This window comes from Mauremys mutica, chromosome 5 (assembly GCF_020497125.1).
Source record: "Mauremys mutica isolate MM-2020 ecotype Southern chromosome 5, ASM2049712v1, whole genome shotgun sequence".
NCBI lineage: Eukaryota > Metazoa > Chordata > Testudines > Geoemydidae > Mauremys > Mauremys mutica.
The window spans coordinates 7,738,269-7,882,447 of NC_059076.1; the positions used below are offsets into that span (position 1 = coordinate 7,738,269).

The 144,179-nt window shown below is 45.7% G+C and overlaps 2 long non-coding RNA genes across 2 annotated transcripts; one reads left to right on the forward strand and one right to left on the reverse strand.

Annotated features, from left to right (window-relative positions):
* Positions 1 to 18,555: 18,555 nt before the first annotated feature.
* Positions 18,556 to 85,896, reverse strand: LOC123372074. The gene is made up of 3 exons (XR_006580081.1): positions 85,295 to 85,896; positions 19,286 to 19,392; positions 18,556 to 18,645 (listed from the first exon to the last, which is right to left on the reverse strand). It is a non-coding gene; the product is annotated as an uncharacterized LOC123372074 (long non-coding RNA).
* Positions 85,897 to 95,826: 9,930 nt separating this feature from the next.
* On the forward strand, positions 95,827 to 99,186 carry LOC123370712. Its single transcript, XR_006579515.1, has 3 exons — positions 95,827 to 95,922; positions 98,217 to 98,482; positions 98,681 to 99,186. It is a non-coding gene; the product is annotated as an uncharacterized LOC123370712 (long non-coding RNA).
* Positions 99,187 to 144,179: the final 44,993 nt, after the last annotated feature.

Here is a 144,179-nt window from a genome sequence, read left to right on the forward strand (position 1 = left end):
GGGGCCATTTCAGCCCCACACCTGGAGGAGCAGAAAGTTGGTTGAGAGTCCCTTCAGCCTCATCTGTGCCAAGTATGAAGTAAGCCCAGGGTTTCTCTTCAGCGCTTCCTACTCAGTGCACGCAGCCATCAGAATCCTGGCTCTGTCCAGAGCTGCTGAACGGCCGTACGAGTAGAATCCTTGGGAAACTCCCCGCTACAGCAACAACCGCACTGCAGTGTCTTATACAAAAGGAAACCTCAATTTGTTGCTTTCCCGTTTGTTTTCAGCACAATTCTTTCTTTTTGAATGTGTGTTGGTGTGTACCCAGGGCTGGAATGAATCAGCACTGCAACTTCAGCACCATATGACTCCTCACATTAGAGAACACCTGTGGATAATTTAATAGCCTAAAGAATTGCTGAAAGAGGAGAGACATTGCTGGCAGCCAGCGTATCAGTTCAACAACTAATCGTTCCTCTCCTGTGGGAAGTCTCTTTTCAATCAAAACACTTGCTACTGTATTCCTGTTTACAATGGCTCAAAACCTGTCGGTGCTCATAGTGTCAGAAAGGGATAGTGTTGGCACTGGAGCTGTGGAACAGGAAATGCGGATAGCGGCTACATCCGTGGAGTGTCAAAATTAGAGCTGGCAGAAAAATAATTGATGTAACTCACTTTTTTGTGGAAGTGAATCCATTTTTGATGGGAAGGTTTCACAGCTCCAAGATAGAACTTCTGGTCAGACAGAGAGCTACCCATGCTGGGATAGCTGATAGGCCAGTGATGAGTGCACTTGTTTAGGAGGCAGGAGACGCAGGTTCAAACCCATGCACCAAATCAGACAGAACATGGACTTAACCCTATATTCTAGGTGAGTGCTCTATCCACATAGCTATTCTGGTACTTTGTCTCTTTGTTGTGAAAAAATGTCATTTCATTTTAATTGCCCTGTTCTGTTCATTCTCTCTGAAGCACCTGGCATTGGCCTCTGTCAGAAAACAAGATACTGGGCCAGATGGACTATTGTCTGATGCAGGGTGGCCATTCTTATGTTTTGCATCAGAAGAAAACTAACTCTGAAACGTCTAAATTTTGTTTTAAATGTAATGTTTTCCGGCCAGCCCTAACCGAAGCATACCTAAGAAGAAGCAACAGTCCATAAACACTTGGTGCAAAGACAAGCTGAACGTTTGAAGGCATAAACCAAATGAGTAAGCCTGTGAAATAAATCCCATGATCAGTGGAAAGTTGAAGGATAACTCACTGCTCAATGGCATGATGTGCAAATGCTAAAGGAGGCACATGTTGATGCTATAACCAATTCTCTCCCTTCTGTGTAATGCCAGAAGTCGGACTATATGATCTAATGATCCCTTTTGGCTTTAAGACAAAGGGAGTGTCTCACGATGTAGCTAGAAGTAGATCATAACAGCAGATTTTTTGCCTTTGTGATTGAGAGTATAGCTGTGTATGAGACTTGGAGTGAGAAAACAGTTCAGTTCATACAGTGAATTTAAAGGCATGCTGGACTGTGCGTGAGTGATTGTGCTTCTCTCCCTTACCAGCTGCCTATCTGTAGTTTGCCTGGGAGAGGAAAGCTACTAGTGATGCTATGCATTAGAGCCACAGGGGGAGGAATGGTGGGATAATTGGGATCTCAGTCCTTGCCATACCCTATCAGAACAGTGGTTCATCTACCCAGTATCTGTTCTCCCAAGTGTGGCCAGCACTAGATACTTCAGTGGGAGGTGCAAGAAGTAGACTGTGGAGAGAAATGGGATGAACTGCCCCCAAGGAAAGTTTCTTGATAGTTCTAACCCCTCCTGCTTCTGGGCATGATCCCTTCCAAGTCCCATTTTTGTATGTTCTTATTATTCAGGTCCTTTGACTCCTACTGAATGCTTGGCTTTAGCTATCCCTTGTAGCAATGAGTTCCATGGGCTAATTGTGTGAAAAAAGTATTTCCTTGCATCAGTTTGAATTTGCACCCTTCAGTTTCATGGAACATCCCCCTGTATTCTGAGAGACAGTGAGCCGAAATAGTCTAGCCATTACGCATCTGTTGATGTTCCTATCCCAAGACACCCAAACTGGCATCAACTGACTTCTTGCAGTTACCTGTCAGCATTTCATGCAAGACCCAGCAAAATTACATATTGCAAAATATCTTACACCATCGTGTGATTTACAGTCATTGCTGGTCAACTTCCTTATGCTAAGGTTATAGACCTAACTTCCTTATGCTAACTGCTGAAGCTTGGGCCTGTAGGGTCCTTGCATTACTGCTATATCATACTTCTGCTCTCAAGCTGGCATAAAATCTATGATGTATCTGACAGGCAACATTCCCCAGGATAGAGATTCAAAAGCCTGGATCCAAAGGTGGGAATTTGCATTCACCTCCCCTTAGGTATATCCTAGGAATTCACCTCAACTTGATTGGTTCCAAAAGTTCCTTCTTGTCTGGCACATTATTCAAAACAGTCCTTTGAAGCTCATAACACTTCCCAGCATTTAGACTGGCCGTATCTCCGCACTAGACAAGTTACATACAATATCCCGAGGGAATTACGTGCCATTGCGTGTGCGCGGAATTCATGTCCCCTGCAGATTTTTTTGTTTCCCTGCAGAGAAATGACTTTCTGACAGGGAAGCAAAGGGAAGCTGCAAGAGCAGTCATGCACCGCTTGGTAGCAGCGCAGATACATCGTTTCAGGAACCTGGAGCAGCCGGTGGAGAGGTAACTCACCGCAGGGCTGAGGACGCCGCAGCCAGTGGCTCCTACCCTGAGCCAGGAGCAGCAGCTTGTCCTGGTGGGCTGGAGGCAGGAGAGAACGGGACTGCCTCTTCCCCTGCAAGGAGTGGCTAGGGCTGTGTCAGACCCACTCCCAGAAACCTGCCCCAGCTGCAGGAAGGTCAGCATCCTCCCCTGCTTCCAGTCCCCATTGCTCCTCAGTTGTGGGGTGGAGGGGTCACTGAATGGTGACCTGCTCTCCCATTCACCCAACCCGCGTGCATCCAGACCTCCCATACCCAGACACCCCTGCCAAGCCTCATCCCATAAGCCCAGAACCCCCCAAGCCCTCCATACCTGAACCCCACCCCACTGAACCTCAACCCCTGCAGCTGGAGCCCCCCTGCACTAGACCCCCTGCCTCCGGACCCCCACCACTGAGCTCCCTGCACTCAACCCCCCACCCTGACAAGCCCCATCCCATCGTAACACTCTGAGCCACCACATCCAGACCCCCATGCCACTGACCCCCCAACTAGCTGCATCCAGAATCCCACCCCACCAAGTCCACCAAGTCCCACTCGCTCAGCACCCAGCTCTCGCCTGCTGCTCAGACCCCTCTGCTGAGCCCCAACCACATTCACCTGGAAGCCCCTGCAGAGTTCCATTGCCCCTGCACCTGGAACCCCCCAACAAGCAGATTTTTAATTTTTTTGGCACAGAATGTCCTCAGGAGTAATACAATCCCACAATCATACATTCACTTTGCATGTAATACAATGGACTCCAAAGATGCTTAACCCTATTCAGGAAGGTTTTTCACGGATATTGCAGGAAGTTGCCCTCACTCAACTGTCTTCATGTATAAATATGAGTAGTTACTAGGCATCTGGTTGGACGCCTGCAAAATGATGCAATTAGAATTTCAGTGTCCTTGTTTATGCATTTTGAGCAACTGGACTGACGCAAAAGCTCAGGGCCCTAATTTATGGGCAACATTAATGAGAGTACTGGAGGTAGAAAAATGAAATGTTAGATTTTAAATCATGTAGGGTCCATGTTTGACATTTGGAATCATATTTTTGAAACCCTTCCCAGGAAAGTAAATCAGCTGATCTATACCAAGATCTGAAGATCCAGCCTAGAAGAGTTTACGAAATGTATTTCACCACTGCATGCCCACATTACTAATTGGTTTTTATTTACTAACCCATTTCTCATGGGGTTAGTGGTGGAGGTGGGGATGTGACTTTGTCTTGTATTTGTTTTAGTTGGTGTCTCTGAATGTTCTAATTGGATGTGCTTTATTTGAGGCTTTGTTAGAGTGGGATTAGTCATGCTGAATATGCTATTGTCAATCCTGGAATGCTTTCAAAACGTATGGTTTAGTTTCTTTAATTAAACCTTTAATTCCTCAGGTTTCATTTCTTTATTATGTTTTCTATTTTAGTGCAAGGAAGTTTCTAAACATCCATTACAAACAGGTGTCTGTCCTTGTCTTACTGAATGATGATTAGGAAGATGAGTCATGACTAATTTGAAATCAGGGCTAGATTCCTTTTCAACAGTTTCTAGGAACACATGGATGAGCTTGAACCTTTTGGATCCGGCAGCGATATGAGATAGATGGACCAGTTCTAATAAAGGGGCTTTATTCCCCTATTTCTCTTCCACAGACACCAGGACAGAGTGGGCCAAAGTTACTGGTTGCATTCCTGAGCTGGCTTTGAGCGCAGCTAACAGCATTTTCACCAAATACAGGGATAGACCTGATTTTACACAAAGCTCATGTAGTTCCTCATCCAAAGCCCAGTGAAAACACTTTTGCAAAATCAGCCACTTATTTAGGTGCACAAGTATGGATTTAGGAGCTTGACTTCTGGGTTGGCCCAGTTTTCCAACTCTACAACCCAATAAAAACAGGAAATATATAACTAATAAGTTTTATAAAAATTACTGAAGATAGTTTTCCCACCTGCATTGATTTTGCAGCTTTAAAGTGAGATATTTCAAGACCTTTGAAGGCTAGAAGTCAGTGCTGCACGTCCTGCTGGAAAGCAAGAATTCTCACTTTCCATTGGTACAAACCTCTTAGTTCTAGCCCTGGTGAGTCATGAGATAACATCTTAAATCCATCTCTGGTGCAAGACAGAGTATAATCTTTTAAATCAATGAAAGTGACCCCTATGATCACCCTAGGACTTGGGCCAATCTAATTTTGAGGGGGAACTCCACATTTGGAGAGGTGTAGATGGAAACATTTCTCTAGTAGCTTGATTTATTTTTAAATGGCACTGTCTGAAGCTGTGCAGAGGTTTGGAATAGTACAATAAATCCTCAATTGCACTCTTCCCATCTCCTGCAAGTCAAAGGTGCATGATCAATGGAATTTATCATCAATGTGACATATTAACATATGTTTGTGTGCTGAGGGGGGAGGGAAAGTATGTTACAGCATTTCTAAAGTAATTACATTATCCACCCACTTCTGTTGGAGTTGGTTTCATTTTTTATTGCTTTTTCCATCATATGCAGTTGTGTTTTGAGAGAGGGTTTCTGAGCCAGGAAAAAGGAATATCAAGTTGATATGTGTCAAGGGAGAGAGAATATTAACTATGCTCTTCAAGTCCTAATGAATAAGATCAAAGATACATTTTTAAAGTTTCCATAGTTCTATAAATGATTTAATCAGATGTTAAATCATAGCCCATGCCTGGCACATGGTCCCATAAACTCTTCAGTTCATAATTCTTCTATCGAAGCTTTGATTTAGTTTATGACAGGTGCTACGTTAATCTTCACAGAAATCCTGGTAGGTAGCATGACATCTGGAAATGCAATATAAACTGATCTTTTTTAAAAAATGGCAGACAACTTGTCAAAAGAGAGAGGCTTTTCAACAACACGCAGTGTAACTGGGCAGATCACAACAACTCCCATTCTCCAGACGTCACAGTGATCATGGACATTCACAAAAATGGTCAGGTCAAAGTGGAAGCCCAGCTCTTTGCAACAACAACCCAAGAATAGCTTCTCATCCCTGAGACTAGAAGAAAAGAGAAGACAAGGAAGAATGGAGAAAAATGGGGAGAAAAAAGTTTCCAGATACATCCCATTAAGGTGGCAGTTCCTCAATGGATGTAAATTGGCACAGCTGTAATGCATTCAATAGAGTTACATCAGTTTACATCCACTAGGAATTCTGATTTGGTGCTTATGTAATGCCAACAGACCACAGACGTTGGCAGGCGGGATCGAACCAGGGATCTCCAGAGCTTAGTGCATGAGCCTCTATCGCATAAGCTAAAAGCCAACTGGCTGTTAGCTAAGGCTGTAGAGCAAACTCATTAATTGCTTTCTAAGGGGTCTTGGTGCCACTAGATGGGACAGACACCACCCCCAGGAGGTGTGTGGGTTACACTTACAGGGTAGAGATGGACAATACAATCTGACTTCCTGTCTTCTGAAATAATTGCCATTAGCACTCAGCTATTACAGGAATGGGTACATTATACACGGATTAGATTAAGCTACTATTCAATAGGTTTTCTTGAGCAACCATGAGAACGTTGAAACTAGTGGATGAGAACTGTTATCTCAAAGGATTCTGGAAAACCAGTGTTCTGTAGCCTGGGAGCTTATAAGGACTTGTCCACACAGGGAAATTGTCTAGCATAGCTATAGTGCAATAAATATGCAATTGCTATAGTGATAGCCGTATAACTCTCTCATATGGACAATCTAATATGGAATAAAAATAACTTTGTTCTGGAGTAATTACTCCAGTCTGAGAGAAGAGTGAAAACATGCTTTTGCCCTGAAGAAAGCAAAATCAGTAGTTTCGCTTTAAACTAAAAAAAGCCACACGCACACTTTTCCAGTGTGAAAAAAAGTAGATTTCTTTTCACTATGAACTAAAAATTAAAAAGGAAAAAAGCATTACAGGAAAATGCACAGAAATAGCAGCAATTGATCCAGCTCATTAATATAAACTGACAATTAGTGACAAAAACCAACTCCTGTGCAGGACTGGGCGGGGTGGGAGTGATGGGAGAGTCAGTTTCATGACTGAGAGATGGTTTCTCATTATTAAGCTTGTGGAAACTGCAACGGAGAGGTGGTGTCATAGGGCTCAGCCCCACTTAGAGCTGTTGGGTTCCAATATGGGGACCTGCATGAATTTATCTCTAAACTAAAATCCTAGTTTAGATCTAGTAAAAGCTGCCACCACCCAATCAGGTACATGGATTGGGACACAGTCCTTCCCCAAAATCCTTGGGGATCCCAAGAGCCCCAAATCCATGGAGTTCTTACACCCAGGAGAAATAAACTATTCCCCCCTGCTTCCTCCCCCCTCCCTTTTCCTAGGAGAGCTACCGGGATCTAACTACAGAGGAATGCCTCCCCTTCCCCTTTCCCTGAGAATCCACCCAAGGAAAGGTCAACCAAGTCCTTAATAGAAAAGAATTTATTAAAGAATAAAAAAGAAAGTCACTGTCTCTGTAACCAAGATGGAACAATATACAGGTCTAAACTTATCAATCTCTGGAGAGAATCCCCCCTCCTTTCTTTTTCAGTAAAAGCAATAACAGTACAGAATTAAAGAAATTCCTTCAGCAACACACAATTGCAAATGTAGAAATCAAATTATAAGACTAATCCGCCTTTCGAATTAATACTCACTATTGAATAGTAGAAACTACTCCAGGAGAACTTGGAGACATGACTGGCCTCTCTTAGATCCAAAAAGAGAACTCAGAGCAAACAAGGAACACAGGCAAAGGCTTCCCTCCACAGAGATTTGAAATTATCCTGTCCCTTGATTGGTCCTCTGGTCAGGTGTTTCTCAGGTTACTGAGCTTGTTAACCCTTTTCAGGGAAAAGAGACCTTAACCCTGATCTGTTTATTTATGACAAGGGGTAAGAGGCCAGGTTCCCTTGCCCCTCACAAACCTTCATGCAGAGCAGGTGAAAACAACAATAGCGAGTTTGGTGGGAATTCTTCAAATATTTTACTGTTTTTTTAAAAAACAAGTTGGAATTTCAAACTTTTGACAATTTTTTTGACCATCAAAAGATTCCAACCAGCTCTACAATTGGTTTAGCTCCTCCACCCCCCACCCCCCCACCCCGCAAAGGGGGAAAAATTATTGACAAAACTCATTGCCAGGTTTATTTTTAATCACAATTTTCAACGAAAAATTTTCTAGAACACTTGACATTTGGAACATTTCCACCAGTTCTGCCTCAGAGGAGACTCTTGAGCCAGGTCTGATGCTATTCTCAGATCCTCATCTCATCCACACCACCCTCACACACATTGCCTTACTTCAGCTGCAATCTCTTCAGGCAGCAGGTGTCCTGGCCTCCCTCCCTAGCTACTGAGGCTAGGTGGCCCTCTTTATATATATATACACACAGACACACACACACAGCTCTTCAAGCTGTTCTGTCACCAGCAATTCCCCAGAGACAGAGCAATGCCATCCCAAGGCTTCTTCAGGGGCAGGAACATGAAGCACCACTAAATCCTGCAGCTGACTCCCAGCCACCCCTTCATGGCCAGAGGTCACCTTTCCCGCTTTGCCTCTTTCCCGCTTGTCAGGGCCCTTTAAAAACACATCGTTCAATGGTGACCCACAAGTATTCAGCACTGGTGAGGCCTCATTTGGAGTACTGTGTCCAGTTTTGGGCCCCACACTACAAGAAGGATGTGGATAAATTGGAGAGAGTCCAGCGGAGGGCAACAAAAATGATTAGGGGGCTGGAGCACATGACTTATGAGGAGAGGCTGAGGGAACTGGGATTGTTTAGTCTGCAGAAGAGAAGAATGAGGGGGGATTTGATAGCTGCTTTCAACTACCTGAAAGGGGGTTCCAAAGAGGATGGATCTAGACTGTTCTCAGTGGTAGAAGATGACAGAACAAGGAGCAATGGTCTCAAGTTGCAGAGGGAGAGGTTTAGGTTGGACATTAGGAAAAACTTTTTCACTAGGAGGGTGGTGAAGCACTGGAATGGGTTACCTGGGGAGGTGGTGGAATCTCCTTCCTTGGAGGTTTTTAAGGTCAGGCTTGACAAAGCCCTGGCTGGGATGATTTAGTTGGGTTTGGTCCTGCTTTGAGCAGGGGGTTGGACTAGATGACCTCCTGAGGTCCCTTCCAACCCTGAGATTCTATGACTCTATGATTCTAAGGGGTCCCGTTTATTTAGTCCTCTGATACCTGCTAGCCCTCTAAGCCCCGAACAGTTGAGTGTCTCTCTCCTGGTTAACCCAAAACAACACAAGCTCACTCAGTCTTCATCCCAGCAGCCCTTCCAGCTTCTCCCTGCTTGGAAGGATTTCTCCCAGGTCTCCTTGCCTGGAGAGCTTTCTCCCACTAGCTCCTGCTGCTTCAGCTTCTCTCTCTGCTGACTTAGGGCCCAGAAGGAGTCTTCTTTCTCCCTACTACAGCTACAAACCTTGCTCCAGTTTCCTGGACTTCCCCCTTTAGTGCTCTTTTTATCCTGGGATCACCTGATTCAACCCAGGAGGGGCTCACCCTGTAATCAGAGCTGCGTTAGCACCAGCCTATTGGCAAGCCGTCCTGTTACACACACCTTTCTCCCCCCAAAAGGAGGTGAGTGGCAACAGGTAAGCGTGGCTGCCTCCTGTTCTCCAGCTACTTTGGCTGGCAAACCCACTAGGGATTGTCAAGGGTCTCCCGACACAGCTAGCTGGCAGCGGGCCTGTCCCCATTGCCCTATAGAGGGGAGAGGTGACACTTCCCAATCTTCCCCCCTAAAGACTCCGTGGTTAAAGCAGAAAGAGGAGGCGAGTTCTCATTGCATGGACCAAGCAGGAGGGCAAGCTGCTCCCTGAAGCCAAAAGGAAGAAAAGGAGCCCTCCCTCTACCGTGGAAGGGAAAGCCCCAAGTTTACCCTTAGTGTGCAATGAGAGGAGAGTGTCCTGTGCCCCTGGAGAGCAAAGAGGGACACGTGTCTTCTAAGCCCAGAGCAGTCTGCTTTCCTTGCCTACCTTAAGAGATCAACATGTAAGTAAGGAGGAGAGCTCTTGGCCTTGTGAGTGGGAGGGTCGCTTGTGGGGAATAGCTGGGGGCTGTTCTAGCTTATATCGGGGGCCACTAAAACCCCTGAACCCATAGGGAGCAAGAGTGATGGAAAGTTCCTTTTGCTACCTCTCTCCTTGGGCTGCGTCTCCAGGAAGCACGGCAGAGAATTTGAGCCAGTAGCATTAGTATAGGAAGGTCCCACTGTCTGTATTTTTTCATTGCACCTGAGTGTTCGATGATACGGTGTGCATCCCAAATTTTCCCGTGTCATCACAGTGGGGGCCAGGTTTATGTGAATAATTGTCAGAGGATGAGTTGAAATTGCAATGAGCGGCCTGTATGGGAAAAGAGGATTTCTGCATCAAGTAATATGTTTGTGTTTCCTGGGACAGGAATGGTTGACATCCATCCCTTGTCACAAAGTAACATGCATCAACAAATGTAATTTTAAAACCATTATAATGCTGTCAAATACATTAAAACAAAAGAACACGGGATATATATCCACCAGAAGAGTTACAGATTTCCTGAGTGGTTCAGCATTATCAGAACTGTCAATTCAAAAATAAAAATTGCCAAAACTGTCGCTACAACATAATACAACTGTGACAGGAATACACAATAGCTAGTAAATTAAAAAAACAAAACAAACAAACAAAAAAAACACTAGACACAATAATCACCACATATCCTCCCAAGCCAGCAACAAAATGTACCAAGGCTACCAAAAACAGTATCACAGTATCCAATATAGCTAAAAATCAACATCACATCAATTATTAAATACAAAGTCCAAACTAAACAAAGAGTAGCATTCATTTAATGTAAGCATTTAGAGCGGCTAAAATCCAAAGGAGAAAATCCCAGACAAGGGATGATTATTTGCTCTTTGTCTGGGGTTTGGATACCTGGCTGATCGAAAAGACTCATCTCAGTCTGTTTAGTTTATCCAAGAGCAGGTTAAGAGGTGACTTCATCATGGTCCACAAGTATCCACAGGGGAAGAGATTTCTGATTGGAGGTAGCTCTTTGATCTAGCAGAAAATGGCAAGAGGAGATCCAATGGTTGCAAGCTGAACGTAGACAGGTTCAGACTAAAAATAAGACACCAATTGTTTATAGGGAGGGGAATTAACCATTGAAACCACTTACCAAGGAGTGGATGGATTCTCCACCTCTTGAAACCTTTAAATCAAGACGGGATGTCTTTCTAAAAGATGTGCTATGGCCCACACAGAAGTTATAGGCTTGATGCAGACATTTCTGTGTGAAGTTCTCTGTCCTGTGTTATATAAGTTATACTAGATTATCATAATGGTCCCTTCTTTTTTTGTAATGTAAGGTTTTTAAGGCCCAGCCTGACAAAGCCTTGGCTGGGATGATTTAGTTGGTGTTGGCCCTGCTTTGAGCAGAGGATTGGACTAGATGACCTCCTGATATTCTACCCTAATATTCTATGATTCTATGAATCTATCAATTTTTGCATTCAGGAGGAACAGAATGCCCACAGAAAATACTTAAGGGGCACAAGTCATGTATATCACATGCTAAACCAACAATGGGAGTGATAGTAAAATTCCACATCCCTGGGTTAAAGGCACCTGCTCCACTGCCTGAATTATAAGAAAACAAAGGGGTAAGTCTTGAGGCAGTATTTCTTCAGAAGGATGATGCCTAAGGCATAAGCCTGTTAACACTGGGCATGACTGAAGTCAGTAAGAATCTTTTCATTGACCTCAGTGGGTTTGGATGAAGCCCACTGAAGTCAATGGAAAAACCCCCACTGACTTAAAAGGAGTCCAGATCAGTGTCTAAAGCTTTCACTGGTTCTGGGTGCCTCTTGCCTTCTCACACCATTAGCCTGAAAAAGGGGCCTTTGGATTGGTTGTTAGACAGTCTTACTCCATTTTACAAGTGCAATATTCTGTTTCCTAACATATGTGCCTATTTTTAAAATACTATTAAAGTGAAATACAATCTAAACCCAGAACGTCCCTGAGCCCCCGAGTGTCCTAGAGTTGGTGGGACTGCCCTACTTTGGGGCAAGCCAATCTACATCTTGGCCCATTATAAAGGTGGAGCTCACTTTTTGACTTCGTCCTCCTACTTGCCCTGCTGTACCAAAGCAAGGGATATTGCTGTATCTTTAACAAATGCTGGAGACTTTCACCCACACCCCTGTGTGACAATGCTTAGAATAGATGTGCACAATGTTTAGCCCATCTGTACATCTCAAAATTCAGACTGTGTCATTCCTTTTTCCTTCTTATTATTTCAGTGAAGGTAGCCCTTAGATACTACAACCAAGATCAGGACCCCATTGCGCTAGGCAGGGTGGGATCACAGGCAGTCCCTGTCCCAAAGAAATTATAATCTAAATAGACAAGACAGACAAAGGAAGTATCTCCATTTCACAGATTGGAAACTGAGGCAGAGAGGCTAAGGGTGGGCTTTTCAAAAGCTCTCAGCATTGCCTGAGTTTTACCATTGCCTTCAGTGGGAGCAGAATTAGGGCCATGCAGAATGCTATTTAAATCCTACTTTAAGGCCTAATCCAAAGCTCGCTGAAGTCAACAAAAGTACTTGACAGAGCTTTGGGTCATGCCCCACGATTTATCCAAGGTCACACAGAAAGTCTGGGGTAGTGCTCAGAACTGAACCCACATCTCTTGAGCCAGAGTCTAATGCCTTAGGCAAAAGAGCAACCGTAACCCACACAGATCCTGGGTGTGGTGTTCTGCCCCATCTAGTGGAGATTAATGAGTTTGCTCTACAGGGCCGCCCAGAGGGGGAGGCAAGTGGGGCAATTTGCCCCAGACCCCCACGAGAGTTTTTCAGGGCCCCTGGAGCGGGGTCCTTCACTCACTCCGGGGGCCCCAGAAAACTCTCGCGGGGCCAGGGACCCGCCACCGAAGTGCCCTGAAGACCCGCAGCGGGGGGTCTTTCCGCCCCAGGACCTGCCAACGAATTGCTGTGTCTTCGGCTGCAATTCGGCGGCCGAAGACCCCAGGCCCCCTGAATCCTCTGGGTTGCCCTGTTGCTCTACAGCCTTAGCTAAGAGCCAGTTGGCTTTTAACTCATGCTTTAGAGACTCATGCACTAAACTCCAGAGGCCCCAGGTTTAATCTCACCCACTGATGACCAGGGTCTGTCAGTGTTACAACTGGATGCTCATCTGAGATTTCAGCTCGGAAGTCTCTGAAGCTTGGGACGCGTTTCCTCAGCTAAGGGAAGTATGTAACCACCACACCTCCTGGGTGTGGTGTTCTGTCCCATCTAGTAGCCCTGAGACCACTTAGCAAAAGAGATTAATGAGTCTGCTCTATAGCCTTAGCCAACAGCCATATGGCTTTTAGCTCATGCAATAAGCTTCAATCCCACCCACTGACAACTGGGGTCTGTTGGTGCTACACAACCTTCCTTCTTTATTTTGTCATGTCTCCCTTCTGCACACGACAAACTCAAGAGCTACCCAATTTGGCTTTACTCATGCATTGTTGTACTATCAGTTTTGAAATCCTGGCAGCCAAAAACAGGCCTCCTGCGTTTATTGCTTAAGACATAGGCTATGTACACACTACCACTTATGTCAGTGTAACTTATGTGGCTCAGGGGCGTGACCAAGCCACCCCCCTGGGCAATGAAAGTTTCTCTGACATAGAGCTGTCCACACCGGCACTGAGGTTGGTGTGCACAGCACCACGTCGGCAGAAGCGCTTCTGCCACTACCATAGCCACTGCCGCTCATTGTGGGTGAATTAATTAAGTGGAGGGGAGAGCTCCCTCCCGTTAGTTTAGAGAGGCTACACTGGGGAGCTCCGCTGCTGTAAGTTCTCTAGGGTAGCCACAGACACAGAATGGAGCCAGTGACACTAACTCACTGCAGCAGTACAGGGTTCTGCGCTCCAGTACTTCAGTGAAGGCAGTGGGGGTGCATTAGGGTGACCAGATGTCCCGATTTTATAGGGACAGTCCTGATTTTTGGGTCTTTTACTTATATAGGCTCCTATTGCCCCCCACCCCTGTCCCAAATGTTCATGCTTGCTGTCTGGTCACCCTAGGGTGCATCCATATCTCCGAGAGGACGACCAGACCCACCTATGAATGTAGGTCAATTTTTATTTCATAGCCTTCTTCAGCCTCAATTTACCATAAAGGAAATTCAACCCATCTCTACTGGAACGCAATGGTTTTAAGGAACAGATTCACTTACCACCTTGGGTGGATTTTTAAACAAAGCAAAAATATTTTATGCTGAATTTTAGTTACAATGATCTGTAAAGAGTTTCTACCTGCCCAAAAAAAAGGCTTAATTTAAAAGGAAAAATGTGAATTACAATATGGCTGTAAAACTAGCCCTTAATCTTGTTAAGGCTAAAATTTACAGAGGAGCCTACGGGAGATAGGTGCCAAAATCCCACTGAATTTCAATGGGGTTTAGCCTGCTGAAGGACATTGGTCAAATCACTTCACCTTCCAGAGCCTCAGTTTCCCCAGGTATAAAATGGGTGCGATGATACTGATCTCCTTTATAATGTTCTCTGAGATCTATTGATGAGCAGTGCTATATAAAAGCTAGGGATTATTACTAACTCCCATAGGCTTTCTATAGAGATAGGTGTAAATGCTACACATAAGCACAGAAGGTGATAATTCCAGCTGTTTTCTTTTAGCACCATTGAAGAAAAAGTAACATTTTCAATATAGACACCAATTATTTACCTGTTCAGTTTGCACAGTTTTATCCTCTCTCCAGTTCTGGATTGTCGTTTAATTTGCTGGCGGATAGTGAAAGCCAAATCTTGATAATAAAGAGCTGGCCTATAGGGGAAAAAAAGATTGTATACGAAAAATAAATAAATAAACTTAATTTGTTTGTGCACCAAATCATATAATTAGGGGCAGTTTACTGGATGTTGGTGTTCTGTTACAGGATCTCATCAAGTGTTGTGATGGGAGAAGGGGGAGTAATACTCAGTGGTAATTTCTCTAGTGCATGTAAATAACAAACATTGTTAACAAATGAATGATGGAGGTCAATGGGCCATACAGTCATTAGATGGTGTAATGATATGGTGCAGGTTATCTGGCGGCACAGGGCACTAATGACATTCGCAGCATTCCTTCAGCAAATAGCCTCGGCCACCAGAGATGAGCATTCACCTTTCACAATGCAATATAGTGGTAAATGACCCAAGTGAGAAAATATCACTTCAGGTTGGTGTTTAATGTGCTCTTATTATTCCTCAATCTCTGATGAAAAGAGTGCTGTCCATCTCCAGTCCGGGTTTGCCAACTGATAAACAGTATAGCCGATTGCTTGACCACACTTTGGTTCATTATGACGTATGCTCAAGAGACCAAATAATCAATGTCAGTCAGTTTCATTGCTATAAGACAATAATAATAAAATAGCGCAGGAATAGGTTCTGTACGCTACCAGTCTGCAGGAAGCTGTCTCAGGCAGTGTTATTACATCCACCTTATGCAAAAGGTGTGCTCCCAAAGTTGCACCCAAACCATCTTTTTATCTCCTACCTGTAAACCGTACTGTGTGAGTCATTTGAAACTAGATTTAACCAATCAGCTTTCTACCTTGTTTTTCTGGTACCATGATGTACCCCTTATCTCTGTGTTCTGAACACACACATTCCAAGTCCCAGGGGACATGCGGGCACCTCCAAGGTTTGTACTAGGGCAGAGCAATTTTGTCCTTTTTAGAGACATGAGGTGGATGCGGGAATTTCTTTTGTTTTGTTTTTGTTTTCTCACCAACAAAAGTTTGTCCAATAAAAGGTATTCCCTCCCCAACCCTGTCTCTCTAATATCCTGGGACTGACACAGCTACAACGCCTCTGCTTTTGGGACATTCCAGTACTCGCCTGTGAGAATAACTCCCTACCTGTTGCTATGGTAAAATAATCGACTGTCCTGATCCTGACCGCTTTCCTATCTACTTAAACCAAAGCTTACTTCAGCTAACAAGGTGTTATGGGAGAACAGGGTTTCAGTAAAGGTACAGGCCAATTTAGCCTGTATAACTGCTATGCTATTTGTGTTTAATGCATAATAATGCATATATGGTGTGATAATACACATGAATAATGTGATTTTATACACATCATACATGTTAGCCACCATATATTGGTCAACACTACACAGAGTCAGAAGCAGGAAGTCCAGAGAGCAGGTGACAGGAAAATCAAACATGTTTTAGAAGTTGGTCTTAGAACTAGGACTCTGCCCCAACGTCGTAGCCATAATCTTCAACCCTTCAACTGCACATCCTCTGTTTTCCTAGCTGTGGATCATCATCCTGTGACACTTCATAGGGCTTGTCTGATTCTATGAGGACAGGTGAGGAGAAGAGAATAAACAACCCCCCACCCATTTTGCTCTGACGGAGATGACTGAAGTTTGGTTGAGTTAGACATTTGGCGTGGGACAGAGACTTTCCTAATTTGTTAGAATTCTTTACAGGTCAGATTTCCAAATGAGCTCAGCACTCAGCTGTTCCCATTTAGAACAATCTGCTCACTCCATTTATTTGCCCAACTAGGTGGTGGCTAGGCCCTGTAAAATCAAGTCTGAGTTTGACTGATTAAAAATCTAGCACTAAAATTTTTACTGTAACCCACTGTGTGTTATCTGTCCCATCTGTGCCCAGTCCACAAGGGACACAAGTTTGTTACAGATTTCAACTAGAGAGGCTGGCTCTTTAGCTCAAACTGTGGAGACTTGTGCTTCTAGTTCTGAAGGTCCCCTGCTCGATCCCTGGTGTTGGCGAGGATGTCAGCCATCATATGAGCAAGATGATACATCTTCCTCTTGGTAGCGCCATTCGGTCTGGCTGATTTGGGCTCAAAAAAGAGCACAGCAGAAATAGAATAGGTACAGAGTAATATAATGGGAAAAATGAAAGGTGACCTTACAAAATAAATCCTATTTAGTCTGGACAAAAAGTTTGAAGAGATCTGTTAGAAGGCTTTCTGTTAAAAGGAGCATTTGTTGTACATAAAGTTATAAATGAAGTAGAAAAGGGTAATCATATGCTCCTGTTTATTTATTTATGATAATTTCTAATGCATTCATGGCTAGGGACTCTGCACCAAGAATCTCCTACCTCCATAACACAAGACCATATATCTAGGGACTGTCAGCAAAAACATATCAGATGATTGCCACTATCATAAGAGTGCATGGACAGAGAGGGGCAGTCTTGAGAATTGCCAGGTCCTGGCTCCTGTAGGGTTAAACTGACAACTTGAACTGCACCTGGAAGCAGCCTGGAAGCTAGTGCAATGCACAGAACATGTGTACTGTCTTCATGGAAACCCGTTCCACTAAACAGGTAGGTCTGTCTCTATCTAAGCTGCTTGGTGCAGGGACTGTCTTTTGGTTTAGTGTTTGTGCAGCACCTAGCACCATGGGGTCCTGGTCCAAGACTGGGGCTCCTAGATGGTACAGTAATACAAATAATAATAATACTGCGCTAGCCAAACCTTCCAAGTAGTCTTCCAGGGTAGCCACAAGGAGGGCAGATTGCAGTAGTCCAATCTGGAGGTGACAAAGGCACGGATCGTGTTATCAGGGTGTGCATCATTAAGGAAAGGCTGCAGCTTCCCAGATAATCACAGATTTAGAAAAGCCACTAGTGTAGCCTGGAAATCCAGAACAGTGGTTATCCAAAAGTATCCTAAAACTGCAAATTACTTGGGCAAGGAGCAATCCAATAGATTCCAAAGCTAGAAGAGACCATTATGATCATCTAATCTGACCTCTTGTGTAACACAGGCCAGAGAACGTCCCCAAAATATTTCATAGCTGAACCAGAGCACATCTTTTGGAAAGACAATCGATCTTGATTTAAGAGCTGCCAGTGATGGACATTACACTATGACCCTGGGTAAATTGTTCCAATGGTTAATTACCCTTAAAATGTATGCCTTATTTCCTGTCTGAAGTTCTCTAACTACCTTGCAACCTTTTGGCTGCTACATTGAAGAGATCATTATCAAATACTGGTTCCCCATGTAGGTTCTTATAGACTGATTAACTCACCCCTTAATCTTCAATTAATCTTCAAAACCTACACAGATTGAGCTCCTTGAGCAGTGGTGGGCACATGCGGCCCATCAGGGTAATCTGATTGCACACTGCAAAACATTTTGCTGACGTTGACCAACCGCAGGCACGGACCCCTGCAGCTCCCAGTGGCCGTGGTTCACCGTTCCTGGCCAATGGGAGCTGCGGGAAGCAGCGGGCCACAGAATGTGTTGGCCGTGAGGGGGGCATGCCTACGGTCAACGTCAGCAAAATGTCTCATGGCCCACAACCAGATTACCCTGAGGGGCGGAGGTTGCCCACCACTCTCCTTGAGTCTATCACTATAAGGCAGGTTTTCTAATCCTTTCATTATTCTCATGCCTCTTCTCTGAACCTTCTCCAACATCAATATCTTTCTTGACTTATTGACACCAGAACTGAACATAATACTCCAGCAGCCATCCCGCCAGTGCAAATACAGAGGTAAAATAACCTCTCTACTCCTACTCAAGTTTCCCCTGTTTACGCATGCAAAGGTCACATTAGCCCTTTTGATTACAACATTGCACTGGGAGCTCACGTTCAGCTGATTATCCACCGTGAGCCCCAAGTCTTTTTCAGAGTCACTGCTTCCCAGGAAAGAGTCCCCCAACTTGTAACTATGGCCCACAATCTTTGTGCCTAGATATATACATTTTGCTGTATTAAAACATATATTTACTTGTGCTCAGCTTTCCAAGCAAAGCAAAGCAGCCATAATGTCCACTGATTTCTTCTTTTCCCCCTTCCAACCAGATACACCTCCACTTTATCTGGGTTATACCCATTCTGAAGCTGAAACGAATGAAGAAGGCTCACATTATTAATTATTATTATTAATTACAGTTTCAGTGGTCTTCCCTTTGAGCTATGCACTGTACAAACACACATTAAGAAACTAGCGATGACCTGAGCTTACAGTCAAAACAGACAAATGGTGAGAGGGAAAACACAGTATCAGGCTGGGAGTCAAATAGCAGTGCCAGAGCCGGAATAGAACCTACGGGGTATTTTTTTAGTCCAATACCCTATCTGCTGTACGATGCTGCCTCTCTTGTTATGTAGGATGACCAGATAGCAACTGAAAAAACGGGACAGTGGGTGGGAAGTAATAGGCGCCTATACAAGAAAAAGTCCCCAAAAACAGGACCGTCCCTTTAAAAACGGGACATCTGGTCACCCTAATATTATGGGAAGTATCTCACTGTGAATATAGCACACTTGTGTGGGAAGGACTGACGTCTGTGAGACACAGGGAGGGTCTTGGGATATCGCAGAACAGAGATTTGTTATATTGCCTGCAGAAGAGCTGCTGAGATCTGTTTCTCATTTTTTTCTTTACATTTTGTTATGTTGTCACAGATTGTACAGTTAATATTCTGTCAGACTGCCTAGAGCCTGGAAGGGGCATCTTTTCACATGCTTTAACACATACCAATGAAATAAGACTCATTGGATCGGGAATGAATTTTCCGTCCCTGATGCTCTAGTCTCCCCGAATGCTGCTTCGTTTGTCTCAGAGGCTCTGTGCACCATGGTGATCTGTGAGGAAGATAAAGAGCGAGATGTTTCAGGCCACTGTATCCATAGTGGAGATGCCTTATTAAGCAAACAAACTGTTGAATCACATTTTCTGTCAGAGCTAGCAAACCTTATTAGATCCATCAGTCTTTCAGACAGTCTCTGGGGTCTCTCGGACTGCTCAGTGCTAATGGACATCCAAAGAGCCATGGCAGCAAAACACAGCCACTTCCTTCTCTGCCATGCCCGGCTGGCTTGGAACCCATTTTTGCCCATTCCGGGACAATGTTACAGTGTGCAATACCTGCCCTGAGCACCAACCATGCCAGCTCTCATAGCAGCCTGCCTGCTAGGCCCTCACCCTGGACGACTGTGGGGCCAGGTGCCCCTAGCTGCCCGTTTGCTCTGGGAAGGAGGGAGAAGAAGAAGAGCTGGGAGAGGGAAGTCACGCAGCACCTGCTTACTCCTACACCCCTGCACCCAAGCTCGGAGTAGCCCATGCAGGGACATGAGTGCGCTTTTCATGCCCATGCACAAGCGTGAGGTCCAACTCAAAATCAAGACCAAGTATTTTCCTAGGGGAACGTTGTGGGTCGCTTCTTCTTTTAGCTGACCCTGTTAGCTAATTACCACCAGAACTATGCCCGACAGTGGCAAGAACTTGCAGGTTTCAGTGGCAGCCTGAGACCACGACATTCTTCCAGCAATGCACAGCGGTTTTCCTGACTTGCTCTCCTGCTTAGAAGAAATATTTAGGTTCCCTTTTCCTGCTTCCAGGAATCTGCAAGCAGTAGGTGTGCTCCCGGTGGATGTAGTTCATACACAATATTTTAGATTTCAAGGGTCTCATTTACACAAAGGCTGCTTCGTACCACTCTAGCAGTAAACAGGGGCCCTGACGTGGTGTGTGTAAATATATGCACTGTCACTTTAAAGCCCCATCACCTGCCAAAATAGTGTAAAGTGGCCTTAAGTTTTAAGAAGAATCAGGCCCCATTCGTCCTCCTTGGTATCCCTTCTCTGCTATTTCTAAGGCCTGGCCTACACTAGGAAATTAGGTGTAAAATCCACCCCCCTGAACAATGCAGCTAAACTGGCCTAAACCCTGCTGCAAACAGCACTAGGTCACTGGGCGAATTCTACTATCGACCTCACTACTGCCTCTCGGTGGGGGGCGGGGGATTACACGAGAACCTCTCCCATCAACTCCAGCTACATGAATAACATAGCTGGAGACAACATAGCTTAGGTTGACTTACTGCAGTGTCTACACCGCGCTGGGTCGACGGGCAACACTTTCTTGTCGACTTACCTTACTCCTCTCATTGTCAGTGGAGTACTGGGTCAACCAGAGAGCACTCTGCCCTCAATTTAGCGGGTCTTCCCTAGACCCGCTAAATCAACACCAGGTGCATTGATTGCTGGAGTGTCGATCCTGTGGTAGTGAAGACATAGCCATAGTGTCTTCACTGCTCAGAATTTTAAGTGTAGACAAGCCCTCAATCCCTCTTCTGTAGGGGCCAGAACTACAGCTCACAGAAGTGATTTCTGACCTCAGTGGGCTTTGGATGAGGCCCTTAACCAGCATGATGTTGTTGTGCCACCAGGCTGATGTTTGTTCAGTGAAAAGCCTGGAATTAATAATTGGAATTTGTTCCACTTTATTACCTCTAAGTACCTCTTTCTAAGCACTGGAAGTTGGTGGGGGGGTTGGTTTTGTCTTGCCATGTCTCCCACCCCTAATTCCCCCTAGATCGCATTAGTTAGATTAGGCACAAAGTGAAAAACCTGTTTCAGAAAGGCAGATTGACATGCTCTTTCCTGCTTTTTCATACTCTGTGGGACATACAACAAAACCTATTAAAACAGTAAAAGTTTAACAAGGACAGAATCAAGGGGGTTTTGTTTCCTGAATACTAGGACAGCTCTCGCTATGAATGGAGGGGAGGCTAAAGTGATGTGGATGACACCTCTGAAACAGTAAACAAGTTCCTGCTAATTGTGGAGCTTCTCTCTAATTTGAGGTAGGATTCACTCCAGTGGTTTAATCTTCTAGTCTAGAGTTCATTCAGTATTTTAAGAAAATCTGCCTAGCTGAACAGCTCAGGTTCCTGGCATTCCCTCCCCCCACTCTGAAAGAAGAGTGAGAGACTGAAGCTTAAATGGGGTTGTTCCCTTTTATAGACATTCCTACTCAACATCAGTTCATCACATAATTATGCATACTGGGTTCTGGTGCAATTAAACCTTAGGCCTGGTTTGCACAAGGGAAATTGACCAGCATAGCTATCACAGAATAACTATTCCTCTGTTGCTATTCCATTATAATTGAGCTATTTCAAAATAACTCCCCCATATGGACACTGTTCCAAGATAAGTGATTTTATTCTAAACTAATTAGAATGCTTCCAGACTAAAGCCACTTTCATTTTGGAATAGAGCATCCATACAGGGAGTTATTCTTGAATAGTTCAATTGTAACGGAATTGCTATAGCAGAAAAGTTATTTCCGAATAGCTATGCAAACCAATTTCTTTGTATGGACAAGCCCTTATAGACTTTGGGACTTCTTATATTTAGCTGTGTTTACATACTAATTTGCATAATATTACTCATGAAGCTTTGAAGTGAAACTTAAGCTGTTTGAATTTTCCTTTTACTTTGTCTCATGCATACAAAACTCAAGAGTTCTCTGGTAAATTCATATCTAATCTAGAAAGAAAATCTGTTTACATAATTGCCTCTTCATAAATTATCTGAGTTAATCCCTCACTACAACCTGCGGTTAATTTTCTTCCCACAAACACAACAGCATCTTACAAAAAAAAAACCCACCCTAATTTTAAAGTTACGAAAGGACTTGTTAATTAGAATACCAAGAAGGACTACCAAAAAAAAGCATAAATATCTATCTTTCAGTAATGCTGAGGTTGTGACACAAGTCAGGAAGTTTAAAATTCAAGCCAACTTTCTCTTCTTAACTTGCAGGAGTGTAAAAACAAAGTAATTTAGCTTTCCCGCCAGCGAAAGTCTTCATTTACATGTGCTAGCATTTTGCTTGTTAATGTCATGTTAATATTTCAGACAAGTCCATAACAATATTTAAACTACTGACGTTCAGAGTGTGGTTACAGCTCAGAACTGTAAGTGCCCAAAGATTTGGATGATTATCTTAGCCAACCAGGGGCTTGATCCAAATTCCAGGGAAGACAATGGAAAAAACACCCACTGAATCTGAGTCTGAATTACTGAGTCTGTAAAATTGGATTTGAACTGCTGCAGGAATAACCTTTCATGAGAGTGAGTATTTCAGCTATTCTAGTTCCAATCCTGGCTGTGACTGGAAAACAGAAAAGAAAAGGGGAAAAAGCTTACAGACTCAGATTAAAAACATGCATACCTAGAAATGGGCAAAGGTTGATTTTTTTTTTAAAAAGTCTTCTAAGCAGATACAGCGCTGCCTAGCTTACATGTACATTAGAAGCAGAAGGTGGTAAATGAAGTATTTACTTGAGATCAGAGCTATTCTGCTGTCTGTGTGAAGCACTCATTCTGAGAGGTTCAGAGCCTCTCCTGTGTGTTACTGAGCGTTGAAGTCAACAGGACTGAGGGACTCAGCAGCTGTCACAAACAAGCCCTTAGATAGTGTGTCTCAGTATTATCTATTGTGACATTCTCAATAGCCCCAGTCGCTCCTTTCGGAAAGGCAACATTTCTTCACCCTATCACTTTCCTTAGCCCTAGTCATCTACCCTGGTGATGTGACATGACGTGCCTCCCGCTCTAAATTCTGTCCCCTCCTGCAGTCCAGCCAACCAATCTTCATATCCAACATAGAATCATAGAATATCAGGATTGGAAGGGACCTCAGGAGGCATCTAGTCCAACCCCCTGCTCAAAGCAGGACCAATCCCCAACTAAATCATCCCAGCCAGGGCTTTGTCAAGCCTGACCTTAAAAACCTCTAAGGAAGGAGATTCCATCACCTCCCTAGGTAACCCATTCCAGTGCTTCACCACTCTCCTCGTGAAAAAGTTTTTCCTAATATCCAACCTAAACCTCCCCCACTGCAACTTGAGACCATTACTCCTTGTTCTGTCATATGCTACCACTGAGAACAGTCTAGATCCATCTTCTTTGGAACCCCCTTTCAGGTAGTTGAAAGCAGCTATCAAATCCCCCTTTATTCTTCTCTTCTGCAGACTAAACAATCCCAGTTCCCTCAGCCTCTCCTCGTAAGTCATGCGCTCCAGCCCCCTAATCATTTTTGTTGCCCTCCGCTGGACTCTTTCCAATTTTTCCACCTCCTTCTGTAGTGTGGGGCCCAAAACTGGACACAGTACTCCACATGAGGCCTCACCAATGCCAAATAGAGGGGAATAATCATGTCCATCGACATAAACTAAAACCAGTCTCCTGTTCCTTCCAGGCACAACGCTCAGTCCTTTTTCCAGAATGCCCTTCTCCAGCTTCTTCCCTTCTGAGAGTTCAGATTTAGCCAACCCATAAGGGGACCCTCTGCTTCCTGCCAGGCACAGCCATCCTGCTCTTAGGGGCTGCTTAGCTCCAGCCCTTCTGAGTCTCCTAGAGCTGCTGTCTCTCTCACAGGTCCCTTATAGCTCCCCACTATTTTCCGCTTTGCCAATGAGCTCTCACTCTCCGGTACCATCCGCTCAACTTCATCCCACCTGGGACCACTAATCAACCCATCCCATCTAATCCCCAGCTGATCAATACCAGATGGGGACAGGGAGGCAGCTGAGCCAGCACAGGTGTGATTGGTCCTGGCCTGTGCCAGCTCACCTCTGACCTATATTAAGGTACGAGCTAAACAGCGTGGGTATGTTGCAGTAGTTCCTCCATTGTTAAGGTTGCAAGCAGCTGCTATTTTGATAAACCCCCGTTTTAACCTCCTTCCCTCACCCTTTTTAACTTAAGATAGAAACATTGTTTTGACCTGAAAATTTACTCTGGAGGCAAAAGAGAATGTTTCTGACAAGTCTGAAGAAAATTTGTTCAATTATCTTTGAATTACAGGTCATTAAAATGTTACTTTGATTTTAACTGTTGGCTTTTGTCTACTGTGTCTGGCTTTTAGCTCGAAAATTATTTGCTTCAATCTCTTCAAACTTTCTACATAGTTCATGTCTTTGAAAAAGGCATGCAGTGGCTGTATTTGCAGCAAAGAGCTTATCATTAAGCAAAGGTTTTAATTTGATTAGTTATGGATCTTTTGAGGCAAGGCCCTGCTAACGGAGATGTCAATAGGAGGGTTTCCAATGATTTCAGTGGGAATAAGATTGAGTTATTTATGTAGGTGTGACTATTTTACATTCTGTTGATGAATGTCTTTAACTTGCTCAAGTTGGTAGGTACATTATTCAGTGAGCAAACTTTACTATTTTTAAACAAATAGCCAGACTTGTGCCGTAGAGAGGATCCAGAATATGTCATCCACATGCTTCTCCTTTTCTGAACATCAAGTCAAAATCCTCCTACAAAAAGACCATGAGATCCTGAACTGATGCAGGAGAGTCGTTACCAGCAGGACAATGGGCACAGTTATTAGAATGTGGGTACAGACTTATGTGACTATCTAATTCATGCTATTTTAGTGAAAGTGGAACTGTTCTTCAGAGCCATTCTTGTCTAACAGGGAAATAGAGATTTGCAAACAATTCTAAGCCCATAAAACTAGAGCAGAAAAAAAGCTCCTTGTGGATAAATATTGAGGGAATAAGTAAAATCAAGAAATGATTTGAAAACAGTTACTGACTGCTCAGGGGCTACTTCTGATTTGTAATATTTGAGCCATTTGGTTCTTTGGCCAAAAAAACTAATGAGAGACAATATTACCGACTGCTCACTTGCCAAATTATATTTTCAATTTTTTACAATGGTATCTGAAACTGGCACATCTTGTTTTGATTTTACTCACATAATTTAAAAATAGCCCATCTGATTTTAATTGTTATTTGTTTTTAAATTTGCCTAAGAGTTTTGCACGCCTAATTTCAAACCAAAATGTTTTTTATTGTCCAGTTTTAATCTGCTGCCCGACTGGAATGACAATGATTATAACTGGCTTACTGTCAGCTGAGTTACCATTCTGTTATCATCCATAAAACCTCTTCACTTTTACAAATATGTATAGAAATTGGCTATTACAGTAAGCAAAGGTAAGAAAACTGCCAGTATGGGGCACAATTTATTTATATAAAAGCTTTGTAAAGAAAATACATTTTGTACAAAATATGTGACTACCTCTATTGTCTCATTATGGGATTTGAATCCCTTTTTAATGAAAGGTTGGGAAGAATCCTTTCCCTGCTGCACTTCAGCCACCTGAAGACACATTCCAACAAAGATATTTATGAAAGTAAACATTAGAAAGAGGAATGATGATTCAAAGCTAGACCATGCAGACTCTGGGGCTGCAAATCTAGGTCTTTCTCACTGCATTGCTGGACAATAGAGATGCTCACTGATCTGAACATTCAGATATTTGGGAAATTCAGGTTCAGGTTAAATTCAAGAAGAGGCCCTGTTAGGTATTACTTCAACAGAAATAGTAAATAGCAATAATATCTCCTACAATTAGCTCCTTCACTGGAGGTTTTCAAAAGGAGGCTGAATAGCTATCTGTCTTGGATGTCTTAGCCAGAACAAATCCTGCATCTTTGCAGGGGTGACCTTGGTGGTCCCTTCTGATCCTATGGTTCCATGATTTATGGTTGACTTCTGCCATCCTTATAAAGGGTCATCATGACGTGGAAGGATGCCCTCCTAGTGCAGTGGGAGCCTGGTGACTCCCAGACTGTGTGTTTGAGCAGATTCCTGGACAGTCTCTAAGGAAAAGGATAAATGGACACAAATCAGACATTAGGAATGGCAATATACAAAAACCTGTAGGAGAACACTTCAACCTCCCTGGCCACACAATAGCAGATCTTAAGGTGGCCATCCTACAGCAAAAAAACTTTAGGACCAGACTTCAAAGAGAAACTGCTGAGCTCCAGTTCATCTGCAAATTTGACACCATCAGCTCAGGACTAAACAAAGACTGTGAATGGCTTGCCAATTACAGAACCAGTTTCTCCTCCCTTGGTTTTCACACCTCAACTTCTAGAACAGGGCCTCATCCACCCTGATTGATCTAACCTCGTTATCTCTAGCTTGCTTCTTGCTTGCTTATATATACACACCTGCCCCTGGAAATTTCCACCACTTGCATCCGAAGAAGTGGGTATTCACCCACGAAAGCTCATGCTGCAAAACGTCTGTTAGTCTATAATGTGCCACAGGATTCTTTGCTGCTTCTTTGAGCAGATTGACTCCATGATTCCTGTAAGCACTGTAGCTATGGGATCCTCCCACAACTATGAACTAGAAAAAAAAACAAGCTTCCTTACCCAGAATTCATGATTATTAGGTACCCCTGGGATTTTGGGGGTCTCTGAGCACCAGGGATTATGAGGTCACTTTCAATGTCAAATCCTGCCCTGCTGTGAAATATCCTGAAGAACAGGTACAGTGGGCAAGTGTGAATTCCCTGCTTGTCTGCTTTCCTATGCTTTGAACTGAATTTACAAGGAGTGCATTGAGTGCATGTCTGGCCACAACTCCAGCCTAAATTTTCTCACAGTGCTGAGAGCTTCAGTGTGCATCTCCAGATTTGTGTGGATTAATGCCAAGCTTCTGAACTGCTCTGTTATTTGTGTCCTGTGGGAATGAAGCCAATAATTGATTTCAAAGCACACTATTCTGTGGTGTAGGCCCTTTGACTGTATATAAATTTCCAAGTTCAACATTAATAATCAGATTTTCAAAAGAGCTCAGGCCCAGATCCTCAAAAATATTTTGGCTGTTGGTCTCCATTGAAATCCATCAATGTTTGTAGCATAAATATCTTCAGGATTCAGGCCTTTGGAAATCTGGCCCCAGTTGTGGATGCTAAGCCCTTAACAAATTCCAAATCTGAACTTTTAAACACTGTAATCAGAAATGGAGGAAGTGTCCTTTTTCTCATCTAAAATAAGGACCCCGGTTCTACAGATTTGCAAATTCCAGTATAGTGCAGCCTTTTCATTGACTTATGTTTTGGCTACGATAGTACATTCAGCATGTATATTTCACATTCCATGTTTCCTCTCTTAGACTCTGACATACAAGCTGAAGTGACAGTGTGTGTCACAGCATGTGAAACAGCATAATGTACCATGTCAAATATGTGAAACATTTTCTTAAGGTGTCAGCTACCTACAGAATTTCAGCTAGAAGCAGAAATTTGAATTCTCAACAAAGTGTAAAAAATGCATGTACAAGTTGGTATTTGCATCTCCATTTTAGCAATGTTTTTGAGTTCAATATTATGGTGGCATTAGCACAGTTCCATAGCTAAGACCACAAGGTTAGGAGTATTGCTGTCATTATTATATAATATCATCTTGGAAGGTCAGACTTGGCGTTGTGTGTTCCAGTGATTTTCATTTCTTTCATGTGCACACTGAGGAGGAACAGCTTTGCTTAACTGAAAAAGGGTGTATTGGAAAGGGTGTTGGTTTACTGGTGTGGTTGAGTATCAGACTGATACTGGGTTTGGTGTGAATGTTGCCTTAGCGTATGGTTCCTTTGGTAATTTGTGTTGTGCAGAAACTGAGAAACCTTGACACTAAGTTAACAAAGCTGTATGTTTTTTCTCTACACGTGTATATATAGTGAAGGTTTTCAAAGGGGACTAGTGATTTTGGATGCACATTAGGGCACCCAACAAACTTAATTCTTCCCTATAAAGACACGATGCAATCACCATGATTATAATTGAAGCATTAAAATATTTTTGGCCCTAGATTAAATTAACCTTTTAAAAATATGGGTTTTTTTTCATTTATTGCCTCCCCCCAATAGTATCATATACCGTACCGTGTATCCTGGCAAACAGGGCAGAGTTAAGGTTATTTGGGTGTCCTAACTGAAATGTTCTGTTATGGAAATATACAAATTAGTTTTATTGAGTTCACATTTAATTAATTTAAACTCATAAGATAAAGCAGGGATTTACTTGTAAATTCTCAGAAAATTCATCCTGTGCTCAAAGAGTAACGGTGGTCAGTTTGGGGAGAAAACACGGTATTTTTTCACCCATAACAAAGAGGCTGAATCCCTGCTTTAAGTGTAAAGCTCAACTCAGCCATAACTGCGGAGCCACAACCAGTGCCTCTATAACATGCAACATACCTTGGTCTTCAGAGTCCATATCCCCAGCCCCTTTCCACTCCCCAGAGCTAACCTTACGGAGCCTCTCTTCTCTGAAGTCTTTTATTGCCATTGGCTGTGAGTGCTATATATCTTCATTTCAAAGCTGTGGCTTCTGTTAAATTTATTTACTTTCCCCTTCAGCTTTGAAAGAAGGGTTGCTGAAATTTAATTACATTCTAATGCAGCTTGAATAGTAAATGTGCAGCTGTTAACTGATAGCCCCTTCCAAATGAAGCTTTATATCCAACCGGCATGGTCCCAACGGGTGTTCTGGCTAAACTCATTGTTAGGACACCCAATTCAAATGGAAATGGAGATAGGAAATGTAGTACCAGTATATCAGATACTGTACAGTGTACCATGGCAAACCCATTCATCTTCTGAGTTCTACCAAGGATACGTTCAGTGGGGAGCCAATGATGGTAATGGGGTAAAATTTCATAGATAAGAAGCTAATTGCCATTTTCTTCTGGTGTTAGGGGACTACCAGCTCTCATCAGCTGATATTGGCTTGTAATAAATACGGTTGCATTAACCAGAAGTTCAACTGCAGACTGACAGAGAAACAGTTATAACTGTAGCATAGCAGAAATATTGTCAAGGAAGAACTGGCCGGTATGAAAAGCATCAACATAAATCTTCCCCTTAAGCAGGGCAGACAGCCCAGATGTGGCAAGGCAAGGAGAGCACTATGTGTGGTCACACCAAAGGTAGGTTAGGCAGGCCTTTTCTCAAGAGTCAATGATACTGAAAGCAGAGAAAGAATGCTGTAGAAATCTCTGTTTCTGCACAACATCTTTTACAGTGCAGCAGGAAATGTTCACATGTCATGATTTGCCAGAACTGCTGATAAATGACAATGTACTTCTATTTGTATGTAATGAATTCCAGTCTTCGACACTAGGGAATGATGTGTCTCATATCAACACTGTGTAATGATTTACCAGAAAAAGATAGCTTTGCATTCTGTACAGGGAAGAGACTGATCAGAATTGCATAGATCATTTATTATCATCTTCCTGAAACTTAACTCACACACCTACAAAAGACTTATCCAGTGGCAAAATGAGTTCTGAGGTAGACTTTCAATATCCAATGGGTGTTGTCTCCCTAAATTCTTAGGTGCTACTGAAATCTTCTCCTGCTTGTGCTTAAAGATACAATGGAGATTGACACAGGCGATGCTCATCTATGTTTATGCATTACTGGAGCATGTGGTGGTGTAGCCTTCCATTACTTTCTTTTCTCTTTATAGCCATCATTTTTAGGGCAGCCAATTAATCGCAGTTAACTCAGGTGATTACCTTAAAACAAATTAACTCACGATTAATTGCAGTTTGAAGCGCACTGTTAAACTAATAGAATACCAATTTAAATCTAAATATTTTGGATGTTTTTCTACATTTTCAAATACTGATTTCAATTACAGTACAAACTACAAGTGTACAGTGCTCATTTTATATTTTGTCTTATAAATATTTGCACTGTAAAAAAGACAAGAAATAGTATTTTTCAATTCATCTCATACGAGCACTATAGTGCAATCTCTTTATCGTAAAAGTGCAACTTACAAATGAGGACTTGTAGGCTCTAAAGTTTTACATTGCACTCAGAAATAAAACAGTTGTGTTAAAAAATAATTCTACATTTGTCAGCTGCACTTTCACAATAAAGAGATTGCACTACGGTACTTGTATGAGGTGAATTAAAAATACTGTTTCTTTTTTTACAGTTCAAATATTTGAAATCAAAAATAAAGTGAGCACTGTGCACTTTATATTCTGCGTTGTAACTGAAATCAATATATTTGAAAATGTAGAAAACATCCAAAATATTTAAATAAAATGGTATTATTTAACTGTGATTAATTGTGATTATTTTTTTAATCATTTGACAGATCTAATAATGTTCTTTCTACTAGTCTTGGCCCTGTTTCCACTTGGATGGAAGCCAATAACAGTAAAAGCTGTTTTATCTGGCATGTTGGGGGAATGGGAGGTGCCAGTAAGTGAAAAATTCCAGTTAACTAAGAGGGAGGGAGTTTTGGTGTGGGACAGGGTGCAGGGCTGGGAGTTGGGGCGTGGGAGGGGGTGTGGGAGGGGACTTTGGGCACAGGAGGAGTTTTGAGGTGCCCGATCCAGGTGGCACTCACCTCAGCAACCTGTTTCTGCTGCTCCTAGGCAGAAGCACAGCTAGGCAGCTCTGCTCTCTGCCCCTGCCCCGCCCTGAGCACTGGCTCCACAGCTTCCATTGGCCCAGAACCACAGCCAATGGAAGCTGCAGGGGCAGTGCCTGCAGGTGGAGGCAGCGCATAGAGCCACCTAGCCATGCCTCCACCTAGGAGCAGCAGGGACAGTAATAACCTCATGCTCTGCAGTGTTTTTAATGCAGTCCTTCTCAGCTGCTCTCTTCAGCCACTTCAGTCAGTCCATGCCTAAGCAGCATGTTTAATTTTTGCTGTACCTTGCTATTCACTTGTCTTCCCTTTATTTTCTTCACTTCATTGGCTTCCGGTCCTTCTTTACAGTAGCGTTAAAACTTTCACCCTTACATAAAACGTTCTATTCAGACTGATTCTTCCTATCTTCCTGCCCTCTCTTACTTTTTCTTCTCAAAATCTCCAGGCCCTATTTTCTTGATCCGTGGCCATTTCTACATGCAGTGTTTTTTCCTCCTCCTCAACATTAACTCTTCCATCTTCATTTTCTGACGGCCATTTTAAATCCCATCTTAAAAGTCTCTTTCCTTGTGTTTATTTTACTACTTCTGTCTCTTCTCTCCCTCCTCTAGTAAACCAAACAATTTTTCTTTTTGTTATTTATTGTTTTATTGCACTGTCCTGTTGTTTCCCTGACCTCGTGCTTTGGATCAAAGCAGCTATATAAATACAAGTTATTTTAAATAATTGATTACAATAAAATCATGTAAGAAGAACAAGCAAAAATAGACTGCTGGAAGATACGAGGCAAAGGTGGACTTTTAAAACAGGACAAATAGTACTAATTTATAGTATTATGATTTGTATTACTGTAATAGTAAGGATGCCTAGACATGAACTGGGACCTGATTGTGCTAGGTGCTGTACAAAAACAGAACAAAAAGATGGACCCTTCCCCAAGGGGCTTACAATCTAAATAAAATACTTGGGCTTCATGGGTTTCTGATACTGTTATCACAAGGACCTCGATCCTGAAATGAGTTCTTTACGATTGGATCCCTTTGCCCTCATGAAACCCTGCTGACATTAATGGGGTCTGCACAGCTGCAGGTATCCATCCTTTGTAGGATCGTGGCTTAAGATAGGACCAGAGGTGTGACATTTTGATCAGCTTTCTGCAGGTGTTCTAACACTTCCATTAAATAGATGAGGTGAAAATCCAGTGATCTTGCAGCCAATAGGGCTCCCTATGGGCACAGGAGGCTGCCTGTGTGCATCTCTTTGCAGGATCTGGGGCACAGAGTTAGGCTAATAGACATATTGATGAGGCCATTTCTGTCTGGCTCAGAACTCTTCTGATGCCATCTCCACCAGAGTCAGCAGCAAATCTCATGTCAACCTCTGGCTGCTAAACTGGTAACTGGCATTGTTCAGTCTTCCATTTTGCATCTGAAGTGCTATGGTGGTATTTCTGGTTTCAACAGCCCACAAGTCAGACTCCTCTCAGCAGGGCAGACGACACTGGGCTAACTTGAATTGGTGCCCGTTAGTAGCAAAGCCTTTGTTTTACTGCATAATCATCCCCCTTTCATAAAGCAGATTCTAAGATGCCAACCTGGGTTTTTCAATGAATAATTCTGGGTAAAGACTGCAGAATATTTTTGGCAAATATTCATTACAATTTTAAATGACTGTGCTGCGATCACACTTGCAGGGCTCTCTAGTGATTGCTTTCCACAAACATACAGAGATATGATTGAGATCTACCATGACAAATGTCCATGCAAAATGAATCTCCAATTCAGATGCACAAGGAGTCAGGGAAACCAAATGTCAGATCCACGCACTATTGTCAGAAGAGCTTGTGTACTTCTCCACTCAGGGAACAGAGCTAACAGAACGGGACTGATTTTCATATCCTTACTCTCTCTTAAGTAGTCCCATTGAAATAAATGGGATTAATTGCAGAGAAAAGTGCAACTTAGTGTAAGATCAGAATCTAGCCCTGTGTGAATTACCTGCCCAATCAAAGCTAATCAGTGCATACAGAATATCAAGGAACAAATATTCACAAAGAATAAAACCAGTATTCAAAAATACAGGCCAAAAATTTCATTCAATGCTTTCAAGAAAAAAATACCTTCAAAGATATCACCTTGTGTCTAGTCCACAAACAGGAAAAAAGAAGATAGTTACATGTCCAATGAATGTAATTGTGAGTTATTCACTCAGATATAATAAATTTTACTTTACGGTACCACAGAGGCCCCAGCTAAGCTGAGTCTCAGTGGAGTATGTGCTGGTACACACAGAAAGACAGTCTCTGCCCCAAAGATCTTACAATCTAAGCAGACAAGGGGTGGAGGAAAGTCAGCACTGTTATCATCACATTACAGATAGAGAGAAAAGACAGAGATTAACTGACTTGCTCAAGGTCACACACCTTGACTCTGGTGGAGCTGGGATCTCAGTCCCCTAACCTCAAAACCATCCTCCCTTTCCAGAATTAATAGTATATTCCTGGTGTGGGAACTTCAATTATGTCCTCTGCTGTCCATAACCCACTTTAAGGACTAAAAGCTCAGCTGGGGTACATTGGCATAGACTCACTGACTTCAACAGAGCTAGGTCAATTTATACCAGTTGGAGATGTGGCCCTGACTCTACCCTTAAAAATTGTCAAATGGCAGCCGACATTTTGGACAGATGCTCTATTCAGAGAAGCAACAACGAAGGAGTTTGTTAATCACCTGCACACAGGTGTGTTCTATTATTTCTGTGACACTCACTTAAAAGTTTCCAATTTTACATCCAACAATAAGAATTTAGGCCCTGATCCTGCAAAGGCTGGTGCATGTATGCAGCTTGATGGGCTGTGAGGAGTCCCAAGGCATACGTTTTTGCAGGCTCAGAGCCCTAATAAATACAATTGATAATGTTCCAAATACTAAAAAGTTCACTTTTAAATGATCTCTTTTCTCCCCTTGCTCCCAGCCTAGCAAAATACATTCACACTGAGCTAGTGAACATGTTGGTCTTTTTTGCTGAAGCTACTTGATATGTTGGGTGTCAATTTAAAGTTTGAGCCTTGTCTTTAAAATGACACCCAACATATTCCAGTGGATCATCAAGTAAGCAGATATAAATAATTAGGAGATTTCCTTATTATTTTTAGATGATGCTAATTCTGTCTTCATATGCTGGCAGAATTCTGGCACACTGAATAAGAGAGCGCTCTGTAAATTCTCTGCTGAAGTAAACCAATATTTTCCCTTCACTCCATTTTTGGAGTCCTTTTCCCCCCTTAAGTTGGAAATGACAAACTCCAAACCCAACCACATGTTTCTGCCTTAAGTATTTACACAGTCAATAACTAATTCAAAGCTAATCTTCAATTTACTACTAAACTATTCCCCTAGATGGGTTTAAAACACTTCTCCCAGTTGAATTTTATTTATTTTTTAAAATGTTTCATTATCCACTACAGGTTTTGCTTTCCAGGACCTTGTCATGTTTTGGATGTGATCTCTCTTATTGTGGTAACTGGCAACCACGCCTGTGATAATAAATCAAGAAAGTACAGCTGGATGCCAGAAGAAAACATTCCCCACACTTCTGTCATCTTTAGCCACGTGACACTGACAACACTACACTCCAATTTAGGCCAGAAGTTGACGCTGTCTCTGGAACCAACTTTATGGGGTGGAGTGGGAGGGGGAGTTGTGGCTGTTTTACACATTTTGGCAAGGATGTGGCCACCAGCTAAAGGACATCACAACTACAAAAGTTTAATACAAAGGATACTCATTTGCATGAGAAAGGCAGCTCTCTCTATAGCAACAGGGGGAGAAAAAGCTCATAGGCCATTCTTCTGTTTGGGGGCCAGAGATATTTCAGGCAGCTGATTGTGCCTTATTCTATTGGGCTCTCAGTCAGCAAATATGGTATTCAGTACACTGCTGACTGCAAACAGACTATTATCCTCTGTAAAAGTGCTGGCTGTGCTTTTTGCACAGTGTTAAGAGTTAATTTCATGTTCAGTGAGTGTCTGAGAGAGGCATATCCATTCCTTCTATTTTTCGGTTCTTTGTAGTTCTTTTTTCTCTGTCAGTTATTGAGGTACTCAGCTGTCCTCCTCCGCCCCATTAGTTAACTCTTCTGGAGTGACAGGTTTATTAGAGCTCCGTGTCCCAACGTCAGAGCAGTATCTGAATGGTCAGTAAGTTCATAAGCCAAGATGGGAAGCTCAATGTACATAAATTCATCAAGTTCTGCCTCACCACCCTTGAGGCAGCACAGAGATTTAAGTTCTTCTGTCTTACATTCCTGTGTACATTTTTATTTCATGACTTTCAAGAGTGTTTGCGGTCCATTTAAAGAAAATGGGGAACCACTCAGGGGATATGTGAGTTCTTAAAAAGAAAAATAAAGAGGAATTACGCACAGATCAGAGCAGTAGTATTACAAGGATGATGTCTAGGGTCATTCAGTGAATCTCAGTTCTTACCACTCACTCAGATACAGCCTACAATTTCTCTTAACTGCTGGCCTACGCCGGCTGAACGAGAAAGCAAGGGCTGTGCTTTCTGTAGGCATTTAGTATAAAATTATGAGTTTAGCATTGCTGAAGAGAAGTTGAGGTTAACATAACACTTTCATGATGGACATTCTCTTTTACACTAGTATCAGAGGGGTAGCCGTGTTAGTCTGGATCTGTAAAAGCAGCAGGATTAAATAAAGACTGTGAATGGCTTGCCAACTACAAAACCAGTTTCTCCTCTCTTGGTTCTCACACCTCAGCTGCTAGAAGAGGGCCTCATCCTCCGTGATTGAACTAACCTAGTTATCTCTAGCCTGCTTCTTGCTTGCTTATATATACCTGCCCCTGGAAATTTCCACTACATGCATCCGACGAAGTGGGTATTCACCCATGAAAGCTCATGCTCCAAAACATCTGTTAGTCTATAAGGTGCCACAAGACTCTTTGCTGCTTTTACACTAGTGTAACCCCACTGACTTGAGTGGAGTTTCTCCAGACAGACAGCTGGGTCTGTCAGATCAGAGTCGGCCAGCCTTTCATCAGCTATTTTTAAACTTTCTAAAAAATAAGTTTGGAGGCTTAAAATGTATCGTATTTGATTGGGGCCTCTGAATAATTGGTCTTTTTCCTTCTTTCTTTCATTATTGGGTCAGATTCTCTACCCAGTGAATCTACTTTGTGCTGCTGCAATGGCACAAAAATATTCTTAAACAAAACGCTGTTAACTGGATCCATAGGGGTTTGTCTAGTGTAGGCGACGCCTCAGGAGGCACAGGGCTGGGGTAGCAGCACCTATTACTTTCCCAGCTGGGGATCAGGCTAATTTAATGGTTTTGCAGTCACTCTGTGTGGCTGGGGAACAGGGCTGTGACTGGAAAGCCAGTAAATTAGCCTGATCCCAGCTGCCAAGGCAGCCCATTGGGCCACAAGCACCTGCCATAAAACAGAGTCGCAGTGGTGCTGCTCTAGTTTTCATCAGGGATGGCCACTGGAATAGTGACCCCCCCACAAGGTGCCACTTTTGCCCCCCTCCCAGCCCCAACTTCGTACTGTGCACAGCTCAGCCTAGGGAATGGATCTGTGGCCATTACATCTGCACAGTGGAATGAACTGGACTTTTTCCAACAAAGACATGTTTCCGATACTTTCTGGAGCTCCTGTTGAGAAGTTTCCTTTGAAAGTGTCAGGGCGTGTGCGTATAGTCGCCCTGAATGAGAATTACTGCTTTGCTTTGTTGAAAAAAGTCACATTTTGAACGAAGTTATGTACGTTTGTAAATCTGTGGCAGTGCTTGCACAATGGAGGATTTCCCTTGCCATCGGGAAGACAAAAGGAGGCATGGCACTGTGTATGGTGTGTATGAATGAGTGGAAGAGAGAGGAGTGCACAGGGAGAGTCCTCAGGATCACAGAACTCTCAATGCAATTTTCTGCATGAAACATCAAGAGGCGCATTCAGCCACACCCCAGCCTTGTTCAGTAGAGCTGCTGTGATTCAGTGCTGTCCTAGGGGTAAGCGAAGGATCTGGGGAGGATGCAAAGAGGCTGCACACCTCCCTTTTCTCTCTAGTGCTTACTATTGCAGACAGGAAGTGCAATCTCTTTCCTTGCACAGGGATGTCAAAGGCCTCTAGTGGGATCCTGATCTGTCTAGCTAGTGAGACTGCAATCCAGAAACTGCTGGAGCAAGAAAGCATAATGAAAGGAACCCTGTCAACTTAATCCAACAAAAGGTTGGATCTAAATTAAGAGTCCCAGTCGTAGAGCACTCCAGCGTCTTGATGATATAAGATTAGTATTTCCTTCCAGCGAACAAAAATCCCAAAGGGGCTGCAGAGGCCAGTTGATTTAACAGTGCACTGGGGTTGACCCTACCACAACAAACCAGAGCATGTTATTTTTGCTGTAATCACAAGCACAGAACGCTTCATGGAGCAGGATATTTATACACCCAGGGTTTTGTTGTGGCTACTCAAAAGAGCAGACGAGCACAGCAATAAAAACAGCATTGTGTGTGTTTCTATCGTAAGCCCATGTAGACATCCAGTCCTAAATACCCTCTGCCACTTGAACCCCTGCAGTATAAATATGGGTTGTTGTTGTTGTTTTAAAATAGAAACGCAATGGGCACTTTTAAGCTCAGAGATTAAACCTACTGCCTCATCATTTAGTTCTCTCCCTGCCATATGGCTGGTCTGATTCATCCCAGCCGGCAGTGGGAGTGGCACACAGTTCAGAGATGTTTTAAGTCTCACAGTAGTTAAGGGCAAGAGGATTTCAGTGTTGCTCGTCTTTTAGAGGCTCGAGACTCGGATATAACCAATTGCTCATGCTCATGGCTGGCTGGTGTAATGTTGTTTTTCTCCCATGAGAGCAGTTGCCGAAGGTGGGAAGGGTTGAGCAGGAAAGCCCTTCTTTACGTTGCTTTTTGTAAGAGTATTATAGTTCAAATTCTCCTATGTCCTAGGCTGCACGACCCGCTATAATGTAATGCAGCATATGCTCTCAGTTGCAAATTTAACCTAATTCCCTCGCAGCAAGAGCAGCCACATTAAGAAAGGAGAGGCTGTGGTGTGTAAAAGCAATTTAAGCTGGAACTGTTGGGATTTAGCTGAAATCTAACATTCACTTACCCCAAAAGTTTATCACTGTGCTTTTTGAAATGAAGAAAATAGATTACATTAGGTGGTAATTTACTCCAGTCTGCTCTGTAAATACCAAACAAATCATTTGATCTAATAACAACACTGTGGGACACAAAAGAAAAGGCAGAAAGGAAATGCACTCGCTTTCCTTGCAAAGGGACGTCAAAGGCCCATATGCTCATACCCTGCTGTGCAGTGCGCAGGAGCAGTTCACCACGGGGGGGGCAGCCCAGGCAGAAGGGAAGGCAGCTAAGGGGCACACTGTCCCCACCTATGAGGCTGCAGACACGGGGAAGAGGGACTTGAGGAGATTTCATTGTGCTTGAGGCAGCAGTAACCCCTCCAAAAAGCCACAAAGCACAGCCACAGACCAGGAACCAAGAGCAACAGGGACCCCCAGCCTCCGTGGCTTGAGTAGAGGCTGCAGGAAAGGTCAGAGATGTGTAACCGAGCAGGAGCCATGAGCTGGATCAGAGCTCCCTAGATCCTTGGCTTGTGCTGTTTCTGGGCTCCTCCCCTTAATCACTGTGCACCCACATCAGCCCCACAGTTTTGAGGAGCGACTGAGGGGCTCGGTAGCTGCATTCTAGCCACAAAGGTTTTTGCATTACCCTCCCCGCCATCACATTATTTCGGGCAGTGTCACAGGCCCAAATCTCTCACATTTAGGTTCATTGGCGTTTCAGCCAGCAAGTTTTCTTTCATTTTTAATATAGCCTAAAGGCCTGTTGACACAGGCAACTGAGGGCCTGTAGGGTTTGTGTTACACACAACGGTCCCCAAATGTTATAGATGGGACCATTCTGCATTATAAACCATGCACCGCGTCCCCATAAAGATCAGCAACCATTTTCACCATGGTGGGTGCCGAGAGGTGTAAATGACACTCCCTTGCAATAGCCCATCACCCATGGGATTTCAATCCCAGGCAGGGCAGGCAGCAGTAATGTCTCTAATTTAAAAACAATGAGCTGTATGTAGAATTACTCGGAGATTACTGCTATTTAAGATAAAGGCTGTGCATGCTTCTGTCAACTGCCAAATAATTGAAAATCAAAATATGACTTAATCAACCAACAACAATAGTGTCAACCTGAACACATTGGATTTCTGACCAGGCACTAAACAAATCAAAGACAAGCATTCAGGGGGAAAATATGCATTGGAAAAGCATATTCATTTACCTCTATTAACATGTAAGCCATGCTGTGTATTATCCAAGTTAATAAGAATGAGATCCCTGCACATCAGAAATGCCTAGGGAAGGTAACAAAAATATTTTTATACATAAAAGACAAATGATTATGCTTATACGGCAAATAAATGGTCTAGACATACCCAGAGTGTAATATTTGCTAAGTGCTTTTTGTACATTGAGGGGGTTTAAAGGGTTGCATTTGGCAAAATGCATCATTTAAATATGACACAGCATGGGTTGCAAATGCTTGTTGAGACAGCAGTTGGTAATAGGGTGAGCCAGTCTCCATTAACCTTTGCAAACCAGACATTGTAGATATCAGCTTCACTTCTATATTTACAGCTGCATTTCTCTACAATTCCCCTGCTGAGGTAAGATGTACAACTACTCACGTCCTTTTAGCCAAGAATGGCTTTTCTTCAGGCCTATTCTGGTACTTGATTCTGCTTTGACACAATCTTGAGTCTTTTATTTGATTGGATTTTACATTTTCGTTTCACTCGATTTCCACCAAGCCTTTTTGTAAAAATGGAACCGCTACCCTGTACAGTGAAATTTACAAGTCTCCTTTTCCTTGTTAGTGTCTGGTGACAGTGAGCGGGTGCTTGGGTGGCGCATCTTCTTCACCCTGAAAGGGGATGGTCCTACCTGACAGAGTATCTCCTGAGTAGCTCCAGCTAGCAAGGCTGCTATGGTGCTTTGAGCTTCACCTGAGCACTGGGAACTTCTAGGAGAAGTTGGCAGTGCAAACAATGTCTTCATCCCTCAGGAGTGACTCCTGAAATCCCACTGGCCCCTACAGACTCTGGAAGGTGCAAATTCCCAGCATACACCTCTGTGTCAGCAGCAGCTAGAGACCAGTTACTGCAGTGTCCACTACTCACTCGCTGTTCCATCAATGCCCCTCAGTCCCAACCTGCTGTAACCTTGGTTTGGTTGTTCTCCTTCCACCTCTCCCCAGCCAGAAGTTCCTTGTCTTAGTGGTCTTCAAACTGTGGGCCAGCTTTCATTTGGGATGAGGCTGAAATCAGCCAGCCCTCTGGAGATGAATGGTCAGTTGAGACAGCAACCATCCTGAGACCAAGGCCAGATGAAAGCAATCTGGGGCTTCAGGTATATACAATGTGGACCCTCCCTAGCTTCACTCCTGAGACCTTGCCCCCATAACATGGCAGCACACCTGATTGAAGGGGCTGTTGCTACGGGCCCCTCTTGCTATTGTTTCAGGCTCTTTGCAGACCAACCCTTGGGGGTTGGACTAGATGACCTCCTGAGGTCCCTTCCAACCCTGAGATTCTATGATTCTATGATTCTCACTGTGCTGAATACAGTCAGGTTGCATTTTCATGTTTTTCTTAACTATCATGAGGGCTATACACTTTTTTTAAATGAAAGCTGAGATTCATGGAGTCACATGACTCTAGAGTGGCAATACCTAAATCCAACCCGACATATCACCCACCCCTTTTAATGAGTTTATATCCACAAACCATGATTTCTCTAAAAACAATACGAGATGCTCATGGACAAAAGGGAGGCTATAACAGTTAATCAGCCTGGCCTTGTGGATCGTGCACTGCACTGGGACCCTTGAGAGCTGAGTTATATTCCTGGCTCTACCACTGGCCTGCTAAGTGAACTTGGGCAAGTCACTGCCCCTCCCCGTGCCTCCTTTTCCCCATCTCTAAAGTGGGGATGATAATGCTGACTTACTTTGGAAAGCACATTGAGATCTACTGATGGCAAGTGATATATAAGAGCTAGGAATATTATCGTGTGTCAGGCACTTTCTAAATACACAATTTCCAAAGTACAAGGTCTGTACTGTGAGCTGGTAACAACCTCTTATGTAGCAGTCTTGTATTGCTTTAATTCACTTGCACTTAATGAAAAAGACCATATGGTTTGAGGCCTGTTGGCTACCAGAAAGTCTTGTTAATGGCACAAAGACCTGTCTCGTGACAATATTCAAAGCAATCTAATTGTGATCCACAAACAAACAAACATTGCCAGCTTACCTCATTCTCAATTACCAAGTGGCTAATGCAACACAGCACATTATTTAATTAGCAGTGAATACGATATTAATGAGTTCTGGTGCCTCGGGCAATTAAAACAAGTGCTCTGTCGTATTAGGTTACTTGCGACTGGCACTTCAAAACCTGCCGAAGAGATAATGATGCATTCCGGGCAACAGTGGTAAAACCTTTGGTACGACAAGTTGAGACATGCCCGATGTTGCCTGTTTTACTCTCCAGCAAGTCCCGTCCAGTGAGCTTTGTTTAAAAGTACTAGACCACTAAAGAAGGGTGCTTGGGTGCTCAGAAGACTGGATTACAAATCTGTTACATAACAGTCAAATATATTTTCATAGAGGAGTAATGCTAAATTCCTTATTGGAAGATCAGTAACAGCTGTGGATAGACTCCAAACCCCTCAAACCAAATGCTATTTTTCATTAAGTGCAAGTGAATTAAAGCAATACAAGATTGCTAAATGGAACACGGTTCATATGAACGTTTTCTTTGGTGTTGATATGCGTGAGCCCATTCACCACTCACCCATTCATCTGTGTTCTAAGAGTCAAGTTCAAATGAATGCAAAATCTGAAAGCAAAACTCACCAAGCTTCATGCAGAATCAAGCAAAGCCAGAAGTGTGACATGGATTTGATAAAAGACCCTGTATCAGCCCAGGTGGACTCCAGTCTGAGCCCACCCTTGCTCATAGGATCTCTGAACCTTAGAGTCTGTCTGCTCTGCATCCCAGGGTGCCCCTGCAGCTCACGCAGACACACACAAGCTAGCTCGGGTCTCAGAGCAATGAAGCTGCAGCAGCACAGGCATCAGTGTGGCCATTAGGGCAGGCTAGCCATGCGATTAATAAACCAGGGTTCTGGGCAGGCTGCGAGCCCAGGCCAGGTTACAGCTAGATAAGGTATGACTACGTAACATCAGGGCCGGCTTTAGGCCAATTCAACCAATTCCCCCGAATCGGGCCCCGCGCCTAAGAGGGCCCCGCACCCAAGCCCTGCCAGTGCACTGCACCAGGGTGGCCCAGCTTCCCCAGGGGGCAATTTAAAGGGCCTGGGGCTCCCAGCAGGGACTGGAGCCTCAGGCCCTTTAAATTGCCACCAGAGCCCCACTGCTGGAGCCCTGGAGGCTATTTAAAAAGTTTGAGGCTCCCCTTGCTTCTACTGCCCCAGCCCTTTAAATAGCCCCCGGAACCCCGCCGCTTCCCCAGGGCTCCCGCGGCTATTTAAAGGGCCGGGGTGGTAGAAGCAGGGGAGCCCCGGGCCCTTTAAATAACCCCCAGAGTCCTGGGGTAGCGGGGGGCTCCAGCTGCCTCTGCTGCCCCGGTCCTTTAAATAGCTCCCGGAGCCCTGCCGCTTCCCCAGGGCTCCCGTGGCTATTTAAAGGGCTGGGGCGGTGGAAGCAGGGGAGCCACGGGCCCTTTAAATAGCCCTCGAGCCCCGGGCTGCTGCTGCTACCCTGGTGGGGGAGGGAGGAGGAGGAGGCACTTACCGTACAGTGTGGGCTGTACCCCCTGTACCCAGACCCCCTGCCTGCACCCAGCCCCTGCCTGCAGCCAGCCCCTCACTCCCTGCCCTGCCTGCAGCCAGCCCCTGCCCGCACCAGCCCCACACCTCCAGCCCTGTCTCCAGACAACCCCTGCCACACGCCCCTGCCTGAAGCCAGCCAGTCCCGCACTCCTCTTTCTCCAGCCCTGCCAACCCCTGCCGCACCCCCCTGCGGCCCTGCCTGAAGCCAGCCAGCCCACCCCACATCCCCCTGTCTCCAGCCAGCCCCACACCCCTTGCCCTGCTTGCAGCCAGACCCTACCTCCAGTCAGCCCCTGCCCTGCCTCCAGCCAGCCCCATGTCCACTGGTGCCCTGCAGTTCCCAGGGCAGTAACCCTGCACACCTGCTTCAATGAGGGGGGGCAGGGAACAGCTGGGACCTACACATGTGCACACCCGAGGGTGACCAGACAGCAAGTGTGAAAAATTGGAACAGGGGTGGGGGGTAGTAGGATCCTATATAAGAAAAAGACCCAAAAATCGGGACTGTCCCTATAAAATCAGGACATCTGGTCACCCTAGCACACCCCCAGGGAGTGGTGGGGACCCACACATGTGAAACAGAGCTCATTTCTAGTTCAGGCCCATCTTTTTAAAAAAGAACTTTAGGTCGGGTTAACATACAGCCGTATTTTCCCGGACATGTCCAGCTTTTTGGTTCTTAAATCGCCATCCGGGAGGAATTTTTAAAAATACGGACGTATGGTAACCCTATTGGTACAAAATATACATACTGTGGCACATCCCTTAAAGCAGAACTTTTTACAGAGAACCCGTTGCTAAGAAATGAAAGGCTTTTTTTTACATTTTTTTTTTTTTTAGTCATCCCTGCCGGGGCCCCGCCGAAAATGTTCGAATTGGGCCCCGCACTTCCTAAAGCCGGCTCTGCGTAACATACAATCACACTCTGATTGCAGGCCAGACATACCCTTGAGGAACCTTTTTGATGAACACGCTTGGAGTGTCAAGTATGAAACTAACCAAAAATCTAGCAGAAGTGTGGGTAGGTTTGGGTCTGCAGAGTGAAGAAAATCCCCGTTTACACAGAGTTAGTGTAACAGAAACAACCAGGACAGTTGATATGGGGACAGCAAGGCACTCCAAACAGATCTAAGCAAACCTGGCAATGGGGCAGTTAGACAGCAGCTGTAATTTAAATTAGGTAAATGCAGAGCTCTACGTAGTTGGGTAAACGATTCACGTTTCATACACGCTGCTCTGATCTACATTAGCCAGAACATTTCAGGAAAAGAATCTAAGAGTCATTTGAAATAGTCCAGCGTACTGGGGGTAGTTTAAAAAAAGAAAATGATTGGACACTCCGCTTTTGTTATAACGGGACAGGGAACAATAAAGCAATGCTAATGTTTTATAAATCATCGCTGCTCTCTCAGCCTGAATATTATCCTCAGTGTGGGTCGTCTCAGCTCCTGTGCAACAAATATCACAAAGATTCATGTGGATGGGGGGAGAAAGAGATTAAAATATTGAGAGAGATTAAAATGACTAAGGCTGTTTAGTTTAGAAAGCAGGAGAGTAGGAAGGGACGTGACAGAGCAATACAAGAATGAATGGTTTAGTGGAAAGAGATCTGGTCCTTTTCCATGCGCAGTCCCAGTCCCATAACACAATTACAAGGGGGAACTTGATGAAATTGGCAGGCAGAAAATGTAAAATGAACAGAAGGGAAAGCTTCCTTAAGTAACATATTATCAGCCCATGGAATTCAATGCTACAGGAAATCATTGAGGCAAAGAGTTTAAACAGGATTTTAAAAGGATTCAGATATTTACAGCAAGGAGTAAAACCTTTGCAGCTACAGTAGCCAGGAAGCTAGGTCAAAAATGCAAGAGACATTAACCCTTTGCGGCATAGCTGAATCACCTGAGGTGTCAGAAAGTAAATGTTCCTTGGGCTGAATTGTTACACTGCTGCCCAGAAGCAATTGTGGGTAGAAGAGCCTGGGGGTGGGATCTGGGTGGGGTATTTCGTCTTCTTCTGAAGGCAGAGAAGAGAGATCAACAGGCTTTTCTGCTATGACAGCCTCTTCAGTTCTAAGCAGGAGCGCCCCATTGGCTGAGGAGGGCTGAGCCAGCCCCCCTTTAGCCAGTGTACGCTGCTCGTGAAACCACCCCAGGATTTATTAAAGGGGCAAGGACCATCTTTTTGTCCTGTGCTTATACAGCACCTAGCACAATGGGTCCTGGACTCGGGCTCCTGGGTGCTAACATAAATCAAATAATAATAATAAATCATACCATTAATTAATTGCCCTTGAAATGAGGCTCACACAAATGTCCAAACTAGGAAATCTGGAACTGCTCAAAGTGGAGCAAGGTCCGGACTGATGTCTGCCTCAAACCTTACTTTTCTTGCCTATGGCCCTTTCTGAAAAAACTAGAACTGGCGGCTGTTTCCAGGGCTGTCCCCACGGAAAGGTCAATGACCTTCTGGCCTGAGGAGAGGAATGAAGGGGAGTCAGAGTAAAAGCCCAGCACAGGTTTTCAGCCACCACCACAGACCACAGGGTTGCATGCCAGGGTTGTGCTATCCCCACTCCAGTGCAGACGGACCAAAGCAAAGAGTAAGCTTCAAGCCTCAGCAGGAAAGCCAAGCTCCGAAAGGCAGGTTCTGGCTGCTACTGGTATCTGGGACCTTCTCTCTGCCACCGGCTGTAGGACGTCTCAGTGCACAGCTGACTGGACTGCAGAGTCCTGCTGGAATTTGGGCTCTCCCCACCTAACACTGTCCCATCCCACATTCCTGCTACAGTCACTGAGCTGAGCTCACAGTGTCAGCAGAATTCACTGGTGACACACTGACACCTACTGTTAGTAACTTCCCTGGTAAACGCGCAGGCAACTCCTTTCCTCTCTGGTGCTCGAGCACTGAGTTCCCAGCCCCGCAGCCCGCTATGGGCTAACGGCCAGATGGGCACCCTCATTCCAAGTCAAAAGCAGATCTGCCTCTTTTACAACAGAGCTGCCGGAACGTGGTCTTCCTCTTCTCCACAACCTGCTGGGCAGCACCATGGGGTTCCCCTGGTTACCTTTCTAATCAAAGAGGTTCTTAGCCCATTCATCATAGGGGCAGTCATTTCAGCAGTACCGGTTCTGCTCAGCTGTTCGCTTCAGCACAGAGTTCAAACCTTCTCAGCCCCATTGAGACAGCTATAAAAATCCTGGGAGGGAGAAGGCATCTTCCTCCCAGAATCAGAGCGATGGCACCAGCCACTGCTCATCATCACTACTAATTAGACGTATCTGCACCAAACAGGCCAACCTGCTGTTTTCAATGGGAAGTGATTTCTCTTCATTACATACTGTTGAAGCCCGCTCAGCTTTGATGATCCTATTACCAGGTCAGCCAGTCTCCCCACTGAGCTCTCACCAGCCCTCTTTGCAAACCTGCTGTCTTCTCAAGGTTTCTTGCTCAGAGATGCCACAGACTGGAGTCTATGACACGCATCCAGGAAACACCATAGCAAAAGATACCTGCTACAGCAGTGCACTGGATCCAATAAAATGGCTTTCATACCAGACAACATAATTAGGGCCCTACCAAATTTATTTTGGTCAATTTCACGGTGATAGGATTTTTAAAATCGTAAATTTCATTATTTCAGCTATTTAAATCTGAAATGTCACAGTGTTGTAACTGTAGAGGGCCTGAACCAACAGCGGGGTGGGGGGTGGTCACAAGGTTATTGGGGGGGTGGTATTGCCACCCTTACTCCTGTACTGCTGCTGGCAGCATTGCTGCCTTCAGAGCTGGGCAGCTGGAGAGTGGTGGCTGCTGGCCGGGAGCCCAGCTCTGAAGGCAGTGCCACCATCAGCAGCACAGAAATAAGGATGGCAGGGTCTGGTATTGCCAACCTTACTTCTGCGCTGCTGCTGCTGGCAGGGCGCTGCCTTCAGAGCTGGGCCCCTGGCCAGCAGCCACCACTCTCCAGCCATCCAGCTCTGAAGGCAGCGCAGAAGTAAGGGTAGCAATACCACAACCCCCCTACAATAACCTTGAATCCCCCCCTCATGCACACACACAACATCTTTTGTGGTCAGGTCCCCCAGTTTGAGCAACGCTGGTCTGCCCCGTGAAATCTGTATAGTATAGGGTAAAAGTACAGAAAAGACCAGATTTCACAGGGGAGACCACATTTCATGGTCCATGATGCATTTTTCCTGATCGCGATTTTGGTAAGGCCCTAAACATAATCTGAGGTCAGGGATCTAATGGGGAACAGGGAGAGAAGGGATCAGCTCCTATTTTTTGCAAAGATTCAAGTTCTATTTGGGGAAATACTTGACACTTCACTTGGTTCTTTTAAAAAAAAAAAAGTAAAAATTGAGACCAGCGATTGCTAATTCTCATGCACCAAAAGCTGCATCCACTGGTGCAGGACACCTGCATTTAGAAATCCATAGCAACAAGACTCACCACTATAACTACATTACGGTATTGTTCGGGGCTCAAAGAGGGAATTTTCAAAAGCACTGTAATAGAGCATGATGTGTGTAAACAAAACCCACTGCATCCTAAAAGAGTAAAGCTTTTTAGAAAACAGGGTTAGATTGCCTAAATCCTTTGATACAGACTACACTGTTTGTGTTTATTACAGGCCTTTGTCCTGGACAACAGCAAAAGCAGACAGTCGATTTAGGAGGTACACAAGCCACCAGGCAGAAATGATTCAAAACAAGCAGAAGACATTGTGCTAGTGCATTTACTAAAATACAGCTCTTTATGTGTTTACAATACAAGGCACACTCTGCCAGTGGGGCCTGCTCACTTTCCATTTAGTTCAATCTGCTATCATGCGCCCTTAAGAATATAAGAATGGCCATGCTGGGTCACACCAAAGGTCCTTCTAGCCCAGTATCCGGTCTTCCGACAGTGGCCAGTGCCGGGTGCCTCAGAGGAAATGAACAGAACAGGGAATCATCAAGTGATCCATCTCCTGTCGCCCATTCCCTTGTCCACTTTTACAGTATAATATACATCTCACCGTATCTCAGACTCCCAACCAAATAACAGCAGATCAAGAATTGGGACAGATTCTGGGTGTAAATCCCCAGCAACATCTAAATCTGTTTATTATCCTCTTGTGGCACTCAGATCCCCATTAGCTATCAGGATTAAGACCTGGCATCTTTCTCTGTGAGCAACCCCATTGAAATAAGTGGAATCACACTCCTGGAGTAAGATGCTATTCAGTGGGCTCTGGAAAAAGGGGTAAACAGTGACGTGGAAAATTTCCAGAGGATACAATATTGCTCAAGATAGTTAAGTTCCAGGCAGACTATGAAGAGCTACAAAAGGATCTCTCAAAACTAGATGACTGGGCAGCAAGATGGCAGATGAAATTCAGTGTTGATAAATGCAACGTAATGCATATTGGAAAACATAATCCCAACTATACATATAAAATGATGGGGTCTGAATTGGCTGTTATCACTCAAGAAAGATCTTGGCGTCATTGTGGATAGTTCTCTGACAATATCCACTCAATGTACAGTGGCAATCAAAAAAGTGAACAGATGTTGTGAAGGCCGAGACTGTAACACAGTTCAAAAAATAACTAGATAAGTTCAGGGAGGATAGGTCCATCAATGGCTATCAGCCAGGATGGGCAGGGATGGTGTCCCTAGTCTCTGTTTGCCAGAAGCTGGGAATGGGCAACAGGGGATGGATCACTTGATGATTCCCTGTTCTGTTCATTCCCTCTGGGGCACCTGGCATTGGCCATTGTGGGAAGACAGGACACAGGGCTAGATGGACCTTTGGTCTGAGCCAGTATGGCCATTCTTACGTTATACACATCTTTAAAAAGTACCTGTTTTCTCTGAAAAAAGAATAAATCATGATGATCTTTTTATTGATATTCAGTTTTGTAAACCCTTTTTTAATTGGGACCTAACTTGCTTGACACATTATCTGAGTCCCTTTAAACTTTTAAAAATAACATTTAATTTTCTGCAGATCAGATTGCTTTTCTCAGTTCCCTCAATATCTCTCCAACCAAAGCAGATGGTTAATTTAACATATCTGACAATAATACCATGCAACTGTACATGAAAGTCATAGATAAACAGGGCAGTGAATTAACGGGGCCTCTTGAAACTTTGCAGCTCTAAAAGCACTGTACAATCTTCTCCTCTAAATGAAAGTAAAAGGGAAATCAAATATAGATTGATGCTTTTTTTAAGTGCACCTACAGTTTAACTCCAGATAGGCTTTGGTTTTCAAAACCGATTTTGTTTGCTGATAGTGTACTATTTGTATTAAACCCTTTTGATAATTTTTAAAGCACATTTCAGAAATTGACAAGATGTTTGAAGTTTACAAATTGTATACTACATTAGCAAAGCAGTTCCACCCACATTCATCTCCACTCCACACTCAGCAAAAAGGTTTTTGCATGTACAACAAAAATGATAATACAACTATACAGCCATCCATTTCTTAGAGGGGATGTAAAGCTGAGGCTGTGACCACTTGATACATATTCCCATAGTGATTTGATGTAAGAGAATAGGTGTTAAGGACTGTCAGTGTCCTGGCCAATTTCCAGCTCAGGTAACATTCCACTTATCTAAATTCCCCATTATAGCAGTTGAAAATGGCTGTCTACGTTTCCTGCTCTAAGTTACTCTGCAGTGGCGCTGTGTGCTATTAAATAGCTGCCATGCAGCTCCCCAGAAGGGTCTGCATTTCAAGCTTTAGGGTCCTTTGGGATGGAAAATGCTATGTAAGATCCTTACCACTACCATGCTCTTACTGAACAGCGTTCTTCTTGCAGCTGGCTGTACATTTTTCATAACAACAAATTTCAGCAAAAAATAGCTTTGGGGTTAAATGGAAATTTTCAAGCCAGCTGTAGTTGCAATGTAACAAGAGACACCAACACACCTACCATGACTGGGAAACAAGCTCTTTGGGCAGGGACCATCTTTGTTCTGTGTTTGTACAGCACCTAGCACAATGGAGGCCTGGTCCATGGCTGGGGGTCTAGTCACTACCACAAGCCAAATAATACCCATGGTCTGCGCTGCATGCTGGTCCGGTATGTTAGAGGTCTCCATAATACTGTTCCCTCCGTGTCCCAGGCTCTCTGGAGTGAGCTCCATGCACCCCAGGATTCACTCATGGAGAGGAGCTGGGTGGGAGCGCACTAGAGATGAGATGGATGTGTCAAAACACAGAGCCTCCAGGCATCAGGAGGAAGGTGAGAAATTGAATGAAAAGCCTGCTAGCCTACAGCTTTTATATTTCTCCCCTAAAGTCACCTAGTGGCCTCTCTGCGCAGTGGCTCTAAGCCGTCACGCCTAACACTACAAGTGGGATGTATATCCTTTCCCCGCTGCCCCTGGCCTGCAAGGAATACTCACCCTGAGGCTGCATCACCTTTCCGCCAAAGTTGAAAGTTCCTCCAACGTTCCTGAATGGGGGCTTAGGAAAGTCCATAGCAGCACGGTTCCAGTCTGGCCCCACTGCGGGTGAGCAACAGGACAAGGGCTAGCCGGGGCTCTGCTGAGTGCCCCTTTGCCTCCAGTCAGCAGATTCTGTGTTGATCTTGAAGAAGTCACAGGACACGAGAGCTGAAGGCCTGTATTTTCCTCAAGGCGGCAAGCCACCCCAGACAGTTGCTTTGTCCCCTCAGCCTGCTTCCCCTCACCCTTTCGCCACATGGGCGCATCTGAAGGGAACATCACAGTTTTCCCAACCACTGCTTTTCTGCAGGAGTGGTCCATATGAGCGATACAGATCAAGTATGAAAGACAGGGGCAAGGAAAAGCAAAGATGGTGCAAATACCATATAATAATAATAATCCATATGCAATGTGTTTCCCCCCTGGGTAGCGGGAGGAAGGACCACATGACAGATGCTGGTCACATGGTTTAATGCACTCCTGGATGGTGCTCACATACCACAGTCATAGATGCATTATAAGACCTGAATAGGAAAACCTCCCCTCCACTGCACAAAGCTGCAGCGCTTCAGTCCAACATGCTGAAGGAGATTTTATGCTCACATGACTCAGTTAACCCCAGAACAACGAACACTGCAGAGATATTCCAGGCTGCCTCCTGGAGCCTCAAGCTGGCAGGTATTTGTGCTCTGTCAGTTGCCCCTCCCCTCTAGGTCAACATACAGTTGTACCTGCACTGGGGTGGGTCTTTGGGTGTGAATCTTGCCCTCCTTGGCCTTTGTTTGTCTCCCCCTCATCACCTGTCACTTTCAGCTGAGGCACTGGGCCCTTCACAACTTCAACAGCACAATGACATCAGCACTTGGCTCTGGTGTTCTCCTAGGACACCTCACTCCTCTCCTCTGATTCGCCATTTGATTTACGAGACCCATTTCATGTACATCTTAACTTCCCACTGCTTTGCATCATGTGGTTTCTCTACTGCATTGCACTCATTGGTGAAATCAATGCTGCACCTGCCCTCTCTCCCCCTACACTCCTCCCTCTCCCCCCATCACCTCTTCCCAGCCTCCAGGGACAATTCCCCCAGCCTCTGCTCTCCCCTTACTGCCTCTCATCTTCCTTCTCGCTCTTCCCATCCCTCCCCACATTCATCCTGGAGGTTCATCCTCCAGGCTGCCACCCCCACAGGCTCTGTTGCTTCTCACTTCCTCTCTAGGACCTTGAACTTGATTCCCTGGATCAACTCTTCCACTCACTGCACTGGTCACTTCTTCTTTACCAACAAGATGCAAACAAGCAGTCCCATGATCTTAAGCGTAACCCTTGTCCTCCCTCTGCGTTTGTGCTATTTGTCTGTTCTTATCCCTTGCTAGGATGTTAGTATGACGATGCACTCCATATGCTTTATGGAAATATGATTGTGACTATGACATAACTGGAATATGCTTTACATTAATGTTAGGTTCTATGGGGGCCACAGGCCCTCCCAGGGTGCTCTGCAAGAATGAGGCCCACACACACTGTGAGTTATTGGCTTTAATGAAGGTAAAGTGACACACCCGCAATGGGGACTCCAAGCGTTGCTGTCACGGAGGTGGGGAACCCAGCGCCCCGGAGCTCGGCCTGGTACGAAGTCCAAAAGCAAACACAGAGCATGCTCATATTTATATAAATGGCAGCAAGCCAGCTCATACATAATGCAATAGGGACTTTCCACCCTCCGGGGCCACCCCCTTGGCGAACAGCCTAGGGGCTTTCCACGCGGCGGTTCCAGCCGGTTATGGCAGGCTGGAACTGGCATGCCGTGTCCTACAATGACCGGGCGCTGAGAAAGCGAAACTGCCTAAGCTAGGCCGTAACAAAATCTTCTGTGGTTCCCTATTCTCCTACAATTAAGTACCCCTTGTATGGTGTCATTAGAAATCTTGTAATCTACTAAGTGTGTTCATCGTATTTGTTTGCATGTATTATTTCTATATCCGGAGTTAGGAGAATAAAATATAAACTTGTGTCACTGATGTAAACATATTAAGGGGAGGCCATTAAGGGTGCTCCAGAAACAATCAGTTGCAAATGGCCTTAGCTATTTGAAAGCCTTCCTGAGTCTTCCTCTTTCCAGCCCATGGGGAATGGAAACTAGGGGTCTTACAGTGACATGTGACCATGTCACCTGATAATGCAATCCATCTTGAATCTGGTACTTTTCCATTTAGAAGGAGGGGTGGGGACCCAGAGAGACAAAAGATTCCCGCCTTGTGCTAAAGCTATAAAAGGGGGTGGAGCAGGACAAAAGGGGCTGCCAGTCATGAGAAAACCCCCGCTTGCCATCTGAGGTGTCTGCTGGATTTAACAAAGACTGTACCAGGGGAAAGGATTGGGCTCAGACTAGAAAGGAGTCGAGTCTGTGAAAGAAGCTTATTGGAACATGTTTGAGGGTGAGATATTACCTGTAATCAGTTTCTTAATGTATTAGGCTTAGACTTGTGTGTTTTGTTTTATTTTGCTTTTTGATTTATTTTGTTCTGTTGGGTATTACTTGAAACCACTTAAATACTACTTTATGTACTTAATAAAGTCACTTTTGTTTATTAATAAACCCAGAGTAAGTGATTGATACCAGGCGTGGGGGGGGACATCTGTGCATCTCTCTCTATCAGTGATCTAGAAAGCGAACAATTTATTAATTTACCCTGTATAAGCTTTATACAGAGTAGAGCGGATTTATTTGAGGTTTGGATCCCATTGGGAACTGGGTGTCTGGGTGCCAAAGACAGGTAACCTGCTGAGCTGTTTTCAGTTAAGTCTGCAGTTTTGGGAGCATGGAACAGACTCTGGGTCCATGTTGCAGCAAGCTAGCATATCTGGCTCAACAAGACAGGGTTCTGGAGTCCCAAGCCGGCAGGGAAAATGGGCTCAGAGGTAAGTTCAGCACATCAGGTGACAGTCCCAAGGGGATCTCTGTGACCAAACCCATCACAGTTAGGTGCCAAACCAGTAAATAAATAATAATAATAATACTCTGCCCAGTCCTCTAAAGTGTGCAGCACCCCCTGTGAAATTATGAGTACTCTCCTGAAATCAACAGCTGTTCAGGATGCTAAGCACTTTGGAAGAACAAACCCTTTAACTTTCTCTCTCTCCCTTCTCTCTTATTAGATACCCTGGCTTTGGGAACAGGTTTTTCAGACATGCCTGAACTCCAAGATAAATATGTTGCCCTGTGGCATTAGAGCTGTGCAGTGCGTCCCCCATCTTGGCAGGTGGAGGCACTTCAGAAATATCACTTCAGATTAATTGACCTAAGCACAAACCTGTTGTTGCATCTGCAACTTGCCCTCCCCCTCACTCCTGTGTTGTCATTATTATTGTGTTTGGCAATGATGTTTGTCCCATTCATTTCTAGGCAGTGTGACAGAATTATAGTTGTGGGGGCACCATGCCTATGAATTTGCTGACTTTTGCACATGTAAAAGCTCCAGCATAACTTCATCTTAACATTTTCGGAGGGGGTGACTGAGCATAGTCGAAGCAACATGTTAAGGTACCTAAACTCCCTGAATCCACTGCTTTAAATCCTGACACGGTCAACTCAGTCCTTCATCTTTCAGAATCAGATAAATACTGTCCCTTACTGCTCAGGAATCTCAGATGAGACCTTAAAAACTGACGTCCTAGGCACTTTGCATGGATATTGTACTTCCTATGGGAGGTTAGATAAGAGCAGCGATTTGTCCTGATGTCCTTGTTCAAAATTTCTATTCCCTCTGCTATTGTGTAGTGTGCTCTAGTTGACTACCCATCTGCTGCCCTCTATACCAGCACTGCATTTCAATGATGTGTCCATCTTACAGCAGTGCATCTCAGTGCTGGAGATACATGCTGTAGTTTGTTACTCACGTTGTGCTGAGCGTGTTAAAGAGATATGAAACGTTATGATGAAAGTCGGTTTTTGCATTTAAAATTCCTGGTTGGTTTTGTATTTTCAAAGGCAATTGATTAGTTGTACATTCAAATAAATGGACTATAAGGCTGGAATTTTCCCAAGCACTCGAAGTCAGCCTCTCTCAGCTACCACTGAAGGCCGGGGGGGTTTGCTAGTGACATCAATGGGAGTGCCTCTGGCCAACGCTGAGAATTTTTGAAAGTCCCACCTTAAATATTTATTTGTATTTTCTGTGTGAGATTAAAATGAACTCCTTGGGCCAGATGATTGAAAGTTCTCAGCACTAAAACTGAGGATCAGTTTTCAAAAGATCACAGCTCCCATTTAGGCTCTGACGTGAATTAAATAATAGTAATAATTTGCATTACTGTAAGGCCTAGAAGTCCAACCAAGATTAGGGCCCCATTGTCTTGTATGCACACACAGGTTCTGCCTTTGCACCTACTGAAGTCAATTCAAAACTCCCACTGATTTAAGTGGTGGAGGATCAAGCTTAAAGGAAGAGGCAATCTGTGACCTAAAAGGTTACAATCTAAATGGACGAGTTAGGCATAGGGTGGATGAAAACAAAGAGGTCACGTTTTCAAAAGAGTTTAGCCCCCAGTAGCTCCCATTCAATCCAGCCTTGTGAATGTATTCATGTGAATATTCTCAAAAGTATATCTGAACACACATTCAAAGTATATCTGAACACACATTATATGAATGACGGATCATTTAAATAGTTGTAGATACTTTTCAGGGTACAGATATATAGCATGCTCTTGCACATGGACATTTGGATATTGTTTCATACACATTTCAAATAATTAAAAAATATATATGCTCTGTATTCTCAGTATGTTATTTTTCAACCACTTATATTGGAATGTCTTCATTTCTCAATTAATATTTTTTTCAAACTTGGCCAAGCAACCATTTCCCATCAAAGGCAATGTACAGAACATGCCAAGTCTGAACCTTTAAATGAAATCATTTTTAACTGATCCAAGCAACAACAAAAAAACATCTGAACAATTTTCTTAAAGCAAGAAAACAACACTATGGTTTTTCATGTTCAGAGAATTTAAAAGTGCCTTAGTTCTTCAAACCCCTCCCCCAACGGTCCTTTGGTCTGAGGGGGAAACAAGCTAAAAATATTTCAGTGTGAACTAAAAGCCTGGATTTTCTAACTTGTTCAGCGCCTGAAAACAGAGGCTTACAGTGAAAATATAACTACAGAGATATTAGTTGCAAGGTTACAGTCCCTGTTCAAAGCCGACTGCATCTTCCTGTTATCCCTGGGGTTCTGTTCTAACTACACTACCACTGGGCCAGCTAAATAACATTGAAAAAAACACATCTGAACTGTCCTTTCTCAAAGAAAGATTCCCTTTTCCTTTCATTCAGTAGCATGATGAGTGGAACGGGAAAAGAGGAGCAGTTTGCAGAAGGGACATATATTGGTGTGAATCTAGAGGTGCAGGGGATATAAAGCAGGCTGGATTATGTCTGTGGGTGCAGCCTGGACAGACACAGCAGAGAGGGAGCATGAAACACTGACCTCTCAGAATGTTTCCTAAAGATCTGACCACTCTGCTGCTTGCTGCGCCACATGTTATAACGAAACACATGCCAAGCAACGTAATTATAGCTGGGGATGGGACGGGGAGAAATCTACAGAGTTTACTTGGCAAGGCTTTTTTCAAAGGGGAGGCAGCAATCCTGCAGACAACAGCCTCCTCCACCACACAAGCCTGATTCATTCCCAGAGAACTATCCAACCTGTTGACAGAAGGAGGCAGGGGTTCTGGGGGGGAAATCACATGGGATCATGTAATTAAAGACTGTCCCTACTGCAAACACAAAGTCAGGTTGCACAAGCAACCATAATTCTAGCATTTTCTAAATTTTCAGGAAATGAGTTTGCAAACATAATGTCCTTTTAACATAGTTTGTATGCGATTGAAGTAATAATTACCAGAAATTCCCTCATGCTTTTTACATGGTATTTGCATTTCTAATACAGAGTCTAACCATGTAGTTTGTTTTTCTCCTTTCTCTTCTTGTCTCTTGTTGCTTTCATAGGATCATAGGATTGTAAGGGACTTAGGGAGGTCATCTGGTCCAGTCCCCTGCACTCATGGCAGGACTAAGTATTATCTAAACCATCCCTGAGAGGTGTTTGTCGAACCTGCTCTTAAAAACCTCCAGTGATGGAAATTCCACAACCTCCTTAGGCAATGGGTATAAAATAAACAAAACCATTGTTCCAAGTTATGTACAGATATTTTCTATAGTATGTAAATGTTTTTTGGGAGTCCACTTAAAAATCAGTGGAAAGATTCCCATTGGCTTCATTGGGTTTGGATCAGACCCTAAAAGCTGAAGACAGAAAAGCTACCGAGCTCTACCAGAAAAGCTTTCTGTATTAATACCCTACGCAACAGAAATAATATGTGAGCTTCTAGAGTGTAGAATACTGTGACTCTTTCCCCATAATAGATCTTCATGGTTAGGGTTACAGAATCCTGGGAACAGCTTGGAGAGAATTCACTATCCCTTTAGGACTCCCCACTGAATGCTACTTCTAGTTCTCCAGAGCTAATGCCCCACTCCTGTGCTCACATAAGCAACTGTTCGATTTCTTAAAGCTAATCTGCTTTTGAGCTGGGGTGGCATCCCAACAGCATTGTGCTCCAACCTCAGAGCTGGATCTATGCAGGAAGATCTGTGCCAATGTAAGCAGCAGCACGGGTGCAAGGGTCCACTAGTGAGGACAAGTAAGCCCACAAGAAGCTCTCTTTTCAGTTCCTCTCCTTCGCTTGCACTTGGAATTTATATTAGAAATGCTGACCAGGTAGAAATGGAAACAGAACGCCAGAGATGTTCATCAACAATCAGCAGCCTTCAACAAATACAAATTTTACAAGAGACATTTTGCTCAGTTGAAAGGTCATGTCATTTGCACCAGTTAAATAACATTTTGATGATCGATTTCCAGAGCTTGTGTTTCCAGTGGTTTTTATTTCTTCCTTAGAAACTGGAAGGACTACTACATTTGTAAGGCAGTATCGCTTCTTCATCCCCCCAACAGAGTGTTGTTACCAATACTGAGTGTTAGAATTTAATCAGTCTGGTTTTATTTCAAGGATAGCAAGCCGAACTTCATCACATATAAGTAGAGAATTAATGACATGGAACAGAAAGATCATGCCATTCTATGCAGAAAATGCTTTGCCCCCATAGCTGATGGAGGGTTCCTATGAACCTAAGCTCCCTCCCAATCTGCGGCTGAAATTTGAAAGAAAGGAGGAATTGATTTGACACCTGGTTTTGGGAACAGGATTGTCTGTCCCTTCCAATCTACTGTTGGAGGTTAGAGGATCAATAGTAGTGTTCTGACCAGCTGATTCCAGTTCCCAAATTAATATATAATTATTTTAAAAAATCTTTAGGAGTAATTGAAACCTGTTAAGTCCTGCCAGTTCACACTGTTTGCTGCACTCATGTGCTTAAGGACGATCTTCAGTTAATCTGCTGATGAAGACTCTGAAAGAGAGCTTGTTCACCTGAACATTCACCTGCACAACAGGTAGAATTAGTCCATCGTCCTGCTCCAAACTGCAGAAAGAGTTTAGGGGGACGATATTTTCAAAATCAAACCCAGGAGACTTCTGCTATATATTTTTAGGGTCCTGAAATGCTCATACAAAAGTACATCTCAGAATCATAGAATAATAGAATATCAGGGTTGGAAGGGACTTCAGGAGGTCATCTAGTCCAGGGTTTCTCAAACTGGGGCCGCCGCATGTGTAGGGAAAGCCCCTGGCGGGCCGGGCCGGTTTGTTTACCTACCCCATCCACAGGTCCGGCCGATCACGGCTCACACTGGCCGCGGTTCGCCGCTGCAGGCCAATGGGAGCTGCTGGAAGTGGGGGCCAGTATGTCCCTCAGCACATCCACTGCTTTTCCCTCATCCACAGAGCTAGTTATCTCCTCATAGAAGGCAATTAGGTTAGTCAGGCATGACTTGCCCTTGGTGAATCCATGCTGACTGTTCCTGATCACTTTCCTCTCCTCTAAGTGCTTCAGAATTGATTCCTTGAGGACCTGCTCCAGGGTTTTTCCAGGGACATGCAAAAGTGTGTCTTCATTACCGGCTGGATCGGCGGGCAGCAATCGATCCAGCGGGGATCGATTTAGCGTGTCTAGTCTAGACATGATAAATTGACCCCCAAGCACTCTCCCATCAACTTCTGTACTCCAGCTCGGCGAGAAGCACAGGCAGAGTCGACGGGGGAGCGGCAGCAGTCGACTCACCACAGTGAAGACACCACGGTAAGTCGATCTAAGTATGTCGACTTCAGTTACGTTATTCACATAGCTGAAGTTGTGTAACATAGTTTCACACACCCACACACCCACACACACCCACCCACCCACACCCACACCCACACACACACACACACAGAGTGTAGACCAGGCCTTGTTCTTTTTTAAATAATGCTGCTCCCAACTTCTGACTCAACAGTGACACGGGCATATTTCCTGGAGTGGAGGATTTTCCCTGGTAACATAGCATCTGAATGAGTTTATCATGAAACACTGAACAAGTATCATTAATATTCACTATGGGCAAAGCTCTGATAGCATCTGCACTTATTTGGCTTTTCTCTTCACCTCACACACTGTTCATCGCACTGAATACTGGGCTGTTAGTTCCTGGTAAACATTGAGCAAATTCTACTCACTGCAGCAATATGTCTTGAACAAATCTTTTTATAGACCTGAAAAAAAGGAACATTTGCTTGGTGAAATGAAAACCAGGGACATTTCAGGTCTTGAAAGAAGTTCCCAGGACACCAGAAATCCAGCATTGTTAGTGAACTCTGGCTTTATGGCCTCCAATTTTGTGTCCGCTCACTCTTTCAGTAAATTAGGGTAAAACAGTGACTACGCATCAAGCAATGAGGCTGAAAATGAAGACAAAGGGGGAAGGAAAGCAAGCGTATTACAACGTGAATTTCTCTTTCAAACAAACACATACAAAGACTGCTTAAGTTCTGGTCCAGATTTTCAGCAAAAGTAAATTGATTGGTTAACTGACATTAATGCCACTCTATTGTGGCTGAGGAGCCAGACCTTTACTTTTTATTTCAGTTTCAAAAGCATTTTGAAACAACATCATTTTCAACACCACCGGGCTTGGTTGGAAATCAACATGATCTCTATCTTATTTGAACAGACAATTCAGAAAGTTTTTATGCAAGCAGTATTGTAAGATCATTCTGGGGTTTTTTTTCAAAAACCTGACAGACAATAAATCTTCCCTTTTTGCATAGTGCGCGACCCACACCATAAGTCTTTTCAGTCATGTTTCCTGGCTGTTCTGTAGACTTAAGAGAGTTTGGAGAAGCTTGCAAAAGATACGAGAGCTGGATACCTGTCCTGATACTACTTATGCTCAAGGACACTGCACTGACCCACAGAGTAGCTCGCATGAAGTTCAACACCATGCACAGATCATTGCATGATCTTAGAGGGTTACAAAAAGCTGCATAAATAATTTTTTAACAGTAAAAGGAAAACAAGTCTCAGTGTATGCTGTGAGCATAGGAGTATACTGGAAAGGTCATCACTTAAATGCATAAGGTCTCATTGGCTTGTGGTATACACTAATGAAAAATGTACTTGCTCACCGCAGCAAGAATCAGGGCATGAACTAAAGCCATAAAAGTTTTATAGAGCCTCTCCACAGACACCGCATTGCTTTGCCTTTGGTCTTCACAATGCACTTGACAAAATAAGCTCTCCTGTGATGTACTGGCATTTCAAAAGGTTGGTTTCAAATTTAAATTATTCCACTCCAAGGTTGAACCAGTGAGTTCCTTTGACAGCTGTACTGGGTCCCGCTTTAGTGGGAAGAATGGCAGTGCTCCATGTAGTGCTGTGGGGATGAAGTGTAAATCAGGTCTCAGATATATGCACATTTAATTTACTTAATTGACTGTAAAATAATTATGCTTTGCAGTGTAATTGTTCTGCTGCGGAAGAAAGCACGGCTTCTGAACATTTAAGGGAAATGATTATGGGACCAGAATTAAGACATTATTTTCTCCTATCATGTATGTAAAATATCATAAGCATTTTGTCAATACATTGTGTTCTGTATGTGGGATGTAAGATTCTCTTGCAAAAGCCTTTCTTGTTCTTTTGTTCCTCTCTTATTTCCCCACCCGCTATCCATCCTTCACTCTATCTTGATTTAGGGACACAGAGGCAAGCACCTTTCAAAACAAGTTTAGGAACAAGGGGTGAAATCCTTGCCCCATTCAAGTCAATGGGAATTTGCCACTTCACCCAAGGAATTTAGACTATCCTCTCTCCCTCACTGATTTATGTCAGCTCATTTTGAATAATGTGTGTATCTGGGAATAAACATGAGTGTCATTGGGTTTGGATTTTACTTTATCTTCAAGGACCAGCAGAGTCACTAATCCACTATTCCCTGGACATAACAGTTGTGGAGGAATTTGAGTCAGGGCATCCAGCAAGGGAATTTATGTTCTTCCCCATATCTACATTCCTTTGGTTCAGTGAGGGTAGCCTGAAATATTTCAAGATATTATTAGTCTGAATTTGGATCCAATTATTTCTAATTGGCCAAAAGGGATCAAAGGAAACATACATGGGATCAAAAAATTAGTCGATGAAGTCAACAGTTCTTTTTTTCTTTTAATTGATGGGTTTCTTCTTTTTTCATTCCCACATCCCCAAGGAAATCAGCAAGGATTTGGAAAGATTCAAAACAGCACACTGTAATACCTGCCTCTAAAGTGAACCTGTGTCCACAGCTGTGAAACAGAGGGTCCAGGTTTTGGAGAGTTAGCTACACAATTTTATTATGCAAAAAATGCTACAGATCAACATGATTGGATTTCCTTCCTCTCTCTCATCTGTGAAATTGTCAAGAGCAAATCCCAGAAGGTAAACCAGGCAAAAGAGTAGCATGGAGCTCCCCAGCAGCTAGGCTCTGTGAATGGTTATCATTCAAGGAAACGGAGTGCCTTGCTCAGACTATTGGAAACTTGATTGATCTTAATTTGACTGTCTTTCATCCACTGTATCTTCAGTAACATAGAAACTGCTTTGCAAATCATAGAGCCAATTATTCTTAAGTAGAGATGGTGGGAAATTTTTCAAGGAAACTTTTTCCATCAAAAAAAAATGCTGGTTTGTCAAAACCAAAATTATCTGCAAAAAAAAAAATGGGGGGGTTGTTACAACAAGAGTTACAACTCAAAATAAAATGTTGAAAAATGTTTTGAAATTGTCAAAACATTTTTCAATGCTTACAAAATGAAAATTCCATTTTTCCCAATTCAAAACAACTTTTCATTTCAAAATATCAGAGTTTTAAAAAATTAACAGATCAACGTTGAAACATTTTGAAATTATCCAAACTAAATGTCCTCATTGACCCAAAACAAAAATATTTTCTTCTTTTTCACTTTTGGTTTGTGAAAATTTTTGACATTTCAATTTTTCATCCTAGTTCAGGATGGGACAAATTCTTGACAAATTCAGTGGAGCCAGCTGTGCTTTGGATTCTCGCTATCCTAGACCACTGAGGAGAATAATGGAAGTTATTGCACCCTACAGATGTATTGCCTTCCTTGGTTTCCCCTTTTCCGGGGGCTGGGAAACCTCCTGCAGCTCAGGAGACAGCAGCTGTCAGGGGAACCAGTGGAAGCAGGTGCTATCCTGAAGCCACTGGTGACAGGAACAGCTATGCAGGGGAAGCTGGATGTTGATAAATGATCTGGAAAAAGGGATAAACAGTGAGGCGGCAAAACTGGCAGATGATACAAAACTATTCAAGATAGTTAAGTCCCAAGCAGATTCCAAAAAAGCTACAAAAGGATCTCACAACATTGTGTGACTGTGCAACAAAATGGCAGATGAAATTCTATGTTGATAAATGCAAAGTAATGCACATTGGAAAACAATCCCACCTATACATATAAAATGATGGGGTCTAAATTATCTGGTACTACTCAAGAAAGACCTTGGAGTCGTGGATAGTTCTCTGAAAATATCCACTCTCAATGTGCAGCGGCAATCAAAAAAGTGAACAGAACATTGGGAATCATTAAGAAAGGGATAGATAATAAGACAGAAAATATATTGCCCCTATATAAAGCCATGGTACGCCCACATCTTGAATACTGCATGCAGATGTGGTTGCCCCCTCTCAAAAAGATATATTGGAATTGGAAAAAGTATGGAAAAGGACAACAAAATTATTAGGGGTATGGAACAGCTTCCGTATGAGGAGCAATTAATAAGACTGGGACTCTTCAGCTTGGAAAAGAGACGACTGAGGGGGGATATGATAGAGATCTAGAAAATCATGACTGATGTGGAGAAAGTAAATAAGGAAGCGTTAGTTACTCCTTTTTGTAACACAAGAACTAGTGGCCACCAAATGAAATTAATAGGCAGCAGGTTTTAAACAAACAAAAAGAAGTATTTCTTCACACAATGCACAGTCAATATGTGGAACTCTTTGCCAGAGGATGTTGTGAAGGCCAAGACTATAATAAGGTTCAAAAAAGAACTGGATAAATTCATGGAGGATAGGTCCATCAATGGCTGGATTGGACAGGGTGGACAGGGATGGTGTCCTAGCCTCTGTTTGCCAGAAGCTGGGAATGGGCGACAGGAGATGGATCACTTGATGATTCCCTGTTCTGTTCATTCCCTCTGAGGCACCTGGCACTGGCCACTCTCGGAAGACAGGATATTGGGCTAGATGGACCTTTGGTCTAACTCAGTATGGCCGTTCTTATGTTATGTTCTCCCTGTTACCCAGCACAGATCTTTAGAACTGTACTTTGCTTTCTGTAAAGTTGTCTGTCTCAGCAGCTCTCTCAGCTGTCCCATTACTGAGGATTTGGTGAGGTCATGATGCATGCCTATTGGTAGATCTAAGTGATCTCCGTTTATTCTGCACTTGGCTACAACTATGCTGCATATATGTCAGTCCCAGGATATTAGACGGACAAGGTGGGTGAAGTAATGTCTTTTATTGGACCAATAAAAGATACTAGTTCCCACCCTTGTCTCTGTAACTCTGCATTGAGAAGAGGGATCTGTTGTCAGCACCTCTGGGATTGAGCATATTAGAATCCAATCCAGTCTCCCACTGAAACCACTAGAAAGACTTGTACTAAGTTCAATGCATGCTGGATCAGACTCTCAGTCACCATTCAAACCGCCATGAATTCAGAATGGGAATCAACAGTTCCCTCTCAGGGATTTCCTGACCCTGCGCCCTCCTTTTTGTCTGAACCTTTCAGAAGTAATCAGGGCCATAGACTGGGACTCGGAGGATTTCGGTTCTATTTCTGGTGCTGGCCCAGTGACATTGGGCAAGTATCTGTACCTTTGCCTTCCCACTCTTTGACTGTCTTGTTATTTAGGTTGTAAATTCTTTGGACAGGGCCTCTCTCTCTCTCTCTCTGGGAGCTAAGGCTATGTCCATACTGGTGCTCATACTCATGGACTTGACCATGTATACGCTCACACACACATACCGTACCTGGGTGAGTGTCCACATTATGCTGTCCTGCACATGGGCAGTGCAGAGCTATGTGTGTAGAAAATTATAGTTTAGAGACATTCCCTCATAAGGGACAGTATTTGAACTCAGGAATTTGGAGATGTGTCCTGGAGACGGGGGTAGGGAACACTGTATGGCTGTGTGCAGCAGTTCACTAGAAGCGTTCTCATTCACTGGTTTCTTATTTAATGAACCCCAAGATTGTTAGAGGCATAACACTGTGTACACACACAGTGTCCCTTTCCAACAAAACTCTGCCATCCTGCAATGGCTCTTGGTGTTTTGCTCTCTGTCCCATACTTGTACCACTGTTAATTTTGGTTAACCCCAAATTGGGTGTCTGTATTTCAAAATTCAGTTCTACCTGAGGTAGTGATAGGTAAATGTTTCGCTAGATAAATTTCATATTCATCGATACCACTTTCAAGTGTTACTCATCCGGTATCGCTCTATGAAGTAGAACTGGATTCAGGGGTGAAAGTAACTTAAAGGACTTACTGGTATGCCAGAGTCTTGAGCAGGGGGTGGGGCCTCAACCAGAAGAGGCGGGGCCTTTAAATCCCCGGGGCCTTTAAATTGAGGTAGTGGTGGCTGGGAGCCCTGGGCCTTTTAAATCACCCCATGGTAGTGGTAGCTGCTGAGGCGGCCGGGAGCCCTGGGGCTCTGGCAGCAGTTGAAAGGGAGCTCCAGGCCCTTTAAAATCGCCAGCCTGTGGAAGCTGCCCCCTGCTGGTACAGTCGACTTTCACATCTGGCTGGATGAAAGACATGGGTGAGGAAGAGGGCATTGTGTTGTGGGGGATCTAAATTTTTCCCCATTTTTTTTAATTCAAATTTTTATACTTGGAATCTTTTTAGTTTCAAAAACTGAAAATTCAGTATTAAAAAGAGCTCTCGAGTTGGTCAAAAATGGGAGGTAATACTGAAAATTTATTTTTTCCAAACTCCAATGTATCAAAGTTTGAATTTGATAAAATTCAATTTTGAATTTGAATTTGAAAAAATTTCATCAGCTCTTCTACTTAAGTATCTGGTTTCTAGTTCCTTATCCAATATATATTAAGCATGGGGATGTCTACAATTTAGACAACTTTTTTAAAAGACAAACTTTCAAGAGTTTATGCCCCAAGCCAGTAAGATGCTGAGTCCACTCTGAGCAGTTCCGACTCTCCATTTGACCTCAGTGCTAGTTGAGGGTATTCAGCATCTTGCAGGACTAGGTTCTTTGAGATCAGTTTCTCCATATGTGTGCTGATGGGACTGAAGACACCAAAACAAAAATTGTTTGCACTTCCTTATCAATCTGGACATGCTTCTTTCTGCCTAGAATAGGGATCTCAGTGCAGGTGAAACTGACTGTGTTTGATACATAAGACAAGCAAGACCTTCCAAAAAGGCATCTACTGATGAAACTGATTTATGCCATGTCTACACTATGAGCTTTTGCCAGCATAGCAATGTCAGTTGGGGTGTGATTTTTGTGACATTTCTGTACTGGCAAAATCCCCCATGTGTAAATACAGTTATACTGGCATACCAGAGCTTTTGGCAGTATAGTTTATTTCACTCACCAACCTTTATGAGCTATATTGACAAAAACACCCTTTTGCCAGAATAAGCTATGGCTACAGTTGGAGGGTTTGTCAGCATAGCTATACCAACAAATCTTTTCTAGTGTAGACCTGGCCTTAGTTAAATCATAATATTTTCACACTGGTGGACTAGTGACTAGTGTTTTAACTGCTTATGTCTGGCTTAAAAGCAAAGCATTTTCCTAGCACTTTTCTTAAGAGTTTACAGCTCACTGATGTATTTGGAATGATCTTTTTTAATCATCACTGTAGATCTGTTTTCATTCTGAGGAGGGCATTTCAACCTCCATTTCTATTTTATCTGGATCAAACAGTTAGGATAACTTTACTGAATTTATGCTAAATACAGAAATCTACCTTTCAACTTAAAAAAGTAAAAAAAGATCTGCATCGGAAGTCTGTCATAGGGGAAAGAGAGGCATCTTTCTCTTGTCCACAAAACTTAACCAAGATCACGATTTAGGAAAGCACTTCAGTAGGTGCTTAACTTTAAGCACGTGCTTACATCTCAAAGCAGGTGTTTAAGTGCTTTCCTGAGCAGGGCTTAAGTCTTTAATTATCAGTCACTTTACAATCCCTAGCCAAAATGAAAACAGCATCCCTTTACAACTTTAGCACCTTGTAATTTGTCAGAAATCTGTGAAATTCCTCTTTGAAACACCTTGGGAGTAGAAACATCTGAAGTTCTACCAGAAAATGGTAATGAGAGGACTAAAATAACTGTAGTCCTTTAAATAGCTATGGATTGCCATAAAGGAAAAGCTGATTTATTCTTTTGATTAATAATAAATCATGTTGCCCTTTCAGGAGATGTCTTTTACTCTTCATATTTGTCACATATTTTAGATATTAGAAAACCCAAAATATGTCCCATTAGCTGTGATTTCCAGAGGGCATTAGCAGATCAGGCTTTTGAATGTGAATACATGGGAAACAGACTGGATAAATTATCGGTCAAGGGGAATTTGAACAGCCCGTCTTCTCCATCCTCCAAATGTAATCTTTTTCAGATCAGAATGTATAATCAGAGTTCATAAAGTAGAAAAAAATGACACTATTTACCTTCAGTAAAATAAAATACACGGCTCTGCACCTCAGAAATCTGTCTTAACGCTACCATTGTTTTGGTTAACACTTTAGCAGCTGGTGCTAATGGGGCTATAAAATAAATTATACCAACAAAAAGTTGTTTTTTTTTAAAAACCCTAAATTCATAATGCAGTAAGTAACGCTTCAGATTTCTGACTGCTGTGTGGGAAAAGTGATACTACTTCCCCTCCCCCCGCCGCATAATTAACAAGAACCCAACTTCTCTCACTAGAGTCAGTTGGGACTACAGACCCTAATCAGTACCTGATGAAACTGTTGTACAAGAAATTATAGGCATAAATGCAAGAGTTTGTGCCAGAAGCCTACCCCTTTCCTGGGGTGCATTTGTGGATTGACACATGTCCCAAGAATATAAGGATAAAGGACCTATTTAGAAGCTGGTCAGACAACTTGATACACCATACCAGATCAGAAAAATACTCCATATAATTTGGAATCTTTCCTCCAGCAGCAGCCGAAAGACTGACATTTCCAAACGATGATCCTCTTACACCTTGAAGCATGAGATCTGGTTGCCTTAATCATCTTAGCTTGCAGCCACACCAAGTATTGTTAAGGAGTATAAAATTTCCTATATCGATCCAGCCACCACATTATTTAACATCAGTGGCATCAGCTGGATATTTTATGTAGATGCCACTGAAATAGAATGCAATGTCTTGTACTTCGACCTTCCCCCAATGGTTGGAACAGGGATGATTAGAGTAAAGCATAGCTAGTGGATCCACAGACCTGACCTTCCGCATGGACAGGGTGATTCATAGGCTATAACAAGAGAAACAGTGCCCTCAATCTACCACACGACTTTGCACCTCTCCCTTGCATGTCCCCTGCACAAAACACTTCATAGAATCATAGAATATCAGGGTTGGAAGGGACCTCAGGAGGTCATCTAGTCCAACCCCCTGCTTAAATCAGGACCAATTCCCAACTAAATCATCCCAGCCAGGGCTTTGTCAAGCCTGACCTTAAAAACCTCTAAGGAAGGAGATTCCACCACCTCCCTAAGTAACCCATTCCAGTTCTTCACCATCCTCCTAGTGGGTGGTGAAGCCTAGAACACTGTCAGGTGCTGTGCAGCCTTCCCCTTATGCTCCTAAGTCCCTTAGGCACTTCTGAAAAATCTCCTCCTTGGTTATTGGGATGGGTTAGATCACAGAACCCCCTTGGGAGCTGCCACTTGTTGTGCCAAGACTACCTCTGCCCCTGATTTCCCTGCCAGCTCGGGACCCCAGCACCCTGTCTTGCTGAGCCATACAGGCCCATCTGCTCCAACACAGACCCAGGGTCTGAATTACTTGCCCCAAAGTTGAAGACTTAACTGAAAGCATTTTACAGAAGTATTCTTGCCTTTAACACTCAATACCCAATTCCCAATGGGGTCTAAACCCAAATAAATCCATTTTACCCTGTATAAAGCTCATACAGGGTAAACTCATAAATTGTTCACCCTCTATAACACTGATAGAGAGATGCACAGCTGTTTGCCCCTCCCCCAGGTATTAATACAGACTCTGGGTTAATTAATAAATAACATGTGGTTTTATTAATGCACAAAGTCGGATTTAAGTGGTTTCAAGTAGTAACACACAGAACAAAGTGAATTACCAAGTAAAATAAAATAAAACACGTAAATCTATGTCTAATACAGTAAGAAACTGAATACAGATAACATCTCACCAGTTCCAGTAAGGTTCCTTTTACAATCACTCACACCCAGGGCCGGCTCCAGGCACCAGCCCAGCAAGCAGCTGCTTGAGGCGGCCAACCGAGAAGGGTGGCACATCCGGCTCTTCGGCGGCAATTCAGCGACGGGTCCCTCACTCCCTGTCAGAGGGAAGGACCAGCCACCGAATTGCCGCCGAAGACTGAAGCGATGGCGGTAGAGCTGCAGATTGCGATCGTGGCTTTTCTTCTTCTTCTTCTTCTTTTTGCTGCTTGGGGAGGCAAAAACCCTGGAGCTGACCCTGCTCACGCCCCCTTTACTGTCCTTTGGTTCAGTTTCTTTCAGGTATCCTTGGGGGTGGAGAGGCTCTCTCTTTAGCCAGCTGAAGACAAAATGGAGGGGTCTCCCACGGACTTAAATAGACTTTCTCTTGTGGGTGGAGACCCCCCTCTTCTCTCCTGTGCAAAGTCCAGCTCCAAGAGGAAGTTCTGGAGTCACCTGGACAAGTCACATGTCCATGCATGACTCACAGTTTTTACAGGCGGAAGCCATTGCCCACATGGTATCTTGAATGTCTCCAGGAAGACTTCTTATGTGGATTGGAGCATTCCAAGATGCATTGTTCCTTAAGTGTTTCGTGATTTGGCACTTAACTTTGCGAATTCCTTTCTCCAGGAACTGACCAAATGCTCTACTAAGGTTATTTAGAAATCAAGCCAGTACACGGCCAATATTCATAACTTAGAGTACAAAAATGATACATGCATACAAATAGGATTAATAGATTCAGTAGATCATAACCTTTACATAGATATGTTACATGGCATATGTAGCACAGAACATATTCCAGTTATGTTATATATCTTCATAAGCATATTTCCATAAAGCCTTATTCTTTGAATAATATGTTGAAGAATAACCCATAGGACCTGAATGATCCTGCTGATTTTGATCCGTATATTTGGAGTGGGAAAGTTATTTACCCATGGTCATCTGGCAACCCAGCATGGGTGGGATGCTTCTCGCCCAGGGGCATCCAGCAAGGAACACCAGGTTAAATAGTAAGAGCAGGATGTTCAAATGTGGCCTAATTCTGCTCCTATTGACATCAGCAGTCAAACACACGCTGACATCATTGGGAGGCCGATGCTGAATGCTTTTGAACACCCCACCTAGGGATTTTTTTTTAAAACCAAATATCTCTTCTCTGCCTTACCCACCAAAAACAACAAAGAGCTCCTCAGGCTGCTTTGAAGTGCTGCTTTCCTCTGCTTCTCAGGCCAGGTGCATGTTCAGTTGGGACAATGGTGTTGCTACCAATATCCTGCTCCCTGTGGGTGAAAGGCTGGGGCAGGGAGACATTGCAGTACACCACATGGTTCTCAGTTGCAACTGCTGCTCCTGTCTGCTTGGGAAGAGCTTGGGGATTTAACGGTGAAGACGAAGCAAGATGGAGAGGCCATATGGGGGAGGAGAAAATGTAGCCCCTGATCTCTTCAGCTGTTTTGGAGTTTGGGAGCAGAGAAAGAAACCCAAGGGGACCCTCCCATCTACACAGCTCCTTGTGTCAGTCCCTGATTAGCCATTTGGTTTCAATGGAACCATCTACTTGGCTAGATCCATAATTAATAACATTCGGTTTTTTAAACCATTTTCAATAAGCCATTTTATAAAGGAGCAGGAGCACAACAGCAGGTGCCTCTCAGACAATGTACATGCACCTCAGCAATGCTAAGCCACAGGCTTCACCTTTGCCCCAGCACGCTGGAGGTCTGTTTGTGTCACACACAGGAGACATCTCTACTACTTGTAAATGTACTGGTTCATAGAATAAAGTATCAGCCCAAGACAAAGGAGGATAATGATGCAATAATAGAGCACACAGAGGACCCATATACAACTCTGCACTTTCTCTCTCACACACACTGTCCTGACAGAAAGTAAATTGTGATGACTTTGCAGTTACCACAGGGCCAAGTGTTTCCATAAATATCATCAAGTGGCTTCCATGCATCATAGAAAGAATCCATTGCACTAGACAGGATGCCCATGTGGCACCATTCAGCTGCATCCCAGCATGGATTCCACCACTACTAGGAATTTAGAGTTACCTTCCAGTGTCTGGTCATGTTAATGGTGTGAGGTGAGAAAAAATTGCCAAGCTTTCCAGACACCCAGTGGGATCACCACTTGATTCATTGCCTGTATCCTTGCTCAATACCTGAATCAGAAGATCTGCAACATTGAACAGAACCAACACATGTGGATACAGATATTCTGAGCTTCACACCCTGCCAACCCTTCTCTCTCATTCTTGTCACTGTCTGGATCCCCAGGAGATCAGAAAGAACCATCTTCTGTTCAGCATTCTGAGGGACAGGTAAAGACTTCCAACACAGGCGGAGATTTTATTGACATTGGGCCATATTCTCCTCCAATCCCTTGACTCCTGCTCCATTTGCACAGCATGGTTCCATTTATTAATAAGGTCAGGCAAGAGAAAAATTGCTGTTCTGTCACCCAAAGTGCTCCAGTCTAAACAGGAGAGGATCCTAGTCTGATGAAAGGTGTCTACCACATCATCATCCACCCTGGAAACCAGTTTTAGAGGCTGCCTTTCTGACAACATACTCAAGGCAAAGTGCTGGATTTGCAGCTACTGGAGAGAGCAGTGATTAAAGCACGTTGATTTGAGCCAACATGACTAAACTAGAAGTTTTGAAATAGAGATGAGCCTTCAACTCGACACCATTCATCTTCCATACATCTGCCCTCCACAAGAGTTTGGGAGTTGGATGTCTACAGTAGAGAAGCCCGCTGCCAAGATTGACTCCATCTGTTGCTGCATCTGTGCATTGTATCTCCGACAGTATACTCAATCCCAGAAAAGGCACTCCAGAGCAGACACTAATTCAAGTGACGACTGGAACTGAGTGGTCTGTCCAGAGCTTGGCTATTGTGTCCCTGGGTGGAGGAGGCAGTTGAGGTGATAGTGATAATAAAGGGGCCCTTTAGGGAATGTGTGGGGGGAATTGTATATATCCAAGCATCAACCTAGGTTCCAGATTCAAGACCTCAAAACTCAAGGCTAATTTCATTTGGGGCTGAGTTTCTTACATGAATTCTTCACAGAGCCCAAATCAAAACTTAGCTGGAACTCCCAGTTAAAGACTCACATAACACTTCCATCTCTAACAGAGATAGCATGAGGATAAATCATTCGGGTTTGTGAGGCGCTTACATAGTACACTAAAAGGGCCCATATAAGAACCTAGATTGGAAGCGTAATGAATCGGCTGATCAGTAATAGGTCTGCAGAGGGCAGGGCAGTGAACCTGCTGCTGTTCTGACTGCTGACCCAAGAAGAAGAACATTCATAGAATAGTTAAGGACATGCACATGCTGTAAGTCCACAAATCACAGCAGATCTGATTCGGATGGCAAAGCCCCAGAATTGACAACCACTTGGTTGAGGGGCGACAACAGGCAAATAGCACAAGTCACCCAAGCTCTGTAATCTTGATCACTGTGAAAGTCATGGAGCATTCAGCCAGAATCACTTCCCTTAATGCTAAGCAAGGACTGAAGCCACGTTAGAAACATCATTCCCCCCCACCTCAAGCCTTAAAATTGCTTGGATTGCAGCCGACTTTATTAGCTCCATCTCTATTCTAGTTACTAGTTCTTAAGTTAGTGTATTGTATGTTCGTGTGCTACCTACATTTCCAGTTGATCAAAGGATTGGGCAAAGATCAGCTACCCTCCCCCTCACACACCTAAAGCTAAATTAAACTGGGAGTTCACAGTGCAGTTTTGGTCTCCCAGGTTTAAGAAGGATGAATTCAAACTGGAACGGGTACAAAGAAAGGCCACTAGAATGATCCGAGGAATGGAAAGCCTGTCGTATGAAAGGAGACTTGAGCAGCTCGGTTTGTTTTCCTTAACCAAAAGAAGGATAAGAGGAGATATGATTGCACTCTTTAAATATATCAGAGGGATAAATACCAGGGAAGGAGAGGAATTATTTCAGCTCAGTGCTAATGTGGACACGAGGACAAACGGATATAAATTGTCAGTCAGGAAATTTAGGCTTGAAATTAGACGAAGGTTTCTAACCATCAGAGGAGTGCAATTCTGGAACAGCCTACCGAGGGAAACAGTGGGGGCGAAGGACCTCCATGACTTTAAGATTAAGCTAGATAAGTTTATGGAGGGGATGGTATGATAGGATAACGGGTTTAGTCAATAGGTCAATAACATGCCACAATGGTAATTAGTACAAAGGGTCAATGATAGGATATTGTTAGCCTTTTTCCAGAGGGTCTGGCTGGAGAGTCTTGCCCGCATGCTCGGGGTTCAGCTGATCGCCATATTTGGGGTCGGGAAGGAATTTTCCTCCAGGGTAGATTGGCAGTGGCCCTGGAGGTTTTTCGCCTTCCTCCGAAGCATGGGGCAGGGGTCGCTTGCTGGTGGATTATCTGCTACTAGAAGTCTTTAAATCATGATTTGGAGCATTCAACAGCAGAGTCAAGGGAGAGAATTATTTCAGGAGTGGGTGGATCGGCTTATGTGGCCTGCATCTTGCAGGAGGTCAGACTAGATGATCATAATGGTCCCTTCTGATCTTGAATTCTATGATTCTATGATTCACGATGAATGGTAATAGGCATGGGTAGTTAGAGTCTGATAATTACATGTATTCAGATGTTGGTGACCAGATTTCTCCCATTTCAAGTCATACTGTATGATGAGAGGAGAGGGATCGAAGCCAATCACAGGACATCAAGTGTATAAAATGAGACTGAAACTTATCAGCAATACAATATGGCCTACGTTTCTAAGATGTACGTAACCGCAGTTGGGTTCAGGAAATATGGCCCTGTGTGCGTTCCAACAGCTTACACATTTCTCAACCAGTGCACTCCCATTAACATGCCTACCCTTTAAAACAACTCACCCTACCATGTCCCCAAAGGGATCGCAGCAAGTGTGTTAAGAAGCAAGTAGCACTCTGCTTTCAAAACTTCAAGGGAGAAGTAAGGGACATTTCTTTTTCCTGTATATGATCTTTTAAATTAAATGATAATATCTAACATTCATATAGTACATTTCATCCAAAAGGGATTTATAAACTTAAGCTATGTACCAAATGTACTCTACCCCCTAGTGAAATGCAACACACCCTGGGAACTCTTCAGCATGCACAGCAATGCTAAAGAAGGAGGACAGTGAAAGAAGAGAAGATTAATTTATCCAATTTAAGCTGTGGGTGGAATTTCGGGAGGCAGAATATCATGTACTGTGTGCTTTGGTGTCTGGCCCGGACACCATATTTAGTATCTCTGCTCTTGTGAAAAATGCCCTAGGTTCTTTACTGATTGCACGCACCGTTTTGTCTTGTTGACACAAACACCACTGAGATCAGCATGGTGTCCACAATGCCATATAGGAGCATGTGTTCAGTCCTGGAACAGAGAGAAGAGTTATGCCTCTTGGCAGACAACACCTCTTCTAGCACTGATCTGAGGCATGATCCAAAGCTCACTGACATCAACAAGACAGTTTCTTTTCATTTCAGAGGGTTTTGGATCAGGCCCTGATGCTTCCTGTAGCTCCTACATGCATGTATTCAAACATAAAGCTGGTCTTCGTAGTAAAGTCCGATGGGATCACAATAGATGTGGCTGCAGGTCCCATCTTGTGTTTAATAGTAATAATGTTTGAGGGCTTAAAATATATGCAATAAATGACTTTTGCAGATTCATTCTGACATTTAATTAACTACAAACAATGTTTATTGCTTGATGTACTCCTGTCATAGTTCAGGGCAACTGTGCCTGTATTTCTCTCAGCAGTGTAGCGAGGGCACCCACTCAGAGGCGGATTAAGGTTTCCTGGGGCCCCAGGCCAGAGTAAGTGGGGAGCCCCTCACCACCCCACCCCTTCTGCCTGCAGCCCCATGCCCCTTCCTCCTGTGGCCCCACCCACAGCCCCACCCCTTTCTGCCCCTTCCCTGGGGCAGGGCCTGCCCTTGTTCCACCCAGGGTACCCCCCCATGCTGCCCCCCACTGCAGCCCCAAAACCCCTTTGGCCCATTTCTGCTCCCTGCCCACTGCTTGGGGGGTGGGGGCTTCCTCTGTCCCGCAGCTTCAGCCAGGGACGGGGTCAAGGTCGCTGAGGCAGGGGGGCTTCCCTCACCCTTACCACCCAGCAGCCAGGGCTCCAGGCTTCCACCGCCCAGCGGCGGATTTTTTCCAGGGCCCCTGGACATGGGCCCCATTGGTTCAGTGGCTAATCCACCACTGCACCCACTCTCAGCCATCTCCTGTCCTGGGTGAAGACCCACATCTCACTCCCTTCTGACTGGGGTATTTCCAGGCTGCACAGTTCCCCGCCTACACTGGGTTATCCCCAGCAGAGACAGGCTGCCCAACCACACCTGCCTGCTTTTTCTTCAGGGGCCGATGCAGTGATTGTCAACAGCTGTAAGTAGCAATTTAAGTAACCACACAGTTCTATCTATGCAAGTCATTTGTACTCTTAAGGAAAAAGCACACATCAGCAGCCATTACTCTTCTTTAGAATGAATGGAAATCCTATACGCTGTATATTAGGCTGACATTTTGGAGTAGGGTTATCTAAAGCACTCAGTGTTGGCCAAACTCTGTTCCCATCGACTTCAATGGCAAAATGCCCCTGGATTTCAATGGAAGCAGAAGCAGGCCAGCTCTGATTGCTTTTGAGAATCCCTCCCAAAGACTAGTTCCATAAAAGTTTGCTAGCAGTATGTTTGCTGACACTTCAACAGCCTGCCTTGCAAGAATCTCTAAGCACTGTACATAATAAAGCTGGTACATGAATACTCATGGAAAGCAAATATTAAACTTTGCACTGGAAGAAGTATAATATACAAGGGATGGGACACAGATTAAGGCACGGATCCAACAAAGCACCAAAGCATGTACTTACATGTTAATGTGTCTGAGTAGCCCCATTGGAGTTGAGTTAGAGACTTTTGTCTTCAGCTCTTCTAGCTCCGCGGGGTGGGAGGAAAGTGCAGCTGGGGTACAGGGTTTCCACACTCCCTTCCAAAGCTGTGGCACTGGGGCATTTAAGGTCCCAATCCAGGAAAGCACTTATGCCCGTGTTTAAAACTTGAAGCATGTACCTTATCTCATTGAAGGTGCAAGGAACAGTGGCACCAAAAGCCACAGATCCCTGACTCTTCTCCACACTCCAGCCGGTCATGTGTCCTGAAAAACTGCCGAGCTTCAGCCACCTCAGGCTGCAGGGATGGAGACCCTGGCCTTTTAGGCTCCTCCTCTCTCCCTCCTCCATGCGTAGCTTTGGCTGCGCTTTCCTCTCATTTAATCCTATCTTCACTTTGCAGCCGAGGGACGCTAAGGCCTTAAAATGTACAATGCACATGGCAACTGACACCTGCACATAGCAGCGTTAGCTGCAGTAACCTCAACGCTCCCTGAGGCAGAATTAAAAGATGATCCCATCTCCCTTTGTCTAAGAAAAGACAGACGGAAAATACCTTCCTACACCAGAGCAGGTCTCCTCCCCTCCAGGCAGGTGCCCTGGCCACCATGCTGTAGTCATTCTCACACCCTTTCTCTCTGGCCCACTGACCATTCAAGTGTTGCATACAAGTGGAACAGCTCTGAAAGGAGAGCAGGAGGGAGCCACCCCAGAATACCATATAGCCCGGTGGTTAGGCCACACACCTGGGTGGGGTGAGACCTGAGAACAAATCCTTGCTCTAAAACCTGGGTGGGGGGAGTCCCATATCACAGGTGAGCATCCTAACTTCTGAGTTAAAGGTTATATAGGGGGCAGCACCACACACTCAGTTTTTGTGACTCCAGCCCTTCATCTCCTGTACTGCTATTAAAAAAATACATGAAACAAAATGTTTCATTTTGGGTCAAATAAAATATTTTGTTCAATCTGAAATGAAGGTTTTCCAATGTTTTCCTATTTCCAGAAAGTTCTGAAAATTTTCACATTCAAATTGACCCCAATTGTTTCCCCCTCAATATTTTGGAGCTGACAGCAGACTGAAAACACACAGTTATTCTCACAGCTCTACTCGTTATTAGAAAAGTCCCAGAGACACTCACTGCTAGTGGCGCTTCCCGCTGGCCATCCTGGGAATTAGCTGTGCCAGACTTGCACTCTCCCTCTGGTGGTGTCTTCCACCATCCTGTCTCACTCTGCAGCCCTGCTCACTCTCAGATCTGCAGTCTCCACTTCATGGCTTGGTCACTAAGGTCATCCCCTTCCAGGGAATTCAAAGTCCTTCCAGATCCACTGTCTGTCTGGCATCTCCAACACCCTTGCCACTTCCCAGTGGCTGGAGGGAAGCCTAGGCCCATCCTCTACACTGGGTTCCAGCCAAGCAACCCTCTAACAAGCAGCCAAGGTCTCTACACAGTCTGATCCCTTGCTGCCGTTTCCCTGGGGTGCTTCTTACTCCTCAGGCTTCCCGCCTCTCTGGGTTTGCCAACTCCCTTCACTCAAGGAGTAACTACAGCCTCCTTCCCTTCCTTCCTGCAGCCTTCTTGCTGCTCACCACTCCTGAGCCTTATACTGGCCCCACTTGTTCCTGCCTAGCTGAGCCTACGTCTAATTAGTGGCCTGCTCCCTCGCTCCTCCTCCAGGTGCACCCAGTGGAGTGTCTGGCCACCTTAACCCCTTTAAGTCCTGCATGGGGAGGACACATCATCGCAAGGAATTAGGAGTATTTGTTCTATTGATTTTCTCTTCCACTCTCTTCCCTGTTCAAATCCACCCCAGGTCACATTACAGTTTATGGTTGGCTAAAGTGTCCACACTCCAGAAAGTAACCACACATCATAATCTACACCAGTGGTTCTCAAAGCCGGTCCGCCGCTTGTTCAGGGAAAGCCCCTGGCGGGCCGGGCTGGTTTGTTTACCTGCTGCGTCTGCAGGTTCAGCCGATCGCAGCTCCTGGTGGCCGCGGTTCACCGCTTCAAGCCAATGGGGGCTGTGGGAAGCGGCGGACAGTATGTCCCTCGGCCTGTGCCGCTTCCTGTAGCTCCCATAGGTTTTATTCTGAGAAGCTGATGAAGGGGGAAAAAGCAGATTTTTTTTTGAAAGCAGAGCATTTTAAAGCTTTACTTATATTTTCAAAAACCTAAAGGGTGATACAGAATGCATAAACTGAGGATGATAACTTCAAACGACAAATCCTCCCGAGACTGGCAATCCATACTGCAACCTAATTAGTCAATTCATTATCCCCATTACAAATATTAAGAACTAAAAGGTGAAGAGCATTCATCTCTCTTACAATCTCTTTTGCATTCAAATTAATATTCATTTCTATTGTTTTATTTTTAGAATCTAAATGTACTTGGCTTATTAAACTGTGTTTGTTTTTCAGCATGTGCATGAAAGGAAGACATAGGAGAGTATTTAAATGTCTTCTAGTCAGTCCTTTAGAAAACATCAATTTCTCCATCAGCAGGGTAGGAGAGAGAAAGAGCCTGGAGTCCTGGGTCTGGTGTAAGACCTGAGGCCTGAACCATAGTCAGCAGAGTCAGGCCATACCAGGAACCAAACTAGGCTATGTATTAAAGCAGATGCTTACACGCTAACTGTCCGGCATATGAACTTGGCAAGGGTCCTGCTAGCATTGCTAAAACACAGGCACTCATAAGAAGCAACAGATACTGGGTATGTGTGTGAACACATGCCAAAAGATTAGCCCAGACCTAACACCAAATAAGAGGGGTTGACAGAAGTGATGAATAGGGATGTGTTGCCTGAGACATCTGGAGCAAGGTACAAGTGAGAAACAACCTACAAACCACGTACTGAGTGCTTCCCCCATCCCTGCTGTCCAGCTCTGCTGGTATAACCCGAGCTCGCCAGCCAGTGCACGCTCTAATGGTGGCCAAGCCACCCAGTGGTTGATGAGCTGCTACTGCTCTGGCCGGGTGACTGGCAGCAGAGACTGAATCTGGGACCTCTGGATCTAACAGCATGAGCCTCTGGTGCCTGAGTGCAAAGACCCAGCTCTGCTAGTCAAGGCTGTAGCAGACTCATCAACCTCTCTATGTGGCCCAGCCACTAGCAGTGGGAGACAGAGCACCACCCTGATCAGGCTCAGGTTTTGACTGCCTGGTGCATCGGACTCCACTGTCTCCTCGCCCCCACGATGACCGGTTCTGGGAAAGGGGAGTAGCTGTGCCCCCATCCTAGGCAGGAATCCAGAGAGACTTTATCCCCCCTTATGCCCAGGGACCATCATGTAAGGCTGAGATCACTGGTAAGGAGCCACTCTGGGAATAAGGGGAGGGCAGCAGGGGGCTGGAGGCAGCAGCCATAGCAGCAGAAAGATTAGGGAGGCAGTAAGCTGCTTTTTCCTTCCACTCCCTCAGCTCCCACTGGGTCCTGGCAAACCAGAAGTTGTGCCACTCGCAGACAGTGTGTGCAGCTCACAGTGACCCACTGAGCCACATCGCACTCAACCTTGGCACCCCTCCATATCCAGGTGCACCGTGTAGCCACATATTCCTTCCTGCACACTCAGGGACAGCATTTCCCAGCTTTCCTCATGTGCATCCTCTAGGAGCCTGTTTGTTTGTTTTCTGCTTGGTCAGTCACCACTCAAATGGCATCCTGCCAAGTACACACTAAAAGTTTCCTGTTGCCACTATATAGCTCAATCAAAGAAACAAATATAGATGGATCCCCTTTGATTCCAGCAGAGCTTTAATAAAGCAAATGTCAAAAATCTCATCGCTTATGATTCAAGTTGTGCTGCTCACGGAAGGAGACAAGGCTCAGAAAAGGTTTATAACTGCCAGTTCCCATATGAAGGTTAAAATAGTTAGAACCTTGACACAACTGTATGCAAAGTCATTTTCTTTTGCTTTCTGCACATGCATGGGCACATATACACAATCTGAATTCACGTTGCAGGGGGCACAGCTAGATTTTGGTTTATATTCTGTTCTGTACACATCTGAAAATTTAATTAATCCAGATCTGGAGTCTTCCTCCTTCTAAAACATAGCAGCGACATCACCTGGTAGCCACAAACCCTGTTCCAGACACCAAGAGTGACTTATTCTATGTAGCTAGTTCTCTTGATTGTATCATGAGTCTCATGATATTTGGTAGTGATTTTACAGTCCCAGCTCCGGGAGTCTTGTGATTGTGAGAGAACCTCAGCTTTCATTTTTTTAAAATAAAGTTTCGAGTCCTCAGCGTTGCAGAGGACATCTTGGCAACCTGAGCCCTAAAGCTCCAAATAGCAGCAAGCAAATTTAAAAAAAAATCCAACATTTATTATTTTTAATAATCTCTTGATTTTAAGCCAATCATGATTATGAGGACCCTGATGTGATTTCTGAACACTTGGGGTTGGCCATAGTACTTGTTCTCTCATTCTGCTCTGCTGCTAGAAAGCTGTAAATACCTTGTTTACAAGGTTCAAAAGGGATTCCCGTGTCTACTAGCTCTTCTCTAATTAGGAGGAGTAATAGAATTAAGATTGCAAAGGTCACCAAGCCTCAGCAGACAGGCAGCTATGCCTATTTATTACTGGTTTCCCCTCCCCACCTTCGAATGATTCGCCCTGCAGAACTAAATATGGAGAGGGTATTTTACAAAAGGATAAAGCATTGGCAAGGCCTGCTGCACCTTCAGATCGGGCTGGTGTTCAAAGGCAGTAACCACTTATGAGGAGGAGGTAGAAGTGCACACACCTGTCCCTGTCCAAAGGCTCAACCCCACCGGGAGCACCAGGCACTCTGTCTTAAGGAGGAACGTTTCCTTCCAGATCTCCATGGTGTGGTGAGGGAGAGCACCCAGAACTCCCCTTTATGGCTTGCAATATGGTCCCCTGTGCCCTATGCCTGATCTGCAGAGGTGTGGAAGGATTCTGGGGCCACTTGAGGGGCTGTCCCTCCCACCAGGGAAGTACAGACAGCGCAGTCCTTACACTCCCCTCACTGCACAAGTAGTGGCTGCCATTGTGCCTTCCTCAGAACTGCACAGCCACATAAGAGCCAGGCCCAATCTGGCCCTGGATAGCTGGTGCCCCAACCTGTAAACTATGGACTATCTCAGTAGACTTCAATTGCTCTGACAAAGTACCAGGAGCCAGTTAAAGTTTGCACTGCTAGCTATAGCCTTGTGCTACCCTGCACAGGGTGAGCATTTCTGTGGGCTGCATGAGGATCCTGACCAATGGGGAATCTTGGCAAGTGATTGTAACAAGTGGCGCCATTGTCTCCATCAGGGTATCAAAGTCCATGACAGGAGCTGGCTCCTACAGCTTGAAGAGAAAAGAGCCATAGGAAGCAAGCAGCTCCCAACCAATATGCATACATTTGGAATAACTTCCAAAGATCATGCAAGTCTCAGATTGGCGTATTCAGTCCTGTGAGACATTGCAAACCATCTGCATCATAGGCTGCAATTCCCACCACCTCTTGCAGACGAAAGGATGCCAACAAAGCATGAGGAGGGCTACTGGGCACCGATGATGCACTGGATCATGTCAGGAGGGGTACTGGGAACTATTAATGAATGCTGATGAGTAAGTACCAAATGGGTCCACATTTTCTGGCCATCTTTGTGTTAAAAAGGACATTGTGCAGCTGTAAGTCCCAAGAGTTAGTTACACCAGTTTTGTTAAAGTAGCAGGATTATATGCAGTAGCCTAGCCCTTCCTTGCTAAACAAAATATAGAGCATCTTTAATTTAATTTTCACATGCAGAATGATATTGTTTCTACAGAAATGCACTTCAATCCTTCTAGAGGGTGAGGCACCGCAGACAGCGCTCATTCAGATGTACATTTATCTAATTTAATATTTTCCACTGACAGCTGAATTAAGGTTGTATCATTTGGCCAACAGCCAGGTGTGAACTTGTGAAGTAATAGAAGTGTCATGTTCAGTACACTCCAAGTCCTGCAATAAATCTACGAAACTATGTACTGCAAGAATGACACAGGCTCAGGAGAAGGGTTCTGATTGAACATTAATGATCTGCATTTTCTCTGTCTTGCTTTACATTCCCCAGGCTTCAGCCACATGACTTCACTCAAAGACATTCTTCACTGTTGCAATTTTTTTGCTGTTAGCGGTAGATTAGAATAATAAAGAGTCTTTATTTCTTCTCCCTCTCCCGTTTTAAGCCAACTCCTGAAAGCACTTACATGCAATTATTAACATGTAAAACTCCATGGAGGAATATAAGAGATAAAAACAACTTGCAGCACAAAATAAATGTAGGAATAAAGCAATACAAAAGAAGACATTTTGAATGTCAGCTCTTAAGTGGTAATTTTATAAAGGTTACTGAGCCTGAAACCTCAGCCAGCCAGCACTCAGGCATAGTTTGAAATCTGACCCTTGTTAAGTAAGTTTTGATATGGTTAAGATGTAGAAGAGTACCTTTTTCATAGAATCATAGAATATCAGGGTTGGAAGGGACCTCAGGAGGTATCTAGTCCAACCCCCTGCTTAGAGCAGGACCAATTCCCAACTAAATCATCCCAGCCAGGGCTTTGTCAAGCCTGACCTTAAAAACCTCTAAGAAAGGAGATTCCATCACCTCCCTAGGTAACCCATTCCAGTGCTTCACCACCCTCCTAGTGAAACAGTGTTTCCTAATATCCAACCTAAACCTCCCCCACTGCAACTTGAGACCATTGCTCCTTGTTCTGTCATCTGCTACCACTGAGAACAGTCTAGATCCATCCTCTTTGGAACTCCCTTTCAGGTAGTTGAAAGCAGCTATCAAATCCCCCCTCATTCTTCTCTTCTGCAGACTAAACAATCCCAGTTCCCTCAGCCTCTCCTCATAAATCATGTGCTCCAGCCCCTTAATCATTTTTGTTGCCCTCCGCTGGACTCTTTCCAATTTTTCCACATCCTTCTTGTAGTGTGGGGCCCAAAACTAGACACAGTACCCCATATGAGACCTCACCAATGCTGAACATAGGGGAATGATCATGTCCCTTGATCTGTTGGCAATGCCCCTACCTATACAGCCCAAAATGCCGTTAGCCTTCTTGGCAACAAGGGCACACTGTTGACTCATATCCAGCTTCTCATCCACTGTAACCCCTAGGTCCTTTTCTGCAGAACTTCTGCCTAGCCATTCAGTCCCTAGTCTGTAGCACTGCATGGAATTCTTCCGTCCTAAGTGCAGGACTCTGCACTTGTCCTTGTTGAACTTCATCAGATTTCATTTGGCCCAATCCTATGATTTGTCTAGGTCCCTCTGTATCCTAGCCCTACCCTCCAGCGTATCTACCACTCCTCCCAGTTTAATGTCATCTGCAAACTTGCTAAGAGTGCAGTCCACGCCGACCTCCAGATCATTAATGAAGATATTGAACAAAACCGGCCCCAGGACCGACCCTTGGGGCACTCCGCTTGATACCGGCTGCCAACTAGACACAGAGCCATTGATCACTACCCATTGAGCCCGACGATTTAGCCAGCTTTCTATCCACCTTATAGTGCATTAATCCAGCACATACTTCTTTAACTTGCTGGCAAGAATACTGTGAGAGACTATATCAAAAGCTTTGCTAAAGTCAAGGAATAACACATCCACTGCTTTCCCCTCATCCACAGACCCAGTTATCTCCTCATAGAAGGCAATTAGGTTAGTCAGACATGACTTGCCCTTGGTGAATCCATGCTGACTGTTCCTGATCATTTTCCTCTCCTCTAAATGAATCAGAATTGATTCCTTGAGGACCTGCTCTAGGATTTTTCCAGGGACTGAGGTGAGGCTGACTGGCCTATAGTTTCCCGGATCCTCCTTCTTCCCTTTTTAAAAGATGGGCACTACGTTAGCCTTTTTCCAGTCATCCGGGACCTCCCCAGATCGCCATGAGTTTTCAAAGATAATGGCCAATGGCTCTGCAATCACATCCGCCAATTCCTTTAGCACCCTCGGATGCAGCGCATCCGGGCCCATGGACTTGTGCTCATCCAGTTTTTCTAAATAGTCCTGAATCACTTCTTTCTCCACAGAGGGCTGGTCACCAACTCCCCATACTGTGCTGCCCAGGGCAGTATTCTGGGAGCTGACCTTGTTCGTGAAGACAAAGGCAAAAAAAGCATTGAGTACATTAGTTTTTTCCACATCCTCTGTCACTAGGATGCCTCCCTCATTTCAGTAAGGGGCCCACACTTTACTTGACTTTCTTCTTGTTGCTAACATACCTGAAGAAACCCTTCTTGTTACTCTTAACATCTCTTGCTAGCTGCAACTCCAAGTGTGATTTGGCCTTCCTGATTTCACTCCTACATGCCTGAGCAATATTTTTATACTCCTCCCTGGTCATTTGTCCAATCTTCCACTTTTTGTAAGCTTCTTTTTTGCATTTAAGATCAGCAAGGATTTCACTGTTAAGCCAAGCTGATCACCTGCCATATTTACTATTAGTTAAGATGGTATCTCACTTTCTATTTTAAGTTTGAATTTTCTTCCCTATTGTGTGTGTGTGTGGGGGGGGGAGAATAGAGACTAAGGCATTGATTTTCAAAAGCAATCTGTGTTGGCCCAACTCTGCTATTACTGAAGTCAGATGGTGTTTTACCATTATCATAATGCCACTATATAAATCTATGGTTTGCCCATATCTGGAATTGTGTATCCAGTTCTGGTTGACCCATCTCAAAAAAGGATATAGTGGAACTGGAAAAGGTTAAGAGAAGGGCAACAAAGATGATCTGAGGGTATGGAATGTCTTCCAGAAGAGGAGAGTAAAAAGATTAGGGCTGTTCAGCTTAGAAAATAGATGACTACTGGGTGGGTATGATAGAATGAAAATGTGGAAATAGTGAATAGAGAAGTGTTTTTTACCTTTTTACATAACACAAAAACTAGGGGTCACCCAATTAAGTTAATAGGCAGAAGGTTTAGTACAAACAAATGGAAATACTTTTTCACACAATGCACAACTAACCTTTAGAACCCATTGGCACTATTGTGAAGGCCAAAAGTGTAACTGGGTTCAAAAAAGAAATAGATAAGTTCATGGGGGATAGGTCCATCAATGGCTATTAGCCAGGATGGTCAGGAACGCAGCCCCCATGCTCTGGGATGACCCTAAATTTGACTGCCAGAGGCCAGCGGAATCTCTTCTACTACCAGTGGAAGGCAGGGGTGGATCATACCTTAATTGCCCTTTTCTGGACACTCCCAGTGGTACCAGCCACTGTCAGAGGACACTGGACTAGATAGAATAGCTCTTACATACCATTGATTTGTATGGTGTGATGGGGTGGTCTAGACCCAAAGACTCCCTGACGGAGGCCACAGGATCCTGCCACAGCCATCCCAGGAAAGGAGCAGAGTCCTCCAAGTGGCTTATAGAGATGGTGCAGGAAAGCAGCCAATCAATGGGAGGCAGCAATGGGGTAGCCAAGCAGAGGGTTGCAGGCTAGTATAAAAGGAGCTGCGGGGCAGTCCCCAGTCAGCTCCTTGCTGGAGCCAGAAGAGTGCAGCTGGGGTTCCTGGCTGACCAAAGGGAACTACAGCACCTTGGACAGCTCAGTGCTGGCAGGAACCGGGGAAGCGAGGACGAGCTCCTTGCTGGCTATTGGGCCTGGACATAGGAGAGCCTTGAGGTAAGGGCGAAGCTTTGGTGAAGGCTCAGGCCCTGGGGAAGTGGCCCAGGGAACTGAAAACAGTTTTGTAAAAGGGATGTGGTGGTGCTTGGCTGCTATTTGTAGGGTCCCTTGGCTGGAACCTGGAGTCGTGGGCTGGCCTAGGTCCCTCACCCCACACCCCAGAGGCCACTGGGAAAATGACCTACAATTGGACAGCGATTACCCCCCAGAAGGCAATCTGAACTACTTAGTGGCCCACCTGAGAGCTGGGGCCAGAAGGGCCCAGAGAGAGTGAAACCATAGCCCCCAGGGAGGAAGCCTGGTGGGCTATGGCCAAATACCAGGACCAGGATGGTCTAAAGACTGCAGATGCACCCAGCCAGTAGGGGCACTCGTGTAAGGTGGGTGCCATGCTGTTACATATGGACATTGAGTTAAGCCATCTAGTCTGATCTAAGTTAAGCATGTACAAAAGCTGTGTCAGAGATTTAGTCCTGCTTGTGACCAAAGAGGGACTTCCAAATAAACTCTTTGGGGAAATACAGAAAGTGACACAAAGTGGACTTCTTACCGCAGTTGGGATCTGGATACAGATGGCTCAGGAGTCTGGGTTTAGGATCTGCAGCTCTCTTCCTTGCCCAGTTGGAGTCTTCCACGTGTTCTCCAGTGCTAGAAATCTGGTTTTCTGCATGAAACACCAGATCTGTTTCTTCTACCCTGTCCCCGTAATGCAAGTTCGAGGGTGGTTACAATTCTCCTATTGAACGGTGCTCCACACTGGCTAGTCAGAAGAGCAGGGACCCCAAGCTGGCTAGACTAGATGTCCTGAAGGCAAGGAGTGATGAAGTGTAGAAAGAAAAGGAGAGAAGTAGTAGGATAGTTTAATATACACTGGGCAGGGGGTGCGGGAGGGGCCCCAGTCTTTTATAAGAGCCATGGCATGGCATGACGATCAGGAAGGTGCACATAGGGAGCTGGCTTCCCCCTGCCTGGTCTTTCTCCCTACAATCAGGTCTGGCTCAAGTGTAGTCACATTCCAGAGACGGAAGAGCTGGAGTAACCGCTGAAAGCAGAAGGAATCCAGAAAGAGAGAGTCTCTCTTGTCAGAGTTGTGAGTGACCCCACAGACCTGGTTTCCATCACAACCATTGCCTCACAGGGGCCTGTTTCTGATGTCACTCACACTGCCGTAAACTCCTAGATCCCAATGCAATGACTCGGAGCTGCCATCTCCCATCAGTGATGGGCTTCCAGCCCCTGCAGAAGCAAGTCTTGCAGTCATGCTAGAGGCTCCAGCCCTCACCTTATTTATAGCCCTGCCCAGGCACTCTGATTGGCTGATATTCCCCACTGCCCCACCTCCTGCAGCCAATGACAACTGCTGGAGGAGGGAGAAAAGTCCCCCCTTCAAGAGCCCTTCTCCCCACTTTCCTCTCCATCCCTGCCCCACCAGGATGCTGCTGGCGATGCTCCTGCCCCAGGTAGGGAAGCTAGAGAGACCCAGGAGCTCCCCCTTACTGTCCAGGAGAGTTGGGGGTGAAAAGCCCCCACAACTGCAGGAGGATCTGAGATGGGGCTGGGGCACAAAATGAAATGATGTAGGGATGAGAGGGAGGAGAATTCTATGGGGCTGTGTAACTAATTGCTGTAGGGAGAGGCACATGTGGGGCAGGGATGAAGGGGGCACAACATTAATTGGAACGCTTGGGGTCAGGAAGAAGCTGGAAGCATTTAATACCAGTCGGTGTCATTTGATCTCAGTCGGGTCCCTCCGGCCAGGGCAGAATTCTCTTACTCTGTACTGTCCCACTCTGCAATTGTCTCACCCACGCTGGAGTGGGCGGCAGGAGTTCAGGGATGAGAACCCCAAACTGCACATGCAGAAGGGAGGATTCACAGCCAGCCCCCTCCCCTCCCCTCCCCTTGCCCCGGCATGGCTGGGCTAGCATAGATGCTGTTACCTGTCTAGTGCCCCTGCCAACCACGGCCCCGGCCCTGCAGTGGGCTCTTCTGTCATAACCAAGAGTCCAACACATAGTAGCGCCAGTCCTTCCAGATAGTCCTTGGCCCCCATGGTCTCAGGGTTTTCAATTGTCCCTATCTCCATATGGCAAGGGCCTCGTGACACCTTCTCCCGCCCCCTACAGGGGGTTCCAGTCCAGGGACCCTAGGATGAGCAGCCATGGTCTGTTCCCTCAGTCACCTTGTTGCTGCCCCCCTCAACCCTCCTTCCTACCTCTTGCCTTCCTTTAGGCCTCCTGCCCAGCCGCTTTCTGGGCTCTTTGCAATGATCAGTGCCTCCCAGGGCTTCTCCCCAGAGGTCCAGTTCCTGCCCTTATGTTGGGGCAGCTGCAGGAGCTTGCTCCAATCCTGTCGCTTCCAAATATTTCCCCCAGCCATGGGCCTCCTCCTTGCTCCTTACTCTTCCATGCCAAGGGAGGAACTGCCGAGGTCTCTCCTCTCTCCCTGCCACTCCTTCCTCTCCTCATAGCACCTCCCAGCTCCTACTGGGCCTTCATCTTGAATGAAGCCAGACCTACCCTCTGAGTTCAGCCAGGTGGGTTAGCTTCTCAGACCCACATTAATCCTTTCACCACCACCCTGGCACATCAGGATATAACCTTCTCAACAAAGTGTCAGGAGCTGGAGGCTGATATTGTGCTTCGGGGAAGGTGGAGAAGGGAGTCCTTGTGAATTTTTCACTTCTGGAGCTGGCCAGGGCAGTTATTCCTCTCGTACGGGAGTATAAATGAGATTCAAATCAGATCCTGTAAGCAGCACCCAGCAGCTCCCATGGGTCTCAGCAAGCGTTACTGGGTGCTGGGCCCTTTTTGAAAACCTGCCCATTTCAAACGGGTGCCTGAATGGGATTGAGGCCCAGGGCAGGTGTCCCACCCAGGTACTGTGATTTAGTAGGAGATGCTCCCAGCTCTCCAGGTTCCGTGCTCACAGGTCTTAGACTCATAAAATCTCAGGGTTGGAAGGGACCTCAGGAGGTATCTAGTCCAACCCCCTGCTCAAACAGGACCGACCCCAACTAAGTCATCCCAGCCAGGGCTTTGTCAAGCCGGGCCTTAAAAACCTCTAAGGAAGGAGATTCCACTACCTCCCTAGGGAACCCATTCCAGTGCTTCACCACCCTCCTAGTGAAATAGTGTTTCCTAATATCCAACCTAAACCTCCCCCACTGCAACTTGAGACCATTACTCCTTGTTCTGTCATCTGCCACCACTGAGAACAGTCTAGATCCATCCTCTTTGGAACCCCACTTCAGGTAGTTGAAGGCTGCTATCAAATCCCCCCTCACTCTTCTCTTCTGCATACTAAATAAGCCCAGTTCCCTCAGCCTCTCCTTAGAAGTCATGTGCCCCAGCTCCCTAATCATTTGTGTTGCCCTCCGCTGGATTCTCTCCAATTTGTCCACATCCCTTCTGTAGTGGGGGGCCCAAAACTGGACACAATACTCTAGATGTGCTCCAGGGCAAAAGCATTCTTCCTCCACCCCACCAGCCGGAAAACTGGACTCTTCCCTCTGCTGGCTGAACCTGTGCTGTCTCTTGCCTGCCAGTTATCTTTGTGCCCCAGGTCTTTGTAGCCAGTTTGACAGGGATGGAAGCTGCTGCTAGGGCACACAGAACTATCTTAAGAGTCTGTATCTGCCCCCCGCCTTCCTCCCAGGAGAAACATCCTTCCCCCTCATCTGAATGCTGGGTTCCACCGCCCTCTGCCCCACCGTTGTACCTATGACCCCCACTACCATGGGTGGGAAGGGAGCACCGTTCCAACAGTGCACAATCCAGTAGGAGGAACAGAATCCTGCATCCAGCTAAAGATACAGAGGGGATTGTAAGCAAGCTCAGCACAGTGTAACTCTTCAGCTGAAATCTGGCCAGGGCTGGGACCTCAATGTTATATCTTGATCATCTAGCCCCAGCCTGGCCCCTCAGTGCCCTGCTGGGGGAATAGTTCTACACTGAGTCAGCGCAAAGAGCGAAACCTAATGTATTTAATCAGCAGCATCACACACTGCAGAACAGAGCATTGCCCAGGCGAGTCGGGGCTGATGACACACATGCCACTGCAGGCAGCTGATAGCACAATCCAACTCGGTAGATCTTTTTCTTAGAGAGTAGGGGCTTGCTCCTTTACTCATTAAAACTCACGTTGACAGCAGTGGTGCGGGACTTTATTTCAGACATGAAAATAAATTTACATTTAATAATCAAACCTATTTCTTAGATAGCACTTCTCAGCAGATACAAAAGCACTTCACCATCTTTTATGTACTTACCCTCACAGGACCTCCGTGAGGTCAAGAGTATCATTCTCCCCATTGTACAGATGGGGAACTGAGGCACGGAGAAGCAAAGTGGCTCGGCCAAGGTCACACAGGAAGTTTGTGGCCAAGCAGGGAATTAAACTAAGGTTCTCTAAGTCTTAGGCTAGTGCCCTGGATTATCCTTCCTCTTTTAGCAGCCATCAAAGTGACCCTTAGTTACCCAGTGTGATCCAGCAGCGTTATCCAGTGTTATCTAGCAGTGTTATCCAGAGTCAGTAACACTATCCTGCCATAATTCTAGCTACAGCTGGAAAAATACTCCAAAATATTTCCTATGAATATTCATTTGAATTTGCAAAGGGATTTGCTTCAGCTATATTCACATTCACTTCATGTTCACTTCCTGTGAGCATTCTAGCCAACAACTTTACTGGCAGCGATCTTCACAGAATCAGCAAATTTTAAGAACTGTTTTAAAAAAAATATTTGTTGAAAGCAAATCTGTAACTTATAGAAATAAGTATTCAATCCAAAAACCTGATTCTAAGAGTTAGGCTCATCCAGTTAGCCAGCGGGAACATACCATGTGTGTTGTGTGTCCAGTCAAACCATGCATATTTAAATGGCTTTGGGAAAAGAAACCAAACATCTTTAAAACTATTAAACGAACCAATGCTTAAATAAAAATGCAGGAATAGCAAAATAAATTTAGGTTGATTTGAAACCCTTTATCGATTCTCCTAAGCTAAATGCTATGGCCAGTGTTGTACTATAAATACTAAAAACAAAAGATATTTTGTCTACACTACTTGTAGGTCTAGAGTTGTGAAGCTGATGCTACTCACTTGGCCTAGTGGATAGAGCAAGGGACCTGGGTTCTCTCTCACACTTGGCCACTAGCATTCTGGATGACCTTGCCCAAGTCATTTTAACCTCCCTGTGCCTCAGTTTCCCCAATCTGTAAAATGGGGGTAATGCTAGTGACTCTCCTTTGTAAAGCACTGAGATCTGCTGAAGAAAAGTGCTCTCAAAAAGCTCAGAATTATTATTTCTTCACTCCCTGCACAAGCAAACCCTTTTAACTCCACTTTTCAATGCACTCAGACGAGCCTGAGACTTTATTCTTCTTTCGGCTCCCCAACCTAGGCCAACTGCCTTTTTATTTTTATTTTCCACAAGGGGGTTTCTAGAACCAACATTCTGAATATCCTTGGTAACAGAATGATGCCTGCATAATATTCCATGACACTCGCCCATTCAACTTCAGTCTCCCATCCAAATACAGATCATGCAATCCGCTTATCCCAGCCTAACTTTTCAGACATGAGAAAATCCCAGGGTGGGAATTACTCTTTTGCCTCCTGGCCCAAAATACACAAAATACCAGAAAAGCTTCAAGAATTTCAGCTTTCTGTGTGTGATGTGCAAGTTTTTGGGCTCAGGAAGTGCAGGCAACTGTCACTAAAGAAAATAGAAGTGAATTCCCGGTTCCACTGAAGGCAATGGCACACAAAAAAGCATTGATTTCAATGGGCTCAGCAGTTCAAACTCTGTGGTTTGCTGCTTGCATATAACTGGGAGCAAAATTTGGCTTTGATTTCCCAAACAAGCTAGAGGGAAAACTAAGAGTGACCAACATGGGAGTTAAAAGGACACAGCTGGGAACTGAAGGCCAATTATTTGACACGTCCTTCTCTCCAGTAACGTTACTTCCTGTTTTAATGCATCCTCTGTACAGCTAAATACCTGCGCCGTCAAAAACAAGGGCTGCACTGGTGTTAAACGTTTCTGTTGCCAAAACCAGGACACTGCAGTCAATGGGCCCCAGGCTCATTCATGTGTGTTTTGTGCCATCCCTCCAGCCTCAGTGTGCCTTGTGTCTTCTTGTGAATCAACTGGGGGCTGAAACTGACAAGATGCATCTACACTATGAAGTGAATGGCAAACAGGAGACTTACCCATTTCAGTTCCCCACTAGTTCCCAAGAACAGAGCTGGAGAACGCTTTTGCTTCCTGTAAAGGGAATCTTTTAAAACAAAGAATTGACAGATGTTAGCCTTGTTCTTTATGGGATATTCTTATGGGAAAGCCCTATAGAATTTAACCTCAAGACGGTTCTGCAAAAATTAACTAGGAGTTTATAGAAATAAGTTTCCAATTTAATGTAATATGGTAGCGAATGATACAGTATTTATAGGGTTTTTTAAAGCCATGCTGTAGAATACTGCAGCAGTGAATAAAATTCTATAGGATGGTTCAGAATACTCATTGAAAGGTTAAACTTTATTAAATTCGATAGGACTTTCCGATAAGCATTTTATTACTGTAGCACAGAGAGACAGGTTCAAAGGGTTAATTGGTGGACACTGCAGGTTTTCATTTTCCAGAGAATAAGGAGGATTCTAGATCAGCAAGATTTGAAAGTCCAGTAGACTAATTCTGTAGCCAAAAAAAAAAAAGCAGCATAGTCTAGTCGTGCAGGATTGGGTATCAGGAACTCCTGACTTGTTTACTCATGCTATGACCTCAGCCAAGACTTTTATCTGCTCTGCCTTTAAGATGGGGATAATACTTATCTCATGGGGAGGGGTGTAGGAATTAATTCTGGAACTGACCCCCAAGCCACATAAACCCAACTCTGAGCTTCCTCAAAGATCAGTGGCATTCAGAGCCATGGTTTCAATGTGGGCCTATCTCCAATTACTCCATGTTTATAAGTGCTCAGTGTTCCAAGAAACTGGTGTCCATACATTTTGAATTGGACCATTATCTCCCCATGTGCTCTCCTTTTACATAAGCACGGCAGTTCGGGCCTCATCACTAGAACCCCTCACGACTGATCTCCTCTGGACTGTTAACAAATCAAAAACATGCCATTAATAAAATCCCAAATGTGAAAATCTACCTGCCATCTGTGAGATGAATCTAGCTCATAGTTTCTCAAATCACATCCCTCTGTGGAAGAACCAGCTGTTCACAGAGCAATTTGTCTGTGGATCTGGAGTAAATAAAAAATGAACTACCCAGAAGCTAAATTTTAAGCCCATTCTAATTGAAAAGACATTCCTGTTGCTAGACAAAGTTTGTGTGAGAACTACTGTCTGACTTTTATACCCATAGCAATGGATTGGTGGTGCCATTTTTAAATCCTCACTAAACAGCTGTTTCCTGGATGCTTTGCACACTTACTGAAATAAACCATAAAGTGATGACATGACCCCCACAAAACGGTAAACAAAATGCTAAAGTTATATGTCAACGTTTCTGCAGTTACTCAGTATCCCCACATCAGCTCTTTTCACCGGAAGTTTCTTTGAAACTGAGAGTTTTGCACCAAAAAGAAATATAGAGTAAGAACTGCACTGGGTCAACGGGTAAGCAGAGTCAGCAGCCCTTGGCAACATGATGCATCAAGAAGATAAACCAGCAACCCTGCCAAAATAGCAACTGAACGTTTACATGTGCAATGCAACCAATGCATCAAAAGCTCTCCCCTGGCTCCACTGTAAAGGGTTAAGAGACTTAGGAGTGAGAGTCTGATGACTTATCTCTTACAATTAGAGGGTAATTAGCTGTATGGTTTAGAATCTGAGGGTTTCTTTTGGTAATAATTTCTGTGGCTCAATGTTTTCCAGTCAAGAGGAGGAAATTATGAACTGAACTCATCACAAGATTGTGTTGCCTTTCACAAATCCAGTACAACACTCCCCTTTTGGATGGGGAAACTAAACTGTCTGAGATGAAGAAAACTACCAGGGCTAGGGGGGTGGGTTTAGAGGTTAATGGGACTGCAGACAGACTGCTGCTTACATGTTGTTTTAGAGCAATCACTGATTTGTTTTAAAGAGGTGGGTCCTTCACTTGGATACAATCTCTTCCGATCAGACCTTCCCTAGCTGGTGTCCCAGTGCTGACACTGAGATTGCCTGATCCTGGAGTGGCTGAAGTGTATTGGAGTGTAGCTGTATTGGTGGTTTGTGGAACGCGATTGGTCTTAGCCCGTTAATGGACTTGTAGATTGGGGTTGATTTCAGTGAAGTCATGGTGTGCAAAGAGCATCACTGCTGAGTGAGGCACATTAGTCTAAGATAGAGGTAACTAATGTGTGGATCACAGTGGCAAGGTCCTCAGCTGAGAGGAAGGAGCACTGCCTTCTCACCAGCTGAGGATGGTAAAAAATGTTTTTGTTCATTGTGTGACAGGGTCAGGCCAGATGGCTACAGGAGAGTGCTAGAAGGCAGATATATTAGTCCCAGATTAAGTAGATCCCTTTTCCCTGGGTAAGGTAACAGGGGCAGTTCCAGAACAAGCAGGAACTTGCTGGAACCAATTAAGGCAAGCAGGCTAATTAGGACACCTGGAGCCAATTGAGAAAAAACTGCAAGAATCAATTAGGACAGGCTGGCTAATCAGGGCACCTGAGTTTAAAAAGGACCTCACTTCAGTTTGCAGCGTGCATGCGAGGAGCTGGGAGCAAGAGGCACTAGGAGCTGAGAGTGGGAAGGCGTATTGCTGGAGGATTGAAGAGTACAAGCATTATCAGACACCAGGAGGAAGGTCCTGTGGTGAGGATAAAGAAGGTGTTGGGAGGAGGCCATGGGGAAGTAGCCCAGGGAGGTATAGCTGTCATGTAGCTGTTACAGGAGGCACTCTAGACAGCTGCAATCCACAGGGCCCTGGGCTGGAACCCTGAGTAGAGGGTGGGCCCGGGTTCCCCCCAAACCTCCCAACTCCTGATCAGACACAGGAGGAATTGACCTGGACTGTGGCTTCTATCAGAGGGGAAGGTCTCTGGGCTGTTCCCTGACCCACGTGGTGAATCTCTGAGGCGAACAAATCTACCAATAAGCGCAGGACCCACCAAGATAAGAGGAGGAACTTTGTCACAATTGATGCAATTGGTCTGGAGGTCACTCTGTCAATTGCAGGTAAAGCCACCTTTGTGACCTACCCTCCACCTCTTTTCACTCATGTGAGCACAAGAAGGAAAAAACTTCTTGAAAAATCTGCAGCTGTTTCACCAGGCATCTGTTGTGACATAACAAGTATGAGCTAAAACCTCAGATGGAGTAAATCCAGGTTCTTGTAGTGCCCTCATCATAGCATCAGACCAGCTTCCGTCTGAAGTCAGTGGAGCTACACTGATTTACACTAGCTCCAGATATGGCCTATGCTCCCTAAGAACCTAGATCACACAAGTTCTATGATCTACGCAGTCACCACACTGGCCCTTTCTCATCCACAGTTTTCATTCAAGTGAGCAGACGTGACAGCAGGGGCACCATGTGGATCATCTGAGGTGACCCAGGTCAAACGATATTAAATCACATGCAGGGAATTTCCATCTGGCCATGGCGGTAATTAGCACCAACTTGATCTTTGGTCTTTCCGCTGCTTTTAGCACTGTTGATCATAAAGTGCTGCTGGCTGGGACATAAGACCTGGCAAGAGCGCACGGAACAGCATTCTGTTGTCTCCACTCAATCATGACCAAATTTTGCTCATTTACAGCTGTAAAAGCCCATTGAATTCAATGAGAATACACAACTATAGCTGAAAACAGAATCTGGTTCACTGAGTATAGTTCAAGCACAAATATGCTCAGAGCACCCATTCAATTCAATCGGGGGGTTCATGTGCGCCTATGATGGCAGCATTTGTCAACACTTGAGATTCAGAGAGTCCCAAGAATGGAAAGACAAGTTTTGCCATTCAATGAAGCAAACGTTGCAGGAAAAATTCACACTGCTAAAGGGAGGTCAAATGTCACAATAGAGGGAGGGAGGCAGAAAGAGAGAAGAAAGAAGACAGCAGTGGAAGGTAGATTTTAGCATCCAGGAGACAGTGCCTGAGCAACATTAAGAAATAACTTCTGACTAGAAGTAGCAAACCACCAACATGAATGACCAGGGAAATGCAGGGAATGATAAAGGAAAAGAGAAGTGTATATGAGACACTGACCTTACAAATGAGACACTAACTTCGTGTTGCTTCTGGAAATGGCACCAGAAAACCACCCACGAAAGTGAAACTAGGACTGCACACGCTGTGAAGACAAAGGACTTTACAGCTATATTAAGGAGTGATCTTTTTGAGGAAAGCCATATGCTTCTGAGAAGCAGATAGAACCAGAATTCTCAATCACTTCTTTACATTTGCATTCACCAGGGAGAACTGAAGAAACAGGAATGATTCAGATGCATGCAGAGTGGAGAGGAGAAAAATAACTAAAAATCGAGGAAAACACTAGAACAGACAGAAAGGAGTTAGATCAACCGAAAAACAGAGATAGCTCTAGGACTTGACAGTAAAGTATCCTGGAAGAAATTATAACAAGCCATTAGTAGACATTTGGTGCCTGTGAAACTTTGCAGACAAAGTGCCTAGAGAGTAGAGAGAAACTAACCTCACACCCTGTTTTTAAGACGGGATCAAGGGTGTAACCGGAAAATAGAGCCCTGCACAAAAAGGTTAGCAGATGTTTTTGAATGAACTAATTAGCTGATTTTGCTATCTGCCTATTGGGAAACCAGCAGAGTGTTTGATTAATTAAATGCAGATTTAACTTTTTTTGAGACAGACTTTCCTACCAGAACAAACCTGGAAAGAAAGAGAACATTTATCTCCAATAAAATTATATTTGGCCAGCTTTATTCTTCAAGCCTACTGCTGTTATTGAAGACACCTGGCTTTTAATGGTCTCACAGCTCAGCTTCACCTTCTGCTAGAGCCTGCGTTGAAGTCAGAATCTTGTGATGATGACGACATCAGATTGTTGCAGTGGCAACAACAGCCATGTCACTAATTCAACATTGTTGTGTCACCACGGCTTCAGAGAAGGGCAAGAGGTCTGTGATGGAACCAGCTCTTGTTTAAACTAGGGCACATTGTGAACAAATGGGTGAAACAATAGCTGAAAGGTAAAACAATTGCAACTGATTGGAGAGACTTGAATATTTTTAATCCTTATCTCCTCTCTAAAATGAATTAAGTGCTTGTGAAAGGTGCCAGCATGACAACACTGGGGTAATGAGGTCCTCTGTTTCGCGCATCACAGTGTGAGAACTGTTTCTAGTCCATTTCACCGACAAAAGGGTCCAGTGGTAACCCCTTAGAAATCCACCTGTCTCTGTCGTTGGATCTTTCTGTCAGTCCGTGTCTGTATGAGTCAAATACAAAATGGTGCTAGTCACAGCTCTGGAGGATTTTCTCTAACACTGAGCATGCCAGTCTAGAGGTAAAGACCCGATTGGAAATCCCAGTCCCCATAGAGATGGCATATGGTGAGAAGATTAAAATTACACAACTGAAAATGGAGGGTCCGCCTGATTTTTTGTTTTGCATCGATCAGATATGTGACTTCATTGTTCATCTTCTTTAAGGACTTAGCAAGAGATGAAACAAGGTAGTGCCGCATGGTGCAGCAAACATCAAAGCAATCTGGTGGAATGATGTTACTGCAGGAGACAGTCCCTTCTTCCTCCGTTTGTTTCTCATGGCTTTTTCCTCTTTGTGTTGTACCACTCCAGCCCAAATGGCAAGAGATGTGTGGGGTCTCAGTAGTAAACTCCACATTGCTTCTTCAAGCTGATTGTGCCATGCTGGTGCCAGGCTTTTATCATTTTCATTTATGACGGCTGTTTTTCATGTACATGCCAGCAGTGCTCATGCTGCTGAAATGAAATTGCCAGATATTGATGGCCATCTGTGTTTGAACCTCCCACTACCAGTAGGTGGTCTAATTAAGATGGCAGGTGGCACTGCTTTCTCATAGTACACCCTGGTGCATCGGGATCCGTGGCAATGTGCTTTTTGACTAGACTCCACCATACAGTGCCCAGACCCATTCTAAAACTTGCAATCAAAGCAATGGATGATTTACTAGAGCAAGCTGTTATAAAATGTTGCTCTAATTATGTTGATACAGGAGCATATCTCTGAACTTATTAGCATGTGACATGTTGTTTACCAGTCTGAGCATGGAAAAAGTGGGCTCAGACTGAAGCTGTCTTCTCTGATAGCCAGTGAATGTCGTGGTTCTGCCCACCATAATGTTGGCAAATATGCCAGAGCTATTCCTGGTGCCAGTCCTTCAGTCATCTGTATTTTAATAAGTGCATTCTCCACACTGTGAAGGCCATGGAAAAGTTTATCAAACATCCTGTGAACATCATTTCAATGATACTGGTCTTTGACTTCCCTCAGAGTTTATTAAATGGTGAAATATGTTTTGAAGAAGGTCTCTAAATTCTCTGGGGCAAGGCCTGTTTATATGTTTCTACAGCAGCCTAACACAATGGGGTCCTGATCTCTGTTGTAGCATCTGAATACTACTAGAATTGAAATCAACAACAATGGGTCAGAACTACTTATTACCAGCTAGATCAATGTAATAAAAGGCAATGTATGATTAGCTCAGTCAAATTGTACACTGAAAAAAGAATGATACTAGCCTTGCAATGTCATCAGCAACGTACAAGAGACAAGACTCAGTATTCTGCCCACAGGGTCATTAGAAGGAGCATCTTGACCAGCCTTGGAAAAAGCAACTCACTCATGTAGCAGCAGATCCAGTCCATTCATCCAGAAGAGACATATTTGTTAGGCTGGGAGTTTCAGAAGGTACCACTCCCTATTACAGCTGAAAGAACAATGACATAAGAGCGGCCACTGGGGCTAGAGAAGTGAGACAGTCCAACAGCCAGAAACAGAGAGAACATGAAGCATAGAAACATGGTGAAATATGGTATCTATTAAATAAAAGGCATGTGCAATATATTTTAAAATCTAATCCATAAAAGGGAGTGCTCAGCTGTCCTAATTTCTTTCAAAGCTTTGTGCTTAAAAGTATGTATTTAACATATGTCAGATTTTTCCAGTGCCAAAAGCAAAAAGTGACATCGTTTCCAGATGTAGCTTTTAGCAGATCATGTCTTGAGTAATTAAGTGCTGTCAGATCTGAGAGGGCTAGTAATTGAAGATGTATAGAATCCAACTTATTGCCAAACGATACTTGACACTAGGGAGAAAGTGCAAATAAGATTCTTCTAGCACAAGTCTTTTCGTTCTGGCAATGAGCTTTGAGGTGTAGACGAGAAAACTTTCATTTCCCTTTAAAATAGAAAAGTTCTAGTGGAAAAAGTTCCCAGGAACTTTGGTTACGTGTGCTGAATTATTTAGTTCTTTACGTTCCTATGTTTGCTGTTATCTGCAGATGGAAAAAACACACACAAATAATGGACTGCATCTAACCTGCCCTACTTAGTCAGAGGAGACAGACAGTTTGACTCCAGAGCTGAACGTCAACTGTTTGGATTCAGCTCTGCAATGCTCAGAATAGTTTATACCACAGTCTAAACTGAGCCACCAGCAATAGGATCTCCAGTCCCTGAAATGTCGGGAGATCAAGTTCACTCCAGGCAGGAGCTGAATTTTCAATCCAGGAGGCTGCATCCTTGTCTAAAGCTCAGGATTATTCAGGTGAGTTGGTTTACTAACATATCAACCAACAAGATTTGTCCTCCTAAGTTGAATTTATACTTTGGATTCTTCTTGTCATCTGTAAATAATATCTGTTTAGAGCAACATTTTAAGAGGCCCGTTTTCAATTTGCTAGGACTGTTCAAAAGTCCTCAACTGCACCAGCCCAGCTAGTGCTGATGGAGTCCTAAATTGCAGGGCCACGTTCTGTTTTCCCCTGTGCTGGTGTGGATACAAGCGAAGAGAGAGGTTGCAGGTGGATGCTGACCTAGAAGTCTCTGAATGCTAGGTGAGTAGCCTAGTGAACATACTCTATAGGGGTCATGGTCAGTGAGACAGAGGATATCGCTAGACTCCAGCCCCTGGCATATCTGCTGACATCTACCAATAGACATCAGTGGTGAAATCCTGGCCCCACTGAATTCAGTGACAAATTTCCCAGTGACTCCAATAGGGCCATGACTTCACCCTCGGGAGAGCACATTTTGCTCCATTCTATAGAAGCACCCAGGGACTGCACTGCCCCCAGACCGCCATGCTCCACTCCACTCGTACCTGTCCTGCGAAGTAAGGTAGCTCATGGAACTGCTGCTTGACCACATCTTCCCAAAACAAGTTCACTGTGGTGAAATACAGCCCCTAAAACACTGCTCTGTCTGCTTGAACACAGCCACACTAATAGCCAGCAACAAGAAAATAAACTCTTCAGCTCTGCACAGCTGTTGTCTCTACCACACCTTTATTTTATCACAGCAGACCCCAGCTGCCATATAGTAGCCAAAAGGGGGGGGAGTAGATGAAAGAATAATCTATTTTTCTTGTTGTATTGTCACTTTAAGTGCCGTTTCTAAAGCTAATGAATAAATAAAACAGAAATGCACTGAAATCTCTGGGTTTCTGGTAAATCTTGTAAGTAAAAGCTATACTTCAGTTACAGGATATGAACTTCAAGTTGTGATCTGCAGAGCGTCTGCTCAGGGATATCAGTCCTGTATACAACACAAAGCCAATTTGCAACATGTTTATCTACCTTCAGCATGATTTACTATGGACAGGTGTAATGGGGCAAATACAAAAAACATAGCAGAACCAGACAGAGCTCGGTGATTTATTCTATTGAGAGGATGGTATAGAGCAGAAGCACGCAAACCTGTTTGTGTTACACCTGCTGACACACTGGAGTTAACGTAGTGAGCCATATTCCAGGGTTTGCACGACTGCGGCCCAACAGAAGAGGCTGTTGTGAAAAGGAGAGACCTTTATGGGGTCTGGGAGAATATTATGGGACACATGCTCAGCTGGGGTAAATTGTCATTGAAGCCAATTTACACCAGCTCAGATCTGCCTTCAGATTCCTACGTGGCTATTTTTCACTTCTTTTTTCTCTCTTCACATGCCAACAAATGGTGGGTGATCAAACAACATGCATCCTTCATACCACTGGAATGTTATGGCTAGTTATAATAACTAGAGACTGACTGTCCTTTATGCTTACAAAATGTATAAAAAATGTAAATTTTAAAAATATACAGAAAAATCTTAACTTTAACTGAACAAAAAAGGACTGTATTTTTTTACATTGTGACTGTCAACTTCTTTATGTTTACCCAAATGCCACCAGGTGTGCTGAGAGTTAGCGATGGATAACAGGGTTCAGGTAAGGGGGGAAATTTTCAGTGTCATTAACAGACTTTTGGGGTTTGCCCTTTTTCAGGTAACTCCAAAATGTGGGTAACTGAGGCTTTCCAGATCATTTAGCTCTCACTATATAACATTGTGGGATGCTGATAATCTCCTTGGAGATGTTTTAGTTTCCTTTATTATTCAAATGAGCTATCAAACTTGTGTCCTCATTAAAAAGCTTATGATGCTTTTTCACAACTTGGTAAATTAGCTTGAGAATCCTAACCAGACTGCAGTTACAATATATATATTATGCCTACCTAAATTCTCCGACATGCCCGACTGGACAATGGGATTCTTTACTTCTTGCCCAAACCATTGTGCAATGTTCTCTAGAGCCACACTTTTGTCACAGAGGTGACTCAATTTCAGTGGTGGTTAAGATGACTCTTGTCACTTTGTAACCAGGGGATAAAGTTCTTTGGGATCCTTTAGGATAACCAAACTATCACTGAAGTGACAATTAATTATGATTAGTAATTATATGTTTTCTCTTTATCCTAGATATGTGTCATACAAAGATTGTGCTTTTGGTTTATGAATATGAAAATATTTGTGCTTTATAGCCTTTTGTAGGATTCCTCCCCTCCAAAAAAAAAAAAAAAATATATATATATAGGTAGTTATTGCAGCCATTAGCTTTTTTCTTTGTGAAAACAAACTTCACAAAATGATGGCAAATTTGTGGAGGCTGACAAACTGGTGCCAAATTTTTACGCAGGTCTGTCCCTCCAGTGCAGGGGGACACAATTAGTGTATACATCCTAACCCAAGATGGCTCGGTGGAAATGCCAGCTTACCAGGGTCAGCAGGGAATGTTTATCCTGCACACACAGGATCAGTTTTGCCTCAGGCGGTCTGGCACAGAAGAGTTGATGAATTCAAAGCATGCATTCAAACACTGCTCTCAGCAAAACACGTCCACTTTAATTCTGGAGGTGCTCAGGTGTGGCTAGCAGGAGGAGGAAAAAACTCTCCACAAAGTGGAAGGGGAGACAGGTCCATGAGGTATGCATTAAAATAAATTGTAGCCACATTTTGGAGGGGGGGCGGGCAGGAGAAAATCATGCAAGTTCTCTCAGCCATGTCTGTCACCAATGTGCTACTCTTTGCATAACAAGAGACTCATCCAATGTAAAGTGAATGTAGCTGCAAGGGCTGTGTAAAACCTATGCGCTCATTAAAAAAAGAGCCGCAAATTAGCAAATGAGTATAATGTGGCTCAGTGCAATTCCAAAACAGGCCAAGAAGGATGAAAATGTAAAGATCCATGCAACAAAACAGGAGGGGGAACACCATTCTGCAATGGCAAACTGAAAAAATGATCCCCAAAATTGACTATACAGCGCTAATTGAGGCAATTGAGTGAGGCAAGGGAAATAATCCAAGTGCAGAATGACTGCGGTAGAAGCATCACAATGTAATTGCAATGTGATTTTCCCCCCACTATGTATCATTACACCACCTCTGTTTCTCTTGAATGAGTATATTTTTTTCTAGCTAACGCACAGAGAAAAATATCATCCCCTTCCTGCTCATGCAAAGCCCATGTCACTTTATGCTACTTTGCTATGGAGCTAGAGATATCAGCCCGCAGTTACGGCTGTGATACTATGGCCACTACTAGCCTTATGTTGACCCTCCCCTCCCTTATCCCACACTTCTCAATACAGCTCACGTGGCCTGGAATGCCACGTCCCTCATCTTGGTCCAGAATCCATCCTTGCCACCCCACTGAAGCTACTCCAGCTCAGAGGCTTAGCCCCCACATAACCCCATGGGCTGCTCAGCTGTAAATCCTCTAGCCCACGCCACACTTGCCTCCCCTCCCCTTATGCTGGCCGCTCCCCTTGTGCAGGCAGGGTACAGTCTCTCCCCGACAGCTAGCTCCCTTGTGCGTAGCAGAACTGCACTGGTTGTGACGCTCAGAGTAGCCTCTCGGCAGTGACGGGGGAGGCTGGGCTGTTCCCTTATTCGTGTAAGCTCTTGGCGCCTCAGTTTCCTCATCTGTGAAACAAAGGTGATATCTACCTTCTTCCCAAGGGTACAGCTAGACTCACGCTTGTCTGCAAAGCGCTTTGAGATCTCCAAATGGAAGGTGCTATAGAAATGCCCTATTACTACTGTTCCACTGAAGGAAATTGCATCAAAGACAACAGAAAAGGGTAGAGTTTAAATCTGGACTTTGTTATTTACAGCTAAGGGAATGGGCTTTTTTTTCCTGACGTCTCCTTGACTTATTTTGCAAAGCCAGCAGAGCTGTCTAGGGAATGTCTCTTATTTCCCAAGGATATTTTCAAATAATTATTTGAAAGTTTGTACAGAATTTCAGTGCTCATTGAAAAACTGATTAGCAGAAAACCAATTTCCTTTTTTGAAAACTGAAAAGAGTTTTGTTTTTTGACAAAATGCCCAAAAAATCTGCCAAAAATGTTGATGAAATACCATTTTTTTAAAATAAATTTTTTCTCAAATTTATTTCTTCCAAAATGTCTAATTATTTTTGAGGAATTCTGCTGGTCAGTAATCTGTTACCATTAATATCTGTAAGATGTGTTTGTAACACTGCTGGATAATTTTTTATATAAACTATATGTACATTGCAAATCAGGAATCTGTCAGGTTTTTGCAAATTATTCTGAGCACAAAGTTAATTTAAGTTTGTATTTAGTAATAAAAAACAAGTCGCCCTCGAGTTGTATAGTATAGTTCTGCCTTTGCCAATAGGACTAGCTTTTCAGCTCAATCTGTTACATTGCCATCTTGCTTTCCATCGCCCATTGCGAATAATTAAAGCAGCCAAACTGTGACTGAAAAAGAATATCACTGAATATTTCACTGGGTATCAGTATTGGGCAGGAGGTCTGTGATATTTGTCCTAAAGTGTTCATAAAGCATGCCACAGTCTGTCCCCAAAGTGTGCCATGTTAGGATTGAAATGGTGATCTACATTAGAAGCAAAAAAGACAACCAACATTCTGGAGTGTTGTTCCAGAGTAGCTCATTGCTTCCAGGAGAGTATCACAACAGGGGTTTCAAGTAGATCTCTAGTACAAATGAACATAAGCTTTTACTTCCATGGAAGTGACTTGCCTAAACCCAAATCAGGAAAGCGCTTAAGCACATGCTTAACTATGTCATCCTAAAGTTTAACTTAACTTGAAGTCGCTGGGAGTTAAGCACGTACTTATAGTCAAGCATGTGTTCAAGTGCCCTGCTGGATTGGAGCCCTAGGACTTCATCCTGCTGTGATGGGAATGATGATTCAGCGTGAGCAGTGCCAAGCTAGCTGCCGTGCTGCTGGGCAGAGACCGGGGAGATGAAGCTGGCCGAGGGGAACGTGCTCTCTGCACTGGCATGCTGACAGGAGCGCTGTGCCCAGCACGTGTCATAAGGCACGGAGCAGCTGGTGGCACAGACCTCTCAGACACAATTCGGCATCAGGGTCTGGCCCACCTGGCTGCCCATGCTCTTGACTCTGTCAGCGCATGTAAGTGAGCAACTTCTCCAGGGCAGATCCTCAGCTGGTGTAAGTCATTGTAGCTCCATTGACAATAACTCCTGGCTGGCAATTCAGTGATAGTGAGCACAAATCCTCCACATAGCGTTTAGATCACCTCATTGCCCTCAGGCACCCACGCCCGAGCTCTGCACTATCTGCACACCATCCCATCATGCTCATCTCCCCTGCCCACCAGCACTCAGTACAGAGCCGGTGGGGCACAGTTGTCCAAACTGTAGCAGAGTTTTCCCCAACTGCTAAGTACTAGGGCACATTCTTCTGCATTATATGGAAGACTTACCACACAGGGGCTGAGCAAGTGTCTAGCGCTTTCTCCCTCTGCGCTTCTCTTAGCTACACTCAGGAACAAGCAGGATTGAATCCCCGGTATGTTTATTCTAATTTCATCCTAGGCTTGGAAGGGGACTTGTTATGCTCGCCAACACTGCTAATCGCCGATTCAGAATCAACTTCATTTGTATAGCTGAGCAGTAAGATATGCGACACCTTGTTGGCAGTGCAAGTTAACACAAACTTCAGCCTGAAATATATATTAGCCACCAGGTTTGAATCCAGGGTCTTGTGAGGCCGGGAGGTTCCCAGTTAAGGGTTCAAGCATCGGCTTCTAATACATTCCCTGGGTCACTTCCTACCTCCAAGTGCATCTTGGGCACTTCCTCGGCTAGCAGCACGTTGGTGTCCCAGTCAATCTCTGCGGTCGGCTAGTTGTTTGCAGCGTAGTCTAGGTCCACAGTTCCCACCAGCTGGAGAGTCACAAGAGCCTCTGCAGGAGCCTGCTGAACACGTCCTTCCTCCTCCTCAGCTTCCCAAACTGAGCTGAGCTACCTCCTTTTATCTGTTCCCTGCACCTGGTGCACAGCAGGGGCGAGGGGGCATGTTCTCCTGGGCCCACAGTGATTGGCCAGGCCCCATTGGCCCAGTGCAGGGTTGGTACAACCTGTCACACGTGCCTTCGAGTGGGCTGATGAAAATGGGTTCAGATCAGGCAGAGTTGTGGATTTTTGAGAACAGCACTTTGCACACAGGCTGCAAATTTTTAACAGCAGCAGAAATGAAACTAAATTGCTCTCTGCATGCATGAGCAGCTAAGGCCTGGTCTACACTACATGGTTAGGTCAACACAAGGCAGCTTACGTCAAACTAGCTGTGGATGTGACTACACTTAAATTTGGTTCTCGCTGACGTACGTGCCCCGCTCTGCAGACTTAACACCAGTGATGCAAGTAAAATCCATGTCTTACCGGTACTGGGGGGAGACACCAGCTAAGGGGGGGCACGTGACCTCCCCATGTGACCCTCCATATGACTCCTCACCACCCTGCCCCCAGCTCAGGGCCCCGACAATCTTCCCACCCCTTCCCCACATCCATCCCATGTTACTTGGAGAGGGAGGGCTCTGTCCTCCTCCTGCTGCGCTGGAGACAGGGCTGGGGGGGCAAGGCTGGGGGGGGCAGTACAGCCACTAGAGGAGTTGCTGGCATTCTTCTCCTTTCCCCGCTGTTGCCCCTCCCATCAAGGAAAGGAGCAGAACCCCCAGCCCTCTCCTCTAGTGGGGCTGCTGCTGCTTTCCAATACGCCATACCAGCTATAGCTAGCTTGCTGGTAATGTGTTCCGGAGTGTGCCGGCCTGCTTGCACTGCTGCTTAACACCACCCCCTCCCCAAGCAGCGTAGAGTCAGGGTCGATGTACAGAGGTTGACTGAGTGTAGACACTGCGTTACTTAGGTCGACTGTTACTGGCCTTCATGAGCTGTCCCACAATGCCCCACACTGACCGCTCTGCGGACTCTACTGCCCAGGGGTCCAGTAGACAGAACGCCGTCCCTCTCCTTCAAAGCCCCACAAAGTTTTGAAATTCCTTTTCCTGGTTGCCCAGATGGGTGAGCACACCTAGCAACTCTCCACTGCTGTATGCAACTGCCCAGCTGACATGCCAACTACACACTGCGGACGTGCTCCTGCCTGGAGTATACACAAGGTATCGGAGCTCCTGGGCCTGTGGGGAGGAGAGGCTGTGCAAGCACAGCTCTGTGCTACAATGTGGGCATCTACAAGCAGATTCCTCGGGATGCAGGAGAAGGGCTGCAACAGAGACCAGCAGCAGTGCCACCCTGAAAGCCAAGGAGCTGTGGCAGGCCTACCAGAAGTCAAGGGAGGCCGACAGTCAATCTGGTGCAGAGCCACAGACCTGATGCCTTTACAAAGACCTGCATGCTGTCCTCGGCAGATACCCCACCATCACCCACAAGAGCCTCATGGATACTTTAAAGAATCCTTATTAACGTTGCAGGAATAAACCATCCCGATGTGTAGAAAGAATAGTGAATATGGCAGGTGACCAGTTTGGCTTACCAGTGAAATCCTTGCTGATCTTAAACACAAAAAAGAAGCTTACAAAAAGTGGAAGATTGGACAAATGACCAGGGAGGAGTATAAAACTATTGCTCAGGCATGCAGGAGTGAAATCAGGAAGGCCAAATCACACTTGGAGTTGCAGCTAGCAAGAGATGTTAAGAGTAACAAGAAGGGTTTCTTCAGGTATATTAGCAACAAGAAGAAAGTCAAGGAAAGTGTGGGCCCCTTACTGAAATTAGGGAGGCAACCTAGTGACAGAGGATGTGGAAAAAGCTAATGTACTCAATGATTTTTTTGCCTCTGTCTTCACGAACAAGGTCAGCTCCCAGACTGCTGCACTGGGCAGCACAGCATGGGGAGGAGGTGACCAGCCCTCTGTGGAGAAAGAAGTGGTTCAGGACTATTTAGAAAAACTGGACGAGCACAAATCCATGGGGCCGAATGCGCTGCATCCAAGGGTGCTAAAGGAGTTGGTGGATGTGATTGCAGAGCCATTGGCCATTATCTTTGAAAACTCACGGCAATCAGGGGAGGTCCCGGATGACCGGAAAAAGGCTAACGTAGTGCCCATCTTTTAAAAAGGGAAGGAGAAGGATCCGGGGAACTACAGGCCAGTCAGCCTCACCTCAGTCCCTGGAAAAATCATGGAGCAGGTCCTGAAGGAATCAATTCTGAAGCACTTAGAGGAGAGGGAAGTGATCAGGAACAGTCAGCATGGATTCACCACGGGCAAGTCATGCCTGACTAACCTAATTGCCTTCTATGAGAAGATAACTGGCACCAGGGATCATTGCACTACTCTTGCCACTCCACCCAGGGGGACATTAAACAATCACAGATGCACATTCACCAGCCATGACTTTCACAGGTCAGTATATGTGTACTGAAATGAAAGGGAAAAAACACTCATTTCCATAAGTTCTGTTCCCTTAATTTATTAAATTCTAAATACTTTTTATTTGCCTGGTTAATGTCACAGAATAAAATTATATTTTTGGTATATAATTCATCTTTATTAGTTCACAGCATATACTGGCTGGTGATGAGGTGGTCTTACAGCGATCAATTTCCTATTACTGCAGTGTGTCACAGAACCCATAACATCATTCCCAGACAATATTAATAGGTCCATTGACAATGTTATATTCCTGCATACATGGCAATCAGTACAAGATTCATTCCAGGCTGCAAAAGAGAAAGGCCAGGTAGATCACACGACCGCAACACACTACTCTGTCTCACTATTGAAATGTTTTTCAAAGCTTCCCTGAGCAGAATAGCTCTGCATTGAGCTCTTCTTATAGCCCTTGTATCTGGCTGTTCAAATTCAGTAGACAGACGTTCCACTCCACCCTTTTCCTCTCTTTTCTTCACAGATATTTTGCAGGACACAGTAGGCAGCTTTAACCATGGGATATTTTTCTCACTAAGGTCCAATCTTGTAACTAAACAGCACCAGTGACCTTTCAGACAAACAAAGGCACATTCAACTGTCATTCTTCACCTGTTGATCCTGAAGTTGAAACACTCCTAAGTGCTGTTGAGGTAGCCGGTGTACAGCTTTATGAGCCAGGGAGAGCAAGAGATAGGCTGGGTCGCCCAGGATTACTATGGGCATTTCAATGCCAGTTGGGAAGTCTCTGCTTGCAGCTCTCTGAACAGTCTTGTGTTCTTAAAGATGAAAGCATCACGCACCTTCCCGGAGCAGCCCACACTGATATCAGTAAAGCATCCCCAGTGATCCACCAGCACTTGCATGACCATAGGAAAGTAGTCCTTTCTATTGATGTACTCTGTGGCAAGGTTTCTGGAAGGTTCCCTCAATCCCTGGAAAAATCATGGAGCAGGTCCTCAAGGAATCCATTTTGAAGCACTCGGAGAAGAAGGTGATCAGGAACAGTCAACATGGATTCACCAAGAGCAAGTCATAGAATCTCAGGGTTGGAAGGGACCTCAGGAGGTCATACCTGACCAATACCTGATTGCCTTCCATGATGAGATAACTGGCTCGGTGGATATGGGGAAGCAGTGGATGTGATATCTTGACTTTAGCAAAGCTTTTGATACGGTCTCCCACAGTATTCTTGCCAGCAAGTTAAAAAAGTATGGCTTGGGTGAATGGACTATAAGGTGGATAGAAAACTGGCTAGATCATCGGGCTCAATGAGTAGTGATCAACAGGTCAATATCTAGTTGGCAGTCGGTATCAAGCGGAGTGCCTCAGGGGTCGGTCCTGGGGCCGGTTTTGTTCAACATCTTCATTAATGATCTGGATGATGGGATGGATTGCACCCTCAGCAAGTTCACAGATGACACTAAGCTGGGGGAGAGGTAAATATGCTGGAAGGTAGGAATAGGGTCCAAGGTGACCAAGACAAATTGGAAGATTGGGCCAAAAGAAATCTGATGAGGTTCAACAAGGACAAGTGCAGAGTCCTACACTAAGAACGGAAGAATTCCATGCACTGCTACAGGCTGGGGACCAACTGGCTAAGAGGCAGTTCTGCAGAAAAGGACCTAGGGATTACCGTGGAGGAGAAGCCGGATATGAGTAAACAATGTGCTCTTGTTTCCAAGAAGGCCAACTGCATATTGGGCTGCATTAGTAGGAGCATTGCCAGCAGATGGAGGAAAGTGATCATACCACTCTATTCTGCGTGTGAGGCCACATCTAGAGTACTGTGTCCAGTTTTGGGCCCCACACTACAGAAAGGATGTGGACAAATTGGAGAGAGTCTAGTGGAGGGCAACGAAAATGATTAGGGGGCTGGGGCACATGACTTACAAGGAGAGACTGAGGGAACTGGGCTTATTCAGTCTGCAGAAGAGAAGGGTGAGGGGGATTTGATAGCAGCCTTCAACTACCTGAAGGGGAATTCCAAAGAGGATGGAGCTCGGCTGTTCTCAGTGGTAGTAGATGACAGAACAAGGAGCAATGGTCTCAAGTTGAATGGGGGAGGTCTAGGTTGTATATTAGGAAAAACTATTTCACTAAGAGAGTGGCGAAGCACTGGAATGGGTTACTTTGGGAGGTGGTGGAATCTCTACCCTTAGAGGTTTTTAAGGCCCAGCTTGACAAAACCCTGGATGGGATGATTTAGCTGGGGTTGGTCCTGCTTTGAGCAGGGGTTTGGACTAGATGACCTCCTGGGATCTCTTCCATTATCTTCTATGATCCTATGAATCTAAGGTGGTCTGGTGCAAAAATAGATGGCACACATATTCCAATCACCTCACCACTGTTCGGGAACCCCATTTGCTGCAAAACTGTCCATTATGTCCAGCACGTTACTCAGAGTCACAGTCCTGTGTAGCAAGTGGTGAGTCATGACCCTGCACACTTGCATCGCAATGATCACTGTGGTGGATTCCCCGACTCCAAAACATTTGCCCAACTGGCTGGTAGCAACTGGGATTGCAAGTTTCCACAGTGCAGGCTGAAAAATCAGGCTAGAATAATGTAGGGGCAAGAGGTTGGCACAGGGAATTTAGAACAGTGGCTCTCAACTTTTCTAGACCACTGTACTGATTTGTCTTGTGTACCCCAAGTTTCAGCTCATTTAAAAACGACTTGCTCACAAAATCAGACATAAAAATACAAAAGTATCACAACACACTGTGACTGAAAAAATCACTGACTTTCTCATTTTTACCCTATGATTATAAAATAAATCAATTGGAATATAAATATTGTATTTACAGTTCAGTGTATAGTATATAGCACAGTATAAACAAGTCATATGAAATTTTAGTTTGTACGGACTTTGCTAGTGCTTTTTATGGTGCATGTTGTAAAACTAGGCAAATCTCTAGATGAGTTGACGTAACCCCTAGAAGACCTCCACGTACCCCCAGGGGTAAGCATACCTCTGGTTAAGAACCACTGGTTTAGAAAACCTCAGTATTGTATTGATACCAAAGGCCTTTTTTCAGAGTAGCAGCCGTGTTAGTCTGTATCCGCAAAAAGAACAGGAGTACTTGTGGCACCTTAGAGACTAATATCAGAGGGGTAGCCGTGTTAGTCTGGTTCTGTAAAAGCAGCAAAGAATCCTGTGGCACCTTATAGACTAACAGACGTTTTGCAGCATGAGCTTTCATGGGTGAATACCCACTTCTTTGGATGCAAGTGGTGGAAATTTCCTGGGGCAGGTAAATATAAGCAAGCAAGAAGCAAGCTAGAGATAACGAGGTTAGATCAATCAGGGAGGATGAGGCCCTGTTCTAGCAGTTGAGGTGTGAAAACCAAGGGAGGAGAAACTGGTTCTGTAATTGGCAAGCCATTCACAGTCTTTGTTTAGTCCTGAGCTGATGGTGTCAAATTTGCAGATGAACTGGAGCTCAGCAGTTTCTCTTTGAAGTCTGGTCCTAAAGTTTTTTTGCTGTAGGATGGCCACCTTAAGATCTGCTATTGTGTGGCCAGGGAGGTTGAAGTGTTCTCCTACAGGTTTTTGTATATTGCCATTCCTAATGTCTGATTTGTGTCCATTTATCCTTTTCCTTAGAGACTGTCCAGTTTGGCCGATGTACATAGCAGAGGGGCATTGCTGGCATATGATGGCATATATTACATTGGTGGAAGTGCAGGTGAATGAACCGGTGATGTTGTGGCTGATCTGGTTTGGTCCTGTGATGGTGTTGCTGGTGTAGATATGTGGGCAGAGTTGGCATCGAGGTTTGTTGCATGGATTGGTTCCTGAGCTAGAGTTACTATGGTGCGGTGTGCAGTTGCTGGTGAGAATATGCTTCAGGTTGGCAGGTTGTCTGTGGGCGAGAACTGGTCTGCCACCCAAGGCCTGTGAAAGTGTGGGATCATTGTCCAGGATGGGTTGTAGATCCCTGATGATGCGTTGTAGGGGTTTTAGCTGGGGACTGTATGTGATGGCCAGTGGAGTCCTGTTGGTTTCTTTCTTGGGTTTGTCTTCCAGTAGGAGGCTTCTGGGTACACGTCTGGCTCTGTTGATCTGTTTCCTTATTTCCTCGTGTGGGTACTGTAGTCTTGAGAATGTTTGGTGGAGATTTTCTAGATGTTGGTCTCTGTCTGCGGGGTTAGAGACTAACAAATTTATTTCAGCATAAGGCCTTTTTGTGTTCCATCCCGTTCTACTGCATGCAACTCCCCGAGTTTAATTCCACTTTCCCAGTCTATACAACCATATTCCCCCTCCTAGCCCTGGGGCAGCTACCGATGGGAGTTGGGCCTTTTTCAGCAAATATCAGGATGCTTAAATATCAGCCCTGGGCCCCTAAATGGCAGGAAGCAGGCGACTGCTGAAGTCAGCATAAAGATTTTACCGTTGGTAGTTGTGATTTTGGAATATAGAGGGCCTAAGTAACCTAACCTGGTCACTGTGCTAAAAGGATTTTGTTTTCATTGACGTGCAGAGTGTACTAAAATAGGACTTAATCTTGGTGAGATTAATTCAGGATCACAGTGCTCTTTATTACATAATTCAACAAGATGTAATGCCCCCCAAACACCATGCGGTACAGATTTTCACATCAAATCATTCAGAAGCTAAATGTTAAAGCACAAGCTAGTTCTGTGTCAGGTGAAGATAATAGAAGATGATGCCTAAAGCTGCCATTTCTAGTTTGGAGATTGACTGGAGACTTTGTAATTGGCCAGTTTTTGATGGCCACACTGTATAAAACCTCTGATATATTTTCTGGAGAGGGCTGAGGTCATGCTTCCGACAATGATGAAGGGGTAAAAAAGCATTTTTGTAAGTGTCTGACTGGCTGAGTTCCTATTGACATGATTACTTAAAGCTGCTGGGACATAATTGTGTTACTAATGATGTTAAGGTGTCTAGAGCCTCGGAGAGGCATCTTTTTATTGTGTTAATTCCAAATAAATAAAATAAACATACCTCACCCTATCTGATTCTCTCCCAGGTATTCGATAGTCTGTTTCCTTGCCTCTCCAAAGCTTTACCTGGCAAGGTACAGGCAGAATTAAATACTAACGCTAATAACACTTAGCACTTCTGTTGTGCCTTCCTTATGTAGATTTCCAAGAACTTTATGAAATGCCCCCTACATGCCTCACCAGGTGCGGGAACTTGATGGGACTGGTGCTCAAGGGGAGGGAGACAGTCACTGAGGGACATCAGATAGCTCTTCCCCCCCCCGACCCCCACAGGAGTCTCTGACCCGCATTGGTGAGCTGGGGGGAAGGGGTGCTGATTGGCCACCATGATTTAACCTGGAGCAGTGGCCATGTGGATCCTCTTTAGGCTCCATTCCAGAAGCACCTCCAACACACCCTGCACTAGTAAGGGGAACCCGGCCTGACAGATGCTGTGGGTCTAGGCAATCGCCTGTTTGGGGGGCAGAAAAGATTTTTTTTTCTTCGTGGGCCAACTGGCAGATGCCCAGGGAGTTTTCCACCTTCCTTGCAGCACCTTCATGCCCCAGTCGGTTAGGTGGGAACATGCTTATCACCTAACTGAGGTACTTGAGTTGAGTTGTTAATTCATCACAACTTGCAGCTGGTTCCCAGTGCGGTTAGAAGGATAAAGTGAACCATTTCCGAAGGTAAGAGATCTGGGATTTGGTGATGGGCCTTGGGCTCATGAGAAAGGGTGAGACCTTGCAGGCTGAGGTCACCACCCCTTTCTGCACCCTCGGTCCCGCTCACAGGGGTGAGGGTGCTGGGACTCAGAGCGAGCCAAGTCCGGCAGGATAGGCTGTCTGACCATGAGTTATGGGTTACATGGTAAGGTGCCCTATAACCCCTGCACCGAACCATTTAAATGCCTGATATAGGTGAGTATGGGCGATGGGCAGGTATCGCCCCTCCCTTGTGCATAAGTTTAATTTTAAGCAGCCATTGTCTTAATTCCATGCATGTGTCTGTCTTCATTTCACCGTTGGGGCCGCACCAAATGGGTAAGTATTACCTCCATTTTAGAGAGTGAATCAGAGGTGCTGAGAGGTTAAGTGACTTCTCCAAAGCATTAGTTATTAGTAATTATAATGAAGCTTTATTTGTATTGTATTAGTGCTATGGGGCCCTATTGTTTTAGGCACTATATGAACACATAACAAAACTGCACTTTCTGCACCAGTGATCTTATAATCTAAATAAGACTAGGTTTCAACAATGCCTTCTGTCATTTTGGGTGAGCCAAGAAACTACGCCCTTTGCTTCATGGTGAAGATCTGACCACACTCACCTCCGCTTTTGGCACTTCTAGAATGGACTTCTTCAGTGAACTCTGCTTAAGATCAGCCACAAAGGCCACAACAGACATTGTGACTGGTCTGCAGCATTGGAACCAGCTGGAGGGTGGGGTTAAGCAGACAAAGCATATCACCCCTGGCTCCCTGTTCGATACTGGCTCCTATTGACGGTACCATTCCTGATCTTCAGAGCTATACACAGGCTGGCATTGAGCTGTTTTGCTGACACCTCTTTCTCACCTCACCAGCTGTGATCTAAAGGGAGGTTACAGCGGACACAACCTCCGGTGAAATTCTTGCCAGTGGCTGGAAATAGTATTAAATTGTTTTCCTAAAGGTTAACTGTAAAGCATTTGCAATAATCCTCACCGGGGGGGGGGAATAGCTCAGTGGTTGTGAGTTCAATCCTTGAGGGGTCCATTTAGGGAACTGGGGTAAAAATCTGTCTGGGGATTAGTCCTGCTTTGAGCAGGGGGTTGGACTAGATACCTCCTGAGGTCCCTTCCAACCCTGAGATTCTAAGAAACATCTACACTGTGCCATAGCTGTACTGCTGTTGCTCTTGTAGTGTGGACATAGCCTTAGTAAATAGATAAACTAAGCCACAATATCATGATGTACAATTGCTTTAATGCAAAAAAATTAAAACAAAAAAAAATCCCAGTTGGCCTGGAATTTCTAGTTCTTTAATTGGTGCATAAAATACTTTAAATCCTGCAAGAGATCATGTCTAAAAACAACATGTTCTGATCTGAACCATCCAAATAAAAGACATGTGATAGCCTTCTTTTATATTCATTCTTGTATTAGATGCACACACGCTACTCACCAAGCAAAATATTGGTTTCATGCAAGAAGCTGAGTTATTTAGTTCCTGTGACTGATCCTCTTCTAGAAGAGACAACACTGACAGATCCCTGAACAATGTAGAACATTGACTCCACACATGGAAATACGCTAGGACACCTATTTTCTAATGCTGTAGGCATCCCTAACTAAAGCCGAGCTGCAAACTCCAGAGAGTCTAAATAAGCGAGGATCGAAAAAAGCACTGGGGAAAGTAAAAAATTCCATGGACATACACAATGTATTATTTTGCACGGATGAGAATGATAAACAAAGCATAAGTCTATAGCCAAACCTTCTGAATTTCCACTAAAGAGGTCAGATATCGAGTCAGAAATGTTCTCAACATGTTAATTGTTCTTCTCTATCCTCTGAAGTCCTATTGACACAATATACTCTTAGAACTTCCAGTGTCTAAACCAATTTGGTCACTAAATTGATTCCAAGTCCTCATGACTCTAATGAGAATTTTGCTGCACAGGGATAAAATATAGCTACAAAGCTGTGTGCTGCTAATTAGTGCAACAAAGTGCTTTCCAGTTCTGAATGTTTAACTGAAGCTTCTGAAGACAACTATAAATTACTAGGTAGCTATTCCAAGCCTCACCACATACGTTGCACCTCTAGTTACACAACTCATAATATTTGACATTAATAGTAGTAGTAATGACCAAGATAAGTTTTCAACTACTTTCACTGTCTTCCTACTAGATGTAGCTGAGGTGAATTGTTCGAATAAATGGGAATTTACCCTGTGCGCATCCCTTTGTCTACCCATGTTATTGGCACATACAGAAGAGCCTACCAGAGCTATTTAATACATATTCTCGGATTGAACACATTATAGACATGCTAACATCATCTCTCGCCCCTTTACAAGTGTGAAAGCATTAGCTTTGCACTGTCTCAGTGACATTAGCCATCTCTGTGAAGGTGGAACTGCTGCCCTCGTTTTAAAAATGAGGGAGCTGAGGCAGTGTGAGAGAGACTTGGATTTTCAAGAAAGCCCAGAGGAATTAGGTACCTTGTTCCTACTGAAAGCCAATGGGAGTTGGACACCTAAGAGAGTCAAAAAATAAGTTTGAAAATCTCATCCAAAGTAACTTGTCCACGACAGAGCCAGAAATAAAGCCAGGGTGTTCTGGCTCCCGGATGTTATGGTTAATTCAATTGTGTTTTGGAATCACCTAGGTCCCCAGCCAAGCCTGGAACCCCCATTAATGCTGGTGGCTGTAGGGAAATGTGGAGGCAGACCCTCAAGAGCTCACAAACTAGATGGACCAGCCAAAGGAAAGGCTTTTACCCCCACATCGCAGATTGGGAACTAAACCACACACGAGGGGCAAGGGCCCAGATTTTAAAAAACTGTTCAGGTGTTGCTGCTCTCAGAATTGCACCGCTGTAGTGAGGCAGAGTGGCCTCCCTCCAGACCTCTGATTCCCAACACCAGCAAGCTGAGTGGGGAGGAGCCATCTGACCTAGCCAGTAGGAAATGCTGATGAGAGGGGTGGGGCACAGGCCCCGCCCCCTCAGGGAGTTAAGCATCTGTTTCCAGCTCTGCAGGAAGTGCCTTCATCCACTCACAGCCATGAACCCCCTCCTGGAATTAGGCAAGAAAGTCCTTTCTTGCAAAAAAAAAATAGTGACCAGGAGCTGGTGGCGTTCTCTTTATACCTAGTAGCCAGGCAGTATTGTTTTGAAATGTAAGCTAATTACACTGAAAAAAAGATTTTTAAAAAGCATAGTCAATATCAAAGCAAAACATTCAAAATTATCAAGCCAATGAGTTTTGATTGACCCAACCCCCCAAATTGATTTCTTGGTATGCTATAATTTGACCTTTTTGTCCCAGTTCAAGATGGAAAAATTTGTTGAAGTCTCCAAAATATTTGCAGGATGGGAAAAACCATTTCCCATCCAACACAGCAAGAACTTTTATTTTCTGGTTTTCTCCTAAATGAATCTTTTGTGAAATCAACATGATTTTGCAAAGCATTTAGTCTTTGATAGAGCTGTAGTCTCTAACAGAAGATCGTTCTGATGACGGTTTTCTGACCAGCTCTTTACTGAATTTCAACAAATGATTCCTATGCTAAGCCATGAGTTCTGGATGACCAAAAGCAGATCTTCTAGAAAGATCAGCAGTCTTGATATGAAGACTTCAAGTGATAGCAAAAGATGTGGTCGATTCTCTATCCTCTAAGACACTTCTGATCAAACTTCTGGAAAGCTTTCTGGAGGACCAAAAGAACAAGAGCAGACAAACCAAGTTAAGGGCAAGATTGTGGTCAGCCCTTCATGACTGGTTTGAGGGGAATAGGTGGTGGTTTGTAGGATCTGGGGATGCCAACCTCTCCCTGTGTGGCCAGGGAGAAGGCAGGCCATGGCACAGGCTTCCAGTGGAACTGGCCCTGCTTAGGATGAGGTGTACACTAAGTTTTTTCAAAGGGTGGTTTAGTGGCCACACCGCCTCAGCTGGCCAGGAGACATGGTGCCTGGGGAACGTGCCCCTTACCACAGGCAGTGGCTTACAACTGTATTCTAGGGGTATGTCTACACTACTGGTTGGATCAGCGGGCAGCGATTGATCCAGCTGGGATCGATTTATTGTGTCTAGTCTAGACACAATAAATCGACCCCCAAGCACTCTCCCATCGACTCCTGTACTCCATTGGCGCAAGAGGTGCAGGCAGAGTCGATGGGGGAGCGGCAGCAGTCGACTCACCGTGGTGAAGACACCATGGTAAGTCGATCTAAGTACATCGACTTCAGCTACATTATTCACATAGCTGAAGTTGCGTAACTTAGATCGACACCCTCCCCCCAGTGTAGACCAGGCCTAACTGAGGAATGTATGAGCTCCCTGAGAAAGCTGAGGTGTGACATTGACTGGAAGATGAGGCCAGAACTATTGGACTGAATCCTGAAAGGCCCATGGCATTGAGAATGGCATGCAGGGCTGTCAAAACTCCACGCAGCGTGTCACATTCTCGGCAGTGAGCTTTCAGTTGTCTCTGACATCACAGGAGTGGTTCAGTCTGGAGCTGCTACTATGGGGTGGTGATAGGAGGAGCTCCCACAAACCATCACTTCCCAGGCAACTGGAGGAGGAAATAGCTGCTCGGCACAACCTCCCGATAGAAGCACGCATCCTCCCCACCGCTCACAGCCCCTGGTACTTTCATTTCCTTCCTGATGCCTGAAATTCTATGCCTCCCCTGCCTCACGATTACCTGCTCTGTCTCCTACAGACCTCTTCACTCGCCCCTTCACACGGAGCTCCTCTCTTCCCTGGCTCCTGGCATCAGGGCTCCTGGGCCTTTTGGAAATCTGGCTGTTCATTTAGGTGCCTAAATGGGAGCTAACCCTTTCTGAAAACCTGCCCTCTCTGCTCCCTCCCTCCGCCCCCAGGGTGTGCTGAACACTTGTGGAAATTTGGCCCTGATCCTTTTTCTGCTCAGGAATAAATATTAGTTTTGTGCCTAAAATTAGTCTCCTGAATCCAACTGTGGTCACCTCTAGAAGTAGTGTGATTTTCAAAAGTGCTGATCACCCTGCAGCCCTCACTGTTTTCTTGCTAAGAAAGAGTTTTCTGGTAAAAAAAAATCTAGTTACAAACTGGAGACTGCAGCAAAAAGGTTCAATAAATAATGATGATTGTTAAAATATGGTGGGTGCTGGATTCCTTTTGTGCTAAGATAATGGTTAAGTACCACATGCCTACAGTTTCTTGGAGCATAAAAAGGTTGAATAGCTCTGTCAGAAGAAAATCATTCTTAGCATATCTTAAAGGAACAAAACAAGATAGAGTCCTCATTGAAGAGACTCAACATCTGATAATGAACCTGAGATACTCAAACAATGGTCTTTTTTCAGGTGGCATGGAGTAACCAATCAAAAAGTTTTAGCTATTCTGTTTAATAAACCTGAAAAATTCCCTTAATAACTAAACCTCCAGATAGCAAGGTGAGGAGTGGGGGTAGCTCCTGTAATCAGTAGTGGATTTACCTTCTTTGTGCTCAATGGATGGAATCAATCAATAGCAATCAGCTTTAGCCTAACTCTGCCCCCGGCTACAGCAATGGGAGTTTTACCATTGACTTCAGTGAGAGCAGAATTAAGCCAGCACTGAGTACTTTTGAAAATCTTACCCTGCGCTCCTGTTTTATAAGGCTCTGAAATTGAGGGATAGCTCAGTGGTTTGAGCATTGGCTTGCTAAACCCAGGAATGTGAGTTCAATCCTTGAGCAGACTCCTTAGGAAACTGGGGTAAAAATGTGTCTGGAGAATGGACCTGAAGATAGGTCCTGCTTTGAGCAGCGGGTTGGACTAGATGATCTCCTGAGGTCTCTTCCAACCCTGATATTCTATGAGGTCCTGAGAGTTAGGGGCATGCAGAATTAGCCCTAAAAGACTTATTTGATTATAAATTTTGGCTGAAAAATCACCCTAGGACAGAGGGCCTGTGCAAAGACATCTGCATTATTTAAAGTGCACAGGCTTAAGTATTGCAGATGGCTTTGCAGAGGCCACCTGCACTAGGGTGAGTTACACTGTAAAGAGGAGTGTTCCCCTGCCACCTATTCTGAGGCATTAAATACCTTACTAGAATAGCCAGGCCAAGAAACTATGAAATGGAAATGTTACCTTTGTGCCTCTAGAGAATCTAAATGAGTGAGGGAATTCTCTAGCATCTCATTGTATTTGACCCATTTCTTTAATAAGATGCAATAGTAAGATATATTCCAGAATAATTGCTATCAGATTAGGAAGTGTCATTTGTTCAACGGTGCTTCCAACAGAAGCGGTAGTGTTGTGTTTTTCAAGATACGCTGAAGACACTGCTAGGAAGTTTTGCAATTCAATGTATTTAGCTAAGTGGCTAGAAGAACCAGTTTTTGCCTCAGACACCATAAAGGGTTCTGAACCTGTTGGGTGTTCACATTTTTCTTCGTTCTTATAGAACCCCTCTACTCTGAAGAGTAACTATGGCTGGTCCATGCCAGCTGACTTGGGGTTACGGAGCTCAGGCTAAGGGGCCGTGAAATTGCTATGTAGACATTCCAGCTCGGGCTTCAGCCTGAGCTCTGGGACCCTCCCACCTCACAGACTCCTACAGCCAGGGCCGGCGCTTCCATTAGGCGACCCTAGGCGGTCGCCTAAGGCGTCAGGATTCGGGGGGCAGCATTTTGTGCGCTCCCCACGGGGCGCACGGGAGCTTCCAGTTCCGCTCCCATTGCGCCGAAGAAGAAGGACCTTCTGCCGACGTGCCGTTGAAAACAGCGGCAGGCAATTGAGCAGCTCAATGAATTCTGCCTAGGGCGCCAGAAACGCTGGCGCTGCTCCTGCCTACAGTCCAAGCTCCAGCCAAAGCCCAAATATCTGCACTGAAAAGTTATACAGCCCCTTAGCCTGAGCCCCATGAGCCTGAGTCAACTGACACAGGCCAGCTGTGGGTTTTTACTTGAAGTGTAGACATACCCTACGTAAAAAGGATGGCCTAAATTTTCAAGAATGACTCGTGTTTTGGGGGTCCAACTTTAAGATGTCCTCAAGTCGGGTAGCCAAAAACAGAGGCATCTGAAGTCACCAGTCACTTCTGAAAAGTTAGGCCAACGGTGAATCAGACAATGTGTCTGCCCTCTGAACATAGTCAGAGTCCTATATACCAATTTTAATGACAAAATACATTTTATTACCCCTATTAGCACAGCAGAATCTACAAAACTGGATTCTATATCTTTCTGGGCATCCGTAACCAATGGTGATTGATCTACAGGTCCTCCTCTGGGCCAATCCAAGGAGGACGGGAATTGTTCCAGTCACAGTTATACAACTTTAGCTCAAGCTGTAGCAGCTCCTGCTTTTAGCTCTGGAGATCCCCACTTCAATCCCTGGTCATCAGCTAAGACAGCGGCAGTCACACATCAACAGAATTACTAAGTTCCAGACAGTGCATACTCACTGACAGCACTCAGGTTGCACCAGTGCCACTGTGACCCTACGTCTACACTGAAATAAAAGACCCACGGCTGGCCCAAGTCAGCTGATCCAAGCCAACCACGGATATTTAATTGCTGTGTAGACGTACCCTATGTGACCGGTAGGAGTGCTGTTACTCATAACGATGTATGCAAAGGAAACACCATGTGATTACCAGAGACCAGGCTGTTTGCAGGGCTGGCAGTTTGAAAAAAAAAAGTCTTTTCTTTTATGAACAGAGCAATTGGGTACGGAATCAGTGTGTCACAATAAACATGGCACTCTAAAATGACACTGACCGCCAATTTTCTGAGTAGAATCACATGCTAAGTGGTGTCGTCAGGAGAAGGATATGTGGAATTGTGTTATGGCAGAGTAAAACAGCGGTGATGCCTTGAAATTATTAAATAATTTTGTATTGATTAAGAAATATAATTTTACATGGCAACTTCTTGCCCAATCTTGAGATTTTCAAAATATATAAATACAGAAAATGGTAAAAGTTTAACAGACAAATAATCTCTTCTCATTGTTACAGTATTTGGTAGGGAAGATTAGAAACAATATAAATAAGCATTTTTACCAAACAGTACATTATCTTTCCTATAATTTTAAATTATCTACATAAACAAAGTAAATCAAATTACTATTGTCTGTATCCCTGTATCACCTTCTGTGTATATTTCAACTGATGCATTCATAGAATTTCATCCTATTATCTCAAATATTTTCCTTCTTTTGTTTTAATTAATAGTGAATAAAATTTTATTCCCTCACTTCTTGTCCTGTAAATACATGTGCTGAATTTATTCTGATTAATTTAAAAATATTAAATCCCCAAATCTGGAACACTTCCCAGATTATGCATCTGTCTAATTCATGAATCAGATAAGGAGACTGATCAGAGTAACAGGGATGCAATGAGAATGAAAGGTGACGTGGAGGGGGCACTGCTCCCCCCAATTTCTGCCAGGGTTTATGCACCCTGCCCTGAACCACGCTGCACACCAACAGAATCTTTAAATTGTGCCCTGCCACACACATACCATCAACAGTTACGCATCATCTTGGATGTGCCTCATGATCCTACATATTGGGGGTCTAAGTTTCTGTTCCCAGATGTGGGAGATATCTAGTTGCTGGCTGGCAAAGTGCATGTTCGAATGCCTTTGTGGGGCAGCTCCCAGCATGTCAGCAATGACCTGTACTTGTTCAATTGAAGTTCAGGATCTTTATAATCACTGTGTTCTTTATGAAAGAAGCCAGCCTATTTAAATCCTTGGGTTGGTGTCTGTAGCACACCACAGAACAGAAGGCCCACCCCTCTGATGAGGGAGGGGCCTCAGGTGACAGGGGTTAACTGAGTCTGGGGGACAATGAATGACAAAACAAGGAGGGGGCTGCACGTTACCCACTTAAAACAAGGGACTCCGAAGAGAAAACCAAGCAGACAACCCTGGACAATGCTCAGTGCTGCTCTGTGAAGGAGTCAGCAGATGCCACACAGAGGAACTCTCTCCATATGCACGTGCAGATGAGGGACTGGAAAAGGCCCCATAGTCTCAGAGAACCTCCCGGTTGAGCTTCCCCCTCCTGGGCTGATGGACGGCTATGCTGGCCAGTGCCGGGAGGAATCTGATGAGGACATTACAGGACTCCATAGAGTGGGTGTAGGAAGCAGTGTAAGGAGAAGAGGAGATGGAAGAGGGGCAGCAACATAGCACATTGCAAGTAGGCGCCTGCCAGGGTATTCCTCTCACCACAGGTGGGGCTGCTATCAGGTGTAACCTTGCCAGCCAGGCTCATGCTGGACTGATGCCAGACAACAACAGTGCAAGTTTCCAGACGGCCCTGAGGAAGGGCTCCTAATTCATTCTACGGGGACCATCCCTAGGGTGAAGGGTAGTTCGCTCCCTGTCCCCCTTTCAGTCCATAGCCTCTCGGCTCAGACTGCCAGCTAGCATACCAATTAGAGCCTGTTGAAGAGATGGATTTCTGAGGTGGACATCATTACACAGGGCTAAGTGGGTTAAATATAAGGGTTTTCCCTCAGTACTATGATCATCCACCTACTGTATGTGAAGGGACAGGGGAGCAGTGCGCTATTCATCACCTGCCTGCTGCTGATAGGACAGATCATGGCTCTTGAGCTTACATTTAAGACTCTAGTGTGCCGTGTAGGCCCAGCCCAGAGGAAGGAGCAGTGCTGTGGAGCTATATAGGTAACTTCTGCTACACCCCTGTGAGAGGCAGCTTAATCTCCCTTGTCCACCAATCCTGCTCCATAGACTGGGGTGGAGAGGGCAGGAGCCATGACCCCACCTCTTACCCTCTTACTCTTTCAAGCTCCACGTGCCCCTGGAGAAATGAGGAGGGAGGAGTCCCTGAGCTCCCTTGAGCACACAGACTGCAATGGTCCCTGACAAGAGTCAGGCAAGTGTGAGGGAAGCTCCTTGCCTCCAGCCCCTGAATGCTTTATTAGCTCTGTGATGCAGGACCCAATTGTGTGAGCCCCCCATGTATGGAAATCCCATGGATGTCAAAGGACGTCTCACACATCATGTCCCTAAAAGTGGTAGTTCCAAGCACATGAAGCCACAGGCTGAATCCAGCAAATCCCTGATGGAAAAGCTGACTTGGTGAGGAAGTTACAGCTGGAAAAGTATAGGACAAGATTTGGCCACACACCAAGGAACAACACTCCCGAGCTTTCCAGCTCCTAATTCGTCCCTCAATCCAAATCCCGAACATACAGTGCTCGGTTTATTCTCTGCTTCCTGAGCTCTTCTGGGGGTACTGCTCAATCCCAAACCTGTTTGGATTTGAAAATTGCAGTCTGCCTAAGTATAATGTATAGTTTATGCTGATGGTACCTTCACACAATTATCTGTAGTTATGCTGCACATGTGTACGATTCATCTGAACACGGTAAAATCAATGTAACAAAATAAACGAATGAAGCCCGAGAGAGCTTTCCAGGAAATGACAGTTTCTGTTGTATCAAACTACACCTCTGTGGGAGCAAAGAGGAAGAGCCTTTGAAATGCAGGCTCATGCTCATGGATTAATCTCATCCGATGTACGTAAGTGGGTGGTGGGTGGCCTCAGAATGCTCAGCATTTGGTTCAGAAGTTCAGATGATTACCTGGAGCATATTGCAAACTGCTGCTGAGCCTGTGCAAAGTTATGTGGAGCAAGATTTCTTGAAAACATTAGCTTACAAGAATCAGTATCAGTACTGAGGTAGCACCTAGTGGCCCCATTCATAGATCAGGCCCCCATTGTGTTAGGTCCTGTACTAACCCAGAACAAAAAGTCAGTTCATTCTCCTAAAAGATTACAGTCTGTTACCAACAGCTATCACAGCTTTGTTAGGAGAAGAAATTACAGCCACAGAGAGAAAAGAGGCAGTAGAAGAATTAAATTCTGATAAAGCATCAAGTCCTGATGGTAGGTATAACATGGAGTAAAACAGTTGGGAACCATTTAAGGGGAGTGACTAGGGTTGCCAACTGTGACCGAAACTATTCCAGGAGACTTTTTCCCCGGACATGACGTAATGTTATTTTCTTAAAATATCCAGTTAAAATCTCCTGGGTTGCTTTCAATAGTCACTAGAACAATGTAGATTCCGAGAGACTCCAGGCCAATCCCGGAGGGTTGGTAACCCTAGGAGTGACTATCGCTGTGCTTTGGACACTGGAAAGGATATATTTTAAATAGCATTCACTGCTATGGTTTTTTTAAATGGAGCTTGCTGCAGATAGATGGGATGGGTACTGACCCATTGTATTCAGGTTTGAAAATATTGGGGGAAGTGCTGGTGACACACTTATGGGAGAGGGGATTTTTAACGTGCTGTACCTGGACCAGGGATCCTGCATGCCTAGCAGGTCCATGGCAAAGAAAGCGAAAAAGTGCTTGAACAGAGCACAAGAGTCAGTGGAAATGCCTGCAGGTGAAAGCGTATGGGATAAACAGAAGCCATTTGACTCCAGTGAGCAGAGCGTTTCACCTGCTGCTGTACAAAACCTGAGGTTTAACTCGTAGCAGACATTTTATGCAAAGAACTTTGTCATGGGTCACTCACCAGCCAGCGCATCCCCTCACAGCCAGGCGTCACTCTGCAACCACTCCAACTCAGTGTCCCCCACTGAGCGGCTCTTTGGCCTCTTCCCCCTGCTCCAGCCAGCTCACTCATCATCTCACCCCTGCTGGGGCAGTCAAGAGTCCCACAGACCCATAGGCGGCAGGTTTGTATAATTTTTGGTGGTGCCCAAAATGGTGGTGCCCCCGTCCCCCCCCCGCTCTCGCCCTGTAAGCCGATATAAAATGAAGCTACAACGCGTCGAGGGCACCACAAGATTACAAGGGTCAATTAAAAGTGGAAAGTCAGAAGCAGCACTTGCCTGCTTCAATATACGGTATTAAATTTTGTGGCACTTGTTGTGACAAAGTGGGAATGTTCTTAATGTTTTCTCTGAATACTGTGTGGGTGCCTCAGTTTCCCCTGCAAGGTGCCAACTGAAGGTGTTGGGGACAAAGATCAGGTGGCCTCCTTGTCTGGAGGAGACACAAAGGCTAGAGGAGGGAGTGCCAGTTTGGAGCTGGCTGGGGAAATGGGGAGAGGCCCAGAACTTGGGTCTAGGCTCCCCACCCCGCAAGATGGACCTGACTGAGGGGTCCTGTTTTCTGTACCTACAAGCTGTGTTTTAGACTGTGATCCTGTCGTCTAATAAACCTTCTGTTTTACCGGCTGGATGAGACTCACATATGACTGCGGAGTTGGGGCGCAGGGACCTCTGGTTGCCCCAGGACCTGCCTGGGCACACTCACTGCAGAAAGCACACGGTGTGGAAGGGCTGAATGCTCCGAGGTCAGACCCAGGAAGGTGTAAGCTTCTTGCCCTGCAGACAGTCTGCTCAGAGAGAGGAGGCTCCCCCAGAGTCCTGACTGGCTTTGTATGGAGTAGTTCCAAAGCATCCCAGCATCCCCTTCCACACCATGCACTTCCCGGAAGTCCGCACAGGCACTGACACTCCCTCCTCTGGCCTTTGTCTCTTTTCCAGGCATTAGGAGGCCACCTGATCTCTTTGTTCTCCAACACCTTCAGTTTGCACCTTGCAGGAGAGCGGCCCAGGCCATCAGTTGCCCGGAGACAGGGTTTCTGCCATTCTCTGTGCAGACGGCATCACACTGGCACTCTAGGGCTCTACAACAATCACACCCCCTTATCCCACCATCTAGATCCTTGATAAATGCATAGAGGAAACTGAGGCACCCACACAGTATTCAGAGAAAATATTAAGAACATTCCCACTTTGTAACACCTGTATACTTTAAAGGGTGTAAAATAATCAAGTATTGTGCTAAACACAATGATACTCCAAACTGACCACCAAATTTAAGTTGCATGGTTTTCCCCTCAAGTGAGGGCTCTGTGGTGGGGCAGGGGATGAGGGGTTCACAGTGCAGGAGGGTGCTCAGGGTTGGGATGCTGGGGGCGCAGGCTCTGGGGTGGGGCAGGGCTGGGGATAAGACAGGCTGCCCCAGGGCTAGGGCCAGAGAGGACTCCCCACCCCCTTACCGGCAGCAGCAAGCTCCAGGGGAGGGGCCCCTCCTCTCCCCCCCCTCCCACAGCACACTCACTCTCCACCACAGTCACTGCACATGCTCCTAGGGACTCTCTCAGGTCCAGAAAGCCCACTCGCCTCCCCTATGGTGGGTACCGGGGCGGGGGGTTGCCATCATGTGTGGCCTCCCCACCCCTGCTGCTGCCCGTGGGTGCCGGGGGGGCGGTGGAGAGATCTCCCAAGCACGTGTGTGCCTCCTTCCTCCTCCTCTCTCCCTCTTCCCCTCCCCCGGTGCTCCAAGAGGCTGCCGGCCGCTGGTCTCTATAGCCTTAGGCAAAAGCAGCACAAACAAAGGAGAGAGGCACTGGTTGTTTTCTTTCAGGCAGGGAAGCTCCGAGGCGGGGGCAGGGGAGAAACCCAGCTCCAAATATTGGTGGAGCACAGCCCTCAGCCTTGAATATTCCTGGGGCGTAAGCACCTCCAGCCCATATAAGCTGCTGCCCCTGCACAGACCAAAAGTTCAGTGGCCCTGGGTAGGGTTGTCAGCACCAGCCTAGGCTCTGTGGTCCTTGCCCTCTCTTCCTCAGCAGGATGTCCAGGCAACCCAGGCCTGCCCTCTCCTCTAGGTTCCAGCCCAGGGACCTGTGTCTAAGCAGAGAAGAGCTGCTCCTTATAGTCCCTTGGCCTTGCTTCCTACCCCTGCCTGTCCACAGGTGCCTTTCCCAAGCCTCTCTCCCTGGAAGTCCAGCTCTTTGTGAAGCTTCTTCCTGTCTGCTGCTGAGGACCCTCCCCTCAGGCATTCTCAGCCTCTCTAGCAGCCCCCACTGTCTGCTCTGCAGCCTTGTTATCCCAGCTGGAGCTGGCCCAGCAATCAGCTGCCCCTGAGGAGATAGCTAGCCTACCTGTTAACCCCTTCGTGGCTGTGGTTGAAGGGGTCTATAGACTCATAGACTTTAAGGTCAGAAGGGACCATCATGATCATCTAGTCTGACCTCCTGCCACCCTCTCAGAGCCTTAGAGTCTGATCCAAAGTCCACTGAAGTCAATGGGAGCCTTTGTTGATCTGGGGTGTTCTGGATCAGGTCCTAGTAAGGAAGAATAAAAATGTATCAGCCTCATTTCTCTGCAGCGTGCACCTAGGGCCTGCATGGAGTGGCTGCCATCATGGTAAGGGTCAGAGAGGTGGCTGGACAGTCCAGAAAGACCCCCTATCCTATAGCACAATGCAGGGCTCTGGATGCTGAGCAGAACAGAGCTGCCTGCTGCAGCTTTGGTTGGTGCACTGTTAGAGGGAGATGATGTTACAAATAAAAACCTGTTTGTTTAGTACCAGCTCCTCTTGCGGTCGTGCGGAGAGCACCATGTCACCCACAGCATTTGGAGAGAAGTGGACTGGCTTTGTGCTCTGGGTTTGTCCAGCACCTGCCACAATAGGGTCCTGCTCCATGACTGCGGCTGCTGGGAGCAATCACAAGACAAATAATAATAATAGGTTGGCAAATGCAGGATATTCAGATGGGGCAGGTGCTACGGAAGGTATCATCCATGTTACACTGATTTTTGACTCTACTTCACAAAACCAGCAATACATTGTTCATTATTTCCAATCTGTTGGGAGCGGGGAGGAATTGCTAGGAGACATGAACTGAATGGTTAGCACATAGGTTGAATTGCTTCTACTAGGTGTAAATTGCTCTCTACATCCTTCCCCTGTTAAAAAAAAAATAGGCAGCCAGCAAAATTATACATTTAGGAACTTATTTGACAAATACTTCAGATGCTCTCTATAAACTAATTCATTTCATAGCACTTAATAATGTACTTGAAGAACTGAAAAGATGAATTTGTTTTCCTATCACTCTGACGGGGCACATAAATGCAATTAAAAGGGTATTACTCTTGGTGGCTAATTGCGTTCTCCAAAGTGTTCTGATAAGAATGCCAACAGAATTTTTTTAAACATCTCAATTCCACCATTAGCTTTTTTATTTGGACTGAAAGAAACAAAAAAAACCCCAAAATTAGCTGGGAAAATCTCATGAGACCAGCTCTCACATGGTATCACCTCCATTGCTATTCCCAGCAGGAAACACTGCGGTGGAACTAGAAATTTCCTTTTTTCTGTTAAAGATTTTTTTTTAAAATAACATTGTTGTTCTCTTGTCTAATACCTTCATTGATCAGCTTGGCAGGTGGTAAGCAAGATTACTGCCTCCAATGTAAAACATGCTCATTTTATTATTACCTTCTCCTCTTTCGTCCACCTGTTATACCCTGCTATAAATCCAGATTGGGAGCTCTTTGGGGCAGTTTTCTGATTAGATGTTTGTCCAGCAGCTGGTACGAAGCCTTGATCCATGATGGTAATACAAATTAATAATCCTGAAAGGTGTCATTCTACTTATTCTTCTGTTTAAACTCTGACTCAGTGTGTGTATTTCAGCAAAATGTACCAAGAAATGGGGTACGTTTACAGTTTACCTGTTCTTAAAAATGACCTTTAAGTGCTAATAGAGGCAGATGACAATGTGCACAAACTGTTTGTTTGTATTGTTTTGAGTTACATGGCTTCAATGTGAAACGTCTTTTAGAAGCTTAATTACTCCCAGTGCTGCATACATAGTACAGCGAAGGTATCAAGTGAGACAATGAAGGGAGTTTGGTGGTTTTGATCTTCTCATTTTCTGAAATCCGTTTGTTCCAAGCCAGGCAGGTCCTCTGGAGGCCCAGCGATTTGCCAGAATATATTACGTTTTTCCAAGATTAGGGCACAACGGATGATTAATGTTTCATGCTAAAATGGCCTTTTCAAGGACTGGGGGGGAGCCTCACAAGATTAATTTTCTATCTGCACGTTGTGATCGAAATGCATAAATCACAAACAGTATCTTGTAAGTTACCAGAGCAAAGGGAAGCCACATCCTGACATGGAGCTAGGGAAGTAGATCCCTTTAGCTGATGTAAATCAGCATAGCCCCATTGAAGTCAATGGAGCTGCACCAATTTGCATCAGCTGAGGATCTAGCCCATAAAGTTTATAAGGGCGTCTCCATGGAATACTACGGGTATGGCTTTGTAGAGAGACTAGAAATGGCTTCCCACAAAACTAAGCGGTACGATAGCAAGCCCAAGGCCAGTTTCTGGCATGAGGACTGCACCAGTAGGCAAACAGAAACTGAACAAGCATGTCATCAAAAGCCAGAGAACATCTGCTATGCATCACCAAATGGCCGTGCTGCAGTTCTGGCTGCGGAAGGAGACCAGCAGAAAATCCTGTGGCATGGCTGAGAGACAGCAGAGCTGGAGGAAGGGGTGTGGTTTGGATCAGAGTAGGTGTGGGACACAAAAACCAGCCTTGGTTTCCTAGACAGACAGCTCTGTGCTGCCCAGAGGTTAGACATAACACCCATGGAAATGCTTCAGTTAAGGTGACTGATATAGCTGTAATAAAGAACAGTATGGACCATTTGTGAACTGTTCATTCTTAGCTACGGTAAGGGCTCTGTTTCAGTGATTTATGAAGCCATGCCTGTGTAAATGTGACCAGACAGTTGTGCTGAATCTGGACAGAATTCAGACATAACCATAAACTATTTTCACCCCCTGTAATCATACCAACTTTTCTAGAGAATGCACCTTTTCCCACTGAGAAGCTCGAATTTGGGTCACATTCAGAGATGAGTCAAAATAAGACAAGAGGAAGTATCAGCTGGTACATCTTACACTTTCTTCAGTCCTTGCCAATAATTTCATGAGCTTGCACTCTTCCGGATATCCACCTACTTAGTGGCCCAAATTCTGAAGTGAGACCAACAAGTCAGAATTGGTGTAATTTATACCTCCTTCCAGTCCCTTTAACATGTGCATGTCTCCAGTGTAGGCTCCCTTTAGGCCAATGGTTCTCAACCTTTTCCACACCACAGCCGCCTTGCCTCCCCCATCTCTTATCCCCCCTAAATAGGATGTAGCCAGGACATTTCTATTTAATAACATGGGAAGAGTAGGGGGTGGTTCCCCCCAGACAATGGTTCATAAACCCACTGTGATCCCTTCTGTAGGCGCCCTTAAACTTACTTATTGAGTCTTACACCCACTTACCAGACATCCCCCTTACACCTCACCTGTGCCATTGAGTCTAAGATGAGCATAAGTGAGTCTAAATTGGTGTAACTTCCACACTGAAGGACCAGGAGCAAGTACTTTGGCAAGCAAGCCAATAACAGGGGGTGTCACCGGTATAAGTTATAAGTCGCTCCCTGCTCCTTGAAGTGCAAATTACATTGCCCTACTTGAAGTTACATTTTCTTCTAGCCCTTAGTGATTAAATTACTCCGGTTAAGATCCATTACATACTGGTAAGGAAGTCTAAGTAGATCTAAAGTAGACTGAGTGAGTCTGATTGACACCACCACACAAATCACTACAACAGGTTGCTTCATAATAAAAAGAAATTCTCAATTTTTTTTTTTTTACAGATAAGCATGGTGAATTTGCTCTGCTGTTATTTGTAGGATGATATTACTTGCTACTTTGAGTATTTAACTGACAAGTGGTGGAGGGGATAGCTCAGTGGTTTAAGACTAGGCTTTCTAAAGCCAGCGTTGTGAGCTCAATCTTTAAGAGGGGCAGTTACGGATCTGGGGCAAAAATCTATCTGGAGATTGGTCCTGCTTTAAGCAGGGAGTTGGACCTGATGACCTCCTAAGGTCCCTTTTTACCCTGATATTCTATGATTCATGAAAATGTCTGTTAGTCCAAATATAGCACAGAGGATTGTTTGTCTGAAAATCTGTATCAGTGAGTGTTATTGCTGTGTGCTATTTGTCAATTGTGTTATTTATTATTCACCTGTTTCAAAAGTCATAGTTGTCAAATCCAGGCGAAGAAACAATGCCATGTGAGTTAGGGGACCAATTACAGAGCAGGAATAATGAACAGCAAACAGTCAAAGTAATCGGTTAGCTAAGAACCTATGTGGGCTGGAACCCATGGACAAGTTCTAACTCAGTGATACTCACACCTCAGTGGCTCAGGAGCCAAAGCATCAATGTTACCCAAAAGAGCCACAGGCAGGGGAATTCATTGTTTCATTGACTATAGTGCTATATATTCAGTCACCTGGTGTTTTAACATCAGGTGATGCAAAGAGCTACAAGAGCTACATGGAAAAGTCCCTTGCAGCTCGCGAGCCTGAGTCTGAGTCTCACTGCTCTGGCTCCACATCATTAAGGCTAAGCGGAGCTATTTGTACAACAGGCTGACTTTCAGAGTGCTCTAACATCCATGTCCATAAATACATTGCTTTGAAGACAGTTGTGCCCTCTCAGGGGCAAGGATAGTTAGTGGTACCTGTGACAGGTTCCCCCCAGGGTGCCACCTGGAAATGGGGTACCACTGAGCCCCCTGACCCACCAGCCTGGGCTGCCTCTCACACTGTGCTGCTGTGACAAGCTGCAAAACCCTCCAAGCTGCACTTTCACCAGCATTTACAGAGGTAGGGACACACCCAGCTGCAGTTACATACACGCAGGTTCTTTAACCAGCCCCTGCATGGCACAGCTAAGGCACCTTCCAGTTCCTAAGGCATGCACCACCTCTGGAGTGTAAACCCAAAATTTTACCATCCTGACTCCTCCCTCAATCTGGAGAAAGATATGCAACAGCTTTCTGCTCCAAGTTATGACTTCGACAGACTGGTTTTAGACAAAGCAAACACAAGTTTATTAACTACAAAAGATAGATTTTAAGTGATTATAAGTGATAGCAAACAGATCAAAGCAGATTACCTAGTAAATAAACAAAACCGCAAACTGAGTTTAACATACAAGATAGGTAGGATATGAATGAGCAAATTCTCATGCTGAGCGATAAACAGGCTGGCAGATTCTCAAGGCACAAGATGCCTCAGCTGTGCAGCTTGGGTTTCCCCCTGGTTTTCATACATAGGCCAGAAATCCTTTTAGCTTCAGACCGTCACTTCCCCCCACCCCCATTCAGTCTTTATTCCTCAGGTGTTTCTAGGCGTGTTGTTGTAGAGAGAAGGAGGACCCTCCATGATGTCATTTTCCCCCTTTTATATCTTCTTCCCACTTGCTGGAAAGCTCTTTTGCTGTGACCTGAGTCAAACAGTTCCCATTGTGCAATGCTATCTCTGAGAGGTTTCTATTGTACACAGTTCCTGGGGTAATCCGTGTGCTTGTGTGCATTTCCTCAATCAGCCATTAGCATTGTTTGGCCTTGTTACTGTTGTACTTGGCAGGCTGCTTGTGGGTGTTTTCAACCTCATAACTTGTTTCAGTGACACATACCTAGCCAAACTTCATAACTTCACATACGACAATAGCACATACAATCCAATGAGATATTAATGGCTAGCAGATCAAGACTTTTACAATGATACCTCACAAGGCATACTTTGTACAGAACATATCCTAATTAAATGACAGTGGTGAATATTGGGGTGCCAGGGTGTCACTGTACACATTTGGGGTCATACATCATCTGGCAAATATGTAGGAATAAAAGAATGCCTGTGCAAATCATGACTGGCGAACGAACAGAAAAAAAGGGTCACTTTATGGGGTGATTTATCTGCAACAAATAATTCAGCCAGTTCTACACATCACTTCTGAATTTGAGCCTTTGGTTCCAAATTTGTAAGTCGCCTCTAATTTGATTAAACAAAAATAAAATGTTGCTAATGTACAGCAGCAGACAGTTTTATAAACACAGAAACTTTGAGTTGTTGGGTGAGATTGGCAAAACCTCTCTTTTGTTCGACTGTTTTTCTCCCATTGTGGAAACAAGTCTGAATTTATTAATAAATGTTTTAATTCTGCTTCTAATCTGTTGTTTTAAAGGGGGCTTTTTGCATGGATTGGAGTCAGACTGAAATCAGGAACAATTCAAGGAGTTTTCAAAATAAGCACAGAACAAAAAGGGCAAGACAAAATCCCAGGGTGGGTCTGTCATATGCAAATCAATAAACAAGAAGCATTAATGGCTGATGATTCGTAGAATAGGCACAAGGGACAAGAGCAGGTCCTCTTGCAGTTGACATTAGCAAACTGTTAACAATGCACATTTCTTTATGCAGTATTTACATAGCTTAATGGAGTTTTAAAAGGTCACAATCCGAGCTGTAGACATTTTGGAACCGTGAATTACATACAATTGCATTGTTGAATTCTTAATTATAACCTTAAAGGGTTTACACCCAAAGGAACTTTCATAACAAAGCCTAGATTGTCTGGCTTGACTTCCTCGTTACAGTTCCAAGTACATGGAACCCACACACAGGCTTCTGGCAGAGATGAAACTGAACCTGTGTCCTCTGCTTGCAAGACTGATGGACTAGGAAGTACTCACCCCAATAATGCTAATTAATCTCATTAGCATCAGGCACCTGATTCAATGTTATCAACTTATACAGAGGGGGATGCACCATAGCAGAAAATTAGTGTTTGCATTAGGTGCGCAAATGCTAAAGCAAGCCTTGTTTGATACTGGTTATTCTGGGGCTTGGCTAAAGCATGCCTTGCCGTGTTTTAGACAGTTGTTGAGATCTTTGGTCTGGATAGAAGCCGGTAATTCTGCTGTAATATTCTATTTGAATAAACAAGACTTGGCTGGTGCATAAAACTCGTGCCATTCCATGCATGAACCACACTGTGTAGCATATGTGTAATGCATGGAAGTCAGATACATACACCGAGACCATAGTTGTCAACAGGGTTGAAACCTGAGATCTTCAGCACCAAAAGAACAGGCTCCTGCCAGCAGAGCTAAAGGAGCTGCATTTGTCTGCTGAGCAAAGCAGACCACATATTTCCTAGGGATGGTCACTAGCGGGTAGCACGATCTCACACACAGGCTAGTGTATTATATATGTATAAACTGCTGTAAGGCCCAGGCACGCAAAGTTTGATATGTGGCAAGCCTGTGGCGTGCTATATACAATGTGTGTTGCCTTTCAGATGACAGGCTTGTTCCTGATGTACGAGTCAGTTCCAGCTGCCATCAGGGAGCCACGTTGCATGTGGGTGTTGTGTACAGCAACATCTCAAAAGAACCCACTTCAATTCCCCAGCAGCTGTCTCTGCCTACGCACAACACTGCCTCAAGACTGAGCTAGACACAGAGGCAAACTGGAATATTAGTTGTAAAATATCCCAGGCCAGATCCTCTGTTGGTATCAATCCACATAGTGTCATTGTCTCCAACAGAATTACACCAATTGACAGTAGCTGAGGATCTGGCTCTCCAGGTTTGGCCCACGCCCAAGCAGTGCTAGCCAACAGGAAAACAGCAGCTTGCATGACTGCAGCTTATCCCAAACACATCAGTTTCACTACTCATTAACTTTTTAGCTGACTCAGTTTTCACAATGAAATCCACAAAGGCATTACTTCACACAGACTATGGAAGACAACTTTGAAATCCCCCAGTCAATCCCAACTGTCCACAAACCAGTAGACATGGGGAATGTCTACATTGCAAAGAAAAACCCGTGGCACTGAGTCTCAGAGCCTTGGTCTATTAACTCAGGCTCATGGGACTAAAAATTGTAGAGTAGATGTTCCCTGCTTGGCCTGGAGCCCAGGCTCCAAGAACCACCCCCCTCGCTGAGTTTCAGCATGTCTACACCACTATGTTTAATCCCATGAGCCAAAGTCAATTGACCCAGTCTCTGAGGCTGAGTTTTTCTTTGCAGTGTGGATATACCCAATGTAAACTTTGGTCCTGTCCCAGGTCACAAAAGTGGACAACCAGCCATCCCCTCAGAAGCAAGGCAATGTGCTCAAAAGAATATGTTGTGTTAAGGGGCTGTATGACGCTCCAGGAAAATTTTGAAACTGCCAATTTGGTCGTATGAATTCAACTGTAAAGGAAATAATAGTTTTATGGTTTATTTCAGTTTCAGTTGGTTGTGATGGTGACAATGGATCACCCTCTTAGGGGTTCTCTATATGGGAAAACTGACTAGAATTGCAATTGTGGAATAAATTATTCTGCAATAGCTATTTCAGAATAGCTCCCTGGGTGAACACTCTCTTCGAGAACAAAAGTGATTTTATTCCAGAATAACTACTCCGCTTTGCAAGGGCACTAATTATTCTGGAAAAAAGTGATTTCTATTCTGGAATGGAGTGTCTACATGGGGAGTTTTGTGGTTACTGGGCCTACAAATTTGCTCTAATTGTGAGCTTAACTGTAGAAAGCAAGTGACAGTTCATAAAATGTCACAATGACCTATAAGAACAAATGTTGATGGGGAAAAGGTACAAAAGGGAGACAAACTGAATTAGTCCAAACAGAAAGGCCTCCTGATATAACTCAAGGACTGTGCTGAAATCATGCTTAGCAAAATCAGAAGTTGTGGAACCAGAAATTAATGAACAAAATGAACATATATTAGGCCTAATTAGTGGACAAATAATAAGGAGATAGACTATTCCACCCATCACTCCATTTTGGGGTCTTTTAAGAAAGATTTTGAGAGGAAGAGTTGGAAGAACAACCAGGGCTATTGAGCAAGCTTCACCAGCATGGCTGCCAGTCCTACTTTTACCACGGCCTTTATCCTAATCCTGAGGAATGTCCTGACCAGAGAGAGACCCAGATGACATCATCACCCCTACTACCTCCAGCTGAATCCCATCTACCACCTGAGATAAAACGTGATCAGACTTTAAGAGCAACAACAGCAGCAGATCCAACCCATTTAAACTCACTCCTCTTTTCCTCCAAAGGACAGTTATTACCATCTTTGATACCATCTAAGCCCTGGTCTACACACAGCCCCGGGGTCGAACTAGGGTACGCGAATTCAGCTACGTGAATAACGTAGCTGAATTCGAACTACTCTAGTTCGAATGACTTACCCGTCCAGACACCGCGGAAGCAAACTCCGCGGCTCCAAGGTCGACTCCGCCAACTCCTCCTGCCGCGGTGGAGTACCGGAGTCGACCGCGGAGCTTCCGGAGTTCGAACTATCGCGTCTAGATCAGACGCGATAGTTCGAACTCCGAGAAGTCGAACTCGCCGCGTCGACCCGCGCGGTAAGTATAAACGTACCCTAAGAGACTGTCAAACAAAGGGGCTTTTTCCTTCTACAAGCTCTCTCCCACTAAAAGGAAAGGGAACAACAATGTTGTTAAAATGAAAGCCTTACTTAATACTTTACATGTCAAATATTTTAACTGTTTGTCCTTTTCTTTATCTTTGATAAAAGGTTGAAAGGATTTTTAATAGTGTGTTTGCCATGGTACTAAGCAGGGTGTATACCAAACCCTGACCCTTATTTAACACTGTTAAATATTGGACAGCGACTGGCTTATGTTAACACGTTGGACAATTTATTCCACCTAAATTAATACAACAGGAGCTACTCCAGAATAGTTATTCTGGTTAATTTCCCTCTGTAGGCAAACCCTTGGGGAGTTCAGTCCAGTTCCCATAGGAATTCATTGGGAATTGGGTGTCTAAATTAGAAACTCCCACTTTGGAAATATTCTACAACAATCGTAACAATAGTCAACACATCTATGCCAATCTAATCTGTTATAATGTGCTTTCCTGCTTCATCTCCTACACAAACAAAGCACATATGTAGGCTCTCCCTCCACTCCCCTGAGAGCTGGTGGAGAGACTATTTATCCAAGGTTAGTTAATGAGCCATGTGTTATTATACCACATCAAAGTCAGTTAAATATGTTTGATTTGTTTCCTTCTATCTCTTTATGGGGGAAAAACCAAGCAAACAAATGTGTGTGGAGTAGAGACATCTAGCTATGTTTTTAAATGACAGTGTTGAAAACCTAAATAAAATGGAAGAGTGGATGGGGAGTGATGGGCACTGACTGCTGCATACAAAATCATTTATCAGCTCCCCTAATACAGAATGGGCCAGCAGGAATGCTAGGGTTGGGTTTCCAAAGACACTCAGCATTGGCCCAAATCTGCCCCATTGAAATCAATGGAAAAACTTCTACTGACCACTGGGATGTGAATTCGGCCAGCATTGGGTGCTTTTGGGCATCCCGCCTCTAGTCCTCTGGGAAGCGTAGGAAATAAGGTGGCTATTTCTTAAAATATAACTTCACCCCCCCCAGAGCCAGGCTTCAGAACAAATGATCAGTATCGGCTCTCACTTTCACTGCTCCGATGTGCATCTGATCATGGGTATTATCTGGGCCGGTTCTAGGGGTGGGCAAGTAGGGTGGTCACCCTGGGTACTGTGACAAAGTTCCTCCTCTACCTTGGTGGGTCCTGTGCTTATTGGCAGATTTGCTCACCTCAGTGATCTTCCCCACAGTCCAGGTCAATTCCTCCCATGTCTGATCAGGAGTTGGGAGGTTTGGGGGGAACCCGGACCCGCCCTCTACTCCGGGTTCCAGCCCAGGGCCCTGTGGATTGCAGCTGTCTATAGTGCCTCCTGTAACAGCTGCATGACAGCTACAACTCCCTGGGCTACTTCCCCATGGCCTCCTCCAAACACCTTCTTTATCCTCACCACAGGACCTTCCTCCTGGTGTCTGATAACGCTTGTACTCCTCAGTCCTCCAGCAGCACACCCTCTCCCTCTCAGCTCCTTGTGCCTCTTGCTCCCAGCTCCTCACACACACTTCCTCTCCTCTGGCTCCCCCCTCCCTGACTGGAGTGAGCTCCTTTTTAAACCCAGGTGCCCTGATTAGCCTGCCTTGATTGGCTGCAGGTGATCTAATCAGCCTGGCTGCCTTAATTGGTTCTAGCAGGTTCCTGATTACTCTAGTGCAGCCCCTGCTCTGGTCACTCAGGGAACAGACACCTGCTTATCCAGTGGCCAGTATATCTCCCTTTGACTCCTCTGCTGTAGAGGGTAGGAGGGAGAGGGCTGCTGCTGTTTCTGCTGGGCCCTCGCTGCTGCTGCTGCTGCTGCTGCTGCTCCGGCTGCTCCCCTGGCTGGGCTAGACACCACCACCCACCATCTTTCTCTGCTAACTGCTTGCTGGCTGGCTAGTAGATTTCCCCACACACACACCTCAGTTGCTGCTGTTACTCCACCTACAGCCCCTTTGGGGGGGGCTGCTGGCCTGCTCCCCAGAGGAGGGGAGTGAGGGACCCCAGCTCCAGCCCTTGTTGCTGAGACGCCACCACCACCATCTTCTGAGCGGGGTCCCTCCTGCCTGGCCACCAGACCACCGCCTGGAGCTGCTAGAGCTGCTGTGTTTGCTCCTGGGGAGCTGCTGGAGCCCCGAGGAGAAGGAGAGTGCTGCCTGCTGCTGCTGGAGGACCTCGTAGAGACTCTGAAGGCCACCATGGAGGGGGCACCTAAGGACTGAGTATTTTTTGGACTGTGCTCTTGTGGTGGGGGCTTGGACTGTGTCTGTTGGGACACTGGGGGTGTGGCGTGGAGCCTGCCCCCGGTCCATCTGTGTCCCCCTTCGCCCCCACCACCGTCGTTGCCCCCTCCACCACCCCCGCTGGCGTTTTTCCATCTGCCTCATTCTCCTGCCTCTGGGATTGAGCTGCTCACCTGGCTTGCCACGCCCACCTCCACCATTTGGGCCTGCAGCAGCAGCCAGCTGCATTGACTTTTTGCACAAGTGCCCGTGGGCGCACCCCCCACCCCCACCCCCTTGGCCTGGCCCCCTCTCCTTTGCCACATTTGTCTGCCCCGCCCATTTCCTCTGTGGCCCTGACTGTCCTGCCCCAGCCCTGCAGCTAGCCCCGTGGTCCCACTGCCCTGTTCCTAGTTTGATTTTCCCCCCGGCCCTGTGATCCCCCAGCCCTGATTGGCCCCTCCCCTCGTGCGCCCATGCCCCCTCCCATGCGCTTGTGCCCTTCCCCCATTTGAGTTTGCCCTTGTTCACTGAACCCCCCCCCCCAATGTTGTTAGCCACCCCTGATCCCCTAGTGCAACTAGAGGAGCCGGAATTCCCCTCTGGGTCGGTGACCTGCCACCCTCCCGCCCCTGGGTCCTTGCTTGCTCCCCACGCCCCTTTAGCCTTCCCTTTCTGGCACCCTCCTCCCCTGCCTGCAGCCTAGCGGGGAGGGATGGTCGCCTCCTTTCCCTCCCCTCCCCTCGCTGTTTGTCCCCCTTCCCGCTCTCGTTATGGCGGGGGACGCGGTGGGGGAGACCCCTCGCGATGCTCCCACCGCACCTCCTCCCGAAACCCCCGTGTCCAATCCCCAAGCCTCTACCTCGACCGCCGCTGCCGGTTTACCTGCCACTGCCCCCGCTGGGGCACCGGCAACGGCGAGTATCGGGGAGACGTCCGCTGCTGCCACGTCCTTCGCCCCTTCCGATTCGGAGGGAGCCCCCCCAGCCGGTCGGAAAGGTCGGGGTGGGAAAAAGGGTAAGGGCCCAGCTATAAAGACCAGGCCCTCCATGGCGGGGACTACCCCCGCTGCTGTGGTCCCGCTACCGGCCGCGGCATCCCTCCCCGCTGTTCCCTCTACCAGCTCCGCAGGTGTCCCTCCCCCGGCCCCCAGGGCGTATGCCCAGGTGGCGGCGGCCCCCCCGCCTGCCGCTACTCCTCCGCCTGCCGCTTCCAATACCATCTCTAGCGGCCGGGGCCCCTTCCCCACCTTGACTAGGAAGCACGGCGTCCGTTGCCTCCTGGTGCCCGCCTCGCCCCACGTCGAAACCTATGTGAGGGCGTTGGCGAGGGTAGTGGGGCCCACGGCCATTGTGGCGGCCTCCAAGATGTACGGGAAGGTGGTCTTCTTCCTGGCGTCGGAGGCCGCCGCCCAGGAAGCGGTAGAGGCGGGTCTGGCAGTGGGGGGCGTGTTTGTGCCCCTGGAGCCCTTGGAAGACCTGGGGGTCCGCTTGGTCCTGACCTCCATCCCTCCCTTCCTGCCCAATGCCGCCCTGCTGCCCGCCCTTTCTGCCCTGGGGCACCCTATTTCTGTCATCAGCCCTCTCCCGTTGGGCTGCAAGGACCCCGCCCTCCGTCACGTCCTCTCGTTCCGCCGGCAAGTGCAGCTTCAACTGCCGCCGGCGGCACGTGACGGAGAGGCACTTGAGGGGTCCTTTGTGGTCCCCTACCAGGGAGCCCGCTACCGGGTGCATTATTCAACGGGGGAGGCCCGGTGCTACCTCTGCCGGGCGATGGGGCACGTCCGGAGGGACTGCCCCTTGGCCCGGCACGGAGGAGCGTCCGGGACCCCCGAGCCCCGGTATGGCGCCGGCCCCGTCACCGCCAGTGCCCCTAGCTGCCCAGCACCTGGAGCTGCCCCTCCTCCTTCTCAGTCCACCGCTGTGGAGGAGGGTGCGGCGGAGATAACGCCAAGCGTGGGAGAGGGCCCGCCCCAGGGAGACTCCTCCCTCGTTCCTGTCGCCCCTCCGTTGCCTCCCCGAGTCCCTAAGCCGCTGCCCTTGCCCCCAGACCTGACCCCTGTTAGCCAGCCCCTGGATGATGCCATGGAGAGCTGGTCCTTAGTGCAGGGGAAGCGGGGCAAGCGGAAGGCTCCGGTCCCATCACATCTTTCGGATTCGGAGGCCCCCCGGAAGAGCAGGAAGGGGGTCTCTGATGACGAGCCTTCCGCTTTGCCCCCTGACGACGCCCGTTTTGTGGTGCTGGCTGGGCACGACGTGGCAGCACCGAACGGTGACGCTGTCCCTCCTCCGGGGTCCCTTCCCGAGAACGCCCCCAAGGGAGCCCCTCTTGCCCGCTTGCCATCCACACCCCCTGCGAGCGCTGAGGTGGGCGTCGCTTCGGGTGCTGGCGGGGAGGGCCCCGGGGTGGCGGACGGCGATCTCCCCTCCATCTATGAGGAGATCGAGGCCCTGGGTCTGACCCCAGTTACACAGGGGGAGGACGACCCTTTGCAAACGGGCCTCGATCTGAGCAACCTCACTACGGTCCCCCTGTCCCCGGGTTCCCTACTCCTGCCTGATGCTTCTGCTCCCGCCTCCGAGGGTCCCCTGGGGTCTTCCATCAGCCCGGCTGCAGGTGGCACCTCACTGACGGCTGCCGAGCCCATTGAGGCGACGGTCGGTGCCCCGCTACCCGGACCCGATTCCCAGGGGGTGTCCCTCTTGGGTGTGGGCCAACCGACCCCTGGCCCTACTCTTGTCCCCTCCACCTCCCGTGATGCCACTGCTGCCCCTGGGGATACTCCCCGGGGTGCGGCCTTAGTTGTTTTTCCCTGCTCTGACCCATCAGGGGCTGCTGCTCTCCTTCCGCCGCCCCCTGTTGAACTGGGGAGCGGGGCGGGCCGCGTGGCGTCGGCCCATCGGACGCCACGTCGAGGGTCTGCCCCCTGCCTGCCCGCCTCGGTGGGCCACGGGGCTGTGACGGGGGCCCCGCTGGGGGACGGTTCTCGATCCATTACCCCGCCCCCCCATGCGTTGAGGGAGGAGCTGCGGGAGTTCCTTGAGGACGTCCGTGGCTCCCGTAACAAAGTCCATCTTGCGCTCCAGCGGTGGGGGGATTTCCATCTAATCCTCCGGGCCGCAAAGGCCCTCATGGGGCGGGGAAGGGGACCGGGAAGCAGGCTGCCGCGGCCTACCGGCGGGTCTGCTTCTTCCGTGACTCTCTACTCACCCACGGGTTTGGTCACGGATTGCTGCGCGGCCCGACGGAGGCCGTGGGCGTGTCTGCCGGCGAGGATCCCCCCCAGCACTCCTCATGGCGACGATCATCTTTGCCACTTTGAACGCCCGGGGCTGTAGGATGGGTCTCCGCAGGAGCCAGGTGCTCTCCTTCCTTCGGGACGGAGGGTACTCTGTGGTTTTCCTGCAGGAGACCCATATGGATCCGGCCGCTGAAGCTAGCTGGCGGCTGGAGTGGGGGGACAGGGTCTACTTTAGCCACCTCTCGGTTCGCTCGGCGGGAGTGGCGACCCTGTTCTCCCCCGACCTACGGCCCGAGGTGCTGGGGGTCGCCGAGGCTGTGCTGGGCCGCCTGCTGCACCTCCGGGTCCGCATGGAGGGGCTTGTGGTTAATCTCGTCAACGTCTATGCCCCGACATCGGGCCCGGAGAGGTTGCGTTTTTATCGGCAGGCGTCCGCCTTCCTCGGCTCCCTGGATCCTCGTGAGTGCCTGGTCCTGGGCGGGGACTTTAACACCACCCTCGAGGAACGGGACCGCTCGGGGACCGAGCAGTGCCCGGCCGCAGCGGACGTCCTCCGGGAGATCGTCGAACGCCACTCCCTGGTGGACGTCTGGCGCGACCACCACCCGGACGACGTCTCGACTTTCACCTTCGTCCGGGTGGAGGCCCATCGGTCGCGCCACTCCCGGCTGGACCGCATTTATCTGTCACGTTTCCACCTTTCACGAGCCCACTCCTCCAGCGTTCGGCCGGCCCCCTTTTCTGATCACCACCTTGCCACCGTGACGGCCTCTCTCTGTGCGGAGAGGCCGGGGCCGGCCTACTGGCATTTTAATAATAGTTTGCTGGAGGACGTGGGCTTCGTGGCGTCCTTCCGGGAGTTCTGGCTGGCCTGGCGAGGGCAGAGACGCGCCTTTCCCTCGGCGCGGCGATGGTGGGACCTGGGGAAGGTGCGCGCCCGGCTCTTCTGCCGCGACTACACCCGGGGCGCCAGCCAACGGAGGGCTGCGGCGATAGAGCAGTTGGAACGGGAGGTTTTGAAGCTGGAGAGGCGTCTGGCCGCCAGCCCCGAGGATCCATCCCTCTGCGGAGCGTGCCGGGAGAAGCGGGAGGAGCTCCGGGCCCTCGAGGATCATCGAGCCCGGGGTGCCTTTGTTCGATCCCGCATCCACCTCCTTCGGGAGATGGATCGCGGCTCCCGCTTCTTCTACACCCTGGAGAAAAGGAGGGGGGCCAAAAAGCACGTCACCTGCCTCCTGGCGGAGGACGGCACCCCCCTCACGGATCCGGCGGAGATCTGCAGGAGGGCCAGGGCCTTCTACGCGGCTCTTTTCTCCCCGGATCCGACCGATCCTAACGCTTGCAAAGTGCTCTGGAATGGACTCCCGACGGTCAGCGCGGGCGACCGGGACCGGCTAGAGCTGCCTCTCACTCTGGCCGAGTTCTCGGAAGCCCTCCGTCGCATGCCCACCAATAAATCTCCGGGCATGGACGGGCTGACCGTGGAGTTCTACCGCGTGTTCTGGGACGTCCTCGGCCCAGACCTAGTCACCATCTGGGCCGAGTCTTTGCGGAGCGGGGTCCTCCCTCTTTCGTGCAGGCGAGCCGTGCTCGCCTTATTGCCGAAGAGGGGGGACCTCCGCGATTTACGGAATTGGCGTCCCATCTCGCTCCTCAGCACGGACTATAAAATCGTTGCGAAGGCCATTTCGATTCGGCTAGGGTCCGTGCTGGCGGACGTGGTCCACCCGGACCAGACCTACACCGTCCCGGGCCGCACGATCTTTGATAACTTCTATCTGGTCCGGGACCTTCTGGAATTAGGGTGTAGGGATGGTCTGTCGTTCGCCCTCCTGTCCCTGGATCAGGAGAAGGCATTCGACAGGGTGGATCACGGGTATCTCCTGGACACTCTGCAAGCGTTAGGCTTCGGACCCCAGTTTGTGGGTTTTCTCCAGGTGCTGTACGCTTCCGCGGAGTGTCTGGTCAGGCTCAACTGGACCCTGACCGAGCCGGTCAGCTTCGGGCGAGGAGTGCGGCAGGGGTGTCCCCTCTCGGGTCAGCTGTACGCTCTGGCGATCGAGCCCTTCCTCTGTCTCCTCCGTCGGAGGTTGACGGGGTTGGTGCTCCGGGAGCCGGAGCTGCGGCTGGTCCTGTCGGCGTACGCCGACGAAGTGCTCTTCGTGGTCCAGGACCCGGGCGACTTGGCGCGGGTGGAGGCTTGCCAGGCCATTTATTCGGTGGCCTCTTCCGCCCGGGTCAACTGGGTCAAGAGCTCTGGCCTGGTGGTAGGGGACGGGTGGCAGGCGAGCTCCCTCCCACCCGCGCTTCAGGCCATCCGGTGGCGCGCGGGTCCGCTGCTCTATCTCGGCGTTTACCTTTCTGCCACACATCTGTCTCTGCCGGAGAACTGGCACGGTTTAGAGGGCGGGGTGAGGGCGCGGCTCCAGAAATGGACAGGACTACTCCGGTGCCTCTCTCTTCGAGGGAGGGCGCTGGTGCTGAATCAATTAGTCCTGTCCATGCTCTGGTACCGGCTCAACACCCTGGTCCCGGCCCCGGATTTCCTGGCCAACCTCCGGACGGCGGTTCTGGAGTTCTTCTGGCCAGGAACGCACTGGGTCTCTGCAGGGGTCCTCCACCTGCCCCTGGAGGAGGGGGGGCAGGGCCTGAAGTGCCTGCGCACTCAGGTCCACGTCTTCCGCCTCCAGGCCCTGCAGAGGCTCCTGTACGGTGTGGGTAGTCCGGCGTGGAGCGTATTGGCGCACACCTTCCTCTGCCGCTTCCGAGGGCTCCGATACGACCGGCAGCTCTTTTCTCTCCATCCGAGAGGTCTTCCGCGAGACCTCTCTGGGCTGCCGGTCTTCTACCAAGACCTCCTCCGGACCTGGAAGCTCTTTTCAACGACCAGGTCCGTGGCGGCCACCGTGGGGGTTGATCTCCTCGCGGAGCCCCTGCTACATAACCCCCAGCTCCGTGTGCAGGTGGCGGAGTCCCCCGCAGTGCG